Below are 144179 nucleotides of genomic sequence, written 5' to 3'. Positions count from 1 at the left end.
TTGCAGAACAGTCTTATTTTTACAAGCTTGATGGAAAGTTTAGGTGTCAAATTTAATAAACCCTTTGGCTCTTTTTGTATTATTCTATGTTATGGGTCACCTCTGCTTTGAAGTAGAATGTTTTTTCATTTGGTGGTGGCTGTAATCCAAATATATAAACCACCATATATAATTTGATATAATTTGCATTGATTGGCAGGTTTAAAGTGAACCTGTGTTAACAAATTTCTGCATATGTAATATAAGTGGTTCAGACAGACTAGGTTAAAAATCTTATTAATAAAATACAGGGAAAGCTGTATTTGGATGAACAAAAATTTAATTTCTCCTGCACTGAAAGATTCTAAAAACTAGGTATGACTCCAGGTTTAAGGAAAACAACTTAAAAAATTTTGCTAATAATCAAAAGTCCTCAGTAAACTGACTAGCCAATGCCTGTCCATCTTTTCTGAGAGCAGCCTCTTTCCCTCACTTACACAAGCCCTTCAGATGTGATTACATTCAGGTTAGCTGCATAGGAATCCTTTGTCGGTATGGTGATGCTGCCCTCTATAAAATGTTTATTTATCCAAGACTGAAACGTCCCAGTGGGAATGTACTGGCTCTGACTAAACTTGCACAATGAAAGATCTTGGAGGGGGTCTCTGTATGACTTCATGATCAGAGAATAACTAATAGCTTGCTAGCCAGATAGTATTGAGGGCTATATGAAATTATATTCAAGCCAGTAGTCTTAATCAGGCAGAACAGAAACATGGGTCTCATTTGTAATCTGTGTGGCAAGATTACTAGCCTGTCAACTAGTTACTTTTTCCTTTACACCCCAAGAGTTCTTGGTTTCATTTAAGTGCTGAACAAAATCAGGAAATCTCCATTTTTTTTCAGGGTATAGTGCTTCGTGCATAGCTTGGAGGGTTATGTGGGATAACTTTTGAAGGGAATGAATGACTTTGACATGGGATGCGAAACTGAAATTGGTTCTGATGGTTTAAGTGGGATACAAAAATATCACATGCCATTTCTTGAGAATCTTAAAGAAAAGAGGATAATGTATTGAAAAACTCCCCAGAAGAAGCAACGCTTAAGCCTTGCAGTGTGTAGGTGCTGCTCTGAAACCTTAGAGACTGCCATGACTGGCTTTGTTTTCATGAAAATAGCATGACCGATTTGTAAACAGGCATGAATGAGTAGGAGCAAAACACTGCAACAAGCAAGGCCTACTGAAAGGGCAAACTTCCTGAGGGTAAGCAATAAGTGGAAAGTTGAAAGACAAGAATATTCTTCAGGTAGTACATTAAAACAGTCCTTTGGGTCTGGGTAGCTTGTTGGAAGAAAAGCTGGTTGGAAAACGCAGAATCAGAGGACAGGGCATAATGAAAATCCTTTCATTCTCCTGTTTGTTTCTCCCAACACTGGGAGAATGAAATCCTTTCATTCTCCCAACACAAACTCAGTGTTTCTCCCAACACTGTCTTAAGCTTCTCTACAAGTGTTTAGTAAATGAGGTGGGATGAGAGGAAAGCTGATGATTTTCATTAATGGACTATTTGTTGAAATTCAAAATATCAACCTTCTATACTTCAAAATTTCTAGCATAACAATGACTTCCTCAAAGAGGGTGTCGTATTTGCCCCTTGTGGTTCCTGTCTCTATCTTTGTTGTTCCTGTTCACTGTCCTTTATTTAAGGAATCAGAGGAAAGGAATCAGTTTCTCATTAAAGAGAGAAAGTATTTTTGTTTCCTGGCAAAAACTTGAATAATACATTTCACTTATAAAAGTCTCTATAGCCTGAGAGCTGAGCAAGGTCAGAAGACACTTAGACAGCAAATGTGCCTCTGACCCTATTACTTATAATGAGGCAGTATTTTATGTACAGCTTTTTTGCTCTCAATTACATGTTTCATCCACCAAGCTAAAACTTAATTTAAACTTTGCCCATCTAACACTGTTGTCTACAGTTTCACAGACTTGATTCTAGATAAGGCGAAATTTTCCTATGCTCAAGAAAAAAAAAAAGAAAAAACGAAAAATAGCTGTGATAATGGAGTGCAGGTGGAGCTCATTTAGAGTAATGAGCTTCTGAATGGATGTTTTGCAATGATGTTTTTTGTGACCTAACAGCTCAGCCAATTCACATGCTGTTCCCAAATGGTTTGTTTTGTTCTGTCTGAACTCAAGTGGAAATGAAGATTTCTTCTAGTGATGTTGGTGCTTCTGAAAGAGCGCTACAAATTAGCAGGCTGCCATTTAAACAGGAAGACTTACTTATTCTCCCTTTTTGTGCTTGAGCTGCTCTTGCTTCCTGCCTACCCCCTCAGTCAGAGGAACTGAAACCTCATTGACAAGCAAATGAGTTTGAGAACTGGAATTTTGGAATTATTTTAGGCACACAAATAACAAACAGTCACTCAATTCTCATGCCCACAGCAGCTACAGGGCTGCTCACGGGGCTCTTTAAGGGAGAGCATTCAGGGACCTAAAGTTCAGAGTTCAGCTTGTACAGAGTATTACTTAAATCCGTGTTTGATATCCTTCTATGTAAGAAAATACGTTATGAGGAGGGGAACAAAGATGTTGTGATAGCTCCTGTGTGTAGAAACTTGATATTAAACCATACAGGACACAGACACAGGCACTCTAGCGGGGCTTCTTTATGCATCTCAGCCTGTCAACTAGTGTTTGGGCTTATAAATATACTGTGGACTTCTGGCGTCTGGCACTACTTGGTCTAATAAGGCCTGTTATTACCTATAAAATATCTATCTTTTATATTACTGGATATAGAATACATTCCCAAACATCTCTAGCCACTTGATTTCTGAGTCATCAGCTGGAGTGACTCATCCTATTTCCCTGAATGAAAAAAGGGGGGAAAAAATAGAGAATATAAAATGCAGAAACAGCATTTGCAATTCTTTTTTGCAGTTCTAAGGAAGCAACCATCTTGCAAAGCATCCCTATGCCATGCTCCTAAATTCTAGTCTGATTCAATAGGATATGATTATCCCTTGTGTGAGGAAAAGTGGAGATCGAGACCAGAACCACATGATGCAAATTGTACAGCATAAATAAGAATTCTCATCTACAAAACAGAGCAGTAGCAAGACCTGAGAGCAATTAAGGGTAATGCATTAGCCATCTGCACAATGTCTGGTAGGAGCAAGAAGGTAAACAGAGTCTTGGCCTGTCTTGGAATGTGTTATGTCTCTAGAAGTGAGATGTATACATCGGAAGTTAAATATTGACATTTAAGGCAATAACAAAGTCTTATTTGGTATATTCTGAGCTTTTCTTTTCAGCATATTATATGAAGACTATATGAAGCTGGAAAAGATCAAAAAGCTGCGACAGAGGGTACTTAAACTAACATTAGAAACAAAGGAAATGCTTTATAAGGAATTCAAAACCATACTCTGTCAGTATGCACAAAGGAAACTGAGACCCTGGAGAAAAATCTAGGATCTAAAATACCCTAAAAGGGAGAGACAGATGCCAGTGCAAGGCATTTAAATACAATAACAGCTGATTGAAAAACAAACATGTAAGAGTTTAAATGAAGGTAGAGATTAGTAGCCTGAAGTAATTTGGACAGAATTAGGACATGCACAAATAACTGTTGCGTGCTGTAAAATAAAAAAGATAATCAACTGAAAGGAGTACTTAACTAACTAATCATAACCAGGTTATGCTCATGAAAGAACTTCAGGAAAGTAAACAAATTTTTCTTGTAGATAACCTATCCATGCTAATGGGTTCAAAAAGTGATTGGTCTCCTCTGGAATGGATTTGATTTGACTTTGGTGATGCAGAGCATGTGTGTGACTTAATCTGCAGTTCAACAGTAAAATCCATCCCCAACAAAAATTTTAGGACCTGTTTTACAAGATACTTTTGCAATAAAACTTAATGAAAGGGATAATGATGATGGGGGAAGAATAATTGAACTTTACAAGATGCGATAGAAAAGGAAACTTCTCCTGGAACCTCTATGCAAACATTTATGGCATAGAGATAGTCCCAAAGCAGAACATCATTATTCTTATAGACTACTTTTCTGCAGCTACTGCTGCACAGAACAAAACTATCTTGATGGGAAAATCCACTTTTTTTTTTTTAGGAGAGATTTTACAGATCTTGAAAGGGAAACAGTTGGAGATCTGCCCTCCCTTTTAAGAGGAATTAATTTCCAAGTGGAGTAATTTCTTAGGTTTTTTGTCAGATCTTACAATTTCTAATCCAAGATCAGTAACTAGTGGAATAGGCATTAAGGAAAAGGGATAGAATAAAAGCTTCCTGTTCTCAGTAAGAAAGAGTACTTTGAGAGAAAGCAATGTTAGATTGCTGGTTTCCTCTGTTATAGTTTATCCGGGCAGAGCTGACTCTCAGCTCTGCATCTCTGTTGGCAAACTTTGCAGAGATAGGAGAGAAGGTTCTAGACAGGATGAGAGAAGCAGAAGGGCAGCACTTTCTCTTTTCTCCATTTTCTTTACATAACAACTGTCCCTGGAAGCACAACCCCTACAAAACACAACCCTTCTTCCAGCAGCAGAGGAAGTAGTAATTAGGAGATGTTGAAGCTACAACAGCTGATCCCTGGCACCATGGAGTACTGTCAACCGTCTTAACTTTTTACAGGTAAATTGATACTCTCTGGACTTGTCCTACCATCTTGGATGTAAATTGTTATCTTCTGGCTTCTGTGAAATTCTGATTTATACCTTTTTCTTCTATGTAAGTTTGAAAGACCTAAATATAGGCATGGCCCACAAAAGACATCTCTATGGTTAAGGCAGTGGGAAGCCTCAGGTCCACTTCAAATACTGCTCATGTAAACAGAAAAAGAAAAGATTGATCTTTTGTTGGATTTATAGAATAAATGCATTACTTATGGGGTGGGGACAAAGATTAGAAAGAAAAGGTGGAATTCCCAAAGTGATTATCTCTGATCCCTGATAGCCTTCCTTTGCAAAGGAATTGTGGGGGAAAGAAAAGTTGAGATTTTAAGACGAAAGCCATGGTAAAACATTTTTGGGCAACATAACTGTAAAAAAAAAGTGTATCTGAGGTTGTACCTTGTCAGACAAAGCCAGTTCTCCTGGGTCTCTTCCTATGCGGAATGCAGGAACTCATTTTATTTTCACATATTAAATTTATTGTTATGTCGATAGTGTTACATCCTCTACTAGAAAACAAATGTGATCAGCATCAGTAACAAGTAGTACCATCTGCTACTGTATGCCATAAGATCATAAAGCAGTCTTCTAATAAGTGAGATCTATTTATGTATCAATAGATGTTAATGTATGCTAACAGGGTGAGGGAGACACAGACTATGAAGACTAAATCCTCAAGATTTGCACTACTCGCTGGTCAAAATTAGGACGCTCAGTTGTTAGACTACACATACAAATTTTCACTTCACTTTAAAGATGAAATTATGTTTCTACCTAAATCAATAGCAAATAACTTTTCCCTGCCAAAGCTGTAGTGGCCACTGAAAATAAATACTCGGCTGTTACTGGGGAAGTCTTCCACTAACTGCATCATCTGTATTCCCACTCAGCAGTTAGAAGTAGGGTTATAGCTTGTGTCTGTAGAACTGGAAGGCTGCAGAGGTTTGGAAAGGCTGTTGCTAGAAATGTTTATTGCAAATGCCTCCTGCCTCTGTCCTCCTGAAGTCTCCAACATACACAGTACTAGGAGACAAAGTAGTGTTTCTTTCATTGGTAACATATCCCACTGAGATGTGAAATTTGGCAGTGGGAAAACTGGAATAGGGAAGAAGCAAACATTTATTTTCTTTTTTTAAGCTGACAAAAGTTGCGTCTGGGTAAAACATTGTTTATGTGTTAGACTCAAATGCTGGGGCTTGATCTTATTCTTTCAGTAGCAGAATTTGAACGATTCAATACAGTTGCAACTAGAGATCTATTTCTGTGCCCTTCTGAAATTCATTCACGGGTACTCAGACAGTGCTGTGACTGTTCAATTGAAACTAAATACAACAGTTTTATTTTAGAGGCAGAAAAGCTCACTTTATTACATAGACAAGATGCAGAAAGTGTGATTGTTACTGGATCAGCTCTTAAAGCAAAAAATCGTTGGCAGTCTTTTCAACAACTTCCACCTTTGTATCAAACAATTCAAAACAGACCGTCAGGCCTGTTCATCTTGGATAGCATTAACTTCTGTGACCCAGTCATTGCCATGGAGGAAGCAGGTTTCTCGTATCATCCTTATATATTTAAAATACGGAACACAAAGCATCTGGACAGTAAGAGGAAAGAAGGCAACTGAGAAATTATGGTTATTCTAGCTTCTTTCACAGTCTTGACCTTGACTGGGCACTGAGGAATCAGGATTAAAAAAACCCAAAGACCTGCTAAAGCCCATGCTCACATCCGAGAGCTCAGTTGCAGTGCAGAGAAGGTGTGAGACAACACCGGTAGCCAAATAACGTGCACACAACAAAATTCATAACAAGAGATGTCGTACAGTTTAACCTTCAGTTGGACATAGCCTTGAGTCACCTTTCAGATAGTAACAGCATTTTCTTCTGATTACATAGAGATTCAATTTGCATCTCGTTACTAAAAGTCTGAGGGAGGATGGAAGGTCTCGTAGTCTACTCTGCTTTGTCAAGATGAAGCTCTGGACTGCTTCTGGGTAATGAACAGGAGGAGGAGCTGGAAGCCGCTGCGCGGTTGGAAAGCTATGATCTGATCACTATGACTGACACTTGGGGTGATGAATCACATGACTGGAGTTCTGCAATCAATGGCTATAAACCAGTGCTGAGCCGTATCTTTCTCAAGTTTTGCTATAGGAAATAGGTCACCTAGAGGTAATGTTGTGCCAGGAACTTCTCTTTTGGCCCTTTTGCTGTCCTTATATCAAGAGACTTTTAAGCTTATTTGGTATGAAGCTTCTTTTTTTCTGATGGGTTTCTCCATGGAAGAAAAGGACTGGGATAAAATGTTTACTTACAATTTGTAAATTCTTACACAGAGGAATTTCAAGACAGCACAGTCTTTTCAGGATGAATTTTTTAGGCTCTACAAAATAAATGTGTGGGTTGAGACAAGAGAAAATACTGCTGTTGTGTTTTAAAACTTACTGTCTTAGCAAAATTATGAGGGAAGAAAAACTTGACTCTCTTGATCTGAATGTACATGCTGTAGTTTGGTCTGGCAAAATGTTCAGTAAGACATCGCCTTCTGGATTGATTCTTCTCTGCAGACTGGTATTATGAGCTAAAGAAAGACAGCACACAACAAGCATTTGTATACAAGACAGCTTAAAATTTTAGTGGAAGATCTAACATCTGTAGAAGATCAGGAGATAGCTAGTTTTAATTCAGAAATCTTTAAATTTTCAATTGCTCTCAGTATTTCAGGTAGATAGTATATGTAGCATCCAGATAAAAATGCAGCTACTGCTTTCTTTGTTCTTTCAAATATATCATTATATCATCATTTTGTAGAGCAACAGAACATGTCAGAGTACTGAAGTAAAGGATACAATAGATTTTGAAAAGTAGCGTTTATTTCAATTCTACCCATACTTCTGTGCAGACTAGTGTCCTTACCCAAATGCAGTAATTACTGGAAACCTTGGGGTTCTTGCTAAAAGGGCAGCATTTAGCTTTGTTGGTGATACTGATAACCTGATTAACCATGAACTGTATGGAAATGCAGCAATGTCAAACTATGTTTATCTCCTTATATACTGACAGGCTGAGAAATACTAGCAATAAATATCGGCTTTAAGGATATATTCCAATCTTTTATTTGCTCTGCAGACTGTTAAACTCTATTAGTTGTCTTTGACCAAAAAAGGATATGAAAGGACAGATGTACCAATTTTGTGCTTCATTTACACATCAGAAAATAACAAAATACTTTTTTTTTCACTCCCCTGAGAAGATTTAAACAGTCACTGACATTAATAAACAAATACAAGAGAGCCATAAAGATGCTTCATAGTTTTCTGATCTAGAATTGGAATGGGAGGAATTTAAAATAAAATAAAAAATAATAAAAGGAAATGGTTAATGTTGAAATTTGTTTGCCAAATTGTGTGGGCTCTGATTTGTTTCAGTTACAGATAAAAGCAGTTGTGAGGAAATAGATACCATGGGTTTTTAAGCTCTTTTTAAAACTTTTACTCTTTCCGTTTGTGAGAACTTTTACTTGGGTTCTCTATTTCATTTATTAGGTTATCTATTAGGTTCTCATTTCTTGCAGCCTCTCTGCTAGGTATTTATATGAATTCTCAGATTTATGATTCCCATATTTCTGCGTTGGAGCAAAGGCCCTTTTTCATGTGAACATTTCAAATGCAAAAATCTTTAGTATTCTGTGGCACTCAATTTCCTGATTTTCTTTTTCTGAAGATATAAAAGTCTTAAGACAACCACTGCTGCTACAAACACACATTACTCCTTTTTTACTACTAAAAATCTGCCTCACTCAATAGGATGAAGAAATGGGCATGTCAGGCTCAGCTCAATGGCGAGGTGGTGAACGGCAGGTTAAAATATCATGTGGTCCTTTATGTGAGCTCTGGGCTTTCGTATTGACTGCTCTAGGCTGTGTGCATCTACTCTGTTGCACGGTGCTACTCTTTCTGGGCCCATTGGTACGGAGCCCTGGCACACAGCTCAAGGGTCCGTATGCCTGTATAATGATGCCAAAAACCTTCAACTGTCCCTCCTACTTTCCAACTATGCACCTTAAATTTCTTATGTGCTTTTGCCTTCAGTAGACTTGTCGATTAATGGAAGGAAGATACCGCTGAGTAAAGCACCTCAGAGCTGAGTGGTTTGAGGGATGTGTGAATGCCTGCAAATTTGTTTCTCAGGTTTTTCTGTATAATGGGCTATAAGTCAGTACAGGTGTAGTATCAAAGTCTGTTTCTCTTGGAACATAAAATGCTTGCTTATATTCCTGAGAGAGCTATTTGTGTTGCTTTCCCTTGCTCAAGTATATGCAGACATACATTACGTGATCTGACCTACGCTTTCTGGGGCACAGCATTTGCTAGCATGTGCAAGTGAGTAAGCTAGAAGAAAAAAAGCATGCTCTTAGTCATGTATTAACAAGCTGTCGGTTCTTCTTTGCACACCTAATTAAGCAGGACAGAAAGCAAGAACAACTAAATCTTAAAGCCTTAGCGCATTCCCTGGACTAATCTTAGGGCAGCGTAGCTTTGTACTTGGACAAAGTACGTTCCAGGTGACTGAATAAAATAAGAACAGCAAAAATAATAATAATGTGAGCTGAACTTTGTGATGAAAATGCTTTATCCAATCTGAAATTAAATAATATTATATTTATTAAATATTATTATTTCTTTTTTTAGAGGAGAAACTTAACGATGTTTTGTTAACACTTTCTTTTTTCGGCCTTTTATGGGCCTTTTCCCAGCTAAGACCCCCAAACCATTTTGCATTAACATTTTCATGGACTGTAGGACTGTCTTTCTAAATTCCTCTCTACAAAAGATATTTTCTAAAAAACTTGTAGTCATAGTTTACCCTGAGTTGTTGGATTCATACATTTTGACATGATATTTACTGGTGAAAACCTTAAGAAATGTTAAATTTAGAATGTCAGGGGGAGGAGCTAAAGAAGAAATTTGAAACTGTGTGCCTTGTTCTCGGCTGCTTGACACCCTGCACCAATTCAAGACATTCCTTAAAGAAGTCCAGAATTGCCTGTCCTTTGTGTCTCTTCTCATAGTATCAGAATTCAGCAAAGGGACCACCTTAGAGCTAGAAATATCCAACAATTATAATTACTGTTTCTCACAGTATGACAAAATCAGCTGACAAAACTCTCCAAAATTACACATAAAAAAAAAAAGTTTTTCTCAGTTTCATCTGTAATACTACTGCTTTAAAATGGTCAGAAGTGCCATCTGCTGCTATTCACAATCATCCCACTCTCTCTCTCTCACCCCTGGGTAAAAGGGACTCATGATGAAGCACTAGCATCTGTGTTTCTAGCAAAACAGTAAACTCAATCTTCAGCTCGTACCAAAGTTAAGTGTAGTCCACTGGATGGATCTGCCTTTGTTAGGATTTTCCTTTGCTTCTATTAGCATCCAGTTTGCTGACAAGGGTTTTACAATGTATGTATTAACAGAAATAATCAAAGGACTTACCATGTTGGCACCAGGCTATCATTCAGAGGTTATTTTTATATAGCAGTAGATGAGACAGACTGAGAAACAGAAATAACCCAACAGAGGTTCTTTGTAGTCTTCTGTGAAGACATCTGAGAACAAGAGGGAATAGTAATTCCAAGAAAAAAAAGAAAAATGCACTGTACAGACAAACAGCACATTTGGAAAGATTAGATTCTACTATAGCATTTTTAGCACCTCCAAAGGAAGAGAAATATAACTTTTTTTCTCTTAAGCAACAGTTACTGATTTTTGTTAAGCATTTACTAACCCATTATCCTAAATTTACAGTGATAAACTTGAAATATATCTCTAGGAAGGAAAATCACTTATCAGACAAGTCTGGGGGAAAATCCAGCCAGCCAGGTAAAATAATGTCAAGGAGATGCCCACGGAATTAATCTTGCAGTGAGAGAGTAACAGTATCAAGTACCTCAGCACTGCTGCTCAGCTTCCCTATTGCTGCTGGTTCTGGTTTATTCATGGTTTCAGGTAACCTCCTGCCATCTCAGCTGTGATTTTGCTGGAATCTCCTCTAAGAGCACCCACAAAATCCTAGCCTTGCTGGCAGATAAAGTGTTTTCCTACATATTCTGCAGTAATAACGCAGTTAGGCAAATTCCTTTTCTTTTGGTGCCTTCTCACTTTCAAAAGACAGACTACTTAGTATTGTTGGCTGAACCTATATGTAATAGCTGTATTCCCTTCTACTCAGTGAAAATTTCCCTGATGAAAACTAAGCCTTTCAGTAACATGAACAGTGAAAATTGATATCAATTTTACTTAGCCTCACTCAGAAGATAGGATTGATTTTTAAGGATTCTGTATAGGTATAAGCGTGTCTACCTGTAATAACTTGTTGTTTTACTAGCAAATGAATATATTTTGTAACTGAAGCAGAACATATGTTTTGCTGAACGTATAAAAAGAATCATATGTCAACTGTATGCCATAAGAAAAAGCCAAATTTGTTGATAAAGGACTACATGTAGTACAACCGAGTTAACTGTTTTTAATGTGCAGCAGTATTACTGGTAGGATTAATTTTAGAAAGCATTTTGAGAAGGTGGTTTTCAGCTCAGTGAAGGTGAAGATGCCATATGCACCTGTTAACTGCTGCGTCTGTCCGTTAAGTGAAGACTGTGGTCCTTGGTCACTTACATGCAAAAAAGCCTAAGGGCGAGGAAGAGAAATGCAAAGGGACCCAGCAATATTGGGAGCCAGGAAAGAGTAACACAATGAGACTGAACTTTGAAAAGTCAAGCTAATACACCTAAAGAAGAATTATTTCAAAACTTCAGAGATTCAGTGTTGCTGTGGCAGATGTGAAAGAAAAGCAGAACTCGTAAAAGGCAACAAATTAAATCTGCGTCACTAGGGCAGTATGCAAGATGAAAGAAAAAGCGTGCCGTGCCGTGCCATACCATCAAAACCTCCGGCTTCAACCTGGTTCACTTAATGGGGAGTTCCTCAGCCAACCAGGGAGTTAATGACCAAGTGGACACGGGTACAACCCAGCTACACCTGAATTTAACCCTGTTAACACACTTGCAACATGAATTCCCTAGCTCTTGTCATACAATTCCTGTCCCAGATGTTAGGTGCCTCTGTGCCTCTGGCTGGGTTGCTTCACAGGAGTTAGTGTGAAGCCACGACAGACCCTGCAGTTCAGGAACTGGAGAAAGTATGTCAGTAAAGAGAGGAATAACTTAATTATCTGAAACAAATGATTCTACTGAATCATCATGTGTCTGAAGACACACATTACAGTGTGTGTCTTTTGTAAAAAGTGTCCACTTTTGCTTCTGGAAGCTTGCAGAGATTTCTGCATAAGCAGTGGCCTGCATGCCTGCTCCCTGGATTTTGTTCTATACATTTTCATCCAGAGGAGAATAAACCAACTAAACTGAAATCCACAGGCAGTTTAATTTATATTTACTTTGTCGAAGTGTTTTCTTACTTTTGTGGTTATCATTAAGTAATATGATATATTACAGTAAAAACCCCACCCACCTACATCCAGAAGCCCCATTAAAAATATATCTTGTAAGCACACTTTCTCTTGCCCAGATGCATCTCCGCTTGTTTCATAATCACTCGTGTGTCAGCTCTCAGTGCAGAGGACAGGCTATCGGACCTTTTAGCACTTGCATTTTAAAGATGTTTGAAAGACAGGTGACACTAATGTGTGACAAATCTGCAAAATGTTCTGTGCTGCTCTGACAAAATTGCAACCTCTACCTTTCCCCCCTGACCCCCTGCAGCTGCATTCATCAGGGCACTTTTTTCTGCCGAAAGACATGAGGGACACAATCCGCTGTAAATACCAAAATAGGAAGCCTTAAAAGATTTAAGTATCTTATGGCAAACATAAACTTGCATCTGGACGATAAAAATGCCCACTGTGCTCTGTGTTGGCACACTACCTCTTGTCTCAACCTGCTGTAGTGCTTTTGTTACTTTGGCTTTGATGCTTAAGCGTGAAAACAACAAAAAAAACCACCATCCCAAAACCTGGCAGGAAGTCTTAATTTAATTTTCTGTAATTTGGGTCTTTGGATCAAGGTAAAGAGATGTTAACTTAGAAGTCCTTGGAGTCTTGAGTTCATCTCTAAAAACAGAACCAACAGTCTTTAGTCCCTGTTTTTCAGAATGGGGAGGATGGGTTCGAGGGCAAGAGTTATTTTAGGGATGTTCAGAGGAGCCCTCTAGAATGGTGCACTTTTTCTGGGAACAGCTCTGCCTGCTCTAAACTACTACAGGGTGGCGATTGCTGTGATTTACCTGCAGAATCAAGGGAACAGTAAAGGAGACGCAAAATTAAACCAAGCTCCGTTTAACCCAGTGAGCAGTCAGCAGATTTGCCTTTTGTTTCCTTCTTTTCCCATGAAATCTGTGATTACTGGGAGCGTAAGTGTCTTCTATGTTAATTTAAAATGAATAAATAAAAGAGGTTATATATTCTGTGTTGAGCGTATCTTTCTTTTTGCTTCAGAAGTGGGTAAATAGAGACCAGTTAATTGCTTCAGTTGTTTTTATGAAAATAGACTGTTTTTCGAATGAATCACTTTAGTGAAGCATAAGAAGTGGTGTTAGAAGATTGTTGAGGTTTACTTCTAATTAGGGCCACTGAGAGTGATGTTATTTTGTTTATTACTGTGTTGAATTAATATTTCATATTTAACTGCAGGTGTCTGTTTCAATGATTTAGTCTGTTCTAACCATTAAATAATATAAATAGAAATCCCTCCTTCTCAGAGACATACCACAGCCTATTTTTTTGCCAAAAATCTGTTTCCTGCAGAAAAAGAACATATATACACTGATTTTTCACAAGTAGTTAAGATGAAAATAAATTCCAAAGATATCCTAAAAAAAGAAAAGATTGTCTTCTCTTATATTTTTTAACAATTTTTTATTCCCAACCTGGGAATCCAAAGATGAAAAGGATAAATTAGGAAGGCAATTTTTAAGGGTAATTTAGAATTCAGTGGAGTTAATCAACTTCATGAAAGTCAATTTGAAGAGGTTTTATGCTGTAAATAATGTATTTTTGGTTATGTTGGGCCTTAAATGGAGCTATCCTAAGAAATACAAGACAGCAGAAACTGAGGAGTGCCTTGGGCTGGAGAAATGCTTATCTCTAAGGTATTTTGGAAACATCATCTATCCTTGCATGACACAAGTAACATCTAGGCAGTTTGTCTTTTCCTAGACACATGATACTGGTGTCTCTCTGCCACTCTAGCTCTTCTTGCCCATGTGTCACGCTTTCTTTTTGCTCCACCTTCATTCCTCCTCTTTAGCCCATAGTGTGCAATAGCAGGATGCAGACCTAAGAAAATATTTCTCATTTAGAGTAATGGCAAATATACACGTTGCAGTTCCATGTGATGTTTTTACACTTGGTGGCCGTTTCATCTTTTTGTGTTTTTCTCTACAGATTAGAACAAATCTTAAGAGGGGCTTTTTTTTTTTCCCCCAAGATTGTGTCTTGGAGTTGCCAGTGTGAACCCCATACATCATTACACAGCAGCTAGAGTTCTGCTGTGGATGCTCGGCTTTCTGTTTATGAACGATTAGCCATTCTCTTTTTGAAACATTGCAGGGAGGCAGCCTTTGATCTGATTGCCTTTTGGCTCGGCCTCCAGACTTTGGCTTAAACAGATCAGAACTTTTGATCCTAGAATAAAAATATGAAAACAGTTTTTGGGAGCAAATGTGTTTTTCACCATAGGAATGACATAAAGACAATTTTTTAATTCTTCTTAGTTTAGCATAAAATTAAATGAATTTTTGCATTTTGTCCTGCCTCTTCATTGTGGGCTTTCAACACAACTCAGAATAATTATAGATAAAGCAATTATTTATTAGTTAGAACAATTTGTCCTTGAATTATCAGAATGCTTTGCTCATCTTCTGTTAGGAATTGTTTTTGTTATCTTTTTGTGTTATCTTTTTGTTTGTGTTATCTTTTTGTGTTATCTTTTTGTTTGTGTTATCTTTTTGTGTTATCTTTTTGGTGTGGGACATGAGGATTGATTCTTTCCATAAGGGCAGCCTGAAGCAGTACTTTGGTGGTGTGTGTTGCTTCATTTTAAAGAATAGTAAGCTATGGATGTATGTGAACTCTTTCTGACAGCACATAAAGTATTAACTTTAGGGTGAGTATGTGTAACATGAAAGTATTACTTCCTTTTTATAGTTTGCCTATGTTGTTTTCTTGTAAATATAGTCAACTGCTAAAGAGGATACAAATGAATGAATAAGAGATGAATTGCTAATTCAGTTCTGTTTTAACATGTTTAATGTATTTTTTGTATTCCAGAGTAGCTGAAACAACAATAGGGAAGGGATATGCAGTAAAAATGGTTTTGTTAAAGCATAACAGAAAAATAACTTTGCACAAATAAGCAATCTTTTTGTTGTTTGTTTATCATAATCTACTAGAATTATAAGAGACAGACTCCCTTTCAAATGAGATTTACTTTCTTAAATTACTTCAGGCTTGGGTTTTTTTTACTTTTTTCTTTTCTTTTTTTTGGGTTTTTTTTTTTTTTTTTTTTTACTTTGATTTATTTTGTTTGATGTTAAGTTAATAGTTGTAAATAGTCACTGAGCATCACGTTGGTTCTGTTTGGCCTAGGTAGAGAGATTAGCGAAAGCAATTCAACGCGTTTCTATGAGGGAAATCGGTGGAACAGCACAGGATGTTCCAGCTTTCTTTTACGGAACAGAGGCCAGAGGGAGAGAAAGAGAGATAGAGAGAGGTTCTCCATCCAAAGGACATGTAGCCTCTGAAGTCACTCTTTATTTCAAGATCTCTAGCCGACTATTTTAAGATAATGGATAATATTTTTCACTTTGGCCCATAGTGGAAAATGAGTTTACAGGGCAAGGCTTGAGCTGCCCAGTCCAGCGTTTACCCAGGACTGGGTAGAAGGCAATTGACTCTGGTGGATGTCTTGGAGAGATGGAAAAATTTTATAAAAACATGCAACACTGAATATTTTTTTTTTCCAACTATGGAATTTATGTTAATATTGGCTGCAGGGAAGCTTTTTTTGATGGAGTTCCTGTTGTTTTTTAAAAATATTCTGTGACTACATACTACTTTACCATTTGCTTTATTGTAATTTGGCACCAGTGAGAGTGAAGTCTGGCCTTATTTATAACCTTTACTTTTCTAGTTTCTAATTGCACAAATTATCATTTACATACACAGGTTTTAGTAAGAAGTGTGCTTTCCATCACATGCCACAATAGGACAATACAAATAACAACACTCTCTGTATCCTGAGTCAAAAATGTTTTTCCTCATTCCAGATGCCAAAAGGCCTGAATCTAAATCTAGAATCTGGTTTTAATCATGAGAGAGCAACTTGTCTACCTTTCTGCTCTTTAAACAGACTGTCCAGAAATTGAAAACCTAGAAAAGCTATATGCATCCTTGCATCCGGACCTGAGTGCGTAGTTTCTTAGACATAGTTCTCCCCATGTGATCTATGTTTGTCTTCCTTGTATAGGGTAACATAAACAATTTGATCTTGTCTTTGATTCGTTCCAAGAACCAGAATCACAGAAAATGCATTTTCATATGAAAGAATAAGAACATTGTATCTCAAATGGATGTCCTGTTCAGTTCTTAAAAACAAGAAATCAGAGCTCCAGGTTTTGTTCTGAGAAAGCATTCTGAACATCTCCTGTCTTTCCCAGTTCATTGAAAAAGACCCCACAAATTCTCACCTCTCACTGTCACATTACAGCAGTTTTGTGTACTTCTTACAAAATTGCATTTGATGATTTATTTTATAGTCATGGATAATTTTCATTTAAGTCTTTGTATTTTTAGTAATCTAATATTTACTCTACTTTTTTTTTTCATTTTGGCATGTAGTGGAAAAGGAGCTTCCTCTTAGTTAAGTTATGCTGAAATGAAGAGTAATAAAGCTGGAATTGCATTGCAAATTGCATCCCAAAGTATTCACAATTGCTTTAGAAGTTTCTCAAAACAACATACAAACTAGATCACCTTTTGCTGAGGCGGAGGCTATTTCAAGACAGTATGTGCCAACTGTCTTATGCCACATGAACATTTATCTGAGAGTTACCAGGGCAGATTCAGCTTTCAGTTACACTGAAGAAACTGTAAGACTGCTCCATTGGCAAGAGAGTAATGTCTCTAAGAATTGAAAACATATTTTTGCAATTGGAGTGTAAGTCAGCATATAGAAACTGATAAACTTGCACATATTTTAACCAGTGAATTATTTATGAATCATGATTAAGATCCTCAGCAGGCACAAATCAAAATGATTTCAGATCAGATCATCTTCAATTTTATATCTCGTCAAAAATGAAGCATTGCTTTTTTCTTACAAGAGCGAGTCAGTGTTTTGCGTTCCCATCTATGACCTTCTACTGATTGTTACAAGACCCCAGCAAAGGTGTTATTCTCAAGAGCTTCAAATGAAGGTAAATGTCCAGAATTACAATAGAAAATTTCTAATGAAACTGGAATTATTCCCTCTTAAAGATTGTAAGCCTCCTATCTCATGATAAGAGTCTTAAGGCAAGATGAACATGCAATGGTCTTCACTCATCTGTGTAAATATGTCCTTTCAATAGCCTGAAAATAGTTATATAATCTGTTGTTATTTGTTCATGCTTCTTTGCCCGAATGTGCTTCTTTGCACCATAAATCAAGTTGTTGGTATGGCAGACCTATACCAAGCTGATACAAACCAATCCTTCATATGCCTGCACAGCACGCCTCAGTTGAGATTTGTAGTAGAAATATTAAGACTGATATGAATGCAGGTTGAATGAGAATTTAGGTGTGTGAAAACACTAGAAGGAATAGCAATTATGAGATAGATATATGGACGACAGATGCTGATGGCACCTAATTAGCAGGGTATCAAGATCACAGCACACTACTCTACAGCTTCTTAAGACACTTAGACAGTGAAAGCCTTAAACAGCCTAAAAGACAGTTCGAACTCCTCTGACACGGTATTGCTCTGGAAATTTACTGCCTGCCCCAGAGAAGGTGTCTGGTCCTTGGTGCAGCAGGGCTGAATAGTGTGGAAGGATTGTTTTATGTATTTGATATGTGGTATTCCTTAGCACATATTGCACATTTTCTTCTGTTTACAGCAGAAATGTACTATTGATTTATGCGTGTTTGTAAGACTCTTTAAACCTCAGACCCTTCTTTGCAGACCTTTCAGTAATCCTCCTTTTAATATTTGCATTGTAGTCTGCATGTAAGTGTAGCGTTTTGCATATGTGCTTGTTAAATTGCATTTCATTTGAGGTTTTTTTAGACCTTTTTTTTTTTTTACATATCAACATCATTTTGAATTCTGATCTTGATTTACAGCCTTTCCCCACAACAGCACATTTAGGTAAGAAAGCTTTAACTATTATGCAGAGAAATCTTAAAATATGGTACAACATTGAATTATTTACTTAATATGAGATTAAATAAGATTAAATGAGGATAGGACATGAGTTGATTCTTCTATATTAGTATACAATTTCTACCTTTTTTTGTGTAATCTTTGTTTTATCCCCTTATGCACGGTAATATTCTTGCGTGCTGGATCTTGCACTTCTACTAAGAAATAAACTCAGCTGATAGGAACTGGGATGACTTCCTTGGACTATGCTACCTCTGTGACATCTGAAGGTCTGGTGTATGTTGGATATAATATGGATTGGGGCTGGGGGTGTTTGATCCCAGCTGCTTCCAGCAGGGATTCAGCTTGGCATGCACCCAGGACCAGTGTGCGTGTGTATACATACATAATATATACACACATACACACATATATATATTTATATATAAAAAAAAAAGTGAGGATGTGTGTGCTTGTGAATTGGGTGTTTCCCCTGCATTTGACAAATTTAACCACGTTGCTTCATTTTGCTGCTCTCAATAAAACGTAACTGATTGTCACTTGAATCCACCTAGTTGGGTTTTTGAGTAACAGGAGAACAACTGCAAGATTATCCACCGATACCACTGAGCCGCCAGGCCTATGGAGGCCTCAAGAGAGTATGGTAAAGACTAGTTCTCCCTGAAATATGTAATAGGATTGACCAAATTTTTTTGTTCAAAATTATTTCACTGCAAAGTGGATTTAACTTTATCTTTTTGCTGAACCTATGAGACAGAACCTTTTTCAACCCTGTAGAACAAACAGCCAGTGTGCTTATAATTATTCCACACCATGAAACATTACTGTGCCTGTGTTTCCTTCTCCTCTCATAATCTTTGCATTTAAAGGGGGAAAATAATTTTTAAGCAGTTGACCAGTGTTGTTGGAGGGGTTCCATATAAGTAAGCATGTGGAACGTGTGTCTGAAAAATCCCACAGGTCTTCTGCGAGGCACCATTTATTTGATTTGAAGGAGTTAACATCTAATTTCTTTAAACTGTTCTGAAAATCTAGTTTCCTATCATCTTTTTCTCTTGAGTGAGGAGAACTCTTAAAGCAGTGGACAATTACACTATAATTATGTACTTATAAAAGCATATAATTATATAAGTATCTAATTATATGAGTATCTAATATTATTATACTACAGGCCTGGCAAAATTGAGGAAGTCAATTCACAATGCCTTTGCAGTGCACATCTGCAATTGAAGAGTCCTTTACAGTGCCTTAGGACAGAAGGTCTTGGAAAAAGAGGACTGAAATAGTCAGAAAGGATGAGTGTCAGTGCACCAAGAGTCCATACAGCCACCCTGTACTTTTTAGTAGGGTGTTGGGGAGGGGCTTTCTGCATATTTGCATATTCATTTGTCCCTCCTCTGAATTAAACACTTGAACTTCAGGATAAAAATAAACTATTCCCAGAATTTTCAGATAACTTAAGGCAGGTCTTTCCAAGCTTACCTTTTTCTAGTATTAGAATATTGCAGTTTACAGGCTAAAAGAGAACTACCCTATCCTCATAATAATTTTCATTCCTTTCACCTAACTTCTTTTTCTCATTTGCTCACTAAAATAACACGACCTTTTTCTTACCTTTTGAACTCAAAGGTGATGTGTTTTTCTGAATCCCGTCTTCCATTGATCAGTGGAAGGCATGTAAGAGGGCTGCTTAACTAGCCAGTATAGCAAATTCTTTTAATACTATATTTAATACAGACAGGTCTTTGAACACAATTAAACTTGTCATCTTGCAAGAAAATTTTAGCTTTTCCTTATCTCCCTGCAATTATCTGTACATGGACCTGTATTACACAATATTTTACATAGATAAAGGCTTTGTATATTAAAATTGAGCAGTAGTTATTCATTTTGCCTCCACTTAACTAGGTATCAGTGTTCTTTCCCAGGCAAAACTAAACTGAAAAACAGAAGAACCTGATGCTGTTCCATCGAAGGCGTTGGGAATTTTTCAATTGCCTTAAGTGGGATTTGGATTAAAACTGAAAGAATAATTACAGCATTGGTAGATTTATATGAACAAACCTAATTTCATTTAAAAAAAAAATCATAATTAGTGGACAGAGTAAGTGTAGTATATTTATTATATATGAATCTTAGCAATACATGTATTACCGGGTCTCAAAATCTTAATTGAAAATTTAATTTAAATTAGCTTTCATGTGAACTGTATTGAGGTTTGAAAATGTGCTAAATGACCATCTTCATTTCTAAATTCTGCTGTTTCTCTGAAAGCTGTATCAATTGTTAGAGAGCACTGGAGACCTATATGAAGTGCATCGTATCGAAGCAGCTGAGCTGTGCAATGAAAGTCTTATGTAGTCTGGGACTTGCTAGTTAATTACATATTATTGTGAAGCAAATTCATTTATTTTAGCCTATCTCCAAGTGTGTGAACATGTGTCACTTCTCTCTAAACTTCATTAGTTTTCATTACACAGAGGTCTGATACAATCTGATGGTCGTTCTTACCTCTGTATTGATTAGTAATGCTACATCATTTTGAAATACTGACGATTAAGGCTTTTTCTATGAGAACTCATGAGCATATTGAGTTAGAATGTTTTCCATTAATTTTTTTCAGTAATAACCTTGGTCCATTTGAGACATTGCTTAATAGTCCATAACTCCTTCTTTAATAGGAAACAATAATTGATTTCTACTTGTACTTGAATACCGTAGGCTATAAATTTTAACACATTTAATACCCAGTTAATGATATACCTTTGAAAATGCTAATGGAAGCAGAGTCTGGCCCATCATTGTTTGCATATGTATCCTTGAAGATTTACAGGGTATTTACTCAAATCATATAGACTACAATGGAACTAACCACTTTTTCTACAGGAAAAAATAAATAAATGAGGACTTGTACTTTTACCTGACTTCTGTCCCCACGAGTTTTATGTGTGAGTCGTAGATATAGATGATCTATAAATATGATATTCACGCAGTGACAGCAAGACTCTCGCTTAGAAGAGGATGTGCATCCGACTATGAAAATGTTAATAATATATTCCAGCGTATCATTTTAGAAGTTGTTAAATTCTTACTATCAGCCTACAGCAAAAGCAGAGGCCTATAGCACCCATGAAGTGGCAGCAGAATAAACAAGATGCAATTACTGTTTTCTTGCTTTAGAACCAAAAGGAAGTATACTAAACCAGCATGACCAGTGACAGGACTTTGTAACATTGTAACTTTACTAACAACATGATCACTAACAAGCATTTTGTAACACAGACAATCATAGATGTATAAATAATACGCACTTGCAAGACGTCAAACAAAGACTTGGGATGGACTTGCACAAATGGGGTTCAGGAAATCACCTGTGAGCAGTAAAATCTGCAAGATACAAACAAAGGATGTAGAACAGGCCAATAATATCATCCCCTTTGCTTTTGCAGAGCAAGGCAAGAAGCAGGCTCGTTATCGCTAGTTGTTTAAGTCTGTAGTGCTAAGGATTATTATAGAGTAAGAACCAGCCCTTGGTGATGTGTGTTGTTCATGAACATAAATCTAGTAAAATCCTTAAGTTTGAAATGGATCTGATTTATCAATCTTATAAACACTTCTGTCCCACTGATCTCTAAGTCCCTAACTGATGTATGGATTCATTCACAAAAACAAAGAAGGGATGAGGTTGGAAGGACCTCTTGAGATCCTGTTGTCCACCTCTTCTTTTCAAGGAGGCCACCTAGAGCAGCTTGCCCAGGATGGGTTGTTTTTGAGGTTGTATTCAGCTGCAACAAAGCTGTGCTGTAGGCAAGTTATGTGGAATTAGGCAGATCTTTCACAATTTGTTTGCTTGGAACATCTTGATTTTTTTCTTGCACACTTCACTGCTCTACAGCTGTCAGGAATATACTGGGATGCGTAAAAAGCTGTTATTCCAGATGAATGAAATGGGTGGAGAATTGAGTTCCAAATACAGTAAGTCTGTATCTTTCTACTGGTTGAATAATGACAGATAAACTCAAAAGAAGTTCTGTTATTATCTTTGTTTAGGATCCAAGTGTCAGCTTTGAATACTACAGATGACGTTCACTTTCTTTTAAATGGAAGGAAATTTACTACAATGTAAACTTACATTTCTGCTTGCCTTGTGACAGGCAAACAGAAGAGATTAAAAATACTGCATCTGTAATGTCACTTTGCAAAGTCATCTTTTCCCTAGAAGTTAGTCACTTGTATGCACTTTCTAATCTAGATACCTGATAGAAGATACAGTTTGCTAACATTGCTATTTGCTGAAAACTTAACTGGTTTTTGTTTCATTAAAATGAGACTCTCAGGTGGTGGGATTGGGGGGGAGGGACAGCGAGGGGTGGGGAACGGGACTGAAGAAGGAAAGTAGTGAGGAAGGAAGGAAGAAAGAAAAGAAAGAACAAACAAACACTGACAACAGTTTACAGTTTGGCAATTATATCTAATTGAACATCCACGGTCACAAAAACTACTGATTGTATGTGAATATGCAGGTCAGTGCTTGTATTTAAATAAGATTTGAGGAAGGACCAAGGTAGAAGGCACAATGAAAATGAGTAACTGATTCACCTTCTCCAACAGTAACCTGAATCAATAGGGAGAGATTGAGATACAACAGTCAATCCAGTGTCCTGATAAGGGATGGATGATGGGACACACAAAAGAGATTGTTTATACTATTTTTCCTTAGTTTTATATCTGTTTCAGATTTGGAGAGCAGCCACTTTTAAACGTGCATTGACAGCCTCATTGCAGTGTAAATAAAATCATAATATCATAGAATAGTTTGAGTTGGAAGGGACCTCTAAAGGCCATCTAGTCCAGCCCCCCTGCAGTGAGCAGGGACACCTTCAACTAGATGAGGTTGCTGAGAGCCTCGTCCAACCTGACCTTGAATGTCTCCAGGGATGGGGCCTCCACCATCTCTCTGGGCAACCTGGGCCAGTGTTTCACCAGCATCATATTAAAAGATTTCTTCTTTATATCTGGTCTAAATCTACTCTCTTTTGAATGATGTGGTATCTCTGTAGCTAAACATTTTAGATGAATAAAATCAGCATCTAGTGCCTGTGAAATTCTCCAGTTTTTAACTTTGCATCCTAATAGTTCAAATATATCAGAAGCTGACATTATATTGAAGTTTAGGTAGGTCCATGGTTTTAGATCCATAAAATTAAGTTAAATCATACTAATGAGTTAGGAAAATGATATCAATGGTTCTGCAAGATTTTTGGAAGTGGTCTTCTATTCACCCTTTGATAAGATGGTGCTCAAAAGAACAAAAAAAGCTCTGGGGATTTTTAATGTTTTGGCGGTTTTGTCATTATGCTCACTGTTTTAAGGTTATTTTTTTCTACTTCGTTTTTGATATATTATAGCACTGAATTATTAAATAGATGAAAAGTTACATTCTACAATAGGGTGGCAGTCTATTGATTAGGTCTTCTAACTACTCAAACAATTTTTTGATATTAGAGTCTTTGTCTTTTTTTTAATATTAAATTGGGACAAATATTTGTTGACTGTATTTTATAACCAAATCCTATTTTGGGACAAGCATTCGGCGTGGTGATTTCTTGAGATCTCTCCCTGATCCATTTCTTACACCTTTAATGTGATTTTCTTTCAGCCAAGTTTGGTTACATCAGTTTTTCTGAAAGTCTATTATGTCAGACTTACAGTTTGATTTTTTTTAAATGTGTTTTTCTGTTGAATTAGAATAGTACTATATAAATATGCTTGACATATTTGTACTAACAATGGCAGCTCAAACTACCTGCAGCACATCTCCGGTGGCAAAGTGCTTTTGCTGAAATCACCTTGGAACATGATATAATAGCCACAATACTGGATAACTGCAGAAATAAATAGCTTTAGCCCTGAGTATCTGTTGTTTATTTCACAGTTGCATTTTATTATTCTTCAGAAGTTTACAAGGGAAAGGTGCTGGAGAAGTACATTATCTTTACACTAGAAGCTAATGGCTAATCACAGGCTTTGTGGTCATGAATGCTGACCATAGCTCCTGAAATCCATAGAGAGTTGTTCCTTGTGAAAATTATAAATAACAAACATTTTTGGAGATTCACCATCAAAACACATAAGTTGCTGCCCTCCTGAGTATGATTTTCTTTTTTTGAAACTAAACTGAAAAGGTAAAGCCATCCAAACAATTGGATCACAGTTGGTTGGTTTTATTTCATTTCAGATGAAGACCAATTCATACCATTATTTATTTCAACTTTGAATTTATCCCAAGGACATCTTGTGCTTTCCTACATCTGCTTTTCTATAATGGCACAGTAGACTATTACGGTTCATCAGCAGTCAGTCACTTAATCAGAAATGATGGATCGTCATTTGGCATTGAACCTATGCTTTGGTTAGTGATGGCCAATTATTTTTGTAACCTTTCCTTAAAGACTGCATAAAGTGGAATGTTTTCTGGTTTTAGAGAAATCTCTTTTTTTTTTTTTTTTTTCTTGACAGTCTGTTAAAAAGAAACCTTGGTGGTTGGCAGGTAGACTTTCTTTTGTTTAAATGAATTGTAATTCTAAACTATAAAAGAGTCATTATGGGATCTCTGATTATTAAAGTTAAAATTAAGCAAGAACATTCAGAAATGTTTGGAGGAAAAAGGATAACAGCTTCCCCTGTCACAAAATATATATTATGAATGTACTGCATGTTATTTTGTGGAAAATCAACTTTGTTGTACTTAATCTTAGAATCACAGAATCATAGAATCGCTGAGGTTGGAAGGGACCTTTAAGATCATCAAGTCCAACCATTAACCTACCCTGACAAAAACCACTTCTAAACTGTGTCCCTAAGTACCACATCTACCCTTTTTTTAAACACCGCCAGGGATGGTGAATCCACCACCTTCCTGGGCAGCCTATTCCAATGTTTAATAACCCTTTCAGTGAAGAAATGTTTCCTAATATGATAGTGATAGTAATTAAAAGGGAAGAGGGAGATTAGGAGAAGTAAGGAATGATAGCTGTTTTGATATTTCATTCCGATGTCTTATTTTTCTGTGAAATAGCATGTAAATACTATATAGAAGAAAAATTGACTTTGATAAGAACACCGTATTTGGTGACAAAGGTGTTATCACTCTTTCTGGGTCACCAAGAAAACATCTGAAACACATGATTTACTGGACTCGGACCTCTCCTCTATGGGCAAAATTGGTGTGCTTCTGACTTACTGTTCCAAATGCCACTGTTTTGGCTGAGTGTAAATGAACAGGTTTCTTTAGTGCTGGGTGGGGAGAATAATTTAACAGCATCAACAGAGCACTTTTATTTTTCTACCTGGCCTGAAAACTTCACTGGAAAACCTGCAGTATGTTAGCTGCAGACAGATGTGTTTAACATAGCCTTTTGCAAACTTTTCAGTCTCACTCAGAGACAGGACAAAGTTCACTTGTATTAGCAATATACCATATAAAACTTAATTTGTTTTCAGTTCAAAAAAAAAAAAAAAAGCAAAGGACACTTAATTCTGTAGACAAGTTCCTCACCAAACTGGGTAGGATGTTTTTCTCCTGCTGCTACAGTGAAATAGGAACATCTAGAAGTAACAGGTACTGAAGTATGTGTAGACCTCACTGTGTTTACCATTTTTCTCCTTATTTTCAACATCTTCCCCCAGCAAAAAAGGGGTGGGGGGAGGAGAAGGAGAGAAGAAAAATCCCTATAAATTCCTATCATTGTGTAGCTTAAATTTGCTTTTATTTTATTTCAGATATATCCTTCTTTAAAAAAGCACTGTGGGACATGAAAGAGTTCCATCATTTTATTTAATGGGTGTTAAAGACCACTTGCTTTTCATCTAGCTGCCCCAGGAAGATACTTGTCCTGTGGAGCCACCTTCCATAGGATAGCTTCTACATCAATTAATACACCTTGATCAGTAATGATAAGATAAATAAAATAGATATTGGGCACAAACTGAAATATGAGAAATTCCATCTAAACATAAGGAAATACTTTTTTTTTTTTTTTCCCCCCTGCTAAAGCAGTCAAACATTGGAACAGGTTGCCAAGAAAAACAGCCTTTGGAGTCATTCAGAACCTTACTGGCCATGGCCCTGGGCAACCTGGTTAGTCAAGGGAGTCGAACTGGACAATCTCCAAAGGTCCCTTCCAATGTCAACTATTGCATGATTTTGTGTTTCTAAGAATGAAAAAAGTTGAAAACTGGGTGAGAGGAAGAAAGGAAACAGTTATACCTACAACCAAAATGTGTTGTTAATGAAAGGCAACAGTATGCCACTGTTACTGCTGCTCAATTCTTTGAAAGTAACGAACAATTAAAACACAAGGGAAATCAATCAGGCTGAAAATCAGGCATTTTATCTAGATTTACCATTTAATCCTCTGTTCATTTTTCAGCAAACCAGTTTATTAGAACATGTTTATTAATACCCAACCTTAGTGTTCCAAGAAAAGTAATGCTCTTATAATGCTTAGCCATAAGTATTCCTATTTACTTGGCACCCATTATTCTTTATGTGAATAAGCAGATTTACTATTCTGATTGTGTATAACATGTTGGAGCTGTAAATAATGCCCACTATATGGAAATAGGAAATAGCTTTCCTGGAAGCTGTCCATGTTTGACTTGGTCTCATTAGAGCCAACATTAATTCTTAAAGTATGGACTGACTGCAGATTTGTCCAAGTGATGTACTGAGGATCAAACCGAAGTTTGATGTTATCACGATATCAATGGCTATGTTACTGACATACCAAAAGCCTAAAGAAAAGGTAACTGCAGTTGCTTTGTACTAACTTAGTAACTTGATAAACCTGCTAGGAAATAACTTCTTCCAACTTCTCCAACACCTCAACACCTGGGAAATATGTCATCTGACGCTGAAGGACTCCAATTTTTGTTGTGATTTTGTTCTTTAGTAAATGAATTAATTAACCCACTGTCTTAAGGAGAAGGGCTTGGGGATATTAGCCAATGAAAAATTAGACCTGAGCCAGCAATCTGCACTTGCAGCCCAGAAAGCAAATTGTATCCTGGGCTGCATAAAAGGAAGCATGGGCCGATTGAGGGAGGTGATTCTGCCCCTCTGCTCCACTCTGGTGAGACCTCACCTGCAGTGCTGCCTCCAGCTCTGGGGTCCCCAGTACAAGAAAGACATGGAACTGTTAGAGCAGGTCCAGAGGAACACCATTAAAATGATCAGAAAGTTGGAAAGCGTCTCCTATGAAGACAGGCAGAAAGAGTTGGGGTTGTTCCGACTGGAGAAGAGAAGGCTCCAGGGAACACTTTCTGTGGCCTTTTTGATACATAAAGGGCTTTATAAGAAAGATGCAGAGAGACTTTTTACCAAGGTCTGCCGTGACAGGACAAGGGGCAAAGGTTTTAAACTGAAAAAGGGTGGGTTTAGCTTGGATATAAGGAATACTTTTTTCTTACAATGAGAGTGGTGAGACACTGAAACAGGTTTCCCAGAGAAGCTGTGGATGCCCCATCCCTGGAGGTGTTCAAGGTCAGGCTGGATGGGGCTTTGAGCAGCCTGGTCTGGTGAAAGATGTTCCTGCCCAGGGCAGGGGGGTTGGACTAGGTGATCTTTAAAGGTCCCTTCCAACCCAAACTATTCTGTGTTTCTATGATTCTTATTGCAAAGGAGAGGTAATAAAGTAAGGAAAAATAACTTCTGCAACAGTTTGTTCTCATGCTGTGTTTTCATACTGAGGACTGGCCAAGAATATAGCTTTAATTTTATTCTACTTCCAGACTATGGTGGTTTTTGAAGTAGATAAGAAAAGTGACTGAGTAAAAAAGAGAGAAGAGATAAAGAAAAATATTACGTATCTGTTGTGCATGGGATATTGATAAGTAGATTAACAACTCAAATGACCAATCAGTCAATAAATAGTCCTCTCTGAATAGAAGTGTATGCACTTCCACTGTTGAATTAATTCAAGAAAGGACAAGTAAAATGAGAATGAAACAAACAGCTTACGTAGGTACTTGTAACTTCATTTAAGTCCCTGAGTACACAAAATAACATGACTTCCAAAGCCTTTATACGAGACACCCAAATAATTCAAGCACTTTGGAAAACTTCATCAGCTTGTTAGTGAAGAATTCTTGAAGAATGTATTGGCCAGAACTTCCTTAGTCTGAGGTTTATTTAGGTATATTTATGCTTTTAAAATGTTTTCCCCTTTTCTTACCCTCAGACATGCTATAAAGGTCTACATTTTCTACCTAAGTTGCGCTTAAGAAACAGTTTTCACTAGATACCATTTCCACAATATAATGATGAAGAGGAATAGTCACTAAGACAGTTCAATATCTTGGCTATCGTTTCCTTTGAGAAAAAAGTCCTGAGACAAAAGTATGCAGTGATTATGAGACTGATGCAATATCAAAAAATACATTAATAAATAAGTAACAGCAGAGATGCTAATCTTGTTCTAAACAGAAATAATTTACTGAATCCCCAAATGTAGCTTAGCAACATAATCATAAAACAATAGATACGAATATTGAAAAAAACCAAAACCCGTAATAAGATTAAACTAGAAGGACTGTGAGATTTCAAGGCAAATCAGATTAGTTTGCTCAGGATGATCATTGTGTCTGCTAATTGTGAAATTGGCGTCACAGGCAATTTTGTGAGCATTTGTATTATGGACATGCACTTTTTAACTTTGTTTTAACCTTTGTTTATTCTTGTATTTTGGGTGGAATCCACTAAAAATGGGAACTGGGTGTTGCTGGATCAAGTTTTTAACTCTTAAAAAAGAAATGGCTCAAGACCAAAAGTATGGATCCTAACGGTTTCCAAACTTGAGATTACGCTTTTACGCTGAAGTTAGACTTTGATCTAGTGAATAGTTAATTGTTGCTTAACAGTCAGCTTACCAGTGGCCCAATTAAAGTTACGAGATTGTTCATATTTGTCAGCTCAGATGTGCTTATATGGTTTGTATAGTTGGGGCCTTATAGCCGATTTTGACTTCAGAAGTAAAACAGAAAATAGCATAGGTTTCAACAGCTGCGTGAAGATCCAAATGTAGGTGTTGGGTTTATATCTTAGGCCCTTATCTACTTGGAAGATATATTTTATTATCTATTTTTTATTTTATATATTTTATTTTTTTATCTATTTTTTTTATATTTTATCTAAAATATCTATATTTTATTATCTATTCTAAGATTTCAGCTGGCTAGATTAAAGATTATGGAAAATGACAGAGAGATCAAAATATTGATTTATTTTTAGATGTCATTTTCATTGTAACTCCAGATCACAAGGCATCCAGTAATTCTATTAAAAACTTTATGATGTCTCCCTATTCCATTGCTTCAAATATAAATTTTCCTTTGAGAAAACTGTATCTGCTTTTTAACAAGAATATGTCAACCTGTGGTGCAGTATGTCAGTCCTTTTAGACCTGGTAATCCTGTTTGGATTACTTTACTTTAGATAGATCGGCCTAAGGGTTTTTTTTAAGGAAATTTTAAAGTATGAGCATGTTAATCTAATAATATATCTGAGATAGAAAGTTTAGATCCAGATTTGACATCTTTCAATGGATTTGGTGTTCAGTTTCAGGGTTGTAGACACAAATATTCATGTTAAAAGTATTGAAGGAATTGCTGCCTGACTGTCAATAAGGAAAATCTCTAAAAGTGTGTCTGTGTCCATGCAAGAGGGAATAAATAAACGGTCCAATGACTTCTTATTCCTTATTGCTAATTCTGTCCTCTCCCTCCCAGTGCAAGACCTGAACGAGCCTTTTACTCACCCGTTAAGTATTTGTGGCTGGAAACAACTAAAATTGAACCATACCCATTTAGGGTGTCACTTGTCTCATTGAGCTCTTCTCTCTGGCAGAGGTCTTTTTGAGTGTGACCAAAAAAGACTCAGAGCTAGAGTAGCAGCACTACCACTCCAATGATTTTTTTTTTAAATATTGTACAGAAAAGTGGGCCCAATTAAAGGGACATGAGTGTTGTATGTTGAGTAGATAATTTATTTTCATCTTGTCTGGGGCTAAATTTATCAGTTGCTAGTTCCCACAAAGAAGTAAGGTCCAAATATTCTTTCGTAGATCAATATATGGCAGTTTTGCTCATCATTGGCATCTGTCTATTGTTGCCAGAAAGCGCACATTCGTGATTTTAGCAACCCTTCTCTTTTTATGACTTCTAGAATCCTCATTGCACAGTCATCTCCAGCTTCCGTGTCCTGTGTTCCCTAAATGAATGCCATCTTATAAAACACAGTATATAACCACATGAAAATACACCTGCAAGAGCTAAAATTACCTTAAGCAAAATAGAAATGAATCTTTTCCTACTGTAACTGACGTGTTAGAGGCTGAATAGTACATTTTCAGAGTTATAAAACATTTGAAATTGCTTTCTCTCTCTCCACCTTCCCTTTAAGATGCTTTTTTCTGTATCCAAAACAGTGAACAAAGGTAAATCAAACAGTATATTAAATGGCTGGAGAAGAGACTGAATGTCATCTCGTGTGCAGTACTGAAGAATTATAGCCAGAATTTGGCATATGGCTTACCTCTAATTCCCGTATGCATTATTTTGTTAACATATATATATACTACTGTCAGCATAATTCATTCTGAATTAGAAAAGTGAAGGAAACTCATCCAAAACTAAATGGGAAGAGCAGCAAGTCAGAAGGGAATCTGGATTGCTGACAAACTGGGACAAGTAATGACCATGGCATGGTCACTAATGCAGGCTGAAATGAGGTGCTTGTCCTCTCTTTAGGGGAGAGGGGGAATTGATGATAAGATCTGGAGCCAGCACAGTCTGTGCATCTGTTAAGTGGTTCAAATGCAGCAGAAACTGATTATAGAACTTCTCTATATATATTCTCAAAAGGAGAAAAGACCCTGAGGCAATTCAGTGCATCCTCAAACTAAGCCTGGCAACACATGACGCTGTGCCTCAAATTTAAGCCAGTGAGTCTGCTTCTAGTGGATAATGGGTCTGTTGGATTTCTAGGCCTGTTCAGCCTTTCATGTCCTCTCTGAAATCCTTTAGGAAAGTACTCAAGTACTAAAACATGAAGAGTTTCTATCTAATAGTCATATCCACATATTTTTCAGTGACCTCCTGTTCATCTATATCTAAGGTCTGCTGTTGACCTCAGATTGCTTCTTTTCGCTACCCACAATTAAACCAGAGCCTGACATAGTAACAATAGAAAGAGAAAGGAGAACATTAGCTCTGAGGGTAATTTGGCGATTTGAGTTGAACCATACCCAAGGCCACAACAAAGGATGGAGGTTTGGGTTTTCTATTCCCAAAGCAAATCAGCAGAGATTCAGGTGGAGCCAGATGTCACACCTGAAGGTATGGAATATTCGCTGTAGCTGAGGTCAGAACTCACAGGCTATCATGCTTCTTGGCCTCATCTTGCTGCATCAAAGCCTATATAAACTATATCCACCAAACAATACTGATCACTAGTTAGCTGTGAACTTCAGACATGTTTGAACCAATTCTGGAAGAAATCGCTAGTATTGCTGTTTCTGAGAGAAATCTGTTACTAATTTTGACTTTTGTTTTCTTTACATAAAAAGATTTCATCATAACTGTTTCTATTTGTTCTGCACTCAGACGAAAGAAGATTGTATAGAACGTGAAAGAAGTACACAGTAGCATTTTTAAAAGTGTCTGAAGAAAGCACACAGTTCTCACTGTGTTCTCTTATGTGTTACCAAAAATCCTTACTCAAATGGAGAGGAGGTACATTTTTTCTACATTCAGAAAATTCAAATGATGACTGTATTCTCTTTCAAACTTAAAGTTTAATGGAAGCAGACTGCCATTTTTAAACCTTACCTACAGTATGATACTTTATTATCTTTTTTTTTCTCTTGAAAAAACCAATGTTTAATTTTGGTGCATATTTTGGGGTGGGTCTGACTGTTACAAACAAAGCCATAAATAAACATGCAGGATTGTAAATATATCATTGTTTTCCTAATCACAAAACTGCATTTCAGCGTCTTCTGATTGCTGTTATTATAAATTATACAGAACTTGAAAAAATGAATTAATTGTGAAGACCTAGGAATAAAAAATGCTTAATTTTAAACTTTGGATTTTTGTAAGCTGTCATCTCCTGTATGAACTTTAGAGCTTGGTTTTCCAAAAATAAAATTGAAGAATAAGTTAAACATTAGGGTTTTCCAAGAATTTGTCGGTTGCACTTAGATATGCTGTAAATTAAGATTCACCTGCGGCTGACTGGAATTAGCGAACGCTCTGAGTAGCTGTAGCTAATTTAGGCACCTAGTGTCTTATTTCTTGTGATTTATAAAAAGGTCATACTAGCCTGTTTGCATTGCATCTCTAATGCCTTGAGATTTCTCTAGTACTTTGTTTTGTTTCTGGTACTTGGCTATCATTAACAATTTGGAGGACGATATAGTGTTAAAGGCATCAAAGATTTATTTCTCTATTTTTGTGTTTTGCTTACATTTCACCATTATCTACCTTTTCTATGCCGCAGAGAATGTTTCGACAGCTCAAAATTTTACATCTTTAAACTACTTTTCCCTTTAAAAATATAACAACAACAACATTTGGAGCTGGCATATGTCATTGCAAAGCCGCTCTCCATCATCTTTGAAAGGTCATGGAGAAAAGGTGAGGTGCCTGAGGACTGGAGGAAAACTAATGTCACGCTAGTCTTCAAAAAGGGCAAGAAGGAGGACCCAGGAAACTACAGGCCAGTCAGCCTCACCTCCATCGCTGGAAAGGTGGTGGAACAGTTCATTCTGGATGTCATCTCTCAGCATGTAGAAGAAAAAAAGATCATTGGGAGTGGGTAATCAGGCAATGTCTCTGTATTTTTCCCAAGCAAGTAGTCCTTGCTTCCACGCTCCGTATGCTTTATTTTTGTGTTTGAGTTTGGCCAGGAGATCCTTGTTCATCCATGCAGGCTCCTAGCATTTTTTCTCACCTCTCACTGGTGGTATGGACTGCATTTGAGCTTGAACTAGGTGATCCCTGAATATCAGCCAGTTTTCTTAGGCCCCTCTTCTCTCTAGGACTCTATCACACAGGATTCTTCCAAGCAGATTTTTGAAGATACTAAAATCTGCTCTCATGAAGTCCAGAGCTGTGATCTTGCTTTTTACCCTCCCTGCTTTCCTCAGGATCCTGAACTCCACCATCTCATGGTCACTGCAGCCAAGGCTGCCTTTGACCTTCACATCCCTAGCAAGGCCCTCGTTGGTCAGTATGAGGTCCCATAGAGGATGTCTCCTTGTTGTCTCCTCTATCACTTGGATGAGGAAGTTGTCTTCAGTGCACTCCAGGAACATCCTGGATTGCTTATGTCCTTCTGTTGTCCCTCCTGCAGCTGTCGTGGTGGTCAAAGTCCCGCATGAAGATCGGGGCCTTCAAACATCAGGCTGCTTCTATCTATCTGTAGAGGGCCTCTCTTCTTCCCGGTCAGGCAGCTTATAGCAGACACCCACTACAATGTCCCCTTTACCTGTCCTCTCTTTAACCCTAACCTATAAGCTCTCAGTTGGTTCCTCACCCATCCCCAGGCAGAGCTCTCTGCACTCCAGCTGTTCTCTCACATCAAGGGCAAATCCTTCTCCTCTTCCCATCCTGTACTTCCTAAAGAGCCTGTATCTCTCCATTGTAAAGCGCAGGTCATAGGAGACATCCCACCACGTGTCCATGATCCCAACATGATTGCAGTCCTACAGTTGCACAGGTTGAGAAAACAGGTATTAGTAATGCACCTGGGTTTTTTTCTGTGCATCAGCTGAGCCTCCCATCAGATACATTAAATCATGCCATTAATTTCTAATTTCATCTTGTTATATTTTAGCACAAATTATCTCAGTACAGTCATTGAGACATATAACACACCTTTTAATTTCATCTCACTCAGTCTGTCTCCTTATTTGTAATGTTTTTCTATCAAGATTCATTTCTGTGTCTGTGACATTTTATGGATCTTCATCCACTTATCAACACTTAAAGGCACTACTGGGATAGGCCAAGTAAACCCTAATTATAACAAAAGGTGTAAATATATTCCCACTCTTTTTTATCTGTTAATGACGTGCTACACTTGTCTTGAAAGGCATATTTGATGTGGATTCAGTTTATCACAGTTGAATTGGGGAAAATCTGTTGGAATACCCTTAAATTTGTATGTTTGCTATCGATCTCAGATATCACGGCTTCACGATTAATATCTGAAAAAAAACCCAACTTTAATCTCTCCTGGGGAAAAAAATGCTATCAGCTTTCCAAGGCAAGTAAGCAGTGACAGTTTTGTGTTGTTTGGCTCAGCTTCTGTGTTTACCATGCAGTTTAAGATATTGAACTATGTGATTAATGTTTTGCTAAAATATAATACCCCAGGATTACCTTGCATTGTCGGTGCAGCAGAAAACATGATCATTCCTCTTAAGGAGTTACTAAGAGAATTATCTATATTTCAAAGAGAGTTAAAGTCATCACTTCCTGAAAAGAATTTTTTTTTCCAATTGCCTTTTATCTTTCTGCAGTTTTCCATTAGTAGGTAAAATAACATTATCTGTCTCTGTCAGATACAACAATCCAGAAAAATATTGCTGCACCCTGGATGTCATTAGGATTAAATATTCCTTCTCTTCTCTTCTTGTTTCGGTGAAAACAGTTACCTACTTGTAAAAACACAAACGCAAGCTGGGTGTCACTTGGATTAATTAGACCTCTGCCTCTTTTCTTTCCTGTCTTAAAAAAAAATCTGAATTAATATTTTAAACAAGGTTTACCAAGATTAATCCACTGCACGTTTTCAGAGAAAGCTGAGATAATGGTTAATAACTTCTTAACAATGCAGAAATCAAAATGATATAACAAGTTTTCCCTCCCAGTTTTAGTGTAAACTCTAGCCAGCCAGAGGTTTTTGTTGTGGTGGTGTTGTTTTTTTTTTTTTTAAACTGATGGAGCAAAAGGGGTTTGTCCTTTTTTCTCTTCTGGCACAAGCCAAAATATGATCGTTATATATATTAGATAGTATAGGTAAAAGCACCAACCCTGAGAGATTTTTACAAATCATTTGGCTCAAGAAAGAGGTTTAAAAGGCAAATTTCAGGATGTAGAATTCTGTAAGAGCAAGTCCTCATCATCTTCAGTAGATTCTGGCTGCGTGGCAAACTGACATTTTATACGTGTATAAACAGTGTATGTTTGTGTACAGTACGCAGTATATATATATACACAACATGTATACAGTTAGCTATCTTGCTCACTGCAATGCAACACTAACTTTGAAGCTCAAAAATGTCAGGAGACATTGTTATGATCATTAATTTATTTTTTCACGTTTTCAATGTAATGCCACAGTATGGGTTAAATTCTCATCTCTATCCAAAAGATAGATATGTGTGCCAGGAGTTTGCCATGGCTAGTTTCCAATAGCTTCAGTAACGGAATTCTGTTACTTCCCTTGGGAAATGATTTGGCAGTTAAAATCTCTCTATGAGGAAACTTTCTCTTATAACTTCTGTCCTTTTTTTTTAACTGCTCAGCATGAGCCCATTTGTCCTATTATGTCTCAGTCCATAAAATACTTAACAATTATCACTCAGAAGAAGAGAAAGTAGGTGTGTGACACAAGAGTGAATTTGCTAAAGAAAGGGAGAGAAAGAGAGGTGAAAAATCATGAAGGCTATAGTTCAGGAGATCTTTCCAGCATTTTTTTAAAGTTTCCCTAAAGTGAATGAGCCTAGGTGCGGGCTTATGTGCTCTTCTGAATGTAGGTGGGCTTTGAACTGTGAGCCTGAATAAAGACTTCTTTTTGGTTTGGGAAAGAAAACCAATATTCTTTTGAAAACAAAGCCTTCTAAGACGAACAAAGTTGTTTTGTCTGGTGTATAAAAATACACACAGACTCACATTTTTGCTTGTCTTTTCAGTGAAGGTTCATACACCTTTTTGCTTTTGAAAATATTAGGTATGCAAGGGAATGATATTGCTTAGAGCTGCCCTACACAAGGTGTACATCAATTGGTATCAGTTAATTATGTTGTTTCAGATCATGTAGTCCAACTTCGGTCTATCTTTCAGTATTTCTAAGTGTGATATGCTTTAACGTAACTATTCACATTCTTAGCAGACAAGTCAACCCAGTTACTGAATGACATGTCAGGCTGGTTTTCACTTTTCAAGACTGCAATGATTTATAGAAGTATTTATTAGAAAGGAAAATATATGGTTATTGTGAAATTTACAGCAAGCAGTTATTCCTTGTGTACCTTGTTTTCAAAAAAACACCCATCTCTATTAATCTTACAGTGCTATTATAGTGTATATTCTAACCTGGAAAACAGTGTGGTACTTACTTGTATTCTACATACAATAAATCATATACTGCTTTGCTGATGAGAGCCTGTATTACCAAAATTCTGACACAAACCTGAAGAAGAGGTGAGGGTGACTTCCTTATTTAAAACGGAGTTCAACCCGTCTCTGGATGTTAAATCATTATTGACAGGAACAGCTTTTATCGCTCATACTCATAAAAATAACTTGGAAAATACAAAATACTGTCTGTCACTGGAAAGGAACAAGTTAATTTTTTCCCACTGCAAAAGTACATGACTTAAAGATTTTAAAAATTTAAGGAGACAGGTTTAAAATTTGTACAGGTATTAATACTGAAATTCTTCTAAGACTGATTACCAAGTGAGGTTAACTCATTATTTAGTTATGAACTTCTTTCTTGAAAAGTATTAGAGTGACAATAAAAAATGTTATTGCATTAATGATTCTGTATCTGTGATACTGACTACTGTAATGTTTATGTCGAACACTAGTAATCCGTGGAGCTTATAATGGATGGAAAAGCCACTTAATTAAATATCAGCAGCATATCACTGAAGACTTCACTAACACAGAGATGCTGTTTAATTAAATATCTCTGGTACAGCATGCATGTTTTGTTGCATCTCACGTGAAATTCATACAACTACACATTGAATTGGTGCTGATTCATTATCCAATGTATGAATGAGCAAACAGGCATAGGAAGCTTACTCAGCCTTTATCAGTTTTTCAAAACCATTTCTCCACTCTCCATTAACAATGCTTGTTCTTAAATATACTGAGTAGAGGAGTAAATGACAGGCGAAATGCAAACAGACATGACAGGAGGCAGTAATTTGAGGCTGTCTTGTCCAGAGAATTTTTCAAAAGTGCCATGTAATGTAATTTAAAATAGTTGGGCTGGGTTCTACAAAAGAATTGCCTTGGCTTTACGTAGATCAGTACTTTGGCCTTTTGAGGGATCTGCTTGGTAGGGTAGCATGGGATAAAGCACTAGGAGAGGGGCCCGAGGAAGCTGGTTAATATTCAAGGATCACCTCCTCCAAGCTCAGGACGTACCCATCTCAACAAAGAGGAAGCCAGGTAAAAATGCCAGGAGGCCTGCATGGATGAACAAGGGGCTCCTGGACACACTCAAAAGCAAAAAGGAAGCCTACAGAGGGTGGAAGCAGGATGGGTAGCCTGGGAGGAATACAGAGAAACTGTCCAAGCAGCCAGAGATCAGGTTAGAAAAGATAAAGCCCAAATAGATTTAAATCTGACCTGGGTTTTCAAGCCCTAATTTGACAAAGCCACAAGCAACTTGGTCTGAACTGCACTAGGGACCTTCTGAGGTCCCTTCCAACCCCAGTGATTGTATGATTTTCTGAAAATGGCAGGGAGAGGTGGAGGAGCGAAGGGTGCATGTCTCTAATGAAATAGAATAATCACAACATCAAGTAAGCTATTAGGAACAGAGGCGTTACGAGTGTTTTGTGTAGTAAGTATGTCTCTCAGTTTATCTGTATGATGTTCAGATATATCATTCTGATATATCAAAATGCCCGAAATTAAATCAAAGGAGATGTAAGAGGGCAAATGCAGGTGGCAGATAAAAGTTCCCTGATGGGATGAATATCAAATGTCGTTAGAAATGCTTCTGCCTTGAGACCTGGTAGGTTCATTTATAATGAATCAAACTAAAGATCTGGGATTTGATGATCAAAGGGCATAAGAGAGCCTTAAAAATACTAGTCAAAGTGTGGCAGTGAGTAGAGGTAGGGGATAAGTAGTTGATTGAGATGTCAAGGATGCCACTGACTTTGAGACAAGGAACATGCTTCAACAGTGCAAGCTGTCCCTCACAACCCAGAGACTGAGGTCACCAGGCTAAAAACAGGTTATTAAACCATGTCAGGAAAGATAAAGGTTTAGGAGAAATATACAGAAAACTTTTTTTATTTTTACCAATACATTTCCTCTGCTTGTCTTGCACCTTTTTAGATGAAAGAATAAAAATAATCCAGTTTGTAGAAAATGTCTGTTAATCGCTTTAAACAGCTCACTCTATACTGTCTCTGAAAAGTGAATTAATTCAGCGTTAAGCTCCACTGAACCTGTTGCATTGTCACAATTAGAGATAGAGGTAGCTTGTACCAAGGAAGGTCTCATCATGGTTGTAAGTCTGGGTCAGCTCTTGAGAAAGATGAGACCTGTCACCTGAGCAGCTCATTGAGACAAAGGAGAATTTTATCACATAGTAACATGAGCTAAGTCATGCGTGCCAGCTAGATTAATTTTACTGAAACACTGTTTTAAAGCTTTAGCTCCTGTAGTATTATGGCTTACTGAGAAACAAAGTGTATTCACAGGTCCTTAGGCAAGTTGAGATCACCTCACAAGTAGCTGAGGATAGAGATTTAACATGAAGAGAACGACCTGATCTTCAAATTCCTAAGCTATAACGCGTTGACTCCCCTTGAGTGATGTTCCCCTTAGAACTGAAAAATGTCCTTGTACTGGTCCACCAGGACAAAACCCAAGCTGTCATTTATGGAAGCACGTCTGTAGTGCAGCTGAACATTTGCAAAATGTTTTATTTTTGGGAGGAGGGCAAAACCCAAAAGGAATCAGGTTAAATGTGAGAAAAACTGCCCTTTCTGTTCCGCGCTTGTGAAATTGTCCTACATTTGAAATGGTTTTGAAGGTGTCCTGCAGGAGAGTTCCTGCCATTAGGGAATCTTATTGATACTTAACTTTCCTTGTCAAAGTATGCTGAACTTCAAAGAATGAAGAACACCCCCTGTTACCCGTCTTCCTGGGGGTGGCTTGCCTGGGATTACCACCAGCGTGTCAGGGTTCATTAGAAGAATTGTAAAAAACAATTGTAAGTTTTAGCACGGTGGATTTCGACCGTACGCTGGGAGAGGAACTGAAGAAGAGATCAGAAGATTCCACCTCTCCTGTTGCTGAGGGAGGTGTCACTTCTTGCTGTTCTCTTGTACATCCTTATGCCGCATGGTGTAGCAGATGGAGCATTGTTCAGGCCGGAACAGCTGCCTGCACCTGAGGGAGGCTCTGCCTGAAACTCCTTTGGGAAGGGACTAGACTGCATGACATACTGGAGTCCTTGCCAGACCTGTTGAAAAAGACCTTTTCGTATTGAAGGGAGATTGAGCCTTTGGCTCTTCCAAACAGCCTAAGGCTTGATTAGAAGTGAGCAAGGAATTGCATTATTTTATTTGCTCCCCAAAAGAAACACTTGTCATTAATGCAAACTTTCAGGGTTCTGTTTTTTATTTAAAGTTCCTTAGTTCCACTGTGTTGACTTGGGAAAAATGTTAAGAAACCAGAAAAACTTCATAACGTTGGGGTGATTCCTCTGAAATCTGTATTGTCCAAAATCAGGACTTGCTCTTTGTCACTGTGTGCTGTGATCTTCAGATCAATGTGTCAGACTGGATGTTTTAAAGGTGTCAAAAATCTCCTTTGAGACCCTACATGTGCAATAGGTGTCTGTAGAATGGGGATAAAATCCTACTTCTACAATTTTGCATGTATTTAGATCCTAACATTGTTAGGGAAGTGTTGCATTTTCAGATGTTTATGCATAGCTGCTGGAACACTGAAATCGTGGCCTGCATGAGGCCTAAGCAAATAAGTGTAAAATAATTACTTATTTTAATGTAATGTAATAATAATTTATAGGCCTTCTATTTATCAGAAAATGAGTAATTTTTCTGTGATGGAATTTGAGCCTTATATTCTATTGCACAAGATATCCTATTTTTTAAAATGGTTCACACGTAAAGCAGAAAACCTTTTTTATTCGTTCGAATTAGTAAAATGCAACTATTTTTGCACAATATGAAAACAGCTTTTGATTAGTTTCTGATAGTTTTCTTCTCTTTTTTTAGAGTGAAAAAGACAAAGTTTTAATTAAATAAGAAATTTGGCAGGCAATTCCTTTAGTCATTAATCTGGCCTGGTGCTTTCTGCTATTTATATTAAAAAATGGCTTTGTACAATTATGAAATTAATTCCTAATAAATGACCAGTTCTTATGTAGGTTTAATAGACTCAAGCCTCTAGTGCACGGAAAGCAGTCAAAGGCTTTTGAATTAATTGTATTCTTCACCACATTACAATAAGTTCCAATATGATAACAGATGAGCATCCTAACCCTGTGATTTTTATGGTTATCCCAACAGACTTTTTTCAGAGCCCAATATAAATCAGGTTAGTTCTGTCACAGGTAAAAATACTGCAATATGGGAAACTAAATATCTTATAATCTCAAATGTTTTACGTCCTTGTGAAAATTCTTTATGAAATACAGAGATGAAGCCAATAAGGTTTAATAGTTAACCAGCAGGATTCTGAATGTGGAAAACTGCCTTCCCAAGAAGATTTTAAGATGCTTTCTGCATATAGGGACATATGCGTACTACAGCCTACCCCCTGGGTTTTGCAAGCATTATCTCAGAGCATGGATCTCAGTGTGAACTCATTCGCTATTTTTTTTTAATTTTAATACATAATCCAGTGCCTATGGAATTTTAATAGACCCATGGAGAAGAACATGCATATTAATCTTCTGAATTCCATGCTTGACGCATAAGCTGCTTCTGTTACCTGAAATAGCTCTAATAAATCCAGCTCAGCATTCCTATACAACACCGCAATATACTGTCATTTTATCCTAAGTAGTCTGAGCTTTACAGAGTAGGTTTCTTGTTCCGTCACAGTAGCAGAGTCTCTCTCTTCTTAAAATTAGCTCAAAATTCTATCGTAGCCAAAACTAATCTTGTAAAAATACAACAAACAGGGAATGAGGTATCTCCATTTCTGACTGATATGCATCTAATTCCAAATTCCTCTTCCCTGTGTCAATGTTTATAACAAGTTCTAGTTTTCTCCATCTTCTACCCCTTGTAGGATTATGGAAGCAGCTTTTGCAGAGACATTCTAGTTAAAAAAAATCTGGTGCAAGAAAATTGCAATCCTAACGTGGAGCATGTTAATGCTTTGGGAAAAGGAGTTATGAGTGACCTAACGATGCTCTGAGAGCTCAGCAGTTACGTATCTCTCCGTTATCAGAATCAGGATTTCTCCTCTCTCACGGAGTGGGACACATTTATTGACTACATCCTCTCTAAGTAAATACAGTAGTTCTAGATTATTTAGGAAGATGGAGCTCAGTGGATCCTTGCCCGTGCAGTCAGCACAGCAGAGCCATGGTCTTTGAGAAGCCCGGCAGGCAGATTTTTCGAACACAGGAAACGCATGGGGATTACACAGGGTGACACCTTAGACTGTTGGCTCCTTTCAAGATGGCAAGCCCTATCTAGAAAATTGAACAGACTTTTTTTTTTTTCCTTTGTGATTAAAATAAATAAATAAAAATAGGATGATAGATGAAGGGATGTTGTTGTATATAAACCACGCTGGATTTTTCATTCATAAATTGAGCTCTTACACGCGAGATAAATTCAAATAATAACACTGTCAGTCATGGCTCTCCTGAGTACCTGTAGGTGTTTATGTTTTTATCCTTCTTAAAGTCTTGCAGGGAAATATATACTTTCATCACTTAGGGAGACGTTTTAAATATACGTAATTTTTTTTCTGAGTGTTGGAAATCTGTTTTGTCTGTTTGACTTTCTTTTCCCCTCAGGACAAAAATATATGTTTTAAGAAACACTGAATGGGGGTTGCTCAGGGAGATTTGATAGTATTTTGTTTCTTGTGTTAGAAAAGGAGCCAGAGCTGGAAGACCCCTGACGGTGATACAGGACTGGCACCTCCTCGTCTGTATCACTTGTTTTCTGTTAGTTGCACCTAAACAAAAAATGCTTTTTCATGTGAATTGCCTCAATTTCTCCTGCCAACTATGTCATAATTTCAGTCAATGTTAAGACTTTGACATTCTTCCAGGTAAAAGCCACTCAATTCATGTAGTTTATGCTAAATCGGGATTAGTGGTTTACTGATTTAGTAACAACATACCATTAACCAGCAAGCAGGAACTATGCAACCACGATCACTATCAGCAATACAACAGATAAACAACAATTCTAGACACTTACAAAAGGTTAATGAACACCTGCAGATTCCCAGTACCTTCTTATAGTTAATAGCCAGAAGGTCCAATTCCCCACACACTCGCACAGATTCTGTTTCCTCTTCAAAGGAAACCTTGTACATATTCTTTATAAAATGAAAAGCATTCAGCTACACATAGATATAAGTACTTGGGAAAATCTTGATAAAAATAGATTATTTTTTTTCTGACTGGGAAAAAGTTGGTTTAACTTGAACTATTTATTTCCGTTTTAATTGAAATCAGCATGCTTTCATGGAATTGTAAGAGGGAAAATAGTTGAAAGGCTTTTTTGCTAGTTTAAAACGTTTTACATTCTAGAGAATCTTTATAGGCTACTACGTTTAAAGAACTTCGTATGATGTTAGTGCCAGCATTATGTGGAGCGACTCCTGATATGTCCTAATATGTGAGTTGAAATATTTTATTTTAAATTTCTTTGTAAAGAGCTTCCAGAATATCAGTAAAGTCAATAGACTCTCCCTCCTGATTTAAAAGTTGTTTTTGTTTTCTTTTCAAACTGTCTTTGCAGATTGCGGATTGTAATAAATAGGTTTGAAATTTTGACACTGATGGGTAAAATGTGTCAAACGGTTCATGTGCTCGTATTGCTGACCTGACATGCCGTAATGGAAAAATACTAAAATGACAAATAATATTTTGAATGAAGTTTTACATTCTCAAATGAAATCCTTTTAACTGTCATCTTCATAAAATTAAAGACGCCAGTTCAGAAGCAAAACAAATGTAAAAATACTGATTTCCCACAAAACAGAAGGTGAGTTTCAACCTGCTATAAGTTCTATACCACTCAGTAGGGTGGGACTAAATGCTTATGTGTCTGTCAGTGGTTTTAGGGATTTTTATGATTATTATTATTATTTATGAATTTGTGTGTTTTCCTTTTTTTAAAAAAAGACATGCAAGAAATACTAACCTATTTCTCATACATCAGTCACCTCACTGCCATAGCTCACAGGTATATGTGAAAGAAATACCTTTCTAAAAGTCACAGTTGGAAAGGATGCGACCATCATTGGTGCAGGGCGATCTACAGAGGATGGGGAAGGGTACAGGCAGAGCAGGACATAGAGGCCTAATTCTGGAGTGTGCAAAGATGGTGAAAGTGTGTGGGTAAGATCTGCTTGGGGTGGCTGGTGAATTCGCAGTCCTGGAGAAAATGAGGCGGCATCGTAAGGCAAAGCACGAGGGCAGTGCTTTGCGGTATATTACAGGAAGCTGTAAAGGGGTGTGTTGCTTCTGCTATGTGATCTTAAGGATGCTCATCCTCAAAATAATATGGATTTGCCTGGGACTGCCTGGGATTTTTTAAAGTCTGCATTACGAATGAAAATTGGGAACTTGAGCCTGGATCCAGCTAATTAGAACAGTCGCTACAGTTGTGTCCTTACTGCCTTAAATAACTTTGAAAGGTCTGCTTTATTTGCTAGTTTTGGGGTTTTTTTAATGTTTGTATGTGTACTGTACTGGCCGGCTGTGCAAAAGATAAAAACAAAGCAAGAGAAATATTTTAAAACAAGATGCTTTAACAAGGAATAAATATTCCTCAGTTGGAAGTTTAATTTTTTTTTCTGTTCTCTTATTTATAAAAAGGGAAAAAAAGTTTGGCCAAGATGTAAACCTGTACTGTTGTACATGCTACACGCTTACTGTTGTACACACGCTGTTCTGTTAAACTGCCTTTACTTGACCCGCAAGTTTTGCCTTTTTTTTCTGGTTCTCCCCCTCCCATCCCACAGCTGGGGTGGGGGGGGAGGAAGCAGCCGCATGGTTCTTTGTTGCCATCAGGAGCTAAACCACGACATCCCATTTAATTGTTATGACAGGAAAAATATAAAAAGGAAATGGTGGATGTCAAAATAATGAAGGAATTGTGTTCCTCAAAACATCAAGTATTTATTACTGTTAGAGTCTATAGCACACTGTCACTTTCCGAAGAGAAGAAAAAGGGTTTTTAGTCTTCTAATGCATTTCCAGCTTTTGTATTTCTTAGAACATATTACCTACACACTGTTTTGGGCTTTTGTAATTTATTTCTCCACAGATTTTAGTAGGGGAGCCATTTAAAATACTGTAATAGTATTAAAAAATATTGTTACCAACTCGGCAACTCTCGAATGAAATGTTCTAAGATTTTAGACTATTTGAAAATATTTATTACAGTTCTGACAATGGGCAGGTTCATGATTCACAGATACAGCAAAATAAAAGCTACTGAATATCTTTCATTGCTAAAAGCTTGGTTTGACTTTCATAACTGTAATAAGCTGCTAAAAGATCTTAAACCGGCTCTGCAGATTTTTGAGCCAAATCTGTACAATTAAAGTCTCATGCTGAATGTGAAATTTTACATTCCATAATCAGTGTAAATTTAGGGAGTGGTAAGTGACTTTTTTTTTTCTTTCAGGAGGAATCAACATTAAGATAAAATTCGTATTCTTAAGCTTGTTAGAGGTTTTTGTAAGAAAAATTATATACTTAAAACCCGTGCTTGTGCTTTCTATGGCGCATAGACTGTGGGTTCTTACTTGGCCCTGGACTAGCTATATATTGGTTTTGAGCTAGACTGGTGTAGAGACTCTTTTGCCTTTCCTTCCTTGTGTGAATTTCAGTACCTGTCCTGGTTTCAGCTGGGATAGAGTTAATTTTCTTTCTAGTGGTTGCTGTGTTTCAAATTTGGTATCAAAGGAATGTCAATAACGCATATTGGTTTAGTTCTTGCTAGGTGATGTTTATACTATTCTTTCAGATGGTCACCAAGTGGTGAGAGTGACTTGTGTTGTATTATTTTATCTTGTATATTCTTTTACCATTATTGTTGTTATTGTTCTCCTTTTTCTGTTATTGTTCTATTAAACTGTCTTTAACTCAACTGACAAGTTGTGGGGTTTTTTCCTTTCCCCTCTTCTCCCTTTTCTCCCAACCCTTCCTGGGGAGGAAGCGGGAGAACTGTGCAAGCGGCTGTGTGGTCCTAGCTGCTGGCGGGGGCTAAACCACGGCAGTACCAAACCGAAATTTAGCTAACCCTGGGAAGTGAAAACACTGTTAACATAAACCCCTTGCCTCATCTTTCAGTTTTACTTAGACTATGTAAGAAGACTATGTTGCTGTATTTGGGTATTGTATGGGTATTGTGTGGGTATTATGTCCTTCATCCTCCAAATAAGCAGATAAAATGTGTTCTGGACAAATCACTGGAGTATCACTGACCATAGATTACCATTGAGCTGTCTACTGTGACATGCCGATATTTTTTCTGCTTGTCTGTTTTTATCACAAAGCCTTTCACTGAGTGGGTAATTCAAATTCCATGTGACGTCTTGTCATTGCCAGTAGTGAATAATTACCTACGTTTTATCAAGTAAAATCCAGAAAGGAGAAACTATCTCAACAGTACTGTGCCAGCTTGCTGCTCCTTTGTTTGTGTGGTACCTATGTTCTTTAAGAGTATCCTGACCTCACATGAAATGATGTATTTGATCTCATTGCAGGGGTAGCGCTTGCACTGAGGACAAGTGGCTTCATAACTCTTGTTAAGGCTCAGAAAGATTTTGTTTCCCTCTTGCACTAAGCAGTGATAGCACACAGTACTGTTACCAAGCTTGGCATTGTGACACGTCAGGAAAAGAAAGACACAACAAAACAAAAAGTGTGCTGGAATCCCACCAGCTAAAAAGTGTGATAGCCACTTCTGTTTCTCTGAACTTCTCGCCTTTATATAAACAACATCTGATCTGGTTTCCTGTTTTTACAGGTAGCTGCTCAATATTAAAATATTTTATTCTAGGAATGTTGATTATGGCTTTCTAGGGAAGTTCTAGATGGTTCTAGGCAAAGTAGAGCACTTGAGGTTTAAGAAACATAGTTTAAATAATAATTTTTTCCTCGCTAGTATATTATTTGAAACAGGTGGGTATTCCTGTGGATGAAAGCAATGAAATTGCATGCTCGCTTAAGTAGCTCGTTGAACCAGGTTGTAATGAGTAAGCAGAGTGACATCGTTCTGCTTTTGTTTCATGGAGAAGGTGGTTGTCGTTACTCTGCTCATCTGCATTTTTATACCCATTTTTATGATCTGCATTTGCAAATGCATCTATGCTTAAAGATTCATCAGTAATTCTTACCATAAACAATTCAGGGCAGAAATTAATCATTTTGTTATACTTATAAAAATCTTTATCATTTTTCTGTTTTGAAAGACACGTTTTAATTCATGTGCATGTCATTTTGTGACCAGTCAAAAACTAAAAATAGATCACAGAAACCTATAAACACATTTTTCGTTACGTAGTTCATATAGCAAAAATTTTAACGGAAAGTATGCCTTCATATAGACCACAATCAGGTTTTAAATAATTCATAACTAACTTCAGGATATAATTTATCCACTCGGTATAAATTGGCCAGCTAGGCACATATATGATGTGACATGGAGAAAATTGTCCAGAAAGATATATTTTTGATCAAATTAGTAGTTAACATTGATTAGTCTATTACAATGATGACCCAGAGAAATGTGAGGTGCACTGGCAGGGGCCTTTCTTTAAGTGATATATAGTTTCAATATTCATGATAATAAAATAGTCTTCCTACAGTATATTCAGAAAAAAATAAATCTAAGTAAAAATACCTTTTGATGATTTACATTAATTAAATGATATTACCGATGCTTTACCATTGTATGCCCCGGTTTAAATATGCACATTCAATTCTATTTTTGTCACCATGACAAAATGTTGTAGTTCTTTTTGTTTTCCATAATTTAATTTTAACTTCAGTGCCCGCTCTCTCAATATTTCTATGGCATAGTGCCATCTTGGGGATGTTGCAAGCATCTGAAAGAACACAAGCCGAACCCAGGCTCTGAGAGAGAATGAAAAGGTTTTTGCTGCACTATGTTGTTGGTATATCACTCAAAAATAGATGTGACTGAAAACTATGATTCCGAAAACTACTGAGAGTATCACAGCTAATGGCATGTCTACAGAAACTGGTACGAACTCTTGAATGTGGCAGGTTAGCTGATATTTTAAATCCATGAATTCCAGAGTGCGTGACAATTGAGAATCTCAGCTTTTCCTTTAAAAAGCGCACTTTTCACTCCCCTAATTGAAGAGAAATACTGGTATGATTCTAAAAGGTTTGGAAGCTTGACGAGAAATTGTATTACTTTAAAGACAATGTCACAATTTTGGGGAATCTTCATCCTGATTTCCAGTAACCGGTAGATTTATAAAGAGACCTTTTTATAAAGAGACCTTTTTTCTCAGTGCGTAAAGGAGGAGTGAAAATGCAGTGACATTGTTTTAGTCACATTCTTGCCTTTTTTACCTTGACCTTTATTAGTAGTTGGCAGAAGCTCAGAACATAATTTGAGTTTTCAGGACTCTGCCTCACTGCCTCCTTCATTCCCCAGAGCAAAACTGGCCAAATCTGCTGACAGTGTGTGGTAGGTGCACGGGCTGTTATTTTCCTGGAACCATTTCAGGGTTTTGTGTCCTATGGTGCATACGTACAGAGGGAGCATGGCTCCATCATCAAAAGCAAAACCTAGATTTTGCTGTACCTAGATTTTGATTTGTTTGTGTACCATTAAGAAATGTTCCACTGTATGGAGACTTCCTATAAGTCCTATGGATAGGCATTTACCAACATAGCTACCTGGAGAATAACGTGGCCATATCCTGCGGCTGAAGAGATGGTTGAGCCTGAATTGTTTAGTCCTGCTGGTGGTGGTGGGTTTGCTATTGAGTGAAGGGCTGAGATACGTGCAGGAAACAGTTGTTATTTCGGAGACTATCCCTTTAAGCAGCAGCTTTGGAGAATACCCTCCAGCTGCATCTTCTTAGTAGCTTATTAATGTGGACTTGTGGCAGAAAGTGCTAGGACGGCTCTGAGATTGCATCCAGCTTGTGGAAGTGGAAAAGGAGAGGTAGGATGTCTTACACACTAGAAGCTTAAGAGAGTAACATGACTCCAGAGGAGAAGGCAGGGTAGGGTGGGGGGAAAACCATTTCTTCATCCTCAGGCCTCTCCTCGTGTCATCTTTGTGCCACAGCCTCTTTATTGACTTTCCTCAGCCTTTCTTGCCTCTTCTCTCCTCTCCTCTCCTGAAACCTTCTGTGCTGGTACTGTAAAAAATAATTTTGCTATCCTAAAAATTTTTGGATAGGTGAAATGATGTAATTCCTTGTGTTGACTCTGGGATGATACTGACTACATGATTTATATCTATTCCTGTACTGAAATAATCTTATCGCTGTGGCATAAGCAAAGGTTTACTGGATGCTTGATTGTGTTGGGAGCTTGTGTGACAGTAAGGAGAAGTTCAAAAAACCTTGTGCTCGGACATGAGAAGGGAAAGACCAGAGTGCTAGCATTATGAAGCTTTGGTATGAACTTTTGGTTGGAAAGAAATAGGTTCCAGTGAAAATGTGTTACAAGATTGATTGTGATTTAGCTGCTGTTTTATGACGAGTAGCTTAGGGAAAGAGTAGCAACAAAACCCATGGGTTAAAATGAAAAAGATAGTGAGCAACAACTGCATGTTTAGAAACTGGGAGAGGATATGTGCCTCTCTGCATGACCTATATCACAGGTAAACAATGAGAAAGCTGAGTGTCTTGAAAAGCTTTGTGTTGATTCACTATCAACATAAGGTTGAAGGTGAGGACACCCACCAGTTATCCAGGTGTAGCTTGTTCCTTAGAAATTAGGCAATGATAAAGTTTAACATTAGAACTCATATATAATTTTTAAAATATACATCTTCTTAATCTGCACTCTAGTTCTAAAAACTGTGATCATGCATAAAATTGAAGCTATGTCTGGGGGAGAGGCAGGAGCCAGGCGTGGAAGAGAAAAAAGAGCAGCACCAAGGGTTGTGGCAAGAAGAAAGGATTATTGGCGTCCGCCTACAAAACAGCTTGGAACAGCTGCTCCTGGATCCTGTTGTAGCTATATATATAATTATTTAGTAATCATCTGCTTAATTTAAAATTATAACAGAGAACTTTCCTTTTGAAATTATGAAAGCTATGGTATTTATAGACAAGGTTTTCAAAAACCTTTGGATGTCAGAAAGAAAAAAAGTTTTAAATCCCACGAGAGTACCAAAAGTGTTTATGGAATCCGCATTGAAACTGTCACATATAAGTATCCAAGAAGCAAAGATAACTTAGAAAATTCCACTAGATCTATATCTGAGTAAGTTAGGGATCTGAACAACTTGCTCTTTGATGGGTGTTTTAGAATGATATTGTTTTAAGAAATTAAGCAATGATAAAGTTTGACATTAGAACTCATATATAATTTTTAAAATTATATCTCTTTAATCTGCACTATAGTTCTAAAAATTGTGATCATGCATAAAATTGAAGCTGATATATATCTGAATAAGTTTGGGATCTGAACAACTTGCTCTTTGATGGGTGTTTTAGAATGATATTGTTTTAAGAAATGAAACAAAACAAATTAAACTCTCTTTATATATGGAAGCAAATCTGGTTTCCTTTCTAATTTATAGAGCTATTTGAACCATGATGTCTCTATTTTCACAGTCTGGGAGATTATTCTGCAATAGAAACAAATGTTTAATCATATTAAATTAGAGTTTGTTCTCCAAAACAAATGAGAAGTTCTTATAGTTAAACAAGGCATTTGCAACTGCTATTATTTAACAATCACTTAGGAGTCTCTTATCGGGCATTATTACAGAATTTGTACCAGGCATTTACCATGCTGTGGTGACAGCATATGGTGATACATACTCTTCAACTCAATTGTTCTGCTTGTAACACTTAAGAGTTGAAGAACAGTTTAAGTGCATATGAAAATATGCAAGGAACCGTATTAAACTCTGTGAAGATTGATGTAATATATGGTGAATTTTTTAGTGATAATAGAGAAGAATTCACTTACTTGCTGCAGAGAAAGTAGTATCAGGTATAGAATGACATGGCAATGTTAATTTTGGTGATTTCCCCTTCTCTGTCGTTAACAGTGTGTTGAACGTCCCTGATGTCGAATGCTTTTATGATGTCATTACATTTAAAAGACCTCACAGTTACCTTTAATGTGTTTTCCATTTTCTCCTCTTATTCTTCTGCTGCAATGAAAATGGGAATGTGGAAATGCACTTCTAGCAGAATGTTATTTTTTTTCAGGAAATGATACTATATTCTGCACAGTATTGTGTTCCAACTGAATACACATACATAAACACGTACATAATATATATGTGTGTGTGGGGGGGTGGGTTTGGTTTTTTGGGGGGTTGGCCTCTTTTGTATCGGAGAATTAGAGACTGCAGTCATGGAGTTTTTAGAAAAATAAAAAACCCAGGCCAGTTTCAAACTTCAAAACAGCACTTTACTAAATCCATATTAATTAAGTATACACATCATAAACTACTAGTTCTTACTCATTATCACCACATAAAACACTTACCAAGCTTATCCAAAATCACCTTTGAGCATACAATACCAGGGAGCTGATGCTGTTAACACTGCTATAGTCCTCGATGGTCTTAATCACCAAGATCAAAGTGATCAGGCTGGAGATCTCTTGGTCAAAGGGAGGTGGAATCCAAGCGGCCATTTTCTTTCTTCCCCATCTCTCCTTCTCATCATTGTTATTTTATGCTGCTTGGCCACCTTCTAAAAAGGAAAGAGGTGATCTCATCTGGTCTCAACATCGTTTTTCCTATTTTGAGGATTAGAAACTGTTCTGGCTTTGCTAGACATCTTTCTTGCTTACTCTGCAGCGTCCCTTCTGGTTCTGTCAGATACCTTACCTGCTTGCATGCCATCCCTTGTTCTTATCTTGCAGATTTTACAACGTGCCAATTTTTTCTATATCTCATTTGCGTGACTATAACATTAGCCTCTGCTTGCCCCTTAGAGATTATATATTCTCTCTACATTCATGCTTATCAGAAGATGGTAAGACATCAAAGCATTTGTTACGATGGATAATTCTTTTATTTTCATTTCTTATTTGCTGGGTATTTCCTATTGATTGATCCTATGGTCTTTGCAATTCCTGTATAGGAAAGAGGAGGTTCTTATCAGTTTTCATGACTGCGTTGCATATAGAATTATTCAGAGTGGTACTTGGAAGAAAAATTAGCACAACTGAAATGAATTATTTTTTTTCATCTCCAGATAAGGCACTATGTAGACTATTTTAGATTTTGATGCAGTGTCATTAGAATTTTTTAAAAATAGGTTTGGTTTTTCTCCAGTCAATGTGAGCAGCAAACTCCATGAACAATTCAAGGATATTCCAGTAATTAAGAATTTCTGTGTTACAAGTTAATTATTTAGATAGAATGTGGATATTACTGACTAATAGTCTCTGCACCAAGACGTGATTTTGATTGAATGGGCTAATCCTGGCATTGTTCCACCATAATTTTTCCCCTTTATATTTCTTTTGCCAAAAGTGTAGAAGCAAAACAAAGACCTGGAAAAGTTCCAGGTCCTTTGGAACACTCTAGTGAAATATTAAAAAAAATAAATATTCACCTATTTTTCTGGAGGAAAAACATAAGATGGGGCATGATATGTAAGAGCAGCAAGGGGAGGGGAAGAAGCTTAAATAACATCTGTAACACAGTGATTGAGAAGAGTAAAACTGCACTAATGAACATATAGCATACTGCTTGATGTTTTCCAGGAGCTTTTAACACTTCCTTGGAAGGTAAAAGACAGCAATATCCATTTACCAGGGAGCTTTATTTATATTAAACTCTGCTTTGAAGATCAATGGCAGTGGTAGACTTTAGCTCATGTTCACATTTAGCTCACATTTACAATGCAAAAAAAAATTAAATAAATCTGCTGGAACAGGAAAAAAGGACCAGCCCTGATTTTTTTTTTTTTTTTTTTTTTTTTTTTGCAATGTAACTGTTTCTTCAACATAGATAGATACTTGGTATCAGATGGACGCTTTTAAAGACCTATATAACAATTAACTGACCTAAAGTGTACTCTTCTCAGAAGCTTTTTAAGGTGTTTTCTGCCTTGGGCCAGTAGAGTTCTGTGTGTAATAACATCAGACGTTTATTCTTGGGTATTCCAATTGTTCCCCAAACATCTGTCTCTTTTTTTTCTTTTTTTTTTTTAACTGTATGCTTGTAGAATATGTCAACACACACCTGCTCCAGTCTTACTACAGTAGGATACAATAATATTAATAATTTTCTGTCAGAGATTGTTAGCTAGAGTACGGAGCACAGATTTCTGGAAATTTTCTGATGCCTTTTTTTTATTAGGAAAGGTAAATTCATTATAATAAACAAACAAAAATGCCCAAATCCACAGGTCTCAACCTTGTTTTGTTGTTGTTGCTCTTTGTGGTTTTTTTGTGTAAGTGGGTTTCTGATTTATTGAGTGAATCGTGCCTGAATTTCCAACAGCTTTCCCGTACTAGAAACCTCAGGGCAATTGATACAGCTGTGGGATATCCTGTTGTGGAACCAAGTCTTAATGGACTTCTGTGCAGGCATTTGCTGGTTAATATTCCCTTCTGATTTAGGAAATTTTGAAGTTTTGACATAAAGGAAAATTATTTATTGTGTGGAAAGAGAGGGATTTTGATCCTTATTCTGGTGGAAACAGAATACATCAAGACTAAATCAGAGGAAGTATAAGCAAAATAGTAGAAAACCTTAAAAGCACCATTTTCCTGTATTTCTGCTTATGCACTTGCAATTACATTAGCATGTGATCTATAGATATAATTCATAACTGAAGATCTATCTGAGAATCTGCTTTAGTTTGGTTTAAAAAGACCTAAAATTTAAAAATAATAAAAAAATAATCTGGGCCATTCTTCCATAGGTTTCGTTGGTTGGTTTGTTTGTCTGCTTAAATTACAAGTGTTAGTATCATGCTGAAACAAACAGTTAGTTTTGGGCTGGTCTAAACCAGCCGTCGATGTGCTGGTTGTATACACGTGAAAAATGGAACTTGCTGTGTGGAAAAGTCACATTGTCCATCTACTACAAACCTTTGTTTGACATGAACAAAACCATATGTTTCCAAGGAAGAAGTGAAAACGTTAAAGTAGGTGAAGTGGAAGTAACATCACTTTGCGTAGGACTCATGCCTGTGCCTGAAGGAACAGATGATAACCATGGAGCCTATACGGGAGTTAGTGGAAATTCTAGAACGAAATATCATGACAAACCAGGTGAACAGAGGGAGAACATGGTAAAAATGTCATGGAAGATTATAAACCAACCTAAAGCTGACAATAAAGAAAACTAAATCTGAATTCGTGAAAAGTAGAACACGAGAAAAAGGCCCGAATCCATTAAACTGTAGGAGACAGAATGCAAAAATGTCAACTAGATCAATGATACTCTGTAGGGAAAAACAACAACAATTCAGAAAGGTTGGAAAGATTATCAGTTGGGGGACAAAATAAAAAGGATCTGACAGGATACTGGTCACATTCTAAACCAAGCATACTGAATATATCAGTAGATCTGAGCAAAGAAAATAAACACATTTTTCTGTGATAAGTGGAATAGAACAATAGAGAGATTCCTAATTCTACTATATCAGACTGTAAAGACTATTCAGTAGAATAAATGTTGAGACAGGAAGAGGAATTAATTGCTATTCACCCAACATCCCAGCCCAATGTCATTAAATACAGCGTGACCCCAACAACTAGGGATCTGTTGGAGTGGGAGACGGACCCGGAGTAACGATGGAGTCTCAATATGAGTATGATCGTTCTCCCTTTATTCAAGTTTTCACAGAGTATATATAGACAGGCAATAAGAGCACGCGCTAGCGGCAGCTATATGATTGGCTTACAGTCTCTGTTCACGCGCTGTCCATGCAGTTCATTCACAGATGAGGTTGGTTACAAGAATTCACATAGTAAATTACTTAGTCATTAGCACAACATGTTTTCTACCTTCTCAGTTCCCGTTTTTCCCATGTACTAATTCCATCTTCTACCACCTGTTTTGCTCTTAATCTAATCTCTCATAGTAGGGAGGCTGGCTCACGTGACCATTTTCTCTCAGACACATTCCTACAGGGATCTGCTTTGTTGTTTGCCACGGTCACTAAGATTTTATAGCATAAGATGATTGAATTATATTTGAAATATTTGTGGGGATCAACATAACCTAAAAAGATGGCTGACTTTTATTGATTATTACAGTTTCCTGCTTTTGTGGATCATTATTCCATAGGGAATATTGGCCTGGAAAGCAGACAGAAAAGACCTCAGATTTGCAAATGAAAATAAATTATTGTGCATGATTTCCTTCATTTACACGCAGTGTAAATCATCATCAAAGATGATACACTTCTACAACAAATGGCGAAAAGCAGAAATCTAGCACGTTACCTGGTACTGGTGATGAGAAACAGACAGTTATGAGCATGGTGCCTACAGGAAGAGATTTAAGTGATGGTCTGAAATATACTTCATTAATTCACTAGATAGCCCATTGAGATGGTGCTCCATGCATTTAGGATGACATGGCCATGAAAAAATTACTGTTTAAATAAGTTTTAATAATGTATTATATTTTTTGTATCTTTTTTTTTGGGGGGGATATTTTCAGATTTAAATATATTAAAAACTCACTATATTTCCAAATAGAAACTATATTGGACTAGATGATCTCTGAAGGTCCCTTCCAATCCCTACAATTCTGTGATTCTGTGATTACACTAGTGAAATGAAAACAAATTCCAGTGTAAGTGAAAAACTTATTTTGATAGAACAATTGTTGTGAGTTAATGACTAAAGAATAATTAAACATCTCTGAGAACACTTTAATGGTTCATGACTTTTCTTTAGGCTGTTAAACTACAGTTCAGTCCTTAGATAGCAAATAATTTAGAGGTGCTGATACAGTATTTTCGATGTCTTCAAACTTCTTTTTAAGACACAGATGTTCTTGGGAACTATTGCTATATAAAACATTCCACAGTAAAATTAACTGTTGCAATTCATGGTGTGCCTGACATTCTTGAGGTTTGAGAAAGTCTGACATAGCAAACATAGCTGAAAGTTACTTTTCCTGCTTAATGTTATTTAGATCACAAACTTTCTGAAACAAAGTTTTAGAATATACACTTCAAAATATACACTTTGTGTATTTTTGTTACACTTGTTCAAAATATACTCTTATTACATCATTGTTTTACTACTGTGATTGTTGCTATGAAATTGTCGGAAGATGTCGGAGTGGGAGACGGACCCGGAGTAACGATGGAGTCTCAATATGAGTATGATCGTTCTCCCTTTATTCAAGTTTTCACAGAGTATATATAGACAGGCAATAAGAGCACGCGCTAGCGGCAGCTATATGATTGGCTTACAGTCTCTGTTCACGCGCTGTCCATGCAGTTCATTCACAGATGAGGTTGGTTACAAGAATTCACATAGTAAATTACTTAGTCATTAGCACAACATGTTTTCTACCTTCTCAGTTCCCGTTTTTCCCATGTACTAATTCCATCTTCTACCACCTGTTTTGCTCTTAATCTAATCTCTCATAGTAGGGAGGCTGGCTCACGTGACCATTTTCTCTCAGACACATTCCTACATGAAATTATGATTTAAATTCTAACACCAAGAGAGGCAAGAATTCATCTGAGGGTGGGCATGCACAGACCAATAAAACCCAAACAAACAAAATCCAAAACGGCTCCCCTAAAACATTCATTACCTGCTGCCTTAATAGGTAAAGCTCACTGTCATCTGAGCATGTATTTTGCTTCCATTCACTAGTCTAAGCTTTTTATGGTTCAGCCATGTGTTCCCTCTAAAAGTTTTATTTTCTGTTCTCTTGCTCTCTGTAACTGTAGTTTGAGTTGGGGTCTTTCATCTTTAAGTAAGGTCATTAAATAGGTGACTTATATTCTTATTTTGATCCATTTATTACTGATGTGTTTGGAGTTTGTTTTTATACGCAAAGTGTTAAAGGAGTGCTTAGAACCTTCTTAAAAAAATGTTGAAAATAGGCAGGTTGGCAACAGGGAGCTGTAAAATGCCACTTGCTCTCCTTCCACGCACATTGCAGAGCAGCTCCACAGCATCGAACAGTCTTTGGAAAAGCTTCACTTTGCATAACTTCTACCTTAAGTTTTTACTTTGGAAGCAAAATTCCAATAGATTGTGGTGGTTGTTTGTTTTTTTTTCCTGTAGCCTCTTTAATAAAAAAAAGAACGTTGCACACTTGAAAAGGAAAGTTCTGGCAGGCTGCTGTAGGTGTGAAATGGTCCAAATGGAAATCTTGGTTAATTTTTTTGTATATTGGTTTCACATCAATGGAAGTGCGCCAAAATCAATTATGTAAGAATGTAACTATGGACTAGCAGAACGGGTCCTTGATATTGAATATTTGCTGACTAGAGGGCAGAATAATCTATTGCTGGTTTCATAGAATCATTTTGGTTGGAAGAGACCTTTAAGATCTTTGAGCCCAAAGTGAGGGGCCCAAAACTGACGGGGGCCTATAAGAAAGCTGGGAGGGGCTGTTTGCAAGGGCATGTAGCGATGGGACAAGGAGCAATGGTTTGAAACTAGAGCAGGGCGGATTTAGATGAGACATTAGGAAGAAGTTCTTTACACTGAGGGTGGTGAGACACTGGCCCAGGTTGCCCAGAGAGGTGGTGGAGGCCCCATCCCTGGAGACATTCAAGGCCAGGCTTGATGAGGCTCTGAGCAACCTGATCTAGTTGAAGATGTCCCTGCTCACTGCAGGGGGGTTGGACTGGATGGCCTTTAGAGGTCCCTTCCAACCCAACACAGTCTATGATTCTGTGACAAAGGTGCCACCTCACCGGTGCTGAGTACAGAAGTACATTTCAATATTCAAGGATGGAGAAGTGAAGAAATAAAGGGCATACCGAAGAAGGGGCTTCCAAAGTTCTAATGATATAAAAGCCTGATAAAACAATTGCCTGACTTCTTGTTTAGGACAGGAGGTTTATGGATAAAATGAATTTACGTAATTCCCTGTCAAAACTTGCTAGTCAGCCTGGTATTCTAATTGCATAAATAAGAAGATGAACAAAACAGACGAGTATTTACATTCCAATGTGTACATATCTTAAATGATTACTTGATTTTCTGTGAGCATCCTGTCAAAATTAAGGCACAGCTGTTGTTGCATGATGAGGAGAATTACAGACAAAAAAAAATTTCTTTCAGTGCTGAAACCGGTCATTATTTAGCAGAAACTCACTGATTTGTTCCCATACACTCAATGGCACCCTTCTATCTTAAATCACTTCTATGCAATAAATTTATGGATTGAACCCCAGTGAGGGCGAACTGAGCTAATTCTTCTGAACTCAAAGATATTTAAGTTTATGCAAATAGAGAACCAGTCTCCGATGCATAAATTTAGTTTATATAGGCAGGATGTACTTTCATTCATAGCTAATAATGAGTGTAAGCCTTTTAAGTAATTTCTAAGTTTCTCAAAGATTGCTGATGATTGAAATCATATCTTAATCAGTACTCAGTCAAAATGAGAAGGCAGACTGCATGTTCTCAAATTGGTAATTGCCGGATGTAAAGTGGGAAAAGTTAAAAGACTACAAAATCAAATGAAGCTTAATGCAGACACTCTGCCTGTTGTGTTTCCCAGTACTATTTACAACTATCCGAATAGTCAGTACACGTAGTCTAATAACAGATAAATGGGAAAGCAGTTCTGCAGCTTGTCCTGAGGAAGAAAACAGCATATAGAAGATAGAATAAACTGTAATTTTGGTGTCATTGGCTCTACAGTCAAACATCCCTGCCTCACACTACACTTAGTGGAAAGAACCATCCAGCTGAAGTAAGAATAATCACAGAGAAAATTGCCAGAAGGAGGTAAAATCCAATCCAAACTTCTGTGTGGCTCTAGAGTTTAAGAAGAAATTGCACGGCTTGTATCAGGTTTCACACTGAACCAATTAAAAACTCAAGAAGTGAAGACAATAAAATCCCCACTGAAAGAAAAAAAGGATCTGCTTGGCTTTTATGTCTTTGCAGGCTTTATGTTTTCTTCAATAAAGACCTGAGATTCAGAATTTTGTATGGTTTCTGAGAGTGGAAAACTAAACCTTAGGAACAGATCTCTGACGTTATACAATTGTGATAAATTCCTCCAGCTCTTTTGGAAAAAAACAAACACAGAGGGACAGACGAAACAACCATCTCCTTTATCTCTGTTCTTAGTTTCCATTGACTTCTGGGGTTGTTTTCCACCAGATCCCTTTTAATGAGCTCTAACTCCTGACTCAACTCAAAATGTACTTTCGCTATTATTGTATATTTTAATTAAATTTTTTTCTTAATTAGTATTTTCATGGTGAATTCAACATTTGTTCACAAGCCTGTTGCAACCATAAGTTTTTCTTGCCTCTTTTTGTTAATAACTTCAGTATTAATTAAGGATTTGGGGGAATAGGGATGATAATAAAAATGAGGCCACGAGCTGCAGTTCTGTGGAATCAGCATGTCCTCTAAATGTTCCAGCAAAAGGAGGGGATTGGGCTAAACTTTGGTTGCAGACTTGCATCTGTATTTGAGCATTGCACTTCTAGTTTTGTAAGGTTTTTTTAGTAAAAAAAAAATTGGCTGAGAGCAATTGATTGAAAATAATTTTGATTTACTTGAATAAGAATGTCATATGTTAAAAAATACTACAATTATTTATGCATGGAAAACCACCAAAACCGTGGAATGTAATATTTTACTGTACTGAGTATTTGGAAGGTGCAGTTTCTTTAATGCAACATCTATATAACATAAGTATTACTTCTGTTTATTAGAATCACAAATTTTTCACAAACTAGAGTGTACATTCGCCATCTGTTTCTCCTGCAGGTAGGTGAAGTGCATGCTAATAGATTTGTGACACTTACATTGAAATGAATGTGATCAATTCAGAAAACAATGAACTATTCCACTAATTCATGTAAGTGAAATTTGAGCCTTTGTCAAGTTACGTTCTCTCTCATTTTTGACTGTGCTCGAATACCTTTGAAATCCCAGAGAATGCAGAGAGCAGTAAGAGCAGAGGTGGGATCTTTCTAGTCCCATACAGCCAGATTTCTGTCATCCTGCAGCAAAGACAATCTTTCAGCACTAGTAGCTACGGTGATAACATGAGAAAGTCGTATACAATTTAAAAAGAATCAAAGTAGCACAAGCGATGTGTATTTAGTGGGGAATCCTGGGAGGCCAGTGATGCCAGATGTGTGCACGGATCAGTAAAGTTACCGAGAAGAGAAGCCCTAAAAAGAACGTACGGACCACACCGCGTTCAGCTGATGTTGCAGTGCTCCCTAGCAACTGAAAATACTAATAACAGCAGATATAAGGAACACATTCAAGCACAGTGGCTAGTTGTATACTCTATGTGAAGGGCGTACGGTAAAGCAATTAAAAAAGAGCCAAAAATTTCTTCACTTGGTAGAACTAAAATTTCTACTTCCTGTCAAAGCCAGTTCTTGGGATATATTTTTACAATTACCTTTTTACTGCCGAAGTCAAGCTTTTTCTGTCCTGCAGCTCTACTAAAGCACAGTGAATATAACTTGAAATAGTAACAAGAGTTTTAAAATTCAGATTTTAATATAATTTATCCCAATTATATTATATTTATTATAGTATAATGTAGTCTATAAATAATTGCAATTTATAGTTTAATAACTTTTGTTTTATTAAACTAATGAATGTAATAATATTCTTCCTAGATACTGCTTTAGTGATACAACTATATATTCTTTTTAATATGCTGTTCAGTACCTCTAAAATATTAAAAAGTATAGAAAGTAGGTCACAGAGCAATTTGATCATGTAAATAAAGTAATGACATTAGCAAGACCGAAAGAGGGAAGTGCACGCATTAATTTTTTTTATGTGTATATAAATGATCAGGGTATCTATGTATAAACATTACCATGTAAATACATATATGTGTCTGTTTTAACCATTCCTGTGTAAAGATTGTGACTTTAGAGTACTGGTGTCAGTAGAATCATCACTTCTTTCTGTTTTGTTTTTTTTTTTTCTTTTCTTCAAAGTACAGTCTTTAAAAACAGTGCCTTCTTTTAGAACCATAGAATTGCCCAGGTTGGAAAGGACCTTTAGGATCATCGAGTCCAATCATTAACCTAACTCTGACAAAACCCACCACTAACCCATGTCCCTCAGCACCACATTTACACATCCTTTAAATCCCTCCAGGGGTGGTGACTCAACCACTTCCCTGGGCAGCCTGTTCCAGTGCTTGACAACCCTTTCGGTGAAAAAATTTTTCCTAATATCTATCCCATCAGCATGCTTCGTACTGCTTATTCATCCATTAAAGAACTATGTGAACGACTCAAAATTCAAGGAAGCTTGCATTAGCAATTAATGAAAAAAAAAAAATCAATGAGCTTTTAAGTACATTAAAAGCCTTCTAATGACAAGTCCATGAAATGGCACACTTGGATTAATCTCTAATAAGAGAGCTGCATTTGTGTTATCAGTTTGCAGTAATGTGATCTTAATACTTAGTTAAAAAGAAGTGGAAACAATGTTTGTTTTTACAAATGGATGCTGGAAAAATATTCAGGAAAAAATATTCAGAAAAAAATACTGAATGCCATAATTATTTAAACTATGCATTTTTCCTGTGTGAAACATACAATGAGACTATAATTTGTGTTCTGTTGTGGAATGAAGCTGAAATGTTCTGTTGAAATTTCCTGTTTGAGGAAGAGCGACGTAAATGGGGCTAAGGGCTCACCTTCAGAGTTCAAATGTCTGTGTCTGGTGCAGGAAGGGTTTTTTAGTCTGAAAACTCTGAATCTTGCACTGAACAAAGGCACGCTGTTTGAAGAATATGCCATTAATTTCAGTTAGTTAGAAAAGGCTTAACTGAAAGGTAAAATTGCTGAAAAGAAAATTGGTTCTGTTTTACCTCAAACCAGGAAAAATGTAATGGAGAGCTGGCTGGTAGGAGGCACAGCACTTCTTCAGTTTGCTTCTTATGGCTAGACTAGAAGTTAAAATTAAGCTAAACTAAGAACACGATGTAAAAATCAATTGTATATTCACTTTTATTTAACTTCAGAAAGATACCTTCTTCTGAATTAAAATTTAATTCCTAAAAGGTAGACTTTGCCGACCTGTACAAAATGGGGTTTATGTATTACACGGTATGATTACTTACCAGCTACCTAACCGTTTTCAAGACGTTTACTAATAGATCTGTGCAGGGTGCTATATCTTAAAACTGATTTGTATTGACTCTAATTCAAGACCCTACCAAAAGTCAATGTAATATAATAGAAACAACCTATCTGGAAAGAGTAAGAGGTTTTTGTTAATGGTCCTTCTTGCTTTACCCCATTTTCCTTGACAGAAGTATTCAGAATACAGAGTGAAAAAGCAGAATTGACGTTTATAGACAGGAAAAATCCAGAAGACATAAGTTTAGCACCTAAACAGGTATGCTTACAACAACGCACAGGTCTTTGTCCTGGAGAATCTAACCTAGAGAGATGCTGTGGAGAGGTTTAAAAAAACTGTTGGGCTCTACTTCTATGAGTCTCCTTGGAACACTTTCAGTTTTGTCGCCAAATACCGATAGAACTAGGTGTCTTGACAGCTTCAAAAGTTATGGAGATAGCTCATATTAATAAATTCCACATCCAAAGGCTAACTATGTTCTGGTTTCCAGATCTCTCTTCAGTTCTGGCTCAAAATATCAGCTTTAGATTTCTACCATTTTACATGATGACACGCAAGTTATTTAAGTTGAAATTGGACTCTGCCAGTTGAAGGAAATCTCAGTTAAATTTGACCCTTGCTATCAATTGATCGTTCAATGTCCTCACACAGATTACAACCGCTTTAATATTTTAGGAAATTGTTCACTAAATGAACCATTTTCATATCAGATGCATTTAACTTACTTTTTCTATTACTTTAATGCATATTTTATATCTAGCCAGGATTATATATTACTGATTGCTTGACCCAACACCGCCAACTGTATTATTATATACTGGAAGCATTTTTCTTTACTAAATTCTTTCCCATTTTTTATAATGTATGCTATGTAATAGAAATAACTAAAAGACAAATGTCAATGGAAACTTTAATACATTGACAAAAGGGAAAGATAACGATTCAGGTCCTGAATATGCATTATTACCAGTGTCTAAATCATGTCTGCCTAAGCAGGCCTATCGTCAAGTCTCTTGCTGTAAAAGAACGTAATACTTTATGATACAACATAATGTCAAAATTGTAAGGATATGGTTTGCAAGAATATAGTCGTTATCTCATCCAGTCTTTAGAAATACTCGCACTAAATTCTGGGCTCTGTTTTTATAACTCAAGTGTTCACTTTTTAAGATATACATTTTTTTTTTCTGAAAAAAAAACCGAAACAAAAAAAACCCAACAAAACCAAAACCAACAATCTGGAGGGTGCCTATGGATTAAGGTAGCATTCAATAAAGATTTCTTCCAAAAAGGAGAAGGCTTTCAAAAAAAAAAAAAAAAAAAAAAAAAAAGCTGAGTTCAGTATCTGTTACAAATACTTTGATTTCAATTTGGGATAATACTTCTAATTTGAATGGGATGTAAACCACTAAAAGAAGGTAAGTGAAAATTTAATAGAAAAATATTATGAAGTCTTTCACTTCTGGACAAACAGTAATTTGGATAATTCTGAAATGAATCTCTCGGGGTGTTTTTCTGCCAAAGACATCTCCTAAAGTGCACCTGCAGGTCAACCTGGAGTGAAAAAGAAGTAGGAAAAGAATAAAATTATACAACAACAACAACAGAAACAATATTCATGTCGGCATAACAGAACCACAGAATAGTTGAGGTTGGAAGGGGCATCTAGAGATTGCCAACACTAGCTGCCCTGCTAAAAGCAGAATCAACTTGATTCCATTTTCCAGGACTTTGCTCAGTCAGGGTTTAGATATCTCCAAGAACGGAGAGTTCACAATCTGTCTGGGCAACCTGTTCTAGTTGTTAGTTTCCAGTCATCCTCACAGCCTTGTCCAGCTGAGTTCTGAATATGTCTAAGGATGGATATTCCCCGACCTGTTGGATATTCCCCATCCCTGGTTGGCCAGAACTGCTGATAAATACTTGAAAGTGGTTTGGTGAGCACTTCCACCAGCTCCCTCAGTACCCTTGTCCTAGATGTCATCTGGCTCCATAGGCTTCTCTGTGTGTAAGTGGTGTAGCAGCTTGCTACCATTTCTGCTTGGGTTAAGCTCGTGTATGTTATAAAGCACCTGTTTTCAGGGTAGCTAGAAAGCTAAAATGTTCTGCCTGGAACAACCTTTATAATGTTAAAGACCATTCTCCATCAGACTGTTTGAAGAGGTTAATGATCTCATTTTTCTTGAGGTTTGGAACATAAGATTTGGAACATAAGATTAACATTTAGCATATATTCCCATTAAGGTAGCACCTAATTAAAATTTCTCAGCTGTTATGTCCAGCATGAACCATAGTGGTCATAAAACTTAAGAGACAGGAAAGAAAATAGCAGCAGTTTAAATTGGGAGGAAAAGAAGCTCCGTAGATAAAATAATTCTGCCAGTAAGTAATACACATAACTATTTAAAATTACCTTACTGATGACAAGCTGCATAGTTTACATACCATTAGTATTCTTATTTGATCACGTAACACGTGTTGGAAGTATGAAGTAATGTAGTGTGTACTGTACTTGCTCACCTAATTTCTGTGGCTTGTACTTGTCTAATGGAAGGATTGAACACATCACAGTAGATAATAGGTAAACATGCCACATATTTTATCTATGATGTAATTTTTCTGACTTCAGTTGTGTGTCAGCAAGTCATAATCAAACACAGTGTCAACCTGAATTTCACTGTGGACATGCCCTATTTTTTTCTGAAGCTCAGGAAAAACTGCATTTTGATCACACGTTTAGCATATTCCTTAAGACCTACTCCTTAAGAAGAAACATTTGGTTTTTTCCAGCTTCTCTGCATCCTTCATTCCAAACACAACATTCCATTTGATTTTTCTGCTTTCTTTTTTCAAATGCTGGAGACTTTTTTATTATGTTAGATAACCATCACCTTCTCCAGTAAGCGATGCTTCCTTCCTCCAAACAGTGAAACCTTTCTTAATATTTGTAAGCTTCCAAATTTTAGGTTGTTTCAAAAGACTCAGATGAGGAGAAAAGTGGGGGTTTTTTGGGCTGGAATATGAGACCTGATTTGGCGCAGCTATTCTTTTTTATTTCTTGGTCTGTAATACTAGCAGGTGTTCCTCCAAAATAATTTTTTTTTCTCTGTTTCATTCTTCATATAAATCGTAAAGGACTGATCTCTATCATTCCAATCTTCTAGTATCTCAAATAAATACAAATTAAGATTAGCCACTCACTCACACCAAGAAAAAACCAGGTTTTATTTTTTGGCTAAACTTGTAAGATTTTCCAATTTTCTTTTCACGGTTTCCTTTTCAACGAAACCTATTAAACAAACAAATAAGGCTTTATTAGTAATTAAAGGGTTTCCACTCACTTTTAATTTCATATACTCCTGCCTTTGGATCGTTTCGGACATTACTCTAAAAACAGTATCCATTATTTGTTGTGAAGGCAAAGCAGAAGCCTGTTGACCCAGAGAAGTAAAAGTGCACTGAGCGAGGTGCAGGTAAGACGCATACCCATGGTGCTTACATTAGAATAACATGACCATTGGCACTCTATAAGCATTTTGTAACTTTGTAACACTAATAACAGCTTAATAAATCCCTAAGTGGTGTATAGCTATAAATATAATAACTTACATTACAATAGCATAGAATAATGGAATATAATCAGTTTCAATGATTGTTTTTTTTTCAGTTTTCAGCTGAAAGTATAACTCAATAACCTCAACTTATGCATGAGGTTTATCCAAACTAAAAAGTGAGAGATGTCCTTCACTAGTTACCTACTATTATTTCAGATACAAGTAAGGGAGAAACTTAGTTGTAAAAAAAAGTCATAAATACCCATTCTAGTAAACAATGATAGGGTGAAACTCTATTGATAAATTATAGAACGTAGAGCTTACATTTCTCAGTACTTCTGACTTTATTTCCACCTAAAGACAATGCATTTAAAGCTCCTGTGGTATTTTAAAGTGGAAAAATGTGATGTACTTGTAGAAGACCTGACTTTTCTCACAGTTGGACTTTTTTTATTACATGAATAAAAGAATTGAAAGAATCAGGCAAATTTTGAGCTCCATCCTATATGAGGGAATGAAGGAGCAGAAGGAACCATTCATCCAAAGAGATCTGCATTTTGCTTCATGATAACTTCTGTGGAATTGCCCTGATTACAATTAATATGAGATGAGAATAAGATGGGAGAGTTACCAGGCAGATATATTTGTTTGTAGCTCTCTTGATTTCTGCAGTGCTATACCAATTTACACTACTTGAAATTCTTAATCCGAGCAAAAAATCTGTTTGCTTCTGCACCACTTAAAAAAAGCCCAAAAAACAGCAACAAACGACCAAACCCAAGACAAATTCTGTTCCGAATACTTTGTATGCTCTTTATGGCAGAGTTGAAGATATAAGTAAGTGGATTACAACAAGTGATGGAGCTACACGAATTTGAACAACTGCTTGTCAGCTCAGTTGCCATAATGAAAATTTAAGGTGTTTACCATTCTTGCCAACGTTTAAGGTACTTTATATGAAAGTATTTTATGCCAGAGTTGCTTCTAGCTACAATTTCATCTGGTGAACTGAGTTTCCTATTTCACTAACGTGACTGCTTGCAATTTTCTGTCCCTTGCCTGAGCTACTACTTGGCTTTCCTTGAAACTTAAATTGATGTTTTATGAAAAGCAAATGAGCTATGTTTCTTCTTTTGGTGGTTTTGTATAGCAGTTCACCTAGTTAATCATAAATCTACCAAGATATCTAACAGCTTTGCTAGCATCAATGGCATAAAGGAAATTCATTAGAAAACACCCACTAATAAAATTAAAGTGCATGGAAAAGCATCTGAGCACGTCAGAGATTTAATTCTATAATCTCATCAATTTCTTGGTTTTTTATAATAAAATATCCAAAGTTTGGCAAATAGATCTAAATATTCTCGTAATTATTTTGCCTTTGGTACGTATTGTTTTCAAGCAGTAATGGAACTCATATTTCTGAGACACACAATTCTTTAGATGCTCATCAGAGTTAAGATTATAAACACAGTTTTGGATAGATTTTGCAAAAGAAAATTAGCGGTGTCTTTCTGCCTCTCCCACGGGATTTGAATAGTTGAATATTGTCAAGTAGTTACTACTACTTGAATAGTAACCTTAATAGCAGTAAAGCTTGGCTAATATTTTTAAATGCTCTCAACAAAATTATTTTGGTGAGGTTGCACAGATTTTTTTGTCAAATATGTATAATATCCTTCACGTTTCATGTAGTGACTCTTAAATCCTAAGATTGATACTGGTAATCAATTCTCAATCAGTCTTAATATTGCTGGCCCTTGTCCATGTGGGGGACTTCAACCTACCAGATATCAGCTGGGAACACAACACAGCTGAGAGGGAACAGTCTAGGAGGCTCCTGGAGCATGCTGGGGATAACTTCCTGGCACAGCTGGTGAGGGAGCCAACCAGGGAAGGTGCCTTGCTGGATCTGTTGTTAGTGAACAGAGAAGGATTTGTGGGGGATGTGGTGGTTGGAGGCTGTCTTGGGCATAGTGACCATGAAATGCTAGAGTTTTCGATTCTTGGAGAAGCAAGGAGGGGGGTCAGCAGAACTGCCACCATGGACTTCCAGAGGACAGACTTGAGGTTTTCAGGAGCTTGCTTGACAGAGTCCCTTGGGAGGCAGTCCTGAAGGGCAAAGGAGTCCAGGAAGGCTGGATATTTTCCAAGAAGGAAGTCTTTAAGGTGCAGAAGCAGGCTGTCCCCATGTACCGAAAAGCGAGCTATCGAGGAAAAAGACCGGCCTGGCTGAACAAAGAGATATGGTTGCAACTCAGGGGAAAAAAAGGAGAGTTTATGGCATTTGGAAGAAGGGGCAGGCCACTTGTGAAGACCACAAAGATGTTGTCAGGCTATACAGGGAGAAAATTAGAAGGGCCAAAGCCCAACTGGAACTTAACCTGGCTTTGGATGTTAAGGACAATTTTAAAAGTTTCTATAAATACTTTAGTAATGAAAGGAGGACTAAGGAGAATCTCCATCCTTTATTAGATGGGGATGGAAACAGAGTGACCAAGGATGAGGAAAAGGCTGAGGTACTTACTGCCGCCTTTACCTCAGTCTGTATTAGTAGGACCAGTTGTTCCCCGAGTACCCAGACCCCTGAGGCAGGAGTTGACTGAGAATGTGAATGTGCTGGAAACATGGGAACTTCTTTTTTGTTAGTGTTCGGGTTTAGCAATTAATTTCTTTTTTCAGACTTCTAAAGTGTAGTGCCTCATAGAAATAAGTAAATATAATCTACTTTTTTATTTCAAAGCTTAGAAAGAATGAGTAATTTAGTTAATGAAGGTTGATTATTTTGTTTTCATCTTGCTTCTATATCATTCTGGTTTATGAGATAACAGTGCTAATGCTTAAAATAGTCTGCTTACCAGCATAGAGATAAGTGATTAAAAATACGGTAATAATTTTCTCCGAATGTTACCTATCTGAGTCTTTAAATATAAGCAAGCTATTTGCAATCAGTTATGAATGGTGATGTGACCTGGATGGTTTTGTACTATTTCACACATACATCAGAAGGATTTCTATCTAAGTTTCAGAATCAGATGAGTTTGAGGCAAGTCTTCCACAAGGGGGCTCAATATTTCAAACTCAGCCTTGCCAATTCTCATTTGACAAACCACCCAGCAGGGACTAATGCCACAGAATTAGCAGGATCTTAGTAAAATTATTTTTATTAACATTGTGAGTCTTCCTCAGTATTGCTTAGGTATGTCCATATAGCATGTTTGACTCTATGTTTATTCACTGGTGATAGTATGTATTGAACTAATATTGTTTCAAAATTGTTTGTTTACGTCGCAATACAAAAAAAACCTAGGGACGCTTTTAATAAGAGCTCAAAAACATCTGTAGTTGCCATTCTCAGATATAATACGAATATGTTCCATCACATCTGTAGATAAAACCTGTATATAGCTCAGAGAATTTTATGGTTTTGCAGGGTGTAAGCTTCAAAAAATACTAGAATCGGCGCTTTCCATTTTGTTCATTCATTTAATATTTTTATGCTTCTAAAACCACTTTAAATTTGAAAACAAAAGACTTGCTCCTTCATCACGTAAGCATTGAAAAGCATATTTTAGTACAGTCTTTTTGAAATGACTGCTTCATTCTCAAATTCATTGTCATTATCTAGAAAATGCTAAATTCCTTGAATTGCCACTAGAAATAAAATGGCAACTACGGTGTATCCAGTTTGTATTTTTTTTTTTTTTTTTTTTTTACTGAGAGGTAAAACACAAATGACAGTGTAATAATTTCAATTTGTTTAGCTTCCCTATGATTACTGAAAAGGTGTAAGCCGTGTGGGTGGCTTCTTAAACCCACTTGCTGCAGCACATTACTATTAAGCCAAGAGAGCTGCTTCTCATTTACTGTAACGTAATGGGAGGCAGAATCATACCTCTAACATGTTCTGGCTGTGCAGAAGTGAACAGAAATAATATTTTTTCAGCTTCTTATGGCTTAGAATATTTGCAGGAAAAAGAAAAAAGGAATTATCCTTCAACCCTTTGATGCTCTTGTCGGAACTGAGAAGTGCAGAAACATCTGAAAATGAAAAATGATGGAATGGAAGAGTAACCTAAATTGTTTTCAAGACTAAAAAGTAATAATCTAAAAAAAAAAAAAAAGCCCTAAAACTCTGTTTCACTTTTGTAAAAACACTAAAGTTACTTTTATTTTATCTAATTTCTTCTTCCTTTTAAACTTCTTTGAAAAATGGAAATAAAATATGTAGAAAGACTTCCTTGTTTCTGATCAAAGCAGGGAATCATAATCTGTGCACTACAGAAATTCATACATGGGCTTAAAAAAAATTTCAAAAAGTTGTTTAGCATTTTTGAGTCTATGTGCATTTTGGTTTAAATGCAAATATTTTGTATACTTTGTATACAAGTAATTTTTACAAAATAGCCTGTCTTATTAAGGGTTAATTTTTAAAAAATGTAAGATGAAATTTATGTGTCAGCAACTAAAGTGGGGACCGTGTGTCATATAATCTACCTGTCTGTGGTGCCAGTAATGGCAGTGAGTGTGGATACGTCCATCCGTGTGTGATTATGGCCAGACTTGCCGGCGAGCAGAAGTAGGTGGTTTGGGAGGACACACAACTGTAGCTGGTTCCTGAGTTCGTTACCAGAGGAATCGGTAGTGTCAAATGAGAGGCCCTTTTGGATGTGTATCTCTGGCGGAAGGTGGTGTGTGTCCGTAAGTAAAGAAGCCTGTACCAGCAGATGGACTGGGACTGCCCAGGTGCCAGCAGCTGGGGAACCTGAGGATCCAGGGCCCATTACTGGATGGACTGTGTGTCTAAGTCCAGCTACTCGAGGGATGAATTGCATATATGTATGCGTTTCCCATTGATAGACCTTTATCCTGAGGAGCTAGAGAGGCGAACAGGATGAGGCCGTTGGTCTTGCTTGTCCTTGTACGAGTGTTTAATGTTTCTATCTATGTTGGTCTGTGTATTGTTTTCACAACCTACAGAGGTTATCAGAGAGGCTCCCTTTTGGATAAAAATTAAGTCCTTTTATGCCATAAAGACCTAAGAGGGCATAAGACACCACCACTTCAAGCAGCCAAGAGATCTTAATTTCTATTTTTCACCTGTAACAGCCAATAGATGTTGTTTTCTATTCTTTCAGACCAATTTTATTTTCCCAGACTGTTTCCACTCTTTCAGATGCTGAGATGCCGTTACAGTTTCTCGGTTTTGCACTTATCAATGGTATCTCAGGATGTCTGCGGTTTCCAGGTACCCCAGCTGTACTTCAAAGAGGCCGGCTGCACTTTTCAGGGGAGTTTCTAGTTCACAAGCCTGGTTCCCAGGCTGGCAGGCATTTTCTTTTGGTTTTCCCCCCTTCTAACCAGGCCACCTTTCTGGCTGCTGACACCAATGGTGTCAGTGAGTTTGTGTGTGTGTGCCTATTTGAAATCCAGGCTCAGGTTTGCAAGGGGCTGTGGCAGCCCTACTTCTATCAGGCTGACAGATGCAGCAGCTGCTAAAAATTTTGTAGTCCTGGAGCTGGCTGACAGAAAAGTTGAGCAACATAACGGGCATACCTAAAGCAGCGTACCTCTTTTAGATAGATATGTACCTTGCTGAGTTTCCAACAACAGCAGGTCAGATCCGTTTCACAACTTGAAGGTGGGGATAGGAACAACCTGCTTATGTACAGATGAGTTTAATGAGAGAAAAGTTTTACTTTCCACTGAGGAAGAGGAGAGAGGCGACTATATGGGTCGGTGGCTGTCAGGATAGAAGACGGGTGCAGCCAACTTCAGAAGCCTGAGTTGGCTGGGAAAGAAGGGAAGGAGGGTAGAACAGGTGCATAAGCACCCCAAAACTTCATTTTCTTGTTGTTTAGTTGTATACAACCCTCTAGCCTGAAGGCTGAAACTGTTAATATCCTCACATCCAGCAGTCTTCCTTCGTGTTCTATCTTTCCAGTCTATTTTGCAATGATTCTTATAGGATGATTGTATATTATCTCTAAGAAATACATGTTCTGATGAATAAAGAAATGAGAGTATGAGTGCTTAGTAAAAGGCTACATTTTAGGTCTTATTTTAGTAGCATCGTGCGTGACTCTTCTCCACTGTTTATTAACATTGCGTAAAAGTCCATTGTAGCATCTTCTTTTTAAATAGTGTTTCGCAGGGCTGCTGTGTGACCACGCATCACAAAAACCCCATCCATTTTAAACAAATGTAGCCGCCTTGTAGTGCTCCAGCAGCACTTTTTCCACAGTTTGCATGGAACTCAGTGTGGATTTGAGGTCACATTGTATTGCTGAGGGTTCAAGAGACCAGCATTTTATCCATCTGGGTCAATTTTTCAATAATGTGGTCAACAAAGGAAGAATGCCTTTCCACTTTTCTCTTGTACATTGCTTTGCCCTAGTTCACAAAGATTTTTACAGCAAGAATGCAATCAGTGAAGTCTTCTGCTTGTTAGCAGTATGTCTCACGTGGACCTGCAGTGCACTGTTTCTTTTTTTTCCTGTTCTTTTAAAAACCCTGCAGCCTTAGAAGCTGGTGTTCATGGAGTTGCTGCAGAGGCAGCAGACAGAGGCCTCACTGGGGAGGGGGGAGCGAATAGTCTCTTGATTATTCCTTCTGAGCAATGGTAGAGAGGAACACAGACCTTTCTCTTAAAGCGTGGACCTGGGGTGAGGAGGAAGCCAGGTTCGGCAAAACAGAGAAAAAGTTTCATCCCTGTGTGAAAGACTGGGGATAAACTTCGGAAGAGTTCCGTCACACGAATTATTTCTTAACTCACTACATTTTATTTTGATATGAAACTCAACACTGACTTGGAGTCCTGTTGCAGTGTGTTTGGTTCTAAGAGTCCCTGTTAATAACTTCCATGGGTTAAAACTTTCTTATACAGATGTTTGGGGGGTTTTCTTCTCTATGTGTGCTGTAAGGATGTTGGAGAAGTTGTGGTGCTACTTTGTTATGCCAAGCATCCACTTTCTAAATTTGTTTTGCAGATGAAATAGAGAAGGGAATTTGTTAAATGGAAAATGTGATAGATTTTTATCAGCAATGCTTCATTGTCACAAACGTTAATTTAGCATCCTGCACAACTTCAAGGTAGCAGCAATTTAAGACTTAATTAACAGAGGATTAAGCTGTATGATTTTTAACAATACTTAATTATCAACCAATGATCAAAGTTATTTAACAAAATTTGCTATATTCAACACATAGACTTAGTTAAAAATTTGAAAAGGGTAAGGATCACCTGAGACTTAAGACAGAGTTTCTTAAATCAAAGCACACACACAAACACACACACAAACAGATATAGACAATCTATATGATTATGATGTTTCTCTTTTTTTTTTTTTTTTTGCAACAAGTAGTAAATTATTGGTACCAAATGATCTCTGAAACCTCAAGAAATCAAATAATAGTTAATTACTCACTCTTTTCCTTCATCAGCATTTGTCAGCAGATGATCTCTGCATTTCTCACAACATCTACACTTAAATATCCTCATGAAATCTACCCTGAGAGGCGTCCCAACTCAGTGGGAGGCACTGAGCCACAGCCTGCTTTAAGGTCCCTTCTAACCCAAACCATTCTATGATACATTGGTCAAATTGACCAAATCAATAAGAAAGACTGAGAAATTAGGAAAGCTGGTTAGTGAAATGAAATGCATTGTACAGATGAAGGATTAAAATAAGAATACAACAGGGAATCTGTTACAATCTAAATGCACCAAAATATCTGGAATCCACATCTGCAGTAATGGTCAAATCCAAAGTGGTTAAATGGCACCTCACAAGGAGGCGTAGGAGAAAGCAAAAGGCTTCATCTGGAAAACCACAGGACTGAATAATAAGGACAGCTGTACCCTCAAAGTCACAGAATGTTCTAATGAAGGGAGAAGGGAAAGTAGCCTAAAATTTACCTGAGTTAGCCTAGTAGAGAAAAATTTAAAAAAACTCAACCAAACAAAACAAAACAACTCGTAGGAGGTGATCAAGAACTATAAATAAATAGAGGAAGGAAAGAAGGTAATGTGAAAAATTTGAGCTTGGCAGAATGCCAGCACAGTGTGCAAACGACATGGTGAGTCTGAGGCTTCACAGCATTTGTTAAACGGCTAATTCCATGTGCCTGTCCCCAGGAATCCAGTCTTCAATGAGGTCTTAAGCTCTTTTTCCAGTTCATGATGAGAACCACAAGTTGTGTAACTCCACATACTGAGCAGTCTTCATGGACTCTTGTTGCCTTTCATCTTGGCTCTGACATTATATCCTAATTTAATGCCTGGCAGAGGCTTATTCCTTACTTTAAAAATATAACAGGAGACAGGTAGTTTTGTCCCCAGTAACTCACAAATCAAGCTTCCATCTACATTACGGGCATGTGATCCCAAAGTGCCCTCAGTTTTCCACCGTGTCATGCGGTCTCAGGATGCCATAATCACCACATTATAGATTGCTCTGGGCTCGCACTTTCTTCGCTTCAGCCAGGAAGGTATGCAAATTTACAAAAGAAAAATCAAGGATCGTTGAGCCAGCGAAAGATAGCACAGATGTACAGCAGTGATTAGGACACGACTTGTGAGTAGGAGACCTGAGTCCTATTCCTTCCTCTGAAGACTGTTCACAAGCACGAGAAGTAAAGCCTGCTAGCAGGAGAAGAAAAAGAAATTCACCTACAAATGCATTATCTCAAATTACTCAGTCACTAAAGGAATGAAGAGTTCTACCTGTACATATCTCTATTCTAAAGTGTGCAAATAACTCTATCAAAAATATACATCCTTTGCATTCCCTACCCTAGCAAGGCAAAACATTGTAAAGAGCAAAGTGCATGCGTAGTGGAATCTCCTTTCCGCTACCACCTAAAATGCTACACCTACCATGTCCTCTGTTTGCAAAACTGCAATTTAATCTTACTTTTCCCTTTGTCTTGGGATTTAATAAGAATCTAAGATTTAGTGGCAAACATGTCATTAAAACACAGAAAAATGGTACGGAGAGACAAAGACTGTCATTACTATGAGCATGCAGATGTTTTCTGTTTATATTATAGCATGAGCTGCCATCAGACACTCCTAATTATAGCCTGTACTCTGGTGTTCCTGCAATGCTGGCCATTAACCTTCAACTGAAGCGGCAGTTTTTGCATAAGGTGCATTGTCATCACAGTGCTCTATCTTTATTTGCAAGTATCAATACACACCGCAAGAAAGGTCTTTTTAAATGTGGCATCCAGCACTTAGTCTTCAAAAAGAAAACAACAATAATTAAAAAGAAAAATCATCCCTAAGCCATGCATAACGTATTTAACCATTTACAATAAGAAACAAAACGAGACAAGAAAGTTTGTAGTTATAGCATCAGCAATAATGAGTTTTTCAAGAATACATTTTCGCAAAATGGAGAGAAATGCAAAGGAATTTGCAAGAGCCATTTAGCTATTTCAAAAGATGGGAAATTATAATGTACAGTTAAGTTCAAGGCTAAGCTTGACAAAAGGAAAGGGAAAACTGTACTCCTAGTACAGTCCAGGAGTTCATTATTTAACAAGCAAGTACCGGTAGCTTGACTAATTATTGATTAAGATTCACATTTTTTTCCTTTTTACTAAAAAGCAAAGTGGTATTAAGGCAGAGAATTTACTCAATTATGAGTAAAAGCATTTTTGAAAATCCTTTGGTCTTATTAATTCATATCATATCAATTCAATTCATATCATCTAATCTAGTTCCAACCCCCTGCCCTGGGCAGGGACACCTCCCACCAGACCAGGCTGCTCAAAGCCCCATCCAGCCTGGCCTTGAACACCTCCAGGGACGGGGCAGCCACAGCTTCTCTGGGCAACATGTGCCAGTGTCTCACCATCCTCATAGTGAAATATTTCTTCCTAATACCTAATCTAAATCTCCCCTCTTTCAGTTTAAAACCATTACTCCTCATCCTATTGCTCCATTCCCTGATCCAGAATCCCTCCCCAGCTTTCCTGCAGGCCCCCTTTAGGTACTGGAAGGGGCTCTAAGGTCTCCCCGGAGCCTTCTCTTCTCCAGGCTGTTTACAGCCCCAACTCTCTCAGCCTGTCCTCATAGGAGAGATGCTCCAGCCCTCTGAGCATCTTTGTGGCCCTCTGCTGGACTCACTCTAACAGGTCCATGTCCTTCTTATGTTGGAGGGTCTGTGGTGGGGTCTCACGAGAGCAGAGTAGAGGGGCAGAATCACCTCCCTCGACCTGCTGGCCACACTTCTTTTGATGCAGCCCAGCATTCAGCTGGCTTTCTGGGCTGTGAGTGCACATTGCTGGCTCATGTTGAGCTTCTCATCCACTAACACCCCAAGTCCCTCTCCTCAGGGCTGCTCTCAATCCATTCTCTGCCCAGCCTGTATTTGTGCTTGGAATTGCCATGACCCACCTGCAGGACCTTGCACTTGGTCTGGTTGAACTTCATGAGGTTTGTACAGGCCCACCTCTCAAGCCTGTCCAGGTCCCTCTGGATGGCATCCTTTCCCTCCAGTGTGTCGACTGCGCCACACAGCTTGGTGTCATTGGCAAACTGACAGTCCCAACATCCATATCGCCAAGAAAGATGTTAAATAGTACTGGTCCCAGTACTGACTCCTGAGGACCACCACTTGTCACTGCGCACTACTTCGACATTGAGCTGTTGACCACAACCCTTTGAGTGTGACTTCAGGTCCTCAGCTGGTCTCAAGCCTTATCTTCTCCTACAGTGGGCAGTTCCTCATTCTCCCAGTCCTTATCTTGGCCTTCTGCGACTTGGGCGGTGTGGCTAGAGCCCTTTACAGGTGAAGACTGAGGCAAAAAGAACTTACAGATTTATATAATATTGAATATTTTTTTCCAATCTATTTGTCCAAGTCCTTCAAGTTTGACATAAAGGTCGGAGCATGACTAATACTTCTGAAATACTAGGTAGAAAATAAGACAAGTAGACTAGTTGTTACACAGATGTTTATATCTACCTGCCCATCTCAGGGGTGATTAAATGTTCCTAGAACCCAGCAATGATTCCAACTTGAAGCATAGTTTGACTCAATGAGGACTCAGTTCCATGTGAAGATTCAAATCAATTCACAAGCTACCATGTATTTGTACATAAAACGGTTTATCAAAAAACATGACAAGCAAACCCAGGACATCACTCCTTACATATAAATGCAGTCACTTCCGAGATGCAAATTAATTAGTAGTTGAAGACAGGAACCAAATAAATTGATTTCAGACTGCAATAGAAATCTGACAGGTGAAATGCAGTTGTCAGAACTGACACTTCGACATGACGCTCGTTTGACTGTTCCTTCCGAGCTGTAACAACAGGATTTCTAGAATAAAAGGATCTGAAGCCCTGACACAAGCGATCAGCACTTCACTGGACAGTTTATGCAGAAGATATCACAGAGTCATTTCTTCATGTGCTGGTATACCAGCTGACATTAGGGTGCCAAATCACCACGACCTCTCCATGAGCATCAAGAACTGACTCCGCCTGTGCAGCCTAGACTAAGGGATGGGATGAACGCACTGGACACGCTGACTCCAGGCTAAACTGTGCATGGATGCCTACTGCATTAGATTCTTTCCCAAAACAATGACTGAAACTGTGAAGGACTGTTGAAAATGTGCCCCTCAACGTTTTGCCCAAAATGAAACATTTAAGAATTATATTTTTGTCTCTTAGATCTTTTTCTGATATTTTAACCACAAAGTCAGTCTCTTGACTATTTTCTCTCAGTTGCTGTATTTTTAGCACGGAAATTTTAAAGGGCTGGTCAGTGTCCACAGGCAGGAGGTGCAAAATGAATTTCCAATGGGCATTTGAACTATTAAGCAGCATTTTGACAAACTCAGCTTCTTTTCAGTACCCACAATGTTACAATTTTTGCAGTTCAAGTCTGCCTTCACTAAATGATCAAGTGAAACTTGTGAGAACATCGACTCTCTTCATTACTGTGACTACAATCAGTAAACATTTTAATAATAAGAAAAAAACCTGTATTAACTACCTTGAGCATACTCCTAATTGCATAATTACTGTATTTCAGTTTTTAAAAAAAAAATCATAGGCAGACATAATTTTCTACTCAAATAAAGTAGGAATTTTACCTGTTGCTTTGCAAAGAGCGAATGCACCAAAACCAAGAGCTTATCTGCAAAATATTGTAGGGTCAGTTTAGAAATCATAGCAGTTTACAAACGGCTGTATTTTGAAGCGATGTATTAGCAAAATAATTCTCCTTACTTTTCCACCCTTGTTAGATGCAGCTACATATAGAGATAATTCTCCTAATGTCTGTATCAGAAGCAGTGTAAAATATAAAACCAGCCCATGTGATAACGTTGTCACTAGCTTTGTGGTAATGTTGCTATACAGCTTTTGATATCCAGCTAGCAAGGAACGCTGCAGGTGTTCCATATGGTGATTTTTATATTATTTTTGAGTAACTATGTCTGCATTAATTTGGAAAAACGGCAAAAAAAGGTGTAAAGTTGTCTTGAGGGTTTGTTTTTGCCCCAATCTGTCTGCCACAGATCGCTCTGAGATTTGAATGTTTTGAATGCTGGCCAGACCCATGCTTGCTTTGGAAACTACCATTCTTTTGAGAAGACGAAGCTCATGGTCACCTGTCCCTTTAACTGAGTATAGCTACATGGGAAATTGCAAATATTAACTGGTATTAGTAATAACAATATGAAGATTTTGTCATATTACAATGTGATTTAAAGTTCTTAGGGACCAGAACTCTAATATTCTGGCTGCCAATACACATCAAGCCGAATCTGACATTTCTTCACAGCCTTTATTATGTGAGCTAGTCAGGTTAAGCTCACTACGGCGCATACTGAGCTGGCAACAGTTGGTAAAGGTGCCCAAGGAATAAAGCGTTAACTGTGACATATATAGAAGGACCATAAAAGAAAGAGGCTCCCTAGGAGAAGAGATGAAAACCATCTCCTGCTGTGGGGAACTGACCCCAGCAGGCTGCCGGATGCCCAGCTGCTTTCCCACTCCTTCTCCTCAACAGGACAGGCAGGCAAAATAAGACAGAAAAGCTTGTGGGTCGAATAATGACACAGGGATCACTTACCCATTACCATCAAGGGCGAAACAGACTTAGGTTGGGAAAAATTAATTTAATTTATCGCCAATTAAAAATAGAGTGGGATGGTGAGAAACAAAGACAAAAACTGAAACGTGTTCCCCCCATCCTCCTGCTCCCTTCCCAGGCTCAACTTTACTCCATTCCCGACTCCTCTGCCTCATCCCCCAAACCAAGCGGTGCAGAGAGAAAGGGGCACGGGCGCTGTGGTCAGTCCATAACAGTTCCTCTGTGCCTCCCTTTCCTCCTCACACTTTGCCCCTGCTCCAGCGTGGGTCCTCTCCATGGGCTGCACTCCTTCGTGATAAACACACTCCAGTATGGGCTTTCCACAGGCTGCAGCGTCCTTCAGTGAATATCCACCTGGTCCAGTGTGAGGTCCTCCATGGGCTGCAGTTCGCAAATATCTGCCCTGGTATGGTCCTTCCCATGCACTGCCGGGAAATTCCTGGACACCATGGAGACACCATGGTGTCTCCAAGGGCTGCAGTGAAATCTCTGCTCCAGCACTTGAAGCACCTCCTCCTTTCTTCTTCTCTCACCTTGATGTTGCAGGGCTGATTCTTACCTTTGTTTTTTTGTAACTTGATTCCTCATTCCTGGAGAGAGTTTTGCCTTTTCTTAAATATGTGTTCCCAGAGGTGCCACCAGCTTCACTGATGGGATCAGATTGTGGCATGCAGTGGGGCCATTGTGGAACCAGCTGGAAGCAGCTGTAAATGGATAGAATTGGTTGTGTCCAGCACAAGGCAGCACATTGCATCTTTGCACAGAGACCCCCCACACCCCACACCTCCCCTGCTGCCAAAACCTTGCCATCTACACCCTGTACACTTGCTTTCTTGATTTTGCAGAAAATATTACAAGAACATAATATTTTTATATTAACATCGCCTGTAGTTGGTAAAAAGAAATCTTCTCATCTGTTCTCCCCATCACATTTGCTGATATGCATTTTGACATTTTAATAATTTTTCTTGTAAGAAAACAAATTATGGAAATGGAAGATTCTAGACCTTTTCAAATTATGCATAAGAAAAGGAGCATATCTGCCAGGATGCCTCAAAATAGTCAGATTCCCAGTTGTAGTATAAACTTTTGAAAATGTTTACGGATTCTGACAGTTTGCCAATCTTGGATAAGTGTCTAATCCTTTTGTGGAACAGCATGTCCTAGTTTTTCATTATTTCTGGCATAGGAGGGTAAATTGCATGCAAAATTCATCATTTCCTCCTGCTGTCTAAAATCACTTTCTTTGAAAAATAATGTATGGAAATTACTTCCCACTTATAGTTTCCCTTAAACTTGTTCTTGTTGAAAGCTTCCTTCTTTATGCAGACTGGTAAATCAGTATTTGGAAATGGGATAAATGGACCTTTCTCCTTCAATGATGCCTTTCCTAATGCAGTTATCTGTACTGTGTAAGTGCCAAAAGCTTACATTCCAGTGGCAATCCCTGCAGGGAATGATGCCAGCAGGGAGAAAGTTGAGGGAGCACAAGGCAAAGAAGTACTACCTCTGTGATGCTATACCTTTATGAATTAAGCGCGTATTTAACTACCTCTGCTTCCCCAGGGGTGAATGAAGGAGTAATTAGTGTAATTTAAGGTCACCAGGAGAAAAGGACTGCTACGTGTCAGCAGGTGGAACACTGCTGAGCCCTGTCTGATGTGCTGGAGACAAGGCTTTGTTTCATGCGCTAGGTTTTTCAAACATTTGCATTTGTAGATCTTTCATAATTTTAGGCCCCTCACCTATTAGCAAACACAACAATTATTTCCTGGAAATTCAGTATTCCCAGTTGGCAAGCAGTGATTTCCATATCCTTCTTAGGAGTCCTTCAAGCCTCTCTTTCTCTTCTGTTACCTTGCTTCTTGGAATAAAGCGAGGTCTCTATCTGGCTTTATTCAGCTGTACTTTACACAATCTTTGCATGTTTACCAACATATACAGCCTCTTGCTTTGTCAGTAGGTGTGTACATAGCCTTTCTGTCTTTGTGCACCTTCCTTTCGTACCCTCCATACAGGTAGCAAGAAAACAGAGAATAAATGCCTTTCTCTTCACTGGCCCACCCTTCTGGACTGAGTCAGAGTGCCAGCAGCAAAGCACAGAGAAGCAATGTATTTGTGCTTGGTGGTCTCCTTACAGGGAATAGAGGCACCTATTTAAAGGCTATAGTATTAAACATGCGCTAAGGTCCCAGTGCCATCTGTTCCTCGACCTTCCCAGATATTTAGGTTGTCACTCTATTGAATTAATTTCTAAATGCTGTTGAGCATTCTTCAAAAATTAGATTTTTCACTTACTGATGCATTCTTAGCTCTGACACTTTTTGACAAACTGTCCAGTAAAAATATATCAATTAACATGAAAATCGCATCCTGAATTTTTGCTGTTGAGTGTTCCATCCATGCGTCCGATGGCTTGATATTTTTAGCTACTCACTTATGTGAATCATTCGCCATTGCAGCCCACAGTTTAAGAAATTTTTCCCCTCTTATTTATTAGATATAACTACATTGTCTGAAGTGTGATTGTTTTTAATTATACAAACAACATATTTTCTGGTTCAGTATTGCAGATTTTCAGTTGAATGCCTTCAGTAAAGCCAGCAAATAAAGCTGAATTTCCCATAATTTATCCTATAGAGATAGAGAAATAAAAGCTGCAAAACAGCCAGTGTTCCTGCAGAAGAATTAATCTTTTTTCTGTTTAGTTATGGCAAACAATCCACCTGGATACTTCTTGCTAACTGTATTCAGTGGGCATAAAAATATTTTATTTTGATGACATGTGGTTTTTAACATACAGAAATGCATGTAGTATGGTTTTTTTTAAAGTTACTGTTTATGTTGCTATAATTAATATTACTTACCAAAGTAATCTGCTTGAGAAGGATCCTTTCCTGGATCTTCTTTAGAAGGACCCTTTCCTAGATCCTCTCCAGAAGAGTTCTCCCCGATGGTGTCTAGCTTTATCTGGTCTTTATCAGAAGAGGCAGGGGAACAAACTGACCTCTTATTTTGCTTCCTGGTCACTAGAAGAACTTGTACCAGTACTGATGGGGTTGGAGGAGCAGCAGTACTCATTGTCGGAACAGCTGGAGGTGCTCAATGTTGAAATAGTCACAGTTGTCATTGTCGGAGCAGCTGGAGTAGTGGCAGTGCATTTCTTACACCACCTACTCCTTCACCGAGATTTAGTGAGAAACCACCCCTGCAACACATGCAGGAAAATCAACAATAAAATCATGATTTTAAGAAAGTAACAATCATTTCCGAAATCAATAAGGCTTCCATCCCCTAGCCCTGATGGCATCAATTTGGCATGAGCATTAAAGGTGAAGTAAACTTTCCAAAGGTGAAATTAAAAGTGTAATTCATAATAGAATCCATTATGTGACGCCTGAGGTGTGCAGGTAAAGTAGTTATCCAATCAATCGCAGTATGGATCAGAATTAAACACAACAGCAGAACAGCACATTTAAACCAATGCATACAAACACAAAGAACAAATAAATTACACAACACATAAGGCAGGTTAAGCAGCATTGTATCAACTAACTTTAAACGAAAGACATGATGCAATATTCTGTCCAAGAACAACATGATGTGAGCTATCTTAATTTCCAACCCCCTAAGACGCTTATAGAAAAAAAAATCCAATATTCTCTCAACGGGGCAAGCAGGAACTTGAACTATTCAGGAGATCTATCAGAGCCCTGGTCAAGGCCCGGTCGTGCCCCACATTGGGTGCCAATAAATCTGTTGTGGTTTGGGCCAAACTGGCCACTAACAAACAACAGATGTTCTCTTTTACCTCTTTCCCCTTCAGAGAAGGGAAAGCATCTCCCTTCAGGGAGAGAAGGACGAGAGAGAAAAGAGACTTATGAGTTTAGAAAAGAAACTAAATTACTTTAATGAAAATTTTATAAAACAATAAAAAGAAGATAATGAAATATGTACAATACATACAAAACCATATTGAGCTCCCAGGATGACAATCACATCACTGGCAGGCACCGGGAAAGTCCTAGACTGGACTCTGATGGGCGGGAACTGAATTCTGAATCTGGATTCAGGAACGCACAGGCCAGGATCAAAGGCAGACAAACAGGCAGAACCCTCCTCAGATAACAGTCATGGAAGCAAAAGAGGGCTAACCCCTCTGGTCCCTCAGCTTTTATACCAAGCAGGATGCAGCTGGGATGGAATGCCCTGTTGGTGAGTTTTGGGTCACCTGTGCTGCCCCTGCTCCCCACAGCTGCGACCCCTCTACGTTCTTCCACTTCCAGCCCTCTCATTTGCTATATGACAAAGTTAGCTGAGCTTGGTTTTTATAGCAATAAGTATAAGCAAGAGCCTCTCTGCATACCATTCCTTGGCATAAATTATAAACAATCAGGTGTCATCACTCTGGAAGCGCACAGTGTCTGAAAAATGTGCTGTTAGTTTCAGAGAGTTCAGTTAGTTAGAAGAGTAACTGAAAAGTAAAATTACTGAAAAGGAAGTTGGTTGTGTTTAACCTCAAACCAGGACATCTCAAAAACCGCCCGTCAGTTAGTTTTAAGAAAAAAATAGTACTTTTATGGCATGGAAAAAAAATTGACCGATCGTTCATATAAGCAAATTAAATAACTCTAGGTACAAACATAAGAATTTGACTCAGATAATTTTTTCAGATGAATATAAAAAGTGAGTCCAGATTTTCATGCCTATTCGTAGATATTTAGGGCTGGAAGGAACTTAAGGAAAGCTGGGTCTTTCTCTTGCCCTTATGCAGGACTTGGTATAACCCTGACATATTGATATAATTCGTATTTATAAGTTCCACTGACTTGAGAGATTGCAAGCTCAACTTCTTTATTAACTAGAGATTGATGATGATCATAGTTAGAAATGATTCTCTAATATTCAATTTAATCTTTCCTGATGGCAAAAATATGTAATTTTGGTAGGGTTTGGGGTTTGGTTCTTTTTTTTTTTTTTTTTTCTTCTAATCTGAGTGGATGTGGGCATTGTGTGACACTTGCTTTCCTTTTAGCAATCTTCTCTATGTTTGTTCATTGGAATGTCTTCCACATGTCTGTTTTCTCTTTCCTAATTTTTCATGTATACTTGCTGTACTACTTGCATGGCTGTATGAACACCTCGGAAATATATCATGCTGTGTCTTCTCCTGAGGCGGATTGTAAAATTGCGCAGGAACCCCGAGGCTGTATGCGGGGCTTGATCGGGGAAGCCTTGGAGCCCCAGGTGTGCTACATGATGCCCCCGCTCAGTGGAAGCTTCATCTTCCACCGAGGCTGAAGGTGAACTGGAGACTGTGCAGCGGGGGCAACCGTGGTGTGGAATAAACATTTTGCTCTACTTCTGAGACGTTAAGCTGCAACTGTGACAATCCAGTCCCATCAGCTAAATGAAGACAGTTTGGTCACACAGTGGAAATCTGGTTTAATTTTATGACCAGGGCCCATTTCAAACACCTGTTAAACATAGGATATGGTCATTTGGAGGCAATGTTGAGTCCTCAGTTTTTTTGTTGCTAAGCTACTGTAGTTCTACGTGCACTAAAAATATCATAACGGGTGATGGACAGATCTGCAGAATAGCTGTGACAAATTACAAAAATCACTGCAAATGATGGCAAAATTACAAAATGGTGTCACAGTAGGTAGAGAATTGAAAATAATCTTAAAAGAGTGAAATTGCTTTTTCACAGTTATTTCTGAATCCAGGTTTGTATTTCCATACCCAGCAGTCTTTTCAAAGAAACAGATCATGTTTACCACCTAATTAATGTAGCAGCATTTCATCTGTGGTTTACCTGCACCTGAAACTAATATTATAGTGAAGTTGCCGCATTCTTTCAGCACTTAATTTCAGCAATACTTTTCTTCTGATGTAGTTGAGGGAAAACGATTACCTGGGAGAGCCAATGCTATATTGCATACTGTCTATTATTGCGATTGATACAATTTATTAGTAATAAATCCAAAATTTTAGTTGACAACCGGTTTGCAAACAACCAGGTAATATTTTGAGGTTTCTTTTTAAGTTTATCTTGCTGAGTTTTTTTCAAAATGTCACGTTCTCTCTCAGATTAGGTAGATAGCTGGAATTGTAAATTTATGGGTATTCTGGCCAATTCCTACTTATATCAATTAAATTTTTACCCTAATTCATAGGTTAGTTCTGCCATGCCTTCATAATCTCTTGCTTTATCTTTGTTTTTTATGTCCCGTATGTACGTACTACTTTTCAGAACATAATTTCCTTCTTCATTCTGAAGTCCTTATTATTAACTGACCCGCTCCTGAGATTATTTTATACCATTGTTGGCACACATTGTAGCACTGGACTTGCTTTCGGTATGTAAGAGAGAGTGATCCTTAATATATAAACACAGGAATTAACATTTCCAGATTAGACAGCATTCTCAAACTGGGAATGTTCAACAGCTGCGTTTGTTGGACACTGTCACTGTTTTGCAGTTACTGAAATTTGCTTTACATATAGAATTTTGTTCAACAGATTAGGCCTTCTGTGGGCTTATTATCATTAAATTCATACCAGAGCACTTAATACTTGTTTGTTTTTATGATGGGAGAATTTGTCGGCAACTCCTAGTATCAAACCAATAATAATAATAAAATGAAAAAAAATAATTAGGGATGAATAATTCAGTGGGCTGAAGTGAAATTGTGAAGAGTCAACTCTGAATTACCAGATTTAAAATTTGCATCTTGAGGCTAGGTTGTAAACTTCTCTCGAGGTAGGACCCCCACATTGACACAGCTCCCAGGGAAAACAACATCCTAAATCGTGGGAGCTGGGTCGTACCTGTAGCCATCTGGCTTCAGAAGCCAGCTTCAGGCAGATTGCTGAAATACTGCAGTCCTGGAGCTGTAAGTCCTGGATATGTTGAAGTGCTTCAGACCCAGAAAATTCCTGAGAAATGCCATGAGTGTACTGGCAGGAAAACCATAGGGTGTGGTCATGTTTCCACACACCGTTTCAGCTCTGCTACATGATAATTTTCAGGTGGAGGATGTTTCCATGACAGTTTCTGGCCCCATACACTTTTAAATGCTTTTTTATAGCACTATGTTGCAAGCTACAACTGATGCGAAGTTTCTCTTCTGCATTACTATCCTGAGTTTGTATAGCCTTCTGTATTTTTTACAAAGTAAGCTCTCTGACTTAATTCAAAGGAAAGTTCAATGAACTCAGGTCACATACAGGAAGGTTTTGTAGCACCTAAAGATTCATAGAGAGACGCTGAAGAATACTTAGAAAAATTTATCATTGTGCAAAGTTAGGGCTCCTCTTCTCTTGGAAACCCTGTAGACATGTAAATCTGCCTATAAACCTGATTTGCACAGTAAAATGTGGTTGATGACAAAGAAAGTGGTAGCATACATTTTTCCTTTGCTCTGACTACGGCATTTCAACTTAGTATTTTCCAACCACTGACTTTGCTGCAATATTAAATTATTAAAGACAGAAAATCTCGTCTCCTTCTAGCCATTGTTGTCCATATTTATGAAGTAACCTGAATATTTCTTCTCATTTGTGGGTACACCCTTTTTATTTTTATACTAGTGACTGTTCTCAAAAAGCCATGCATGTGAGATGATAACACGAAAGCTGGAATTAAATATTTGTTTCTCTTTGTGAAGATAAAGAACTTAATCCATTTCCGTGTCAGAATTGTAATGAGAGGATTTGTCCTTGTGTGACCAAGTAATATTCTCATTGACTCCAGGTAACGAAGTTCAGTGTTATCTTGTTTTTTCTAGCAAGTCAGGAGATGTAAAAAATGCTAATTCCAGGCAAGATTAGGAATAAAGTTTTCATGTCAGTCCAGTAGGCTGAAGCACTGATTCTTGGTAACGCTGGCTGTGTGCAGCATTCAGAGCCAGCCGGAGCCCGCGTTTTCCCAAGTACTCCATGAAGAGGAGGGCTATGCTGAGAACTCCCCACAGAAAGTGGGGCTTTGGGATTTAGTTTGGAAGCCCCATCATGCCCTTAATGCTGTTTTCCTAGCTACTCTTCGAGAAGGAAACAGAGGAGGCCACTGATCTTGAGATGATGCCAAAGAACGAATGCTCTTCCCAGGGGCTCCTCTGTGTCAATCGGTTAATTTGGAGCACTGTGGGACAAGTTTCTCACAGAGCAGGGGCACTTATTCTGTACCCCTCTGTTGGGTCATTAAAATCTTGCTGGCTTATTAAAACCATTCTAGAGTACGCTGAACACCAGTGGGATCTTACTTTTAACACGTGGCTATTCCTATAAAATAAATAAAGCAACTGTGGTGTGTGCGTATCCGTGACGTGACAGTATTCACAATGATTTTAAACACTACGATTTAAATTTAGCTATGCTTTTTCTCATTACTTCTAGGAAATCTTAAATATATTCCATATTGGTCAACAAACCTAGCTTTCTGAAATAGTTTACTTGAAGGTAGTACAGTAGACTGCCAGTACAGTTGCTGTACCTCAGTTAGTATAGTTGCTGATTAGAAACAGTTTGATTATTACAGTTTGCAGGTTCCTTTGCACAGGTTAGGTATATTCCAGTACAAGGCGGTTGGAGGTGACAGCATGCTTTTCAACAGAGAGAAGAAATTAAGAAACTAAGCCTACCTGAAGACAGAGTAAGCCTTGAGAAATTACGTCTCTTCCTCTAATAACGTAGTCACAACTACGAAGTGACAAACTCTGCTCTCGGAATAGCCAAAGGGGAAGCTCCTGCTTTCCTCAGTGGTTGCCAGGTTTCACTCAAAATCTTGTTTGCCAGTTTCCTGAGTCCAAGTATTATCTATGTCTCGTGCAGCCCCCCATTGTTTTAGCAAGCAAGAGTGTTTATTTGTCAGAGGTTTTGTTAGGAAGTCATCACTCTAGGGTTTTTTCCCTCTCTTTTTAAGAAGCAGGACGGGTCAGTTAAGAGACAGAACAGTTATTTATTATGGAAGAAAGCTCATTTTTTAAAAAAAAGTATGTTTGATTTGTTTTTTTTCTTCTGAGTCCATAAATATTCGTAACCTATCATAGAGATTTTTTTAATCTCCACCAGCAACTCCAAATCTGTCTTTTTTCCCGATTCTGATGTCTAGGATCCTTTTCATCTTTACAAGAACGTTATTCCGCCACAGGAATTTTGTGGTGAAAGGAAAATTGTTCTTTCCTTGGATAGTCCCCTAAAAATATTGTTTCTCTTGAATGGTATCTATCTTCTTCAGCTGTAAAACATGCTAACTTTTAAAAAGCCATCAGGGCACAGAAAGTTAAATTTTCTGACCCTACTTTCATATTTTGTGTCAGTTGCTAAGTCAAAGAAGATTAATGGCACAGTGGTTCACGTAAACTGAGGATAAGGCATTTGGAAAACGAAGTATTGAAATAACGGTGTATGGCTATAAAATAAGGTCTGCTGAAAAGCTACATGAGATAAGTTGTAAGAAAGCAACATGCTGAACTGTGTTAATTTATTTTTTAAGTTTAGTAATATCCGCCTTCCTGTAACTTGTGTGATGCCATGCTTGTCCTCAAGGTGCCATTTAGAAAAGATTAAAGAGGGTCTGCGTGTAATTTTTCTCAAGACCTGTTTGATATGTGAAGCAGGGATGGAGGAAGTGAAGATGTTTGTGTAAGTGATTAGTTAAACGCTACAGTGAAGCCGTTTAGGGAAGGAAGGACAGTGTGAGCATTTAATAAAGTGCTAATTGGGGAAGTGAGGAAAAGGCAAAGGATGCAGAGGAACTGGCCAGGAGGCCTGTAGTTAGGAGCAGAGTTCATCGTTCTGACAGAAATTAGCACAGACTTAAAGCAGTCTTTTCTGCTGTGTCCTTTGTGGGGTAGCTGGTGGTTTTTTCCTCCTGGTAAATGTAGCGTGGTGTCACGACCTGCCCGCTTCCCTGTTCTGAAGCAGCACATCAGGCAGAAAATGTCAAAATTGTTATTTTTCAGAACCCAGCAGTCATTTCAAAGGAAAAAAAGCCCACAATATTATTATGTGTGCATAAAGAAAAAAGCCCACAATATTAGTGTGTGTGTGTGTGTATAAATAATAACAATAATACGTAATAAATAAGTAAAAATATATATAAACACACCTCTCTCTCCTGTGTAACAAGCAGGAAGCGACACTGATGCCCTGTGCCAAAGCCGGTGCAGTACTAGTGCTTTGTTTAATAGGATATTGCCAGCCTTTGAACTATATCAAAGGGGAAAAGGCCACTGTTTTATCACAGATCTCATTTTATTCATCCGCGGGAAATGGTTTCCTTGTCCAATGTCTGCGTTGATTGTTTCAGCTTCCAGGGAGCTGCTGTTGTAACTAAAGCCAATTCTTTATAAGACCTATGACACCTTACTCCTCAGCTCAAGCACTGCCAAGCATGCCCTTAGAAGTCTGTGGAAATTAATAAAAGCTTCTTCTAAAACATATAGACAAATTTTACAATTTCACGCTTTCACTCATAAACTAGTGGTGAATGGGAAAAATAGACTATATAACTGTAAGTCTTCTGTTTACCTGAAGTTAGAGCTCCCGTAATGCTTTATTAAGTTAGGGTTTTGGGGCCAGAAGAGCATTAGCTACATTATGTTTTTATCTTTGTAAAACCCCTAAAGTTCTTCAAACATTAGATCTTCTGTCTTTGCTGAATTGGATTAAACATACTAAAAGAAATACCCTTAAGCACAGAGAAAAAAAATTAAGAGATTTGTTTACCATGAAAGTACCATAAAGTTAAGGAAATTTCCTAATAGGCCACTAGCCGAGTTCTCAAAAACCTGCATCATCACAAAGCCATCAGGAAGAAGTAGCTAAATGTTCCCCTGTGGGATATGCATTGTTCTAACCAAAAATAAAATAATTTTTAAAAAGCCCAAATCATTCTAAATTGGGCATAAGGGTGTGCATTCAATGTAAAGATGAAACACTGGCATTTAATGAAAATTTGAAACATTAACTTTTGCATTTGCAATAGGAGAATCAAAGTAAAATACGTGCAACAGGTATATCCACCACAAAGCTGAAAGAGGCATAATTAGCAATCAGAATTAGACTTTTTTACCAAAATAAGAATTTAGATAATTGAATCCGTATCAAAAAAGTCATTAGCATTTTCCATCTGTGTTTCATAAGAGAAGAGGTGAGTAATTTACTTTAGTTCTTAAAAATGGCCGTGAAAGTCCCATTATAGAAGATCCGAGTGCCTAAAGATCTTTGAACTTAGAATGTAATTTGTCAATGTGACAGTCCTAAGTGGAGATTTTAAAAGCCTTCTAGGGTAAATCATGCCTAGTTCTTATTAATTTCACTTAAGAGGTGTTGTCCTTTGCAGGGTCTACCTTCCGGAGAGGTACGCAACTATAATTTCTGGCAAGGGAATCTTCATGTTTCCTTGATTACTGTCTTGTCACGCAGAGTGGTCAGAAAAGCTGTGTGTCAAGATGAGTGAGAAAAATCTTTCAAAAAATTTAAAAATGGGAATACAATGCTATCTGTGGAAATGTCTTAAAATCAAAGACACAGAATAATGATCAGGATGCGAGACTTTGAAATAAAATGGCAAATTTTTTTTTGCAATCAGAAATTTAACTGATAATTATTCCTCACATCACATTCATGTCATCAAGTTCTGTTTCTGTGGGTAATTCTCCACCCATTTCTGCAAGCCAGGTACAAGCAATTCTCACCCGTGCCACTCTAAACGAGTACATTGTGCTAGATTGATATAGAGACTATTTAGCATTCCCACTAATTATTCCTGCACAAATTCCCCTGTTCTTTTCCCCTTTTCTTCTCTTACCATCTAAATGAGATCTTTTTTCTTTTTCATTTTGTTTCATCTTTGGTATATGTTTTTGAAAATACAGAAATGGGCAGACTTACATCAAATTTCCTAAATTAAATGACAAAGTTGATTGTTTCTACAGCGTGGATTTCTTGAGCTTTAAAATCCAGGTTTGGACTCCTGAATATTCCTTTTTAATTTCTCTAGCTCTGTGATTTATCATATAAATTCTCATCAGATAGGCATATACGAACATGTGTTTGAGAAAACTATAATCACTATTTTGATTATGCTTTTTATATTCAAATATTTTAGATTAAGAAAAGAAAAAATATAACAGGCAGGGAAACAACACTTAAAATGGTCAAAAGAATGAAAAAATAAATAAAGGTAAACAAGATAATATCCATAAATATTACCTCCAACGTCATACTGCCACGAGTTTGGGGTTTTTTATTATTTTTTAAAGAATCAGGCAAATTACATATGGAGAAGAAGGATGGCATTGATATCAATAATTAGCTGCCATTGCCTTTGGTATGGCAGAATTTCATCCTTTGTCTTTGGTGAAAACATATTCTAGCATGTCTTTGTTGCGTATTTCTCATCTCCAGTATGACATTAGCTTCAGGAGATCCTGTTTTCACAGATATTACATGTTAAAAATTCACATTGTGTAAAATGAAAATATTACAAATTGGGAAGAAAGTACGTCAGTAGGTAGGCTTACATAAGATGTTGATGTTCAGGTACAAATATAAATCCATTTAATATAAGTTTTTTGCACAGGTCATTTTAAGTGGGTGAGTAAAATGACATTTAAGGCCTTGTTTTATACCATTGCTGTATAAAGAACACATTGACACAGATTTTAAACAGATCTATTTTAAACTGATGTAGATTCTTTAAGATTTTATGGGGTTGAGTTGTTTGTTGGTTTTTTTAAATTTATACTTTCTCTTTTGCCTGCTTTCTATTTTATTTTATAGTGATGGAGTGTGAAGAAGGTGAATGTATGTATTTCATTAGTTTCAAAATTGTCAGTGGCAGCAAAAATAAATGTTTAGCATATTTTTCTTTTTCCTACAAAGTTCAGTCCACTACATCAATGACACCTGCAAATAAACAAGCAAGTAAAATTACATTTTCAACCCAAGCAGCTGGGGAAGAAGAAGTTTTTGTGGTACGAATTTCCATGTTCATTCTTAAGAGGTATTTTGTCACTTTCAGGTTTGACTAATACACCGGCACCACGAGATGTTCAGAAGTTCAAGACGGTACCTCTTTCAAGCCCCTGCTGAGCATGAGTGGCCCTCAATCGGGTAAGTAGGAAGGATCGAGTTGATAGCAATCCTGCACCTTAAAACCCAACGCTCCATAAATTAAGACAGTTGTATGTGCACCGGAACTACATTCAGCCTGTGAGATTTACTGTGGCCACGTCAGTTGGAGACTTCGCGCCACGTCCAGTCTCAGACGTATGCAAATAGAACGTGAAGACTGGTAGTGTTGCATTAACTCCTGTTCCCTAATTGTCTGCTACTTACTGAAAACGGTGTTTTGTGCTTTTGCTGAAAATGAATACAGTTGTTAATGATATATATTTTGTATTTTATTTTTAAGGTAACATATTATACTCCGTAAGTGTAAAACAATGAAATCATTGAACACTTGCCTCCAGTCACTAAGCAGGAAGTGAACTGGCTGGAAACACAGTTTTTATAAAATTAAATCTACTGAATGTGTGAGTTTACATCTGTACATGGAAATGAAAATCCCTGTGCTTGTAAGGAGATTTTATGAGTGTCTTGAAAGACTAAGAGCAAAATGTTATAGGAGTGATGATCTTGATGCTTTTAATATCTCTCAAATGAAAGTGGCTTTTCAGAGCATCTGAAGACCATCTGGAATGGAAAATAAAATAATTTCTTCCTTGCATTTTCCGGATACAAGAGATACCTCAGGATTCTTTTGAATAGATACTAGATGTTGTTTTGATTATTATTACGAGGACAAAATAGTCTATTTGATTGTACAGAATAGAGCATCTCCTTTATAATAAGCACTTGAAGGTACCCTGTGCTTGGGAAAATAATTACTAAAATACTATCATCTCACTGATAATATTAAATAATGTTTCTGAAAGTCCTCTATACTTTGAATCAGCTCCTGAAGGTAATAAATTGCACAGGAATGTTTCTAGTTTTTGTGAAGAGTTTTTACATTTTCTACACTCTGTATAGTCTTGCAAATGTCATCAAAAAAGGACAATTCAACGTTGTGGAATTATTTCTAAAACAATACTGGTCTGCAAACATTAGAAAAATTTTTGTAACTATAGCAGTACTGTATTGGTTCTGTGTCTTTGCTGGAAGAAAAAGAAAATCCTGTCATTATTCAAGAATCAGCCTGAACGCTGTTGCACAGAAAAATCCCAGCTTGAAGACATACAATTTAACCGGTAGGGCTACAAGTGAAAGACAAACCCTTAAAAAACAAAATCCCTGTAGCAGGGATTTGTAGAAGTCTAAAGAAAATTTGCATTATGACACATTTTTTCCCTCCTATTTCCTGCAGAGGGATCTCCCAGAACTATCACCCTTCCCTGAGCTCAACAGTTTTAATCAGTGCAGAAGTCCTGTTCCTAGCTGAATAAACGAACCAAGGAATTTCACAACAGCTAATGCCTGTTGCTTTTAACAAATGACATACTATTTATTCCAGGATGTGGGTGAAGTTTTGCTTAGAATTCAGTCAACAAATACTGGTTCGGGGACTGTTCTGTACATCTAGTATAATTTCTGGATAAACAAAGGACACTGATTCTTGCCCGGCTGTAATATAAGACAGTCAAAGTTATTTCTTCTTGTAGTGTTTGTCACAGGCATGTGACAGACGTTTAGAAGAGGAAATGCATGAATAATGCATACCATTTTGGAGCTCTCCCTATAAGTGTTAGTACCAGGAATATGCAAATTTGAAAGTGGGGCGTGGTCTAAATGATATAAAATTCGTAACTTTGAAAGAGAAATTGAAGAAAGAACATCTTTTTTTGTTAAGACAATTTAAACAAATTTCTCCTCTCAGATGAGTTAGTATAGTGGTTACATGTATACCGTACTTATACATAAACGAGTGTATTTTGCACTGAGGATGCCACAGTACTTGGGTTTTTTGTTAGGATGACTGGACTACGAAAACAGCACTCAAAGGCTGAGGATGCAGAATGGTTGCTGGGACAAATACACGCATACTGTAGCCATCCTCTTAAAAATGTCCCTGGCAAACATGAATAAACGTGAAAGTTCAGAAACTCTCAGTATCTCCCGTTCAGTACAGTACACTACTCTTATGACTAAAAGTTTACAAGGGACTTAAAACTTGCTGTGTTCTTTAGTAATATCAAAGTGCATTGCGTTTGGCATATAGCAAATACAGAACAAAGATCTTTACTCTGGCAGCACTGGTAGATAATTTTGCATTGTCAAAAGTTCTGCGTTCGTCAACTATTTTGAGTTCAAAATAATTGGGGGGGAAAATAAGAGTTAAAATGATATGGTAAAAATTCTGTAAGAATACATGTCACTGTAAGAATACATATTATCCTTGTAAGAATATATGCCTTATACCTTGAAAAAGCATAAAAACTACATGTGTTCCTCTCACTAAGGATTCACATCAATAGCTGCAGACAAGCTGCACTGAAAGTAATTTGCCCGAAACACATTTTTATAATGTCAAATTACTGCCCTTTAAAATACTACTACCATATATTCATCTTTCATTAGAATATCTGTATTTAATGTCAATATTTCTGTTTTACAGTATAGAGTTCTTTGAACTCAAATGCCGTTGTTTAGACACGAAGAAGCTTAGCCCTTTTTGAAGGTTTACATTGCTATAACACAAATTAATATCATCACAGTGAAAGAATTAAATTGCAGTGGTTTAAGTTTGGCCTCTTGAGAGATCTGCTTGGCAGGGTTCCATGGGATACAGCCCAGGAGGGGAGAGGGGCCCAAGGAAGCTGGGTAGTATTCAAGGATCGCCTCCTCCAAGCTCAGGAGCGATGTATGCCAACAAAGAAGTCAGGCAAAAAAGCCAGGAGGCCTGCATGGATGAACAAGGGGCTCCTGGACAATCTCAAATAGAAAAAGGAGGCCTAGAGAGGGTGGAAGCAAGGACAGGAAGCCTGGGAGGAATACAGAGAAACTGTCTGAGCAGCCAGGGATCAGGTTAGGAAAACTTAAAGCCCAGATAGAATTAAATCTCGCCAGGGACATCAAAGGCAACAAGAAAAGCTTCTGTAAGTATGTCATTGATAAAAGAAAGAATAGGGAAGAAGTGGGCCCTTTCCAGAAGGAAATGGGAGACCTGGTCACCCAGGATATGGAGAAGGCTGAGATTTCACCGGCGAGGGCTTTAACCACGCTGCCCAATTTGCACAAGGCAAAGGCAGGGACTGGGAGAATGAGGAATCTCCCACTGCAGGAGAACATCAAGTACGAAACTATCTAAGGAACCTGAAGGTACGCAAGTCCATAGGACCTGATGAGATTATTCCGCGGGTCCTGAGGGAACTGGCAGATGAAGTTGCTAAGCCACTTTCCATTATATTTGAAAAGTTGTGGCAGTCTGGTGAAGTTCACACTGACTGGAAAAGGGGAAACATAACCCCCATTTTTAAAAAGGGAAAAAAGGAAGACCCAGGGAATTACAGGCCGGTCAGTCTCACCTCTGTGCCCAGCAATATCATGGAGCAGATCCTCCTGGAAGCTCTGCTAAGGCACATGGAAAATAAGGAGTTGATCAGTGACAGGTTCACCAAGGGCGAGTCATGCCTGATAAATTTGGTGACCTTCTATGACGGGGTTACAGAGTCAGTAGCTAAGGGGAGAGGAACAGTTGTCATCTACCTGGACTTCTGCAAAGCATTTGACACTGTCCCACACGACGTCCTGGTTTCTAAATTGGAGAGACATGGGTTTGATGGATGGACCACTCAGCGGATAAGGAACTGGATGGATGGTCGCACTCAAAGAGTTGTGGTCAACGGCTCAATGTCCAGTGTCTCATGGAGTGTTACTGTGGTCAAAATCATAAATTGATTAGAAAAAAATATAAATGGAATAGAAAAAAAATTAGTAAGGCCCACTGGCAGATAGTCCAAATGCAAGTGCTGACCTGGACATCTTTAAACTGATGACTTTCAGAAACTTTGTGAGGGAAGTTTAAAAGATAAGGAATCGTATATCCATCATGTAGTTAAGCATTTTCTATTAGCTGCTGTTGTAAAAAAGGGAATATTTAGATGCATCATTGGTATGATTCAGCATGGATGGTTTTATACTCTGTAGGATATAGATTCATATATATATATATGAATATAGATAGATACATTCATATAGATTCATATGGAGCACAGATTCATCAATAGGTTTAAATGTCAGCTGCATGTCAAGAATTGAGTTTGGCGTCAAGCATGATGCATTATGACTTAAAATCTCTCTTGCAAAAGCTGGACTATTTGCCAGAATAAGAATAGATTTAATGTCCGTGGAACTAATTAGAATAAAATAGAATAGCTTTTATAGACTTTTCTAGTCAGAGCGTCTAATTCTCCAAAGTGCATCACAGAGTAATTGCATAGATATGAGCAGTGCAATAATTTGTCAGCATATGGTGCTTTCCCTGTGCACTCAGCAGTGCTCACACGAAGCCCTCTGTGCCACTGGTGACTGGGAAGGCTGGCCAAGATCCCCAAATTGACTCTTCTTTTTTCTCTCTAATTGGGAAATAAAGACTCTTTACCTTCCCCTTGTCCTTTTGTTGTTAAATTTAGCCTGATATACTTTCAGTGGCGTGCTCCTTAAATTATGCACCGGTTCAACCCTGTCTCTTGAGTTCAACCATTTTTTAAACTTGTATTAACTCATGAAAGGTATTATGCTGAAGGTGTAGACTGTATAGGAATTACTAGGCAAAGACTTGGTTTTGTCAAAAGATGTGACTACCTCAAGTGCGGTGTGGCACGTACCAAAAGAAGGAAATATGATGGAGTCCTGCTGATACTTGCAGCCACTGCTTGGAAAAACAGGTTGTATATCTGTGACAGAAATGGTTTCGAGGGGCTTGGGCAGGTGGTACCCAAAACAATGCTACAAGCACAGAAGAATCTCACCCAATTCAATTTGAATTCGGAATGATCGTTGTGATTCTTCTGGCACCAAAGATATCCATTTGCAAGTCATTTTTGCTTCCTTCATGTAAATGGTGTCGCAGTAGATTTCATACCTGTTGGCTGCAGTAATGCCATTTATGAACTTAGAACTGTAGTTTTTCCTGAAGGAAGAACACTGCTAAAGTTCCGAGCTTCATTTTTTAGCGTCAGAAATAGGTCGGTTATCCTTATGATTAGTATGGGACAAATTTGTTTATTGACATTGAAAAATAAAATATAGGCATTAATATTTATATATTTTAAAACGTCATGACTGGAATACATCACTGGACATACATAAGAAGCAGTGATGCTCTCCGTTACAAAATATACACTATGAAATGACTCATGGAGTTGTACAATGGACGAGTAAAAATGCAACTAATAGGAGTAACTATTAATAAAACGCAGAAGTGTTTTATACAGGCAGGAGTTATGATATCCAAGAAAAGAAGCATAAATATACTTGTGCCTTATCTACTTAAAGAAACCCAAACCTGATGGCAACTTTTTCTCCATGGAACTTTTGTCATTTGCAACAGCTGTTAAGTAAAGACAGAAAGATGGTTAGTGGGGTGGGGAGGACTTATTTTGGGATCTCCATATAAATAGCTTGGATCAATACTGGAGACAGTTTGGAAATACTTGACGTGAGTCATAACTGTATATTTCGGTCTGTCAATATCAGGGAATAAATTAACATGCTCAACCTGTTCATTTGAACACTTAGCCTAGCTAAACGCCAGTCCCCTTTCCTCTGACCATTTCTCAAATCATTTTCCACCCTCAATAAAAGGAAGAGACAGGAGAAAGGCTGCTTTTCTTTAGAGCAAGTACAAAAGAACGTTTTATCCGGAGGATGATGTGTTTGATCCACAGCATTTCAAAACCGTAAAAAACCTGCATGTTCTTGTGCTGCATCTTCCAAATTCCAAAGGAAAAAAAGAGATATATACAAGGTTATTTTCAAGTTCCTAATTTCAGGTGCATGATATTGCGTTGTTGTGAGCAGCACCTAATTTCATGGCATTGCCAGGTGCCAGATTCTAGGAAAACAAAAACTGTTTCTTTTTCTGCAGAGCATGTTATCCATTTAAGATCTTTCTCAAATAAGCTTTTTGGTCCTACCTGCATGCTTATGTAGCATATCACTAAATCTGACAAGTGTCTGTGATCATAATTATTGGAAGTGTGAATATGCATCTTTCCTTATTTCTTGTAAAGTCTAAACTGTCTGAAAATGATTAAAGAAATAAAATTAAAGGTAGTTATAATTTAAAAGTTATCTTCGTATAGACATCCTTGTCAAAATGTACATTTGGCTGTTAATCATATCCTAGAATAACTATTAGTCTTAAACCCATCAATCAATGTCTGTCTTGTTTAATTTCATCACGTCAACACCATTTTGGTAATTTATAGTGTACCCACTAATTTTATTTTTACTCAACATTATTCTGTTTTCCGTTAGTCTCTGCTCTTGTAGAACACGCAGTAGAGCTGTAAACTAATTTACACATGGGAATAAATATGCCTGTAATTACGTTTGATAAAGAAAATCACTGCCATGTCTGCCTCTGCTTCCACGTTAGTAGAACAGGGAGAAAGTCCAGCAGAGAACATGGGGATCCATAGTATCAATGACACGTGATTTAGGTATTTCCTGCGAGGAAGTGGTAACTTGGAGTTTGGGCCCAGCAGCCCTCCTAGTGCTAGAGCCATCTCACTTTTGTCTTTTTTTCCCTTGCTTTTCTGCTACGTCATTTCACTCTAAACTTGCCAGATAGAGGCTCTAAATTATTTATACAAACCTCTCAAATTGGGAAACACTTCAACTTGTCCTAGTTAATTTTAAAATTCGCATGTGCTGCTTTTCTAGCGAGATCCTGAGAATTGTTTGTTTTCCTTTAAGCCCTATAAATAATAAACTGATTTGTTAGAGATACAGAGTACTAGCGTCCCTTGTGAATGTTAGGTGGGTCTGGGGTCCTCAGTCCTTCTGCTCGGTAGCTATAATTATCCCAGAGAATTAGCCAATTTCCTAATAAATATTCTTAATACATCACTCTCTCTTGCTCTTTTGTTTGTTCATATGGTGATTTTCCTCAGTTTCTGTAAGTGCAACTTAAACTGCTCTTTAGAAACTGTTGTACTGTTTTACGTTAGTCTTTCTTGTGACAGATGAAAACATTGGTTAGACTATATTTTGCCAAACTGCAAGTTTTTAATGAGAAATACCTATCTATAAAGCCTCCTTTTCCCAAATCTTGGGGGCAAATGAACCTCACGTTTTGATGGAAATGGTGACTGCTAACACTGGAAATAATGAGAGACTTGAAAGACTTAAGAACATGGGAAGGTTCTCCCCACCTTCTTTCTTTATGTATTTGAACTATTTAGTTTTTAGTTTTTTTCAAAACTCATCCACTGCTAGTGGACGATCAGCATGTCAGTTTTGAGTAGCCTGTTTTGTGCCTTAGCATCATATGGTTTTATAAATTCCTCTGCTCTTGGGTGGAGTTACAGGCAAGAAATTATACATGAATAGAAGACAGCAGATGATTCTAATAACTCCTTGGTCAATGTAAATAGAAGTATCTGACTGAATAGGGATAGCTTTGCCTTGGTCTGGTTGGTCAAATCTCAGCCTCATAAAAATTCATTTCTACTTTGCCTTTCCAGAATATTGCACTGCAGCTCTTGAATCGTTTAGAAATCCTCTGTAAGATTTAGATATTGTAATGCAACCTAGATTTAGTAAGTTTAAAAGTATTTTAGTCACCTTTGAGGAAGCAGTCATAGAAAGTACCCTGGTAATATTCTCTGGAGTACTTTAGCGTAGGTCCCATTCCAATATATATCCCTATAGTTACTGTTTGGTTTGAAAATTTAATCTAACCAGCAATCTAATTCATATCTTATGAGATGAGAGGTATTTTATTTCAAATACAGAGTTTTCTGGGTACTGTGAGCAGGGCCACAGTCATCACAGTCATTCGAGTCTTGTACGAAATTTTAAAAATTGTCAATCTCTACATACTTCACTAGTTATATATATTTATGTATACAACCATCTTGAAGATGGTGAGAAGAGTCTATCAGATCCATAAATGGCTGGCGATAGGTATTCAAATGCAAGGAAATAATGAAGGGGCAGTGACAATGCAAGTCATATGAGATTTCATGCCCTTCTGAAAAGTTCTGTGGAAACTGTGATTCTATATCTTGGCTTAGTTACCGGTTGAAACTATTCTTTGGTCACCTGGAGAACTATGTCTGTATTCTTGGCTAGGAAGGCTGGAGAATATCCTTCACAATCTGCCACTTCATTAAATTCCTTTTGGCAGAAAAATTAATCCCTGGAAATATGATCTTGTTGAGGCTTAATCTTAGGATATTGTAGAGTTATCTATATTGTCTCTTCCGTAACAACATACACAAGGGTTCAGTAAGAAATAAATAGCAGAGCAGCCTTCAGAGAGGCCATACAGTTCCTGAGTATCAAGTCACTCATTGACATAGAATTCATATTTAATACGTGTAGGATTTGTTTTTCCCATTTTAAGCATTTAGATGTGAAGACAGAGTTGCTTTCAGAGTCTTTGCTTTGTGATCGTGGTGTATTCTGTTTGAGTCTTTGCTATGAATAATGCCTGCAAATTTTCTAGCATCAACAGGGAAATTATGCTTTGCACAGACTGATGTTCCTTCCTGCTCCTTTCATTTTAAACTAGCTACTTCACATCCTTATTCACCTCTGAATGTTAGGCTCAAGAGAAAGAGAATAACCATCCTCCCTCACCAATATTTGGATCAATAGTTTGCATTTTTCAGGCACAGCATTGCAATTTGACAATGTCTGCCATTTCCACCAAATGTTCTGCATCCCATATGTAATTAGATTTTTCTTCTTTTACAACATTTTACCCATAAGAGTAGGATTTTTTTCTTCACTTTTCCTGCTTTTCTCTGTATTAACAGTGGAAGCAGATTGCGTTTGTATGGTGTTCAATTCTGCTTTAATATGGTTAAGGTATAAAGAGGCAGTTTGGAGTGAAATGATCAAAATGCCTCATTTTCTGCTTTAGTTACCCAAGTGTTTCAAAGTGAATACAGCTTTGCTGTTGCAGACAGATGGTATTCTTACTCACTCTAAGAACCTCTACTTAGTACTTCACTTTCCTGGAAAATATTTCCACAAGCTTTCTGATAACATAGTTCCTCATTTAACATATTACTCTGAGGAAAAAAGGCTGATGATGGTGGTTGACTTTGATAAGGTATTGCTAAGACAGCAGTATGTCCTGTCAAAAATCTGGTGTGCTCCCTTGAGGGAATCAATGGCTCCTCCTAATTTAGTATTGTCAGCAAAGTTCCTTAGTGTGCACTCAACTCCTGTGTCCAGGCACTACTTTCCCTTCATGAACCTATGTTTGTTTGATCAATGACTGCTCTGTTTTTCAAGTGTTTTTTGATAACTCCCAGAATAATCTTCTCCATAATTTTACCGGGCACTGAGGTGGGACTGACAGGCCTATAATTACCAGGATCTTTTTTCTAGCCCTTCTTGAAAATTGGACATTTGCTAGCTTCCAGTCAACTGGAACCTCTCTAGATTCCCATGACCATTGATAAATAATAAAGGAGAGAGGTCTCACATTGTCCTTTGGCCAACTCATTCAGTACCTGGGATGAATCCCATTCATAGACTTATTTCCATTTAGATGCAGCAGCAAATACTGTAATAGTTCAAAGTCAACTGGGAGCTTATGACTCCTCCAGTCGCGGTCCTCCAGCCCAGGGTTCAGGGAGCTCTAGAGCCCATCGTGGGTGTTGAAGACATAGGTGAACAGGCTTCTTTGATTCGGAAGTTCTCAAAGCAGAACCCAGAGACTGATGTGCAAACTGCTGTGTCTGTGGGCTGCTTCTGTTAGTTGAGCTCTCAGTGCCAAAAGCATTGTCTGCTATTTGTCGTCTCCATTTAAGGTCACATTTTGAATACACCTGGAGTAGTTCACACCGTCACTGAAGGACAGATGGCGAATTGGCTGCTGGTTTCAGGCAGCTGCAGACTATATCACCCTTCTACACCCATCCCAAAAGGATGTGCAGCAGCAAATACGGCTGTAACTCTCCATCAGCTGCGGTGCAGTACAGTAACACAATTAAACACTTTGCAGGTGCTGTACAGATGAAGGTTTACTGTTTGTGTTCATGTTAACCAGGAGTTTTCAACGGCATCATTTGACAGTGACAGCACTTCTGAGCTATATATTGTGTTCAGTGTTTGTATAGTGCCGTAAACCCAATTTGTCACAGGGTCTGTCTGACACTGTTCCAAACAACTGTCTAGCACATAAGAAGCAAGTGCTCAGCAGGACAAGAAATCGAATACACACCTATATTACAAAAATACGTATTTCTCTTCCTTTCCTGCTTTGTTCAGATTTATAAAGTTTGCTAACTCAAATCCATGTGCTTCTGGAATGACCGACTTTTGTCACTTACATCAGTTCTGTGACCCGTTTAATAGCTTTTCAAATTTGCTTTTAGGGCTTTGTATCTTTTTTTCAATGTTCATGTGTTCATTGTATATTTCAATTGATTAAGTTTCTTACTTCAAATTGAGTGTACGAAAAGACACATCAGATCCCAAACTTTAGAGCTTTGTTTTATAAAAGCATGAAAAATACAACCTGGGTACAAGGTAACTCAAGCAATAGAAAAAAAATTCTCAGACCTGCTAGTTAAAAGAGACAAAGTGAATACTTGGAAGTATTCTCCCATCATTCAGCCTTTCTGAATGGTCCCTTTCTTCAGTGCTTCTTTCTACTTTGGCAACTTTCAATGGTTCCTGGGGTAAACATATATCATAAGGATTCCTCTAGAACTACCAAAAAAGGCTTCTAACTCCGTCTCAGTTTGGGATCTTTTCTCTACCTCAGGCAGGATTTTGTTCAACTCAATGCTGACACCTTGGTTTTTTCTTTCTTAAACTCTGCATGTCAAAATATTCTTGAAACCACACTCAGCTGTTACAGTGAAAGGAGCATGACCTTTCTTCCCCTGTGCTCGTGTCCACTGTGGTCAGCCTCATCCTCAATGCATCTTTAATGGTATATAATTTATATGCTTAATATGGCATTTAGTGTGGTATATGATTGCTAATACCACTTGAAGCCATTATGTGTGCAATGCAAGGTTGTACTGTTCTTAGTCCTATATGTAAAAATCTTAACTGTAGAGCTGTAGACTTTTTTATTATACAAAAATCTCCAGCTCTGATTCTAATCTCAAAATACTGACATAGAAGCAAATTAATAAGACATATAAAACTGTGTCCTCGTGACACTTTTGAACTTAATGTCAATATTAACTTTTCCCTGTGATTGCGAACAAAACATCCATCTAGTATGCTTCCACAGTGCATTCGGGTGAACTTGTCACGTTCTGATCTTCCATTCAAGTAAATGGATGCTCTACAAGAACAAGGTTTAAAGTTCAGAATATAGGAAGGGTTTGAAGATTGCTTTCATTGAGACATTTCACAATGTCTTTACAAATTAGAGTAACAGTGATGTCTTCAGCTGAGATGCAGTGAACTCCTACAATAAAGCTTGCTTTATCTAAGGGTAGCCAGGGCACTATCTTTATGCCTCTACTGCCCTCTCCTGTGATACACAAAACATAAAAAGGAACAAATGAAGATGAAAGTAGTGGAAGAATTCTGCTGTTAATGTTCACTGTCGTGCAAAAGAAACAAGACTGCATCCCCATCTCCAAATCCTGTAATAATTGTAGTCCTTGGCCCCACAAAGTTTTACTTTTGCTTTTCTCTGCATCATCTTTTTATAACACTTATTCTTAATTACCGTTTTATCCAGCCTCACTGGAAGTTTAAAACTGTGGAAGAAGAATGCCTTCTGCAAAATGGATTTTTAGTTGAGTTTAGCTGATGTTCAGCTAGATTTAGTGCATCACATCCCATATAATTTCTGTTCCAGGACGATAATTTCCCCTTTCTTCTTACTAGTTAGGAGGAGAAATACTTAGATGCAGATGCTCCTCCGGACTGAGGAGCAATTTTTCAATAACACTGTTCTTCATTCTTTTGTTTCTTGAGGTTGTAGGGTAGCAAGGAAAATCTACGAACAGTCAGGAAAACCCTGCAGATACGAACTTGTCTTTGATCTGGATGATGGCAAAGTATTTGCTTATGCTATTACCTCTTGCATTTAAGGCGAAGGCTTAACCCTGTTGCTCAGGAAGAAGTTTCACATTTCCATGTCTTTACAAGACTTCTGTTCCATACGCAATTGTAAACTCTTCAACTTTCTTCGGTTACTGTCCAAATAAATGTTGTTGAGGAAATCACCAGTTGCCGCAACCTCTGTGTTAATGTTGGAGGCATTAGTGTTGGAAAGGCAATTCTGTGATCTCTGCCCCAGGTGCCACAAGGGCTATAGAGCTAATGATCTGAACACCTTTACTTTACAAAGTTAGATTTTAAATAAAAAGCAAACAAAAAAAGCCCCCCAAAATGAAAAAACAACTGAAATCACATACTTCAGAGTTCTTGCTTTTACACAGAAACACATTATAAAGAAGGTAAAACATAAGAAAAAGCAGGTCTCAGTACATTTCCTTACAATAATATGCAGGACATAAAACATGTAAAATCCACAAGATTACAAGAAGAATGCTTTGCTTCCCTGTTCCCCTCTATGCCATAACCTTTTCTCAGCCAGTGGTATTCAGTGCAAAGCAAAATCTTCAACCACCACAAGAGGGATGCAGAGGGGAAACCAGGAGCGCCTTCTAAGACTGGGCAGATTTTGTCTGGTGAAATCTCAGCACCAGATGACCATTTGGTTTCTTACTTATAGCAAGGAAGAAAAACTAAAACTGTCTGAGAGTCTGCGTCTGAGAATAATGGTGTTTGTCTCCTTGCCCCAGATTTGGTGATCAGTAAAATACAAAGAAAAATGTAAGAACCAATCTCTAAAAATAGCAGAATGTGTTTAAATTAAAATACTGAGGGTTTTCTAAGCCGTATCATATGAAAGCAATAAAAGCACAGAGTATAAAGAATTATCACAGCTTGCAATTATCAGTATAAGAAGATTAAACAGCTCAATTCCTTTCTTTTTGTTCTATAACGTGCGTTTATCTTCATTCATGCAGTAGCCACAGAACGAGACTGGCAAACTTCAAAGGCAAATGTAAGAGCTTTGGGTTTCATCATTAGTGTTATTTTATAGTTTTATCAGTTTCCTTCCTTATCCCTCATTAGGTAAACAAATTTTTCACATACAATAAATAATAGGTCATAAAATTTCTGGTATGGGAGTGAAGGAAATAAGGTGGATGGGTTTTTTTTATTATCTAAGAAATTACAAATCTTGCTTTTCATATTTTGTTAAACTAATATTGACAATGAAAACAACAAGTAGCAACAGATTAGCTGGTTTTGAACACAAGTTTCAGTAACAGTTTCCTGGTTTTTATTGCACATTAACAGCTTTTATGCTTGTTGACCTCTGATTTCAGTTGCTGAGACTGAACGCTTTGCAAAACAAACAAACAAAATAGAACTTAAAAGAGGTAGCCACATTCTAAGGCCATTTAAAATACTTTCAACAATATTTTGTTAGTTATATGTAGCTACTTTTGGTTTTTTTGCTTGCATTCTTTATTTGTTTCAAATAACTAATACCCATAACTGTAGTGAACATTTTTACTGTCAAGTTCTCTATTGCTGACTGGATGCCCTTCTTGAAACACATCCACTCAGGCAAATCCAGTAGATTTTGAGTGAGCTAGCCTTCTGAGGAAGTAGTGTCAATATGGAATCCTATATGCCGAGGAATTAATAAAAATCAACAAACAAATTATAATAAAACCGGGAAATATGATAATGAATTGAATATTTTGGAGTTTTAGAAAAAAATATTAATGCTATAGAAGTAGTGGTGTCTCCTTTTAATTAGATTGTAGTTATAACAATAATCTAAGTTATTCTAGAGATGGGGGTACTGCATAGCTTTCTTTTATTCTCTAACAGATGGGAACAAACTTTTTAATGACTTACTGTTAAACTTGAGGCATGCTCTGCTCATCTTTCACTCCAGAGATAAAGTTAACTGAATATCTGTAATATGATAGTGATGTCAATACGACGGTCCGTGATAGTAAACACTTGGATCTAAACAATACAAGCTAAAAATCCTACAAATGCCTGCCATAGCACAAGTTAAATTCATACCCAACACACCCATGTTATGAATGATTGCTTGCACTCCTCAGTTTCATTTACAGGGTGTTATTGGACTCTATCACTTTTTGGACCACAAATGCGTGTTTTTTCAAAATTATACTTAGTTTGTCAAAATTATACTTAAGCACTTTAAATTTCCTAGTAAAAAGAAGGCACTTTAAAGGATACAGTCTGAGAGATTAATTGCCTTCCTCACTTAGGGAGTTCTGTTTCCTCCGAATTCCTATTAGCTTTTTTCCCACTAGAACAGGTGATACATCTAAAACACATCTCATAAGTGGTTTGGTACTATACAGGTTTTTCAATGGATAAATAGATTGGTAGTATTCTTATGATTTAAACTGCAAGTAACTAAAATGATAGTTATGTTTGGAGAAAGGGAAGAATTAATTGGAGTAGTGAGGCTCAGGTGGTATAAAATTCCACTGACTTCACTGGCAATGCTCTGTGGCATCATCAGCTTTCTCACTGTACGTTTTAAAGGGAGTTTTATCTAATAGACTATAACAAATGGAAAACAAATAGGAACTGATTTCTGATACAGAACCAGTTTATGTGTCCATCTAAATGCCTCTGGAAATTCTCCACAAAAGACAAAGTTTTATTTCTGAGTTCTTAACTTTCTCTAGCTGGTAAATGGGTTCCTCAGGCATTCCAGCCTAGGACTCAGATTCTTCTATATACTGCAGTGTACTTGATTTCTAAATTGTAACTTGGAGGTTAATTACTCACTGATCACAGGTTCTGTAGTCCATACAAGTCAAAAGCAATAAAATTGAAAACTAAGTCAAAACGTCTTTCAGTTCATCATTTTGACAACACCTTAGGCTCTCTTATATTTTTTCCATTACTAGCTTGGCTAATATCTTTGATTTAGTTCTTCCAAAAGTAATAATTGTGTCTCTAACAAATTAATCTCCAGCCTCCCTGCCATCATCCATTTCCCTGACCTTCACTCCCAGTATATTTTAACGTCCCTGGGTGCCCCCAGGAAAGGGTCACAGTGCATGAGGGTTTGTATTCAAGAAGTTACAACGACCTAACTTTTAACATGCTTTAAAGAGTCGCAGTTAACAAAACTTTTCCTAGTAGCGCTCATTCCTTTTTTTTTCAACGTTTGTTCTATTTACTCAGGATGTCCACAGTTCCCCTACTCCTCTCCAAGAAGGAGTTCTACTATTCAGAGATGTGATTTGCTTGGGGACACCAGGTCTTATGTGAAAAGGATGGATCATGAAAGGGGGAAGAACTGTGAGAAGCACATTTTGGTTTGGACCTAGAGAACAGGAAAGTAGTCTGCCTTTGCTTCTGATGAAGGATCCTGTTTGTGTTCAGATGGAAATTCTGACAACATCACAAAAACTTTAAGGCAAATCACCTGGAAAAATTTAAAAAATCCAGAGTCTCTTGCTGCACCAAGCACATAATCCTTGTTCAGTGGAGTCTCCTGAGGAGTAAAAGAGAGGAATACGTGTGGAAAGAAAGCAGAGAAGAAGTGGTACAGAGCAAATTAGGAATATAAAAATTCCATTTGAGGCAGAAGCAACAGGGGTGAGAAATGAGGGAGAAGGCAGACCCTGGTGAGACTTTGTTGGGCCAGTGATCCCGCGGATCTGATTCTACATTTTGGAGAGGTATATGCAACCTGAGCACCTGATGCATGAAGAAAGGTGCAGTGGTTTTTAAAAGTAGAGGAAAGAGTTTCTTCTCTGAAATGTCATGAGGCATTTCCAAAAAAAAGTGAAGGTTGATCCATAATCAGCATGGTACTCACCTGTGAAAAAACAATAAGCTCAGAAATATCCTTTTTATATGTTAATCTACCTTGAAGCAGGTTCCTATTCTATCTTGGTAGCTGTCGTAAAAATCAGCAATGACTTTTTCAAACAATCTTCCCAATTAGCTAGAAAAGGGCAACTGAACTGTTAGCTGAACTTCACTGAGCAGATTTTGCCGTAGTAACCTGGACTTTGTGTTTTGTCTGCCCTTACTGTATGCCTGTTCAGTATTAAAAGAAAAAGAAAAAAGAAAAGAAGAAAAAAAAGAAAATGACATTTGCCATTAAGGAATTGAAAATACGGTGCCACCTATTCCAGTATGTAATGAGAATTACTCCTACCATGGCAATAGTAGAACAGTGAGTTAATCTTCCAACAACGTAAGACAAAATTTGACCAACTCTAAAAGTCAAAGTTTAATTTTTCTTGGAAGCCTTATCAGAAGAAATAAACAACAGCTACATGCAGAAATAAAAAAATCTTGGTTGTTTTAGATACCATTATCCTTTATTTGCTTTTCAGAAACCAGAATAGTTTCTTGACAGGATGGCTGTACTTTCTTTGCTAGGATTAATAGAACCTATTCCCTTTTCTTTTTGTTTTAATAGGTCCGATAATTCTTAGAAAATTCTCATGTCTCTACAAAACACTGTTGTAGGTTGTACGTACAATTGCTGTTTCTCTTAAAAATCTGATAAAAAATTATTTATCTTTTTTTTTAACTCTTACAGACATGGTCCCTCTATTACAGTATTTAGTTGTTGTGGTTTTTTTATATTTACTAGATTCTGTATGCCCAAGAGACTGACATGCAGAAAACCTGCAGTGTGGCACACATCTAACCCCATTCATATATTCCTCAGAATGACCAGTGTGTCTTAATCACTTTAGGAGTCTCCTCTAGAGGGTATCAACCAATGTAAATCTTTTTCAGAACAGTGAGCCGTGTGGATAAATTTGTCCTTAAATTGAGGACGATATTCTTTTTACATGTAAATCGTAGAATGTTTATTGAACCTTATCATTAAAAAGCCTATATTTAAAAGTGTTTTAAATTGGAAGCATTCTTGAATGAGAATGTATTTCTATCAGCAGCAATCTACCTGTACCTTATTAAATATTTTTTGTTACAATGTTTTTTGTAATGTTAGATTAACAGACATGATTATTCATTGATTTCTTATAATCTATTCCATTAGAAAGGACGTATAAAGAGATATGATTCAACTCATTTGCAGGGGAATAAATACCAACACAATGTGGAACATGGGTGGCGGATTATATTCCGTGTTAAAAGAGTTGAATATGCATAATAAAATGCATAACTATTTTAAGTTGTTGCTATGTATGCTTGTACAGTGCTGAACGAGATCTAAACTAGTCACGACAAAGAATATAGAAGGGAAAGTACTTCAGTGGCTTCTAGTGTGAATTTAAGAAAGTTATGAGAATGTTTCCAGGCATACTGATTGGAAGCAAAAATGAATTAAGAAGATAGTTTGCATTGTGTGATATTTGGCTGCCTTTTTTCCCTTTTTGGTCTAAACCACCATCACCTACTTCTTTGGATGATTATAATAAAATATTTTCCCAACATTTCAGAAATATCAATAAATCTGGGTGCACACTAAGTATTATTTTGCGGAAATTAATTAAACAAGGAGAACACAGAGGCTGTATGTTCATTCGAATATTTCTAAATCCTTTGAACAACAAAGAATAGATATTACTTTCTGTCATTTCCAAAGAGAATAACTCAGCCATGTGACATAACAACAGCACTGCTTCTTTTCCAGGGAAATAGATTCTACCATAGGCTGAAATAAAGTGAAGAATTATCTACATAAATATGTATTTCTTATTGTCTCCACAGAAATCCAGTGAAGGCAAATATAAGTTTGGAGAAATCATTAAATTTTCAATGAACAGAGGATTCATGGCTATTACCTTCCCAGTTCTGTGTCTCTTTGCAGATCAAATGTTACATTAACTTCCTTTGAGTAAGTAAAGTAATTTCTTTGTATCCATGCAAGTTAGCTAAAATAATTGAGCAAATATCTACTGCTGGATATTCTCATTATTTCTAGTACATTCCAGTCACTCGATTGTGATGGAAAAGGGTTTCTGCCACCTATTAGGTTTATATTGACACGTATTTTGCTTTATTTATGATAATTTTGAGGGGTTTTGTAAATATTAAGTAGCATCTGGGACTGAAAGTAGGAGAAGCTAAATTCAGAGATAAGCTAGGGCACAAATGTGGCAGGCACTTGAGCCCACAGTAGCAGATGACCCTGCATTGTTATTCCATTATTTGCTAGATTTCAAATGTTGACAAGATTGTAAATTTTAATAAACGATCTGATATTGTATTCTTGGGATGTCCTTGCAGCCTTTCACATCCTTTTTAAGAGTATAGTGGTATTCCCCAAGTCTTCACTGACAGACTTATTTCCAGAGTAGCCTTACAGAAATGCCTTCTAGAATTTTATAGTAATCTCATTTTACAATTTAACGATATGATTTTGGGGTCAATAGAAGTTGTTACTGTGGGAGAATCCACATGGCTTCCTCTAGATAAAACTCAAGAGGAAACTAACTATGCTGAAAGTGACCTTCAATCAGATCGAGTGGTGACCAGAGGAATACCAAAAGACTTCTGAGAAAAGGAGCCAGTTTGGAAAGATTCATAAAAGAACATAAAACCTGTTAAGTGTGAGGAAGGACCCTGGAGTGAGCAGGGGGGGACATAGCAGCACTCAAACCTGGCTTGACACCGCCAGGTATCTCCCCACAGGCACTGCTACCCCTGCCCAGATGAGACAGAGCATCCTCCCCACCAGACACCGTGAGCTGCCAGCACCCGACTTGTGGGGTGAGAGCAGAGGGGCAGTTCACAGGGACCCACGGCAGGCTGTGGCTGTGAATCCTAGGGGAATTTCTCACCAACACGTAGGGCAGCAGGGTGTGGGCAGCCACAGGGGTGTACATGAACCTGAAGCGCCTGCAGGTGTGCAAATATGGGGACCCACGGGGCTACGGTGCGGGCGAGGAGGGAGGAAATTTTGTGGAAGAATTATAGAAAGTTGTTCATTAACATTTTGTAAGTGTCTACAATTCTGGTTTACCTGTTGTGCTGCTGACAGTGATCCTGACGGCATAGTTCAGTGATTGACAGTTAATTATGTACTGTAAGTAAACCAATGAACTGCTCTGATCCTATCTGACTTCAGACACTTGAGTGAAGTAGTTTTTCCTTATGACACTAAAGCTAATATTATTTCCTTTACTACTCCTTAAATACTTTCAGAGTAATATTCTCTATAATTCCACATAATTTACAGAGGACTTCTGGCCTTTATTCTACAATTTCTCAAAAATCTAAGAGGATGTGTGCATTTTCCAAGCATAAATAGATGATCTTTCATACAAGAAGTGCAACTCCAATCACTGCACCGATGTTTTTCACTTCTCACATACAAATTTTTTTTTCTCAAACCTTAAGAAAAATTTACGGATTCATTCTTGGGTGGCAGATATTTAAACTGTTCATTTGATCCTTGGTCCTGCAGTTAGGACTTCATCCTGCAGTCACTTGTCACACTCAGTGGGGAGGATATACAATGAATGAGAATTTGGGCCTTGGAGTTAAATGAGAGAAAAATCCAACTCCTATCTAAATTCCTATTGCTAGTCTCCTAATGTAAATGATTAAAAGAGGGACTAGTAAGCTTCCTGAAACCAGAGAATAAATTTTTATTTTACCTCATCAAAGCAAAAAAAAAAAAAAAAAAGATGTGCCTTTCCTTTTATTTTTCCTTCAAAGACAAAGCAAAATTCAAACATTCCTATTTAAGGCTCGAAGTTAAATCAGAAGAGCTTCAGTTATAAGGGTTTTCACACACAAAGCCAACATATTATTTATGCTTTAAACTATTATTGTCATATGTGAGCAGTTGTTTACCGTAAAAATACCGCTTTTTGTACAGGAGAAATGAGAATGAAAAATCACGTGTCCTAAGCAAAAGATGACCGAAGGTTGAAGGCTGATCACGTTTGTCTGACAGGCAGCCTTGTGCTTCTGTAGTGGAAGGAATTTGAAAAGGACAAACACGTAGTTTTGTTACTCTCCTTTTGGCCCTTACCCAGCTGTGGATCTCCACACCAACAACAGTTCCTTTCAGCTGCAGTTTCCATATGGATTGATGGCAAACTTTGTAGTGCAAGCAAACCAGCAAGATTAATCCCCTATTTATAAGCTGAATGTATGTAGTATATTTTAAGACCGATAAGAAGGTCCCATAGCTTCATTTTTTTACTCTTACTTTTTCTCCTCTCTTAAGCTGGGAGAAGACTTCAACAAAACACATCGGGAATGTTACGCGCTATTTTGCTTCATTTCTATTGTAATTTGCTAGTGTCATTCGCCCTTAAAAAGACTGTTTTTCCTTTTGTCTTGTGCTGATGAGAAGTACCTGGCAGAGTAAGTACAAAGATGAGGAAATTTGAAGGTGGTCTATCATAATCAAGCCGAGGCCAGGCTTGATGAGGCTCTGAGCAACCTGATCTAGTTAAAGATGACCCTGCTTACTGCAGGGGGGGTGGGACTAGATGGCCTTTAGAGGTCCCTTCCAACCCAACACAGTCTATGATTCTGTGATTCTATGATTCTATGAATCAGTCTTTCTTTTTTTTTTGGGGTCTCCTCCTTGTGCCCATAAATGATACTTCTCACTTGAGAAGGATTAAGAGTTTGTGAGATTAATTTCAGCGTTGTCCTTCTGTGTTGCAAGGAATGCATTTCAGATTTTACAAAGTGAAAACCAGCAAAATGTTTCGTGGTTGAGCACGCATTCTTTGTCTTGCTCTGTACTGAAATAGTCCATGATTCTTGTTGCCTGCTAAGTGTAGGGTAAGGGTGTAATCCCTTGAGATATCTGTGACTGAACTCAGCACGTAGCGCTCCGAAGTACTGAAGAGGAAACTGACTTTTACGCTAAAATATATATTACAAAAATGCCACACGTCACTTTCCATAGCAGGCAACCATAAAATGGCTCTCTCTTGACCCAGCACTAAAATGTTAGGCTTGCTTTTGAAGTTCTGTCAAACAAGGTGCAATATGATCCTTAGGTGACTAGCTGTGGGAAAGTTTACGACTGATTCTGTGCTGCATCTGAATGGGAGTACATCAAGGCCTACGTACCCAGTGACACTATGCCATAAATTCTACAGGGCTGAGGAACACTGATTTAAAAATACACCCTCCATAAATTCGAATTGTTTATTGATGGTACTATTCAAATAGATCTTTCCCCCCCCCCGCCTTTGGTAATTAGAAGTGTAGAATTTATTTTGTCCACACATGGATGTTTGCAAAATGGTGTTAACACATGCTTTAACCTCATATTTTGCTGAGGTTTTCTCAAAAGTTTGTCTTTTAAACATCAAAATTATTTTGAAAATGATACGGTATTTATTCACGATTAAATTTGGGGAATGGTTCAAAGACAAATCTCTCCATATGTATCAACCTATGCTGGTTCAGGTTAGTCCCTCATAAAACATTGCTAACTGCCTGCTCTCTAACTAGATGGGTTGTGTACCTTAAAATTCAGTTGTTTTGTATTTAATTAGACCAGCAGTGGGAAATGAATTCTGTAACTGGAATTTCACTGGTGAAAAATTTGCGTCCTTGCCACTTCCATAAAGTTCAATGTGACGGACCATTCAAGCACACTTTCTAGATCTCTATTCCTAGGTTTATTCATGGGAACAGACGGCACTGAATTAAAGTGTTAGAGATGCTTATAACCTCTGAAAATACAGATAGAATTTTGCAGATTTCATGTGCACTTAAGTGTGAAAATGTTGGCCACTTTTGGTAGTGCCTCGCTGACAATTGCGCCTTTAGAATTCTCCTTCTGGGTCAACAATTTAAATACGTCTTCTGGTAAATGGAAAAAATACAGAAGACTTCACTCAGCTTCAGATAACTTGTTTTAGGCAAAGTCTTGCTCTTCACTAATTTGACATTTTACTGTTCATAAAGAATATTTCTCGGTGACATGTAAATGTAAGGAAAATCTGCCAGATTCTTAATAAATATGAGTTCTTCAAATTATGTATTTTTTTAAATTTTCTCTTCTTCCTAATTATCATATGCTGATTTACTTTTTCCATATTTTTTTTCTGAGACATCACCTGCCATAAGAATTTGGGTTTAGAACAGTTTTTCCCCTGCATTGATTTCATACGCCATTACTTTTGTGATTTATAGTATCTGTAATATTGAGTAGCCTAACAATGGAATATCTTTTTAAATCTATTTTTAATTTCCAATTATACTGAATATCTACTCTCTCTGACCAGCTGTGTTATCAAGTAGGTGTGAAACCTGGATCTTCAGCATTACGTTACTCCATTGATATTATTTCAGAATAAAGTCAATTAAAGTTAAGCTTTACCGAGCACCTAGCTTAGGTCTTGAGGAAACTAAAGGATCTGTGTTTTTTTGGGCCAAACCTGAACAGTCAACACAGGTTGTTCAAGAAGTTTTGTGAGTTCAAGAAACTGGCTGTGAGATAAAGTACGCGTGATGTTCTACCTAGGGGTAAAGGTACAGATGTAAAGGTCAAAGTTGTTTTCCTGGAGGGTCAGATTCATAATCTGCTTATGACTCAGAAACAGAGATGAGGTTCACATTAACTCTTCTGTTTAATTAAATTTCATCTCTTGAACAAGGAAAATTACTGTAAAGCTGTGAGGTTTGTTCTGATGCTGTATAAAGAATTTTTGTTAAATAAATACGACACTGATGTTTTTATGAATAGCCAAAGGAAAATGGGAGATCACTACCCCGTTGACCACAAGCATTAATGGACCATGTTACTGCTAAAATGTAATGAGTTCTGGCATAAGAATACCCACCCTGCAGAGGAACCATTTAGAAAACAACTTGTCAATCCCATATGCTTCAGTGAGTGACCTGCTAGAATATTCATTAGACGTACCATTTACTTGAATATTTCTAGTAGGAAATATTTTTCCATGCATACCCCTTATGGAAGATCTGAAAATGCATCATAAAGACAAGGAAATGTGTTATTCTTACAAGTTGAAAATCACTTTCATGAATGCGAGTCTGAAAGCAATTTGAGAATACTTGATTTTTAATGTGAGCATGACCTAAGCCTTTAAGCCATAGATAATGCAGGCTATTTATTAATCAGATCACAAGCTACAATATCTGTTCATCACTGAATATATTTACTGGCTTTCTTAATGAGCATTTTTTGCACAAATTGTAGTATCACTTTTTGAGACAGTTATGAACTGGATCAGTTTATTTGAAAGGTTATTTATTTTTTCCTTCAGTGGGGCAGTCATCCATAAAATAGTAAACTTGGTAAATACTGTGTCTTTGGGGCATCAAGCCTGAAAAGCTTGTCAGCAGAATCAAGTCTTCCAGTTTTCAGCCCGTTCCAGTTCACTGGCTGGATCCATGAGGAAAGAACAATTTGAACATAGGTCAGGATCCTGCTGTCATTATTTTTACAGCAAGTTTCACTAGCATCCTTGCTCTATAGTGGTAGTCTGAGAACGGCAGAACTGGGGTGGCACAGAGCTAGTGCGCATGGAAGGAGTGATTTGACTAAGATCAGATGTCAATGGAAGCATTTATACAGCTAGTGTATATGTTAGCAATTAAAATCTTTTCATATGGTTAATTATTCGTTATGTAAGACACACAGGCTAGTTTGATATGAAATAAAGTTATGGGAAACAAATAAAATAATAATGGGATAATGAAAAATACATTTGAGCTATCACGTTGAATTCTTATCAGCAAGTTTCCATAGAACTCTTACCGAAAAGGTGGTAAGAAGGGAGAAGACAGTGTTGTAGCATATTTCATATAATGAATTGTGGATACTCAAGGAGAAATATTCACACTTCTCCTGGCACATCAAAGAAAATGGGAGACTCTTATTATAGTGTATTACCTGCACAGAATATATTCCACGTGTGCCTCTTAAAATAGACACACCAGATTCATCACAGTAGTATCAGAGTTGATAAAGATCAGGTTCCTTTGAACACACAGACTTTGAAAGGAGAAGATTTCATCTGTTTGGCTGAACTTGTTTTGGAAGCATTATCATCTTCTATTTCACTTGCTTCACAGCAGAATGGATAAAACAGACATACTCAAGCGGGTCATACTGAAGTTAAAGAAAGGAACACCAAAGCTGTGTCATTGGCTTTTTGGGATTTTTTTCAGTCTGCTGAAGCTCAGTAGAAATGGGTGAATGACTTGAGTGCAAGCAAACGTTTTCTCTTTCTTGTTAGCCTATGATTGTTCTGAATTCCTAGGGTGCTTTCAGATTTCTAGAAGAATGGCTTATGTCTATCTCTTTAAATGGAAAGGTGAAATATGTCTCTTTTTTTCAAAGCAGATTTTCCTGTCAAGACCAGCTGCAGTGTTTGCAGAGTCAAAGACTACCAAACTGGAACTGCCAAGGCTGATGGTGCAAGTAAGGTTGGCAAAGTCATGGGTGACTGCCAAACTCCATGCTATTCACAGGATTGCTTCAAGCTCGCTTTACTGGCAGTCCTCCTCTTGCTATTTCTTTCCTTGTGCTAAACCATGCCAGCAGCCAGCTTTCCTCTTCCTTCCCTAGTATACTTCCCATCCTGCTATATAAACAAATTCTATTGTGCTTCTGTTGCTTTGCAAAGTGGTATTCTGGGTTTTGAGAAGCAGACCAGAGCAGGTGTGATGGTGTCACTCTTGGATCCACGCCTTTTCTCTCTTCCAAAAGCAAATTTTCTTATGATTAACTCCTGCAGAGAGTATTCATAGGAATCCCTAGGTCACCTCCACATTTTGTTTCGTGCCTGACCAATACCTCTCCGTGTTGGTTGCTGTTCAATATTACAATTAAATGCCTGCCTAATCATCACCCAACACTGAATTATGATCCAGTTCCATAAGCTGGCCCAAACAGATAAAGAGAGATGAGGAAGTGGGCATTACCATTACTGCCATCAAGAAAGACCATTATTGGTATAAACATGGCGACTGTCTGATGATAAACCATTTACTTGCAAAAGGACGCAATGTTATTAAGAGATAGTAAGAATCATGGAAAACGTATGTGAAAAACTTGTCTGTTCCAACCAAATAGCAAGTCAACAGTTTAATGTGCAACTGCTTGCACAATATATAATCTGGCCTAGGTTCATCTACTAAGGATTTTAAATCTGTAAAAATCTGGTTTAATGTGGAGACATATATATATGTCTATGAATTTAAGTGTCAAAGACTGAAAGCACAGTTGAAAATCAAAAAACTTAAGATACTTAAGACGAGGGTCTGTAACCGAAATCCAAAATATTTCTACCTGCCTCTTCTTTACAGCAAGTCACATAGCAGTGAAGACACTGCTCCAAGTAAGGAGGCAGGACATGCAATAAAAATGAAAATAACCAAAACCAAAGAAAACTTCATGTCAGTCATAAACAAAGGAATGCTAATCCCTTGAGTGCTGATCTGGAAAGAGGACTGAAATAGTTCATTGGTAGCTTAGATGGAGGAAGAAGATTAATCAAAACCTGGTTGTAAATGTTCTTTTTAAAATTATCAGGTTTACAATAGTAATATACATTTTAAAATACATATATATTAAATTTATCTTTCTTATAGGAGAAGTTCACAATGAGCATGGTAAAGACCTGAAATAATGCCCAGAGAGGCTGTGCTGTCTCCACCCTTGAAGACTTTTGAACCTTGATTGGATAAGCCCTGTGAAACTGAAGTATCTCAGAAGTTCACCCTGCTTTGGGCAGGGGATTGGAGGAGAGGCCTCCAAAAGTCCCTTCTAAACTAAATTGTTCTAGGATTCTAACTGCTATTCTCTTGCTCCAGTGAGGCAGACAATCTCCGGAATGATAGAATTTGCCCAATATATTGTAACAGAAATTTGTTGCTGTGGGATGTCACATCTTTCTCTGAATAGAAGTGTTGGTCCAAATATTACTGAAACACGGTTTTCAAGGTGACTGTTGTTGATTTTAATACTGCCAACTGCTCAACTTAAGGTACCTTTTGAAGTTAAGATTTTGTTCTGGATTCCATTCGCTTTATGCTCGCTCCATTCTTATAGTCTCTCGAAACATTATTTTTGGCCAACACGTGAAGTGACTGTTCTAGCCGACTTAGTCTGACCATTCTGAATTTCATTACAAATATTATTTCCTATGCCTTTTCAAACACGATTATCTGTATATTCCCCTCTTTATTTTAAGCATACTTGAAGTTTTTTATTTGTACAGAAAATAAACAGTATGCCAGAAGATGCTAGAAGATCATTGGAAGATCATTGGAAATAGTCAAACCTTCCCAAAGCTTTGGGAAGTTGGGGGCAATAAGCACATCTAAAGAAGCTAATTGTTCTGTATTGAATCAACACATCCTTTGAATTCTTGCAAGTGTTTCTCTGCGTTCCTCAGGGCTATTTTGTCAAGAGGGAGCAAACATTATAATTCTTTTGGTGATTATATATTTACAAAGGTTTTTATACGAACAGCAGATGATGCATTACCAGCTTTTTCTACTATAAAATTAATGAGTGATATCTGTTCATCACCATATGTGAGGACACAGTATGGTTTCTTCAACTAGATTGCCTTTGGTGGAAGACCGGCAGACATAGCGGATTAATGAACTCCTTGTTAGTCAAATGCTGTCCTAACAATACCATCTGGATGTCTGTTGGAATCTACTTGACTTCTGCTGACGAGAGCTGGAGTTCAGTCAATGATCAGTGTCCTCAACAGGAGCCTTTAAAAGGGGTGATTAATCAGCTGGATGGGGTGATTGGTTAGTTTTTATCACATAGATTTGTTAGGTCAGAAGCTTAAATAATAAAGACAGAAGAGTTAGGTAATAAATGCTCTAAAAAGTCATCAAAATGAGAATAGGCTTTTTAGGCTTTTTTTATTTCACCTAATAAACAGTGCTCCTGACAATCTACTTCCTTGTTCTGCACGAATTGCAGTCCTATATAATTTCATCAATTTAAATCCACAGGCGTAGGGTCATTTATGCACTCATTCGGTCTTTTGTTTCCTAGGTAACAGACTCGTCAAGAGATGAAGTATGGCCACCCACTTTCTTATCCTCTATTATTTGTTCTCATGCTAATTCATATAATTCATTAGTTTCTTTTTCCTCTTCCATTTTCCTCTTTACACTCAGTCATTTTGTTTAGTTTTTCTTAAAAAAAAATTACGTTGGGTTTCATAGTTGTAGAACGTCTGCTGATGATACAGAAAACCTGCCAGATTTTGCTTTCCAGTTGTGATTGTGGCTAAGATTACATGGTGGTAGAGCAGAACTGAACCCCAGAGCATGGTGTGGCACTGCACACAGCCAGCCGGTATGCACAGACTGGAAATCAGAGCAGACACTTAGAAATAATTATTGGTAGAAACCAAGGCACTGAGCTCTTGTTTCAAGAATAAGAAAGTAACAGAAAAAGCCTGAGAGTTTTTAATGCCAGCTGAAAACTTCCCAAACTCAACCAAAACTGGCTGGGCATGACATTTCAATTAAAAGTTCAGACCTGCCACTGATGGAGATTAATAATTCTTAAAGATAGCAATTATCTCTTGTAAGATCCTGTGGATCAAGCTAGTACAAAGTTCTTCTACTTCTGGTAGGCTAAATACAGAACAATGAGGACAAAATATGCCTGAGTGCAGTGTGATTACACACTGGCTTATTTCTACAAGTATCGCCTTTTCTTTCTTTTTAAAAGAGTCCAGGTGCATCATAAGGAACACTGGACTGAAAACACCGAATCACCCTTCATTATCATAGAAGTGCTACCAAAACTAAAGAGAATAATGCTTTTCAGTTTTACTAATTGGATTTAGGTATACTTCTGCAGTTAATTGCATCCCACTTTGCCGGAGAAAACAGAGTCTATGCTGCCATAATAGCCAACACTTTTACATATCTCTAAAAAAGGAAAGTATTTCCCTAGGAAGTAAGCACATGATTAGATCATCTTTAATAGAGTTCATGTTGAAGCTTTGACTTCATTAATGATTTAATCTGACAGATTAAAAAGAAATGTGCAAAGTGATATTTATGTAGACACATACCCAGTTCACTGGGTAGCTTGAAAGTGTCATGTTTGTGTATTTATTATCTATCTTATTTATTTGTATTTATTTATAGCGCACTGTTAACAATAAAATCTTTCTACTTACACAAAAAAAGAAAAAGCAAGACCACAAAAACTAAACACTCTAACATATCTAACAATATCTGAAATCTCAGAGTTCCCTTATCTAGTAGAAACATGAAAGAGCATGAAACTTTTACTAATGTCAGATTCTTCTCCATAAAACTCATTTTGCCAGCCACTTAATTTTCTTGTGACTAGGTAGCCCATTGGTAATATGTGGTTTAGTATAACTAAACTAGAAATTGGTGTTGTAGCTAATAGTTTGTATCAAATCATAGCTGCAGTAAAGCAATCAAGCCTTAAAAAGGCAACTTCTTTTTTTTTCCAGTGTTCTCCAGTGATAAACTACAGCATGAAGTTACTAAATCCCTCTATGTAGAAAACTCCCTAATGCTGTAACTTCCTTGCTCACAACAGATAAAGTATTAGTACTAGATTTCTGTTGGATTTAGGGACAAATAAACTTGTCAAAAAGACATTTTATCTCTACATCATCAGGGCTTGAAATTATCAGGTGTTGAGGAAGAAGCTCTTCCTTTTGCTTCATGCTCTTAGAACACTCTTCTGTTGTTTCATTACTTGTGCTCTGATGTCCCCCTGATTTTCTCAGAAATGCCTAGATGAGCTTAATCTGTAAAATGATAGCTACATGGGTTCAGACAGTAGGAAAAATTTACACATATATTCAGTGATTAAGTGAGTGAGGTGGATTAGCCTTCACTGGCTACTAGCTACTAGCTGCCCGCCCAGCAGCGCTATCACTCCCCTCCTGAGCGAGACCGGGGAGAGAAAATAAGATGAAAAAAGTTGTGGGTTTTTAATAAGGCAGTTTAATAAAGAAAAACAAAGACCATGTGTGGAAGCAAAGGAAACAACAAAAAGTATTCTCTGCTTCCTATCAGTAGGCGATGTCCAACCACTGCCTGGGAAGTAAGGCCTCAGTACATGTAGCGGTTGATTCAGAAGACAAATGCCTTCATAATTAATGTCCCTCATCCCCCCTTTCTCTTAGTTTTTATTGCTAAGCACAACAGCAGTCCACCAACACCCCCAGGTCTTTTTTCTGCCAGGCAGCTCTCCAGCCACTCTTCCCTAAGCCTTGAGCGCTGCTTGGGGTTGTTGTGACCCAAGTGCAGGACCCGGCACTTGGCCTTGTTGAACCTCATACCATTGGCCTTGGGCCATTGACTCAGCCTGTCCAGATCCCTCTGTCCAGATTCTACCCTCAAGCAGATCAACACTCCCGCCCAACATGGTGTCATCTGCAAACCTAGTGAGTGTGCACTTGATCCCCTCGTCCAGATCATGGATAAAGATAATAAAGAGAACCGGCCCCACTACTGAGCCCTGGGGAACACCACTTGTGACCAACTGCATTTAACTCCATTCACCACAACTCTTTGGGCCCCACCGTCCAGCCAGTTCTTTACCCAGTGAAGTGTATGCCCATCCAAGCCACAAGCAGCCAGTTTCTCCGGGAGAATGCTGTGGGGAATGGTGTCAAAAGCTTTACTAAAGCTTTCCTGCAGCGCTACAGCTACTATTGAAACAAAAGAAGTATCTGATAGAAAAATAGCAAAACTAGCTGAATGACAATAAGAAGTTAAAAATGGCATGCGCTATGGGTGATTGTATATAAGCTGAACAAGTATGTAATAGAATTTATTGCCTTAGAAAATATAGGATCGGGAGTGACACTCAGATTCCTGCTGAGGTTAGATGCACAGGGTTAGCAAATATTAAAAAAGTCAGAAAACAGAAACCCACCCACTATCTTTCTGCTACTTCATGAAATACACACTTCTACACAGCAATCTGAACTCTCGGTGAGCTATGGCACTTGTTTCCTCCATGGTAAAAATAGAACTTGGAGAAGTGGTGTTGTAGGAATAAACAGTTAGGATGAGAAACTGAGATGCTCCGTTTCTTAAAAAAGCCCAGCCTGTGAGCTTAGTACAATATTTGTAGTGAGACTTTAAAAATAATATTCAAGACCGAATACCTCTATTAAAGAGATGCATCATGTTATGTGGGGATTCAGATAAGGTATTTACCAAAAATAAGTAGGTAAAATAGTTCTATAAACTGTATGCTAATAAAATGGCTTGGTATACTAATAAAAATTATTTAAAGAAACAAGAAAAATTGGATGTTTCATAGCAGTACTGTCAAAATTAAGTGGCAAGTGCTAGAAGAGAGCTTTTAATCAACTATGCATTGGCATACTATGAGATTCCTAGAAGTGTCCTAGGTCTGCCAGTCCTTAAGTCCTCCTTTAATTGCTGTTGTATTTCTACTTTTTGTTACTCCTCTTCTGGAAGTACCACAGAGTTTCTCTCCCATGACTAAGTATTCTATCCTGCCACACTACGAAGTAACTGGTGTTATGTGCTACTTCACAGGATTGCAACCTTCCTTTCTTTCAATTACTGGTTTTGCTATTGTGATACCTATCTGTGAAAATTTATGGGTTTTTTAAGTCTTGGGCTCCATGGTCATTTAGTGTATGATTATTTTTGTAGAAACTTTAAGGAATGTATAGACATAATTGTTGGGACTTGAGTATTAATCACTACCATCTCTTTTCATCCTCATTTTAGGCCCAAGAAAAAAGGAAAAATATTCTTATTTAAAAAATTATCAGTGCCTACACTGCTGCTGGTGTGTTCCTATGAAAACATATCTTCCAAATTAGATCGCTTATTATGATAATCTTCTCTTTAATACTCCTACATATTTCTCCTATATAATTAGCCTTGAAGACAATGATGATTCATATTATAAGCTTATTAAGGAGTTTTTATAAAATGACTAAACAAATTCTTAGACATTATTATAACGGTTTATCATCTGCCCTGAAATGCTTTCTATTTAAAATCTTTGTTATGGGAATATGGTTTCATATACCAATTCTTTCAGAATTTGAAAATGGAGATTGAGTTCCTTTAATTGAATGCACTGAGATCTTTGAATTTTTTTCCATTGCAGTCATTTACATAGCCTCATTCTCATTACCTTTTCCTTATTGAAAATTAAAGCAAGATATCTATTTGGGAGCCTTCTTTTTTAAAGGCTAACTTGATTCTCAAATGCCACTGCATAGCAGGCATTTTTATCATAGAATCATAGAGTGGTTGTAAGGGACAGTAAAGATCATCCAGTTCTACCCCCTGCCCTGGGCAGGGACACCTCCCACCAGACCAGGCTGCTCAAAGCCCCATCCAGCCTGGCCTTGAACACCTCCAGGGATGGGGCAGCCACAGCTTCTCTGGGCAACCTCTTCCAGTGCCTCACCACCCTCACAGGGAAGACTTTCTTCCTAATATCCAATCTAAATCTCCCCTCTTTTCAGTTTAAAACCGTTACCCCTTGTCCTATCACTACACTCCCTGATAAAGAGTTCCTCCCCATCCTTCCTGTATCCCCCTTTAGGTACTAGAAGGGCCTCTAAGGTCTCCCCAGAGCCTTCTCTTCTCCGGGCTGAACACCCCCAACTCTCTCAGCCTGTCCTCACAGCAGAGGGGCTCCAGCCCTCTGAGCTTCTTCGTGGCCTCCTCTGGACCTGTTCCAACAGGTCCATGTCCTTCTTGTGCTGCGGACTCCAGAGCTGGATGCAGTACTCCAGGTGGGGTCTCACCAGAGCAGAGTAGAGGGGCAGAATCACCTCCCTCGACCTGCTAGCCACACTTCTTTTGATGCAGCCCAGCATGTGGTTGGCTTTCTGGGCTGCAAGCACAGATTGATGGCTCATGTTGAGCTTCTCATCCACTAACACCCGCAAGTCCCTCTCGTCAGGGCTGCTCTCAATCCATTCTCTGCCCAGCCTGTATTTGTGCCTGGGATTGCCATGACGCAGGTGCAGGACCTTGCGCTTGGCCTGGTTGAACCTCATAAGGTTTCCCACAGGCCCACCTCTCAAGCCTGTCCAGGTCCCTCTGGATGGCATCCCTTCCCTCCAGTGTGTTGACTGCGCCACACAGCTTGGTGTCGTCGGCAAACTTGCTTTGTGTGCGCTTAATTCCGCTGTCCATGTCACCGACAAAGATGTTAAACTTCCTTTTCAAGACTTTTCTTTTTAAGACTTTCCTTTTGAAGACTTTCCTTATAAAGATGTTAATTTTCCTTTTTTCCTTTTTTTCTTAATTTGTATGACCATAGAATCTTTTCTTATTTGTTTTAATATCTTTTGCAAAGACTAGTTTATTTTGATTGAAGCAATTTGCAAATTCTTTTGCTCATCCTTGACTTTTAAGGTACATCTTCTTTGCTTTTCAATGATTTATTTTATCACTGTATACTGTTTACTCCTAACAGGATTACTGGAAGAGTTAGTCATTTCCTCAATTTCAGAGTCCTTTCTTGCATCGTTTTCCCTGTGGCTCATGATATGAGATTACAGAAACAATATCTATCTTAAAATGAAAAATCCTATATGACATTAAACTCCTTAGTCTACCTCATCAACTCATTCACGGAATCTCTCAAAGGTTGCCTTTCTGAAATGAAAAATATTAAAATTTTAAAAAACAAGCAAAAAACCCCACACAACTTCTTGTCATTTCATCTATTCTTACAGTGGATGAGCATATTTTCTACAAAAATGTCTAGTTGGTACAACTATATCTGTGCTACCATTAACCCTCTTTAATTCTTAAATTGTTTGAAAGATTGGAGAAGCAGCTTTGCTTCACGATGGTTGATATATTCTGCTGGATATACAGTAATTTAATCTGTTCTACTGGATTTTTAATAATTTTAAAATTTTATTTGTGCTAATATGAAACTCAGTCAATGGATTCTTAACATGCCTGCTAGGATACAGTTTGGACTTTACGTTGCACGTTACTTCTTCTTAGATTTTGCATCTAATACTAGTCTAATACTGCCTCTAATACTTCTCAGTTAATTTCTCCATACACAGAAGCACACTTTTCCCACTTTTCATGTGAGTCCTGTATTCCCTCTGTCCCATTCTTTTCTTCTATCTGCAGATAATTTTTTGTCATTTTGTCTTGTGAATTCATATAGACCACATTTCAGCTTTTCCTGAGCCGGGATGCTTGGGTGTTTTACCTTCTCCTGTGGACCGAGCTTTTCCTACTATTTTAATATTTAAAATACATATGCAAAGGGCATGGAAGAGTCATTTAATTTTTGTGGTGGCATGCTTATAAATCATTTATTCTGACTGTATTGATTAGATGCCTTTACTTGCAAGTAAATTGAAATTAATTAAGCATTTAGAAATTAGTTTTAATTAGTTGCAAAGAAGAATCATGGAGGGTGTCCAGATTTGTATTTGCCCTGTGTGCCTTTAACAAAATAATGTAGATTTGTGCTTATAGAGGGGAGGTATTCAGATTGATACCCAATCAAGGTCTTAATTGCTGTACCATTCCAGGCTAAGAATACATTGCACATCTTCATATGTAACAGTTGTGTTTATGGGAACACTAGTAATTTGATTGCTGTTGGTTTGGCAGATTGTTTCCTGCTTTATCACCCCAAGATAAAAATGAATTATAACAATTAGAAAGATTGACGTGTAGTATATGATGGTTCTTCACTTTTGTTTCAGACTAAATGAGGCTGGAGAGCTAAACACAGTTGTGCACTGTCAGTGATTAGAGTTCAGAAGAGACAATAATCATACAGATCAAACAATAGAAGACTTTCAGGTATAATTGTTTCTTCATTAATGCTATTTTATGTTAATTTGCCGATGGTTCCTGATGGAGTAATCACAGCTCTTTTTGTAAGTGCAGAGCTCAAAAGATTTGTTATATATCTCTATTTGTTATGGAAGTGAATTCAAGCAGACAGTGGTAAGGGTTTTGTTCCATATCACCTTCGGTATCTTCTAAACAATTCTCCACTTTAAAAGCCCCCATCCTAAATGGAATAGAGATAATGTTGTTTTCTTTAGAGTTTATCGGTTTCCTGTTTCATTGGAAAGAGACATGAAGTAGTACTCCTTTCTAATCCAAGGTATTTCTCAGGCCATAGTTCACTGTCTCCCTGTGACTATCAGATAGTTGGGCAGCAGCAAAAGAGGGCGCGTATCAGAGAGGAAAACTCGATGCAAAGGAATGTCTGCACTGCACTGCCAGCTCAGTAACTTCCTTTACCTTGCTGATAAGCAGAAGTACAAAAAAGGGAAGAGAGGGATGAGAGAGAAAGAGAAGGGAGGGATACTGCTTCTCCGATTGCTCTGAAACAATAACTACTGAGTGCAGTACTGAACAGGCAGGGAATTCAAATTACTACAAGCGTATCACATAAAGAGCTGTTAAAACATCACTGCAGTATCGTCTACTTCTGAATATAAGACTTCATGTAATCTAGAGATGGAGAGAATTCATTAGGTCATTCAATACAGTCATGATAAGCAGTACCAGATAGTCATTGGAATTTCATCTTTGTTTTCCTTGTCTCACATGGCAATCTAAGCCAGTTTACCATTGCGCTTTTAATTTCTGATTGGTAGTTTACTGGCTTTGTAAGTATTTTGGATATATGGTGTGTGCCATTTAAAGGCCAATGCAGTTATGAAAGCTTTTATTACCTATTGCTTGTATTACGGAGATAATCTATGTTTAAGATCACTTCTCAAGACCACTTGGAACCTTAATATGGCAATTAATATGTCTGCCCTTTTACATAGCAGTGGTTTTGCATTAAGGATATTGTATCCTCACTCCAGAGAAAGAACAGATTAAATTGTTTTCTCTAGCTCAGGTTTAGATAGTGAAGCCTTTTGTGTTTTGCGGCAACACCTGAAAAATCAGAGTAGTATAATGAGAAACAAGAACAACTCTAAGAACACCTTCCCTGCACCCTACCCTTCTTCCTGGGCTCAACTTCACTCCCAGTTTCTATACCTCCTCCCCTCCAGCAACACAGTGGGACAAGGTGGTATTTACTTACATGGATTTCAAGATGAGTGATTTATAGTTCCCTTTAATTACAAGTAATCACAAGTAATGCTTTGTGTTTAAAATGTCCCGTTTAAGCATATTCTTCCTGCTAGAATTTTGTTTGAGAGAACAAGTACCTTGAATCTATGTAAAGACATAGGAAGCTTAATGTTTAGTGTTGGATAGTAAGCTACCAGTGGTAGTGAGGGGAATATTTATAGTGATTTCTTGGAAATTAACTGTAAGATTGTAATAGGAAAGAAAAACCCACAGTATTTCTTATAATTTAGATTACCTGGAAAAGAAAAGCTTTGAGATATACATTGATAGATAAAATACAGATATTCAAGAGACATTTATTTTTTCCTATTGGAAGGAAATCTTGAAGTTAGATCTTGAAAGGCACTTGGGGATTTGGCATTTCTCAGAAGCTTCTGTGAGAAAATCTTTATAGTGTCTGGAATATAATGTCTGGAGCAACCACGTCTGATCAGTCTTGGCCTGCAGACATTGCTATGCACGCAGTGTATCGGCACAGTGAGCTCTTACCTGTCCTCACGCAGCCATCATATTTCTCTCAGGGAGAGACACTTTTTGCTAGCTCTTCTTTTTCTCCAGTAGCAGAGTTTGAAAAAAAAAAAAAAGAAATATCTGCCATAAGAAAAGAAGGCAAAGACAGTCCTATCATCAGATGAGCATCTGTGAGCATCTGAGCAGATGGGCTCTTTATTGTTATTTTGTTTTCTTAGCTGCGTTACTTTGGCTGTAGCTGCTTTAAGAGAAGATAGACATTGCATGACATACTTCGTACGTTCCTCTTGGGAGGTGTAAGTTGCCAGTTTAAATACGAGCACACTGCTTTTGAAGAGGAGAAAAAGGCTGTGGTCTCATGGTTTACAACTCGACTTGTCCAGTCCTTTATTGTTCTCATCTCTTCAACAGTTTGATGTGTTCAGTCCTCCTCTTGGTGCTTTTGTGGAGGACAGAAGAACAAGAGGAGAAACCCTGAGGCAAGGAGGTGATTGTGAGGAATGTTATTCAGTATTCTAGGCTTCTAATATTTTAAGACAGAAATGTTGAATTCTTCTTTTGGGATTTACATGCAAAATACAAACTAGGTTTATCGGGACATTTGTGGTACATCTGGTGCTGTCAAGTTCAACATTACATTTTCTGCTAACAGAAATAAGGCTAGGATGACAAAAGCCTATTAACATTCTTCTTTTCATCATGGATGATCATCTAGGTTCTTCTTTTCATCATGGAAGTTGGAGTATGTTCTGATTTTTGATCTTAGATTGATTCAAAGAAGCCTTTTTTCTATTTCCTTCCCCCCGCCCCGTTGGTGATATCTGAAATCCACTGCTCCAGGCTGTAAAGCATTACATACCTGACTGATGCACTGCTGACAGCACAACTGGCTGATTACTCATTACATTAAATAAACCAGGAAGTTTGGAATGTGTTAAATACTTGTTTTGTATAAATTATTGGATTAGCAGGTAAAGAAAATAACTTCTCAAAATCATCACCTGAAGAAATAGACTTCAGGTAGCTAGAACGATGTTTTTTATACGCTTGACTTAAGCAACAGAAAGCTGTGAAGGAATATTTTGGCACGTACAAGATGATAGACACGACCACCATTAAGGTCAAAATCTAGTCCCCTGTTTTTTCTTCCAGCTATTGAAAGTCAGTGCAGCTTATATATTTTTGTTCTTGCTTTTCTACTCTTACTTGACTACTTGAAAGAAGTTATGCTTTCACATCACAATGTTCCTCTCTACAGAATGCATGCATATGAAGCTAAAAATCTCTTGCGGGAGAGAGAAAGGGGGTCTTAAAAGGGGGCTTAAAAGCGGGTCTGATGCTGCTTTAATTTACTTTTCATTTTAATTATAACTTAAAAATCTCTATGGAAGAGGAAGGATTGATATTAGGTATCTTGGAAAATTGGTTCAGTGCCTTTCTACCATAAATTCTTCATGAAACATTGGCAAATACGATAATAATCTTTTCTTTATCTCACCTTTTCCCTTTCCTTTCTCACATTGCAAAACTTTGCAAAGTTGCAAAGTGTTTCTTTGTGCGAACATCCTCGAACATAATGGACTCTGGTATTAGTTAAGAACTTTTGTGCATCTGTAACGCAGGAAAAGTGGGAGATATCAAGTGGGTTAGCCAATTTGGTGTGAAATACCAACTTTCAAATACTTTCCCTTACTTCATACTCATGAGCAAGGAAGACTTTCATGACAGAGAAATGCAACCATCAGATATATATATATAACTTTTCTTTTTCTCCACTGAACTGCATATCTATGCTGGTTTTCTAAAAATAGGGCAATAAATGACAGAAATGTCTTGGTAGTTGTGTTAGAAGATTTTTGTCTCCCATCGTTCACAGTTTGAGAGAATCCTGCCTTGTGTTTGAAAAATGTTGTGAATACGTTTCATTCATATGTTAGAAAACAAATGTACAAATATATTGAGGCAATATTTATTGCCATCAGTCACTCATATCAGAATAAAAGATAACATGATGGCATGATATTACTATATTTTCTTGCCTTTTTTTTTTTTCCCCATTTCAAGAGGGGAAAAGATATTGCACTTAATATCAGCTGGTTGAAAATAAGATAAATCATAGTAAATCAAAATATTCCTGAGTATAGGAGAATAAGGAAAGATGGAGTGATATATATTTCCATTTTAGCCATGGGCAGGGGAAGAAATAGGGCATGGTGGGAAAGATGACTAACTGTTCCATTCTTGCATTAAAGGAAATGGGTCAATGCCTGATATCTTATAAGTGTTATGATAATTAGCTGCCTTGGCGGGAAGAACTGCTCAGTAATTATGTGGATACTTTATTGACACACTATTCTTACTAATTATCTAAGCTTCAAATATAGACCAATGTTGAAAGAAGTGAGAACAGACTATTTCTCTACTTATCATGCTAAGGTCACATATTGTGTGGTCCTTATTAAATGTCAGACATCGCTACTGCTAATTGCCTTCCGCGTGAAAACTGAACTTTTATTTTTTACTGAATAGAGAATGCTGGAAATGTCTATACTTAGTAATAGACCAAGCCCAAAAATCCGAAAGAGAGCTATACTACTTTACTAGCTCAAATTTAACATTTCTTGCTGAAATTTAGAAAGGTCAATTTAAGTCTCTAGTAGAAATGACATAAGTGTCTGCCGTAACAACGTGATGATAGCTGTGCATACAGCACTGCTTTTGACTCTAATTTCAAACTTAAAATTCAAGCCCAGGTTCGTAGGCCAATGCATTCTGTTTTCTGTTTCTCCAAGGTTGGTTTACATACAGAACTATTTAATTTAGAAGCCTGATGTTTTACAGCAATCCTCCCACCTTAAAGATACTAATATTGAATGTATCAGATGATGAACACAGGAGTAAAACTAAACCTACTTCTGTCCTTAGATTACCATGAACTTTTTTTCTAAATGCATTAAGACACTATTATTCCAGCTCTTATTCTTGAAATTAATTTTATCTCATAGAGGCAAAATGCTACTGCTGGCTGCGATGTCTTTAAGAAGCTTTTGATCCTATCTCAGGCAATGCGTCTGTTTGTAATGTAAAATTCCCAAATACAGTCGGTTATGACCCGCTGGTCATAAGTTAATTGGCATTCCCCTCTTCCCTTGCTTGCTTATCTCCTTGTGTAAAGTTATTCATCCTTTTGCTCCTCCTTTTGAGTAAAGAATATGGAATAATATCCATCCTTATTAATTCTGATCCATCATTTTAATCTTTATACACACTGAAGCAAGTGCGGCAGAATCAAGCATTGTTAATATAAGACTGTATATGTTAAACCAAAGACGTTGTCATAAGCATTTTGAAAATCTCTCCTTATATTTAATCTCGTATTCCCTCTATAATCTAACATTATTTGAGATTTGTATCAACATGATTGATACCCTGTAATTTGATATTATTCCATTTCTGCTTTCAGATATGAAAATGAACAAATAGAATTAAAAAGAATGAATGAACGAACAAATATTAAAGCGAGGAACCAGTCCTCTAAGTCTACCATCTCTACTTGATATAAAGACGTACCTTTTCACTTATTTGCAAAATTCAATAATGACTTCAAAACAGTTTCTCGAAAATTGAATTTCGGAAAATTTATTATCTGTCAAAGAAATTGAACCTTGATGAGCTTGTAATTACTTGACTTTGCACTTTTCAAATTGTTTAAAATATAATGGCGCTCTCAAAAAAAAAACCCAAAAAGTATCAGGATACTGACAATCCAAATCTCTTACAACTGTAGAAGCTTTTCATTTACTTCCTAATTCTACTCAAGATTGAAAAAGACCAAAAATCTATAGTATTACAGATATACCTACCTTAAAAGCAAGTTTCTAATTATGGAGAGTTACTACAACATTCTCAAAGCAATATAACATCAACCTCCAAAGTTCTGATTGCAATCATGTCATGTTAAGACTATTGGTAATTTTTTTTTCACCTAATGATAATAGATTTAACAATAAACTAGAATTAAGAAGTTAGCTAATTAAAAAGGTTAGCTAGCTTGCTGAAGTTTATTTGTGGGAGACAGGAAGGAAGGAGAGAATGGCTGACTATGCTTAAACATGCTCTGGTTTATGTTTGCCACTACTTTGCATGATCACAATCATAAGACTTTCATGATAGTTGTTGCAGATGCCCCATCCCTGGAGGTGTTCAAGGCCAGGCTGGATGGGGCTTTGAGCAGCCTGGTCTGGTGGGAGGTGTCCCTGCCCAGGGCAGGGGGTTGGAACTGGGTGATCTTTAAGGTCCCCTCCAACCTGAACCATTCTGTGATTCTACCAAATAAACCCAATGTGGCATCTCAGTTTGGTCATCTGTGTCTGGTTTTGGGATGATGTGGGAAATGACAAAACTCGCAATTGTCCTAAATGATCTATCTGCTAAGATGAAATTGTAAAATTAGTAGATTTCGCAATGAAACCCTTCTGGCTTTATTCTCTGCATGATATTACTATAAAATCTCATAGACTATGAGATTTATCTGTAGATGCATCTATAGGCAGCAATTGGTTGTAAATTTTGATCAAAAAGGCTTAACATCCTGAGTTAAATTTACCCATGTCTGATGAGCTTTGGGTCAGGTATGCTAGAGCCAAATTTGTCAGGATCTTAAGCCCATTGGAATTCTCCCATCCCAGTCCAATAGATGCTTTCCCTTCTGCTTAAGTCCATCTTGCAGTGAGGTCTAAGGAAAACTTCCTTTTAGTTAACTACATTACAGCAGGGAAAGGTCCTGACCAGCTCCAGCTTAGCAGGGTGGTCCCAGCGATGGCAGCCAGGATCATCTAGAGAGTCCTGATCACAAGGGTAGAATGTGACTTGAAATCCTGGCACTCAGCAGGAGTAACAGTAATCTTTAACCTCAGTACCACCTATTTTACCCCTGAAAGCCAAAGGGTCCATAGCCACAACCAGAACGAGTCTCTAAAGCTTGAGGAAAACCTGTCTTTCTCTAATCCTATTTTTCTAGTGATCCACAGTGTGTCAGGGAAGTAGGGAGCGGAAGAGCAAGAGTTCTTTAACCTTTTTCTTTGCTTTTTATCTCAGCATAGCTACAGCAGGGAATAGCCAGCAGTTGTATAAATCAGTCATAACTCCTCTCGGGTTTGTTTCTAGGGATTCAGCACACTTCAGTTGTTTCCTGATCTGTGTGTTACATGCTATCATTCAATTTTTTATTGACAAAAAAAGTCTCAAAAGCCTGCCAAGGAGAGATATAAAAAAGCCTTAGTAACAGCTGGTAAACTGACAAAGCGCTGAGTAAACTGTTCAGCAATAAAACTGGAATGCTCTGCTGACACTGTGACTTGGTTCTTGACTTTGTGAAGGATTTTCCATTTTCAAGCACAAGGTTACCCATTGGTCAGCACACATGAACAAGTCACAGGCAAAATATTCAGAAGCGTAGATGGTGTAGAACGTCAGTTCTCTCTCTTCAGCAGCTACGTCAATTGTGTATTTGGTACTTGTCATCAACAGCATCCCTTGCTAGACAAAACTGCAGTGTCTGATTTCAGAACTGGTTTTCCTTTTTGCTTTCAAGGCTGCATTAAAAAAAACAAACTACATATGATACAAACCAGTCTTCATGACCATATGAAGTTTTTTTTCCTGACTCCCATTTGAGTGCCAGAGGGCATGAGCAGCTTGCTTTCCCATAATAAAATAAAAAGATTCTCTTTGTGCTAGTCAAAAGAAGACTTGCAGTAGGGTTGACTCAGGCATAAAAAGTGTCATGGTGTTAAAAATACCTTAAAAATAATATATACAATGAAGTTTGAGTTCAGAATGAAAATGAAAATAGGGCCATTACTGATAGACGTGTTTTTACATTCACTCCCTTTCAGTCATCAATTTGAATAATTAATATTAACGTGATAAAGCACTTTAAAACAGCAAATGAGTAGGGTTATTTAATAACAAGTCTTCAATTTTTTGATGGCTTCTATTTACTGCTCAATTTTCTCAATTTTTATGAATTTATGTGTAAAGGAACAGGGAATAATAATGATGTTATATGGTTCAGAAACTGGGAACGTGTGCTAGGTTAGCAGAATCGGTTTCACTGAAAAGGTGGAGAGCTGCTTCCCCTCTTCTATGTCTGGTTGACTCTTGGAAGCAAGCTGCCTCTCCTTTATAGTCAGATTAATATAATATCCACCATATAGAGCCTTCTGTGACAAAATTCCAGTGGTTGTTTTGGTACTTGCCTGACTACACCACGGCAACTGTAACTGTGTCATAGGTCCATCTAAATTGCCTGAAAAACGTAAAGACAGAAATTCTACTCACCAGGGCTCAGTGAAAACTTCTGAAGGATTCAGGAGGATTCTGAGATAAGGGGCTTCTTGAAAAACATAATGACAAGTACAGCAGTTTTCCTCTGAAACTGAGACAGCACAAAAATGCCAATCAATAGCTACATTTCTTGATACAAAGGGAAAAATGGAAATATGGTTTTTGAGCTGTTTCTGCATAAATAAATATTCATGTATTGAGCTTCTATGTAGATACCTTTTAATTGTGACTGCCCAATTTTTGAAAAAGTAGATTATCACAAGGCATCTGGAAGTCTGAATCTGAAAGAGATTTTTGCACAGAAACACCAGCAGTTTAAACAGATGGCAATTAATATATGGAATATTGAGTTATGCTATGCTTTGCTAAATAGAACAGTGTTTGCTAATAGAACAGCTAAATAGAACACGGCAATTTATTATTCTTACTTGTTAAGAAAACCTGCTGCACACAAAAGCGGTTCTTGGGTTTACTGGATTCTTTGTAGGATCGTCAAACCAGAGTCAAAGTCTGAAATCACGTATCCCAACCTAAAGTGAGTCCAACTTTAGAATTAAATGGTAATAGTTGCAACTTTAAGATTATAGAGCATTTTGGCAATTTTTGGCATTTCATTGTAATCTAATTATATGAAGTTTATTTATGGTATCGCTATTCTGAGTCCGTTCAAATGACTACATCCTGAATGTTTTTCTAAAGTATGAAATTGAGGGGAAAATGGTCAGTGAGTGGAATTTATTTGTTTACTACTATTTCTGCCATTAGAGATGGAATCGAATTCCTTTGGTTCATGACTTCACTCCAGGTCAGCTACAAAGGTATCTTCAGGGTAGCTGAAGTTTCACACATTTAAAGCCCAGTGGTAGGGAGCTGGAGAGTATGAATAGAAGACAGTCGTATGACTTGATCTCAATTATTTGCAGAGTTTTGTGAAATAAAGGCATTTATCTGTCCATTGCATCACCTCAGAATCTCTCACTAACTTATGTGCCAGTATACTTGAAAAGTTGCCAGCAGAGAAAGAGATGATTATTGAGAAAGGAACAGTGGAATATAGACACCAGAAATAAAAACACACTAATGGCAAAAGAACAGAGATTCAAAGTGATATGAAGTCACCTAGAAAAGAGCGAGAGTAATGAAAGAAAAGGTAAATTGGACTATGGCTGTTTGAAGGACCGAAAAAAAGAGACAGTAAAGTAAAACCAAAAGCAAACAGCTACTTATGTGAGAGGTACCTAAATGTGCAAGTACTGAGCAATGAATGCTATTCAAGAGAGACACATGCTAAGAGAAAAAGATCAACTACTTGGACAGAATGATCTATGAGATAGAGGCACTAATGGAAAGAAATTAACTCCTGGCACTCTGCCATTCAGAGAAAAAAAAGGTGCTTACAGAAGAAACGGAGTGCCAGAGAACACACACGTTGTACAATGTGAAGAAATGTGATGTAGAGGCAAAGAGAGCATTGCTTTGCACAACTATCATAGCATTTGGAAATACGTAAGAATAACGCAGAGCTAGTTTTTTATCAGGATGGTTTGTGCAAATGTATGCCACGTATACTGTGCATATAGGCAGGAAACGGCAGGAAACCAGCTAGGTGGCTGTGTAGTCTGCTTTTCTGTAACAAATGCTGGTCAGTACTCAATTGCGATCAGATGGAGCCGATTTGGAGTCAAATCATCATGTACGTACAATAACTGATAGTTAGATTTCCAAGCACTGAATCATTTTATTTCTCGGTCTTGTTTTCTCCTTTCTCAGTGCCAATTCGTGTGAATACTCGTGGCTACTAGTCCTCACAGCACTTTGATTAAAATGTTGTAATTTTGTCAAGAGTAGGTGAACTTTCCACCTCACTCTAAAATAAATATGCTTTAAACAAACCTAGAATCAGAGAGCAGGAGGAAAGAAGGAAGACGGAACTCAAAGAGACTAAAGAAATATTGTTGGAGGAGCTTTGATTAGCAATGATGAGAGCATTTGATGATAATTTTAGTATGCATTACAACAGTATGCATTACAGTCATCTGAGGGACAATGTGCAAACATGAATGTGTAAACGTGCAGCTTTCGTTTATAGATGGTAATCCCACAGGGCTTATTCATAGTGCCAGTCTCTAATCAGATTCATTTTGCAGTGTTTATCTGCTTATCTTATTACCAAATGGAAATTGCACTGGAAAATACCTGTTAGTGTAAAGATCATTAGAGCAACCTGCATGTAAGGGTAGAGATTGATGGAGTCTCATTTCAGCTGGTATTTGTTTTGCATGTGCCTAAGATTTAGCGAGAGACTGAAAAAAAATTGAATGTACATGAAGTGTTTGAGCATTATCATAGGTATGCGTGGGTATGTACAAGTCACAGGCACCTCACGTTGATTTGGACACATCCAGTTAAAACTGCATAAGAGGACTACATGGACTACGAACATGGACTAAAGCAAACTATGTTTCCATCTATCACATATTCTGTAAGAGGCATAATATACTACAGAATATAACTGCAGGTGAGATACGTATCACAGAAGACAAATATATACGAAAAACTGAACTGTGATGTTGCAGTGTGGAAGCTATTGTCTTCTTAGACCCGCAGTCTTATGTGGAAACATGTAGTTTGTGACCAGAACAGACATAAATATGATGGTGAGAATTCTGGATGATGGACTAAGACACAGAATTGCTTCTTTCTTCTTTACTAAGAATTACTGAATTCTTCAAATATTTGCAACAAAGCCTTCTTCACAGTATTTTATGCTACATTATATTCCTAATAATTAATAGTGGACTCTTTGCATTGTCACTTGAATAGAAACATTTTCCCCCAAACTTTAAGGGTTTTTTTTTGCTTAAAATGCTCTCTAAAAATAACTTGAGGTACAATCATGGTGAAAATGAACGATGAGATAAAGTTGACGTGATTACCATTTTCAGAACACATTTATTACTTAAGACAGTAATGTCTTTTACTGGTGGTAGACAGAGGAGGAGGACTAATGATAGATCTTGCATGCAGAAATGGAAAATCTGAATGAGTGCTATCAGAGAATGAAACTCAGCAGCTTATTACATAGAAAAATCAGATCAATGAACTTGAACAGCTTCGTTGTGTTCCAGGTTCCATCAGAAGTGTGACGCCTCAGAGCTAAACACAGAGCCAGGCTGGATCTTTAATCACGACCTCTGTGTTCAAAATGCTTACCCGTTATATTAGAACATTAATTTTTTCTGTATTAAAAGCTTGTTCTTTACAAAAAGAAAGCAGGGAGAAAAGCTCTTATTGCTTTTCTGCTACTAAAACTAATCTTACTAACTTTGTCTAATAATTGAGAATTATGATATGCAAATTTGCTTTGTTGACAAAACATGCCAGTTACTGAACTATTTGTAGTTTAATCTTTTTTTATCTATGTAAAAGCATGTGAACCTTTTAATGACGTGATTATTTTCTAAAGATTTTTACTGCATGAAGGGCAAACTCCTTAATGCAGCCTTTCGTTCCAACACATCCACATATTACTGTTCTTACAAGAACTTATCTTGTGCCTTCTTAACCTGAGAACTGCCAAAGTAAACAGATAAATTAATCATCAGTATACATTTATAATGTGTGCAGCTGTTGTCACATTCCACCATAAAACGTTTTTGGAAGCTGTATTTGTACCAATGCCTCTTTTTTTTAAAAAAAAAACCCAACAAAACACAACACATAAAACCCAAGCAAATAAACAACAAACCCCACTTAATGTACTTAATATATAGGTACTTAAAATCTTGTACAAGAGAATGGCTAACGTTAGTAGTTTTCATACTTAACCAGAGCCGTTTTGGCCTAAGCTGGGGTCCAATAGTGAAACAGTTCCTATATTTGTTCCTAGCGATGGATCAGAAATAGCTCTCCTATTAACAGGGAACTTCAGGGGATCTCATTAAGTGGCCACATTTCTTTTTAGATTATGAGACAGTGTAGTTTTGCCCTACACCAGTTCACCAGGAAAGATGCAGAAGCTAGTTAGGAGGCTAACGGGAACCAAAATTCAGCAATCTACTGTCGACAGCACCAGAAGCTTGATGGACTACGATGAAAAGCTTTTACATGTCTCTGTCTATACCTTTCTAAATGACTATTTGTTAGTACAGCCAGTTTAAATCCATGCCATTTAGCACTGGCATAGCAACTCTGAAGCTCTGGCAAAATTCCTGCACAGCACTTCACAGCACAGCAGCTTGTCTTCAGTTTTCTGCATCTGGCAATGGGTAAAGGACGTAGGGAAATGCTGTAATGCTACTGATTTGAAAAAATAAGTAGTGCAAGTAGCATGCCAAAGGAATGGAAATTGGCTAAAAGCCCGATGGCTTATAGCCCACTTGGTTCACCTTCCCCAGGATAAATTTGTGACTCAAATTACTTTGGGATGCCACTATAAAAATGTTTTCACCTTCAGTCTGCTCATTGTAGACCCTCAGCCAGACCCTGGGCACCTAAATGAGCCACTACTCAGTTAACTACCATCCATAAATGCGACAGTTTAGTAAATAAGTGTCCAATACTGCAACATTCAGGTTTTAAAAAAGTCTTAGGTTGGCCTTCTAGAATTTGACATGAATTTAACAAAGAAATATTACATTAAATACACTGAAAAAATTGAAATCTTCTCCCCAGTCTTCCCCGGTGGCAGGGAACTACATAGCATCCACGTATGATAAAGCAGAAAAAATCGTACTGTGAATTTGTCCCTTGAATTAATAGCCATCGAGGGAAGGGACATGACACCTATGAAACGTCTTGAACAATTTTTACCCAGATTGTAGGTCTGTATACTTTGATATTTTTATTCTCTTTTTCAGTGTGGACCAAATTCTTTGTAAAAAGAAAAGAAAGATACAGAATTTGAGGAAGATTAGAATGGGATGGGAGAAGGAAGAAGGGGAAGAGGCAGAGAATACAAATTCTTCACTTTTTTTTCCCTTTTTTTTTTTTCCTTAACTCTGAACATTTGACCAGAAAAGCTCTCATGAAAAATTGCCCTCCAGGCAGAGCTTCATCTAGCAATTCTCCAGAGTTGAAAGGACAGATTTCAGTCCCTCGCTGCTTTACAAACCTTTGAATTAAAACTTCCTAGAGAATAACTGCAGTGCATACAGTGAAGTCCAGAAATGTGTCTTTTGGGAGAAGTGAGAAAGGAAAAAGGTAAGCAGAAAAAGATTTTTACTCCTCAGAAAGATTTTTACTCACACTTATCCAAGGATTGTGTTTGTGTTGATATGTAATGAGTGTGTTTATATTTAAAACAAAGGACTTATTTTAATGTTAAGTTATTTTGTGGGGTGGGGCTTTTTTGGTATAAAAAAATAAGAACGCCTTACCTAAGTAGTAATTACTCTTCCTTTTCTGATTCCTAATGCTGACAGAAAACTTTTTTTTCGTGGTTCTTTCAAAATAAATGCATCAATCTTTTAAAAAAAAATGTATCAATTTCCCCCATAATTTTTGTAAATTCTTCATTAGAAGAAGTATATTATATACATTTTCATTCTACAGCGTATCTCAGGAATCCAAGTTGAGGGATGTTCATTTGATGTTTAATCTATTTTTGGGGGGATTTGTCTCCCTTTTCAAAGTCCATGTAATTATTTCAGTTCTGGTTTTGAAGAAGTTCAATAATTTTATAACATGCAGGCAAAAATAATGAAAAATGAACAGTGTTCTATTCCTGATTTGTAGTAAAATGAAGTGCAATAGATGATAGAGGAAAAGTGTTTAGAATAAAAACAGCTTTCAGTTTCCAAAGAGATTAATTTGCCTTTGTTATGCATGATTTATATATATATAAGATGGAGAAAATCCACAACAAATAAACTCTCCAAATTAATATTCTTTTTCATTTAAAAGCAAGTAATTAAAATATAATGGTTAACAGAATTGAATGCTTAGATATACAGGTTTTCTTCTGGTTCTTTGAAAGTGATTAAGTTTATAGAGCAGAAAATGGAATGTTTGACAATTTGTTTTTAAATACGTTCATTTTCTTTGTGTTTATGAAAGATATTGTCTTTATGGGTGAGAAGTACTTACCTGCTTTTTCATAGTCTGTGAGATACTGTATTTGGGAGACAATGTCAATCACTGAAATAAACCACTTTAAAAGTACATTAAACCTTACTCAAAAGGAAAAGTTTACTTGAGATGGTTTTAAGTGTTTCGTTGGGTTTTTTTTAATTTTTAATGTGTTTTTCTGCTATCTGTAGCATAGCTCAGGCACAAGTTCATCTCAAAGGGCTCTCAGCTGAAGTCTTCATATAGTTTGGCATAACTTAGATACGTGGTATTGAAGTCGGTGACAGTAAAATTTGGGCAGGAGGAAGCTCAACTCTTTCTGTTGTGAAGGATATCCACATTGCCTTTGGGCAACTCCTAATACTTCTTGTTTTCTTTTGTCTTGCCAGTCATCCCCTTGTGTGTTTGGGAGGGTCTTCTGCCTGTTGGCAGTCCCTTGTGATTACCTTGTCCTTGTCTGGCAACTTTGGTCACGTGTTTGCCTCCTACATGCAGATATGCCTGTCTTTGTACCCTTGGTGTGTGCATCGCTCACATATGTCAGTAAAACTGTGTCTGTTGATACAGTCACATTATCCATTGTGAGTTACACCATTCCAGAATACTTGTAATTTGCAGGACTCAGAGTCCTCTGCTTTGGCTGCAGGACGTTTGATTTTGGGGCACAGTTAATGTTCCTGTTCACCGAGCAGTTTTTACCATGTTCTCCCACCCTGTGCTGCCTAAACAAACTTACAAGTTTTTTTAAGAACTGGCTAGTGCTGAAACATAAACAGGGCATTTCAGTAGGCCCTATAAGCAAAGCATTAAAAAGTGTTTTAAATCCTTTCTGTATTTGTTTATAAATTTGATTTGTAACATAAATCAGTATTTGGTAGTACTAGTTTTTCTACAGGCCAACCTGCTTCAAGATCAGGGCATTCTTAGGCTTGTTTTCTAAAAATACTATCAATATAATCGTATATACACACACACTATATATATATATACACACTATATTATATATATACTATCATATATCTGTCATCATCTCAGAAATGGAAATACACAAAGACGTGTCATTGGAAAAGTGACTTAAATCAAAGATAATTCAGGCATGAGATCAATACATTCTTAAAGATGGTTTAAGTAACTGAAAATAAATCTTTTCACAAGGTAAATATTCATGTAGTAAGAATAATAACAGCTAACATGTAGCTTTTAGTTCCAGCAGTCTTCATTCTGATAAATTGTATGACTGGCTGCTGTTTTTGAACAGTCAGCATACAAAATCAAAATACAGTCTTTTTATTAGGAACCATGGTCACATAACAGATTTATGTACCAAAATATCTTGACCTTTTACTATAAAGATTTGTTTTGATTCCAGCTTTGAAAGAAGTGACTGAAAGTCATTCGGAAGTAGTGATTGTGAAAGGTCAGAGAAAAGGAACTTAGAAGATGACTAGCCAATTTGATCAGGCATTTAAAAATAGAGATTGGGTGGGAGAAAGAATATGTGGCTATTTTAGTTGTAGTGTTGTGAGATGACATAGGCAATTGACTTTTTGCATCGGCAAATTCATTTCTAGACAACTAACAGCAAGAGTCATTTCTACATGAATTTAAAAGATATGGTCTTGAAAAACTATGAAGTGACAAATACCTTAAAACTTTTAAAAAACACCTTATAAACTCTGTCTTGAAGATGGATTGCTTGTGTCTTACAAGTTCTACAGGAAAATAATACTATATGACCTCACTGTAAATCATACTGAAATATACTTATCCTTGAAAAAGGAAGTGGAGCTTACTGAAGATATATCTAAATTATAAACTAGTAAATAACTTCATAAGTGATTTTTTTTTTTCTTTTAAGCATGCGGTGCTTTATAATTTCTTTTAAAAAACTCATTAGAGATTCGTATACAAAGTGCCTAAGAACGTAGTGCAAGTCTGTTTTAAACTATAAATAGACTTCAGTTAAAATGCCTCTCACAAGCAGAGGTACCAAAAATACTTTTTCTTGGCCTTGCGCGTCAAGATCAGTTTCTTGGTCTGTTTACTAGAAGACAGCAAATGGCATCTTTTATTAGCAACTTGCAATTTCAGGTATAATGAAAAATATTTGCATAATCTTTTTTTGGGGCTGTTGCCTTAAATTCACAGTTATCTTTGTTTCAGCTTAATACAGTAGTATCAACAGGTTATAACCTGTTATAACAGGTTATATATAACCTGTTGATAGACTTCTCTTTTGTTATATGGGTGCTTGTTATATTTTCTTAGATATCCATTTCCCCTCCAATTCTAAGCTTTCAAAAAAAGGTGTAGGTTGTTTTTTTTCTTTTTAATGTAAAAAGTTCTCATTTATTTCTACCTTGATAAATGTTTGTGAGATAGCACATGCCCTGTTCTTTAGAAAACTATATGAATGCAATTTTCCTATACAAAATCTCTTATATGTTACAGTAGAACGCGAAAAACTTATCAGAAACTATCCATAGATCTGCAGCTTGGGTCTGCAGTTGATAGATAATGAGATTTTGTTGTTGTTTTTTAAATGGGTGTACTGATTTGTTCCTACGTAATCATTCAGAAGGAGGGGGAAAAAGACAAAAATGCGGTATAGGGGTAAAAGAATGAGGGTATTTGTAGCACATTTTGAATCTGCAAAGCACAGAAAAATAGCAGCTGGTTACATATTTGCACACTCCACGGCCTTCACACTCCTGACTGAATTATTACTATCTCAAAACTCTGACTCACTGTAAAAGCTGTAAACTAAAACCGGCTGTAAAAACAGACATTAATTTCTGTTAGTTCACAGCAAAATGTGTGAAGAAAGACAACCTAGCCTCTTTCACATCAGCATATCTTACGAGCACTTACATGAATGTGGATTGTGGAAAATAACTTCTGATTTCCAGAGCTGCCAAGTAAGCGACTAACACCTAGCAGGGGGAAACCAGACCTGGAAAGTTTCGCCAACCACAGCAACAAAAGTTTTAACAAGAACACGCCTGGAGGCTCTTGCCTAGAGTTATTGGTGTGATTGTTCTTCATCGGCTCCTACTAGAATCAAAACCATATCTAAGTTCTCAAAATGAAACTTATACACACAGTTTATATCAGCCTAAAATGGAATTGTTGACATGGCTAGGCACTGAGCCAGAAGGATCTCAGAGATAGGACAAAGTTTAATTATTATGCTGATCTGTGTATAATATATGTTGTGTTATAGGAAAAGCAGTAGTAAATATGCTTTTTTCCCCCCTGAAGTTCCCCCAAATTTGCAAGAAGCTTAATGACTTTCACACATGGAGGTTTAGCTCAGTTATAAGGTATGAGCTCAAATTTGTATCTCCACAGATCATAGAGTCATAGAATCATAGATCAGGCACCTCATTAAAGCAGAAACTATTCCACTTACTACATGATTAAATGCATTCTTGATCAGAGTAGCAGTTATTGAATATATCTTTTTAAATTATAAGTGATACTGAGGAAGACAGTTGTTCTTCACTTTGCCCAGTGGTTAATGTTGGACCATTTCTTACATACCACGCCAAAGAAGCCACAGCTACGAAGCATCATCAAATCCAGTTAAACCACTCATCCTTTTTCCAGAGAAAATATTCATCAGATGAGAGGACACGTGGATTTCATCCATTTCTTTCTCATTGCAGAAATGGATGGGAATTAATTTAGCATCCTCTACTTCTTGCTGTCCTATGCAGTTTAATATTAAACATCATGAAATTACTATCACCAGAGGTGATCATTTTGGTTTCTAGAGTATGCTTTAACCCCTGAAGTTCTGAAAAACAGGGATAAGCTTGGTATGACTATACACTACCTGAGCAACTTCCTTGGCCATTTCCTCGTCTGTATCAGCAAATGGCCAGGACGCTAACAGGATGTCGCTGACTAACGCTAACCAGTTCAGTGTGTAGCCTCAGTCCCCCACACCGTCTTTTCATTTTCTCTCTGCACTTTCTCCACGCTTCTATGTAATCTTAAGATCCTGTTGTAATGTTCTGCTGACACACAGTATGGTATCGGTACAATAAAAGTGCAAGGTGAAGCATGAATGTTACAATTCATTTGAATATGACCACTGGTTTGCTTGTCCGATAGCTATTATGGGAGAGGAACAAGATTAATATGAGATGTGTATAACTAAGCCTATTTTTTTAGTTAGGCCTTCTCTTAATGCTGGTTAAAATGCGATTAAAAAAAAAAAAAAAGAAAAAAGGAGGGGGGGGAACTGCATACTACAATGACATCATATTTGTCAGAAAATAATACATATTGGCAGGCAGGGCCTTTTATTAAATCTGTATTTGTTGTGTGTACTTGTAGAGAAAATGCCAGAAGCTGGTAGAATACAAAAAACTCTTAAAAAGTCCTTTTCTTGCCTATTCTTTTACTTATCTTCAGTTTTTTAACTGGTTAGAATATCTTAGATATTTCTAACTTTTTTACCAT

Source organism: Rissa tridactyla, chromosome 8 (genome assembly GCF_028500815.1).
Source record: "Rissa tridactyla isolate bRisTri1 chromosome 8, bRisTri1.patW.cur.20221130, whole genome shotgun sequence".
Taxonomy (NCBI): domain Eukaryota; kingdom Metazoa; phylum Chordata; class Aves; order Charadriiformes; family Laridae; genus Rissa; species Rissa tridactyla.
This window is presented reverse-complemented; position numbering follows the sequence as displayed.